The following is a 121,896-nucleotide window of genomic DNA, read 5'->3' on the forward strand; positions in this document are numbered from 1 at the left end:
CATAAGTATTTTTCTTCCTTACTTGTATGTTTTGAAGCAAACATTCCTTAATGCAGCTTCAGTCCAGATTAACATGACTACGCATTCAAAGAAAACAGATGAGAGAGATTTTTCAAAGCAGCTCTAATCTCCATAACGCCCTTGCTGCCGTGCTTTAAGATAAATATTTTCCATTTCAGCGATCTTCTAGGAAAATGTGTTTTTGTCGCTGCTATTTTGAATCTATACTCATTACGTTAGCATCTGCTGTCTGTGTGACTTTCCAAGTTTCACATAGCACAACAGTCCCGCACAAACTCTGCTTTTTCTTCATCCCAGACAGAAGAAAGCACTCACTCAGACAGATATGTGTGCGTAGATAGGAAACTGTCTCGACGCTGCCAGTTCCGTCATGCCAGACTGAAGGATGAATGTCACCGTAGGCACTAATGCCAGTTGAGAGATGCCACCATAGATTCCACCCCAAGACATCTGGAATCCCAGGTGCCCGTCCCGCCGATCCAGGTCTCAGCTGCAGGAAGCCAAGAGCCCTCATGGATGCCAAGAGCCTCGCAACACCAGCCAAGCCACACTGAAGCTTATCAGCCCCACCACAACCCTTTATGGGCCTATTCACCTCAATCAAAGCTGTTATTTAGGTAACGAGCCAAGATGGCGGATATCGCTGCGCTCCAATTACCCACTATGTCTCCTCCATCTTTCCCCTGCCAGCTTCCCCACAAGCCCTGATTCTCCTCAGCATGCCCAGCTGCTCTGGCGCTGCTCTGCTTCCTCTGTATCTGTGCAGAGGGAGACCTTTCAGAACAGAAGGGCTCTGTCAGCGCTGGATTCACTCACAGGGGCTATTGATGACCGCTATGGTGTTTGGTACAGCAGAGCTTATCAATAGCTGGAGGATGTCTCTCAAAGTGTGATGTCAGTGGCAAATACTGGTGTCTAATGGAGCAACTCAGAGCTCTAATCACATTGTTTTAAATAAGGTGATCATTTGTCAGCTGCAAGACATTATTATTGCCATTTACACACAATTTTACCTCCCACAGACAGCGGTGGAAGAAGTGGAAGTAAAAAACAACATGATAAGATGATAAGAGAATCAACATTCTATTTATTCAAAAGTATAAATAGCAACAAACTGTGGTTGAAGTAAACTAAAACAACCCAATATCCAGGGAGACCTGTTGGTGCTATAATACACGGTCACCCATAAAGTTGGAATGAAATATTTTTTACCTCTTTCCATTAAATGATTGTGACAATGTGATTTATTCTTGACAGATAAAGTGTAGATCTTTAATCTCTTTCAAACATATCACAATGAAAATGAAACCACAATTAACTGAGGATTGTGTCTGATAATAAAATTATGCCAACTTTATGGACAACTGTGTATCATATCATTGGATCATTATTATTGAAAAATGAATTAGCAGTATTCATTGGTTTAGATGGTCCAGGTAGAGCCTTTTTTCATGAAGTTGTGTTTCTTTATTCGTAATGCTTCATATTTTAGATGCTAATCACAGGTTTGGAAATAAATTATTAATCTGAAAAGTAACTGGGAACTTTATTGGTCAAATAGTGGAGTTTAGTATTTAAGTACAATATTTATCCCTGACATGTAGAGTATAAAGTAGCAAAAAGTATGTAGTAGGATACCTCTAAATTGTTCTACTTCAGGAGCCTGCAGTACTTCAATAAATGTACTTTCCACCACTGGTCTCAGAATTAAACCTGATCGCTTTGGTGATCAATTACTTTCATAGCACCATTACAAGTTAAAAGTTTAGTTTGTCCATATACTTTGGTTTAAAATGAAATACCTGCCAAACTAATCACTTTCTCATCACCCTCTGTACATTGTGTTTAGGGCTAATTAGCAAATTTGAAGAAGCAAGTTAACATGTATAAACTCTGAGTTTATGCATGGAGTTCATTCAAGTTGAAGTACATTTTAATTGAGCTCAGGTCTGGGTCATTTACAGTTTTTAAATGTGAAAGAAATGTAAAAAATAAAGAAATAATTTTACAGGAGTCACTGGTCAAGAGCTGATTTTTCAGTATTTATTCATGTCTTGGGTCACCGTAAACAAGCAGCACAATGTGACTACTAAATGACCACCACTTAGAAACTGAAAAGTAAGAAGCCACTGAAAGTAGTGTGGTTGTTTGCATCATCATAGAGGCTGTACCCAGAGGGAAGGTGCATGTAAACCAAATCTCCCTTATTTAATTGAAGAGTTAACGCATTGGACATATACAGATGACCTTCATTATTATTGTATTCCCAGTTTGTCATTTTTATCTCATTATTGCAGTAAAGGCGAACTCCAAAATATCCCCCATTGCGCCTATCATGCGCTGAGAATCTGAAGTAGTAGACTCCTCTGACTGGTGCGATGAACGTGCCTGAATAAGAAAATAAGTATATTATAGTATTTCATCAATGGGAACATTTAAGTGTGCTTGAATCTGTTTGTTATGTTGTACTGTACCTGATGTAGGTTCATAAGCATTGCCAAAGTTGGTAAGGATTTTGTTGAACTTCAGTTGGGTTTCTGTGTTGAACGGTCCCACTGGAGCCGTCAAGCCAACAGAGAAAGCAATCTTTCCTGTGAAAAAAATCAAAAATCTCTCAGGTGTTTTCCCCATCCTCTTTGCGCTAAGTACCGTCCCAATGGCTGGTACTACTGTGCTTTGATTGGCCATCAACGCCGAGCAGACCTGGTTAATGGTCATTCAGTGACACATTAACGCCAATTAGTAATTGAAAATGAACTGAGAGGTTCAAGACCATAACACATTAATGGTGAGTTAAACAACATTTGAGGTGTCATCTCCTTTTTTTTTTTTCACAAAATTGATTGAAAATTCACTGACATATCAGAAGGCCTTGGGTTTCAAAAAGGGAATGATTGACCTTAAGGTTTTTCAAATTCCTAGACTTTCCTTCAAGAGAGCTGTGAAAAGCTTCAGTAGGGCAGCTCATATAGAATACAGTATTAAGTGAATACCAAACAAGTATTCATCGTAGTATAGAACTGTTGTTGCCTCGACAATCCCACAAAATGCCACACCAATCTTAGCAGTACACAGATGGAGGTGGAGCTTTTGAAAGGCTACGAGTAGCAATGGCAACAGCTGATGCAGTAAGTGGTAGGAGCAGTTACAGCCTCGCATTCAGGTGAGTTGTGGCCTACGGGCTTTCATGTGTAAAATCAGTGCTGTTCCCCTTTAAGTGCCACTTTTTTAAAGGGTGAATTGTATTTATGTTGCTAGAATAGTAACTAGAATAGTGTGTCATTTCACAGCAGAAGTGGTCTCAAGCTGCCTGCCTGAATTAGCTGTAGCTCAATATGTTGTAATTCTGCAGGTATTTTGTAGAGATGCACTCACACTGCAAAAATGTCAAATAGTAATTAAAAGTGCCAGCATGTACAGTACAGGCCAAAAGTTTGGACACACCTTCTCATTCAATGCGTTTCCTTTATTTTCATGACTATTTACATTGTAAATTCATCAAAACTATTAATGAACACATGTGGAATTATGTACTTAACAAAAAAGTGTGAAATAACTGAAAACCTGTCTTATATTCTAGTAAGCAAAGGGTGGCTACTTTGAGGAATCTAAAATACAAGACATGTATTCAGTTGTTTCACACTTTTTTTGTTAAGTACATAATTCCTTATGTGTCCATTCATAGTTTTGATGCCTTCAGTGAGAATCTACAGTGTAAATAGTCATGAAAATAAAGAAAAACGCATTGAATGAGAAGGTGTGTCCAAACTTTTGGCCTGTACTGTACAGTATATTTTTTCTGAGTGGTGTTGATGGAAATCTTAGTCCCATAATGCAATGCACAATGGAAACAAATGAGATTTTCATACCGAGAAAAAAGTGAAAGTTTTGAGATAAATAGTGATCTTTAAAAAAAAAAACCATAAACTGTACCTTTAATCTTTTGGTACTTTAGTATAGAGCAGGAAACAAAGCTATGGAGAGCTAACTGCTTTATTCATATATCTACGTATCTAACACCTGCAATATCAAGCTTTTTTTATCCTTTGACTATAATGGAAATCCTATTTGTTTTTTGTATTAGGTCTAAGAAATTAACTTTAAAAATGTGGCACAAACATTAATACCTACTTTTATCTTATGTGACTGACTCTGGTTTTACAAAAAAATGGCAATATATAAGGTTTAAACCTAAAGTGATTTGTCTATGTTACCTGCAGTCTCTTTCTGCAGAAGCTCTATGTCAGTGTTTTGGAGCTGCAGCTCAGTCATGGTGCTGGTCAGGTCCGCTTTCAGAGTCACTGCTTCTTTCTTCTGCTCCTTTGTTTCATTTTCATTGGCTGTCATTCTCAAGTCCAACGCATTTAATCTGGTCTCCTGCTCTGTGGACAGCAAAGCAAGGACATTTGGTATTTAATTATTTGTAATAAATACAAGTAGAGTGACAAGTGGTAGAAGTGGTTATAATTTATGACATTTTGTAAGAGGTAAAATAAATTGATCTCACATTTGTGTATTTTTAAAGACAAGGATAGCGGATTCTAGTAACTGGTGCTACTTCCGCATTATGTGTGAAGGACTTTGTATGTTTCAAAAAGCTTTTGCTTGTGCTGCTAATTAAGCGATATGGGTTGTTAATATATCAGATACTCTTTTATAGATATTTAACATGAAACTCATCATTCAGAATAAAACTAGGTTTCCATTTTTAAAAATGTGAACATTTTTGGTATCCTACCTGTTTTTGCTGTCTCCAGGTCCTTCACAATTACCTTGTGCTGCAGCACTTGGGTCTCAGTGGTACTTAATGTTCCTCTTACAGCAGCCAGCTCTCTGCTCTGATTGTCCAGCTCTTTCTCACTGGCTGCCACTTTCTGTGCAACACCTGACACCTCTGCTGAAAGCACTAGAATCGTAAAGAAAATGCATGAGCTGCTAAAATACATTCAACACATCTATTCAACAACAATCTCCGGCTTTATTGTAAATACTATCGTAACAAATCAAATGAAAAATATTCAGCATAGCCTTGAGCAGCTTTCATTTATTCCTAAAGATAAAAGATCTGAAAAAAATAAATAGTGGTAACAGTCATAAAAGTGGATTCCTTTAAAACAAACTTCAAACAAACCAAAATATTGACTCTGCGTAAACTTTTACAGCAGAGCTGACAGTTATGATGCGGGAAATGTGCCCATATGCCTGTGAATCACTCTGGATATTATTCCTGCAGCCACAAAGTCAGGATCCCATTTATTGTCATCCTGAGAAGACGAAGCAATTCTTCAACGCTGCTGTGAATCATCTGTTTATAATGTTTGTGGCAGAGTGTGTGAGATGTACCTGCTTTCCCTCAACCTGCCTTATATACTTGTGATAGTCATACATTAGAGAAAAACACAACTTTTGAAATATAACAATTTATTTAAGCTTTATCCTGTGTTTCTAAGCTTTTTGGCTTTAAATTTGCATTGAAATCTGAACATTATACTACTCTATTGATGCCATATAGTGTTTTATTATATATTGTAATGTAATCTGGGAGAAAACAATGTGTGATTACAGAACTTAAAGAGCCACTATTTACAGAAATTTACTGTAAATTTACAGTGAAAAGTTTAACAGTGCACTGTAAATATTCAGTAATTTACTGGAAAAAACTGAACAATACTGTGTGGTAAGTTTACAAGAATAAAGTTATATGTTGCAAATGTATTCCGAGTAATACACTGTATTTCTAAAATATAAAAATAAACTGTATAAAAAAAAATTTTAAAGCAGTACTTTGGAGGCAAAGCTGCTGCTAGTTAGTGACTGTACATTTACACAGAAAAGTAGTACACTGTAAATATTCAGTAATTTACTGACAAAACTGTGTGTTGTAAATTAACAAGAATACAGTTATGTACATCAAATTTATTCTTAGTAACACATTGGGTAACGCTTTATAATAAGGTCCTTAATAACCATTAATTAACAAGTAATAAGGCATTGTTCTCGCTTTAGATCCGGTAGTTGCAAAAAGCATAGTTAACTTATAGTTAACTTATAATAGATGAGCAATAAAGTATATTTTAATATCAATAAGCAAACAAAATAAGATGAATAAAGGCATGGCAAAGACATAATGGGTGGGTCATGGGTGTTTGTAATGCCATTATTAACACTTATATAAGCTTATAAACACACAATAATGTTAATAAGCATCTTGTAAGGACTTACAAGGGCCTTATTACTTGTTAATTAATTAGTTATTACAAGGACCTTAATATAAAGCGCTAGCACATTGTACTCTGTTAAAAAAAAACAGTACTTTACAGTAAATACAGTAAATGTACAGTAAAGGTTTTACAGTGTAGTTTGGGCCTCTTGTCACCTCACCAGAGACATTTCCTTCTTTAAAATACATTGAAATCTATTATTTGTACCTGCGTTTTCCTTCTCCAGCTCAGCCACCTTGTTCTTGGAGACCACCAGCTCTTCCACCTCCTTCGACATGCTGCCCAGTTCAATTGTCAGAAGCAGAAGTTTGCTCCTCTCTTGCTCCGCCTGGACCTCTGCGTCTCTCACTCTGGTCTCCAGGTTCCTCAGCTCTACCCTCTGCTCCACCACCATGCCCCCCAGGTCATGCACCATGTCTCTCAGCATTTTCATCTCCCTCCAGATAGCATCGATGGATGGATCTGATGCTTGAGTCATCACTGATGACACTAAGAATAGCAGCACTATCTGCACCACTGAACCCCTCATTCTGAACATACTGAGGACTGACTGAATGTCATCTGGGTGCTTACTCTATTTATATACAATCAGTATCATGCTGTAAGCCACTGGGAAGGCCGCAGGTGTTGGAAAACTAATGGTAAACTAGTTTTATCTAGCCAGTTGTGGGAAGAACACAATCTGAGTATCAATGTCAAACTTGCAGTGAAAACAGTCTCCATAATACATACAAGGGCAATTATAACATTGTTAAATAAATAACAGTAGTATGACGTGCAAGTATTTAAAAAAAAAAAAATCTATTTCAGAGGTTATTCTCTTTGTAGTGCCTCTAAACATGAGTTTGAAAACATGAAGGTGAGCTGGCAGGAGTATTACAAGGACAGAAATCTAATTGAAAGTTAAATCAATAACTCTGCACTACGCAGCAAATAAAAGGAATATACAATAGGAAGCAAGAAATTGTAGGCTACAAACAGAATGTATCTAATTTAAAACATATTAAATAAAATGTAATTTAAAAGGACTTCCTTGACATTTTGTGTGACACGTTTATTTGATTTCTTCTTCTTTTTTCAGATGAGAGTCGACCAAGCTGTGTCCTCCGGTTTCCAGTCTTCAAGCCAAGTTAACCATCACTCGCTCTTTATTAAGTGGTATCAATCTCCTCATCTAACTCTTAACAAGAGAGCTAAGCGGTGTATTAACCAAAATGTAAGACTATTCCTTTAAATAACACCCAGCATGAGGTGAGGGCTCTTTGTTGACACACCCCTAAAACTTACATTCATAAGTTAATGTTGAAGCCTGTAATTCAAGCCTTGTGTCAAGATAAGGCAATAATATACTTCTGTGGCCTCTCCAGCTCCAGTCCAAACAAAGCTTATTGTATACACGCAGCTCTCAGCCGTAACTAAACCCTGCTTATTGCCAGTGGTGACAAGTAGCTGATTACATACATCATGCTCTTTGTTTATTTGAGCCTGCACATGTGATGTCATTTGATATTTCTAGGAATCAACTAACCTGAACCAACTCCTCCCTGAGTCCCTAACACAGAGACAGACAGAGACTATATCTGATGAACATAGTGAATCACTGAGCAGAAAACGAGACCTCATGAGTTGGTAGGGACCAAAACAGAGGCAAAAGAGTGAATATTGGACTAACCTGAAGTCCAAATGAAGAATGATGTTCCTCAGTAACTGCTGGATGTGTATATGAGGAACAGTGTGCTAACAAGTTGACCATATTAATTCAAGAGATGATGTCTCCACTCTTCCCTCAACTATAGAACAGGGGACCCCTAAACTATTCCTTTTCACATTGCTCAATCATTGCTCAATTATTACTGCCACCCCAAATTGTTTGATTTTGAAAAAATCTAGTACAATAATAATAATAATAATAATAATAATAATAATAATAATAATAATAATAATAATAATAATAATAATAATAATAATAATAATAAGATGTTTTTGTATCACAATTTTTTTTTATATATATATATATATATATATATATATATATATATATATATATATGTGAATTATTATCTTTATTATTGTTATTATTATTTATTTATTTTCCACTTAAACCTTGGAAATTACAGAAATTTAAGTCAGATTTATTTATTTATTTATTTATTCATTTATTCATTCATTCATTCATTCATTTATTTATTTATTTATTTATTTATTTATTCATTCATTCATTCATTCATTCATTCATTCATTCGTGTTTGTTTTAAGTTGGTTAGCTGAATCAGTATGTCACCATGTTTTCTTTGTTAATGCACTGAAAAGAAAACAGTTTCCACTGCATTATTGCAGGTATAAGTTAAAGTTTTTAAAAAATAAAGTATTCGAAACAAAAAGCACAAAGTAATCAGGAATCATAAAATATCTGAAAATTGCTTTTCTACAGTACTTTTGCATTTATAGTACTTGAGTAAATGTATTACTTTACACCACTGCAGATAACTAAGATATGTGAGACAGATATGTTTTAATGACATCATTCCAGCACAAACATCTTCCCTGTTTCAGAGGAGTCTTGATTTCAACCCTAGAGGGTTGGATTATTACTTTCATACGTGGTTCACCTGGTCTTTGTTCATGTCTGTGTGCTGGTTGGATTCCATCTGCCTTTTTCCCATAATCTGCTCACACAGGCCAACATTATGTTTGAAGATAAGAATTTGTTTTTTTTTCCATTGCACTTTATTTGCACAGGTTAAAAAAGGACATAGACAGTTTTGTTGATATACATGTGCACCTGTAGACCTCATTAGAAAGCCTTTGGATGTTTAAAAGAAAAAGCTTTTTAATTTCCCCAAGGCACTGCTTTTCATTTTTTATTCCATTACAGCATCCAGCGTCCTGCTGGTTTGCTTTTTGCTGTAACCAGTCAAGCACAGAGTGAGTGACTAAAACCATGAGGCCTGACAGTGACAGGTTAGCTAAGAATTTTAACAAAAGACGCGACATGCATCATGATGTAAGGCACAGACGCCTGACTGTGAAGGCTCGGACACTGACGGCAGGAGACAGGAGATGGATCAGTGCAGAGGAGAGAGTAGGTGGTGAATATCCACCTCACACTCATGGATTTCATAACTCTTAAATGAGCATTACGCATCTGGTGTGACTGTGTCAAGCAGTATTTGCATCATTAGCTAATAAGTATCATTTTTAGCATGGACAGATTATGAGACAATGGACCCCAGCTCCTCTCTGTATAAGAGCAGGACACACACTTTATCATCGTTCATCCTCTTTTTGTTGTTGTTTTTGTGTCTCAATGTTGTCGTTTTGCGTCCCATTGTCATTTTGTATCTCATTGTAGTTGTTTTTTGTGTCTTTGTAGTATTTTTTCTGCTGTACTGGCTTTGTGTCTCTCTGTGGTCATATTATGTCTCTTTAAAATCATTTTCAGTCTTTTATTTTTAGTATTTTTAATTGTTGTTCTGCTGTACTGTGCATGCTCTTTGTTTGTGTGATCGTTTTGCAGTCTCTTTATGGATGTTTTGCATCTTTTTGTGTTCTTTTTGTGCCTCTTTATGGTCATTTTCAGTCTGTGTAGTTGCTTTGTGTCTCTTTGATGCAGTTTTCAGTCTTCCGTGTTTGCTTTGTGTCTCTTTTGCCGTCATTTTGTGTCTCTTTGTGGTTATTTAGTGTCTCTTTGTGTTCATTTTGTGTCTCTTTTTGTTCATTTTCAGTCTTTTTGTAGTTTCTTTGTTTCTTTCTTCAGTCATTTTGTGTCTCTTTGTGGTTATTTTCAGTCTCTGCAGGTGCTTTGTGTTTCTCTGTGCCCATGTTGTGTATCTTTGAAGTCATTTTCAGTCTTTTTGTAGTTGTTGTATGTCCCTTTAGTCTGTTTATATCTCTTAGTAGTTGTTTTTTGTCTCTTTCTGGTTGTTTTCTCCCTTTACACAGTTACTGTGGTTAGTACGTGTCTCTTTGAGTGACATTTGATAGGTGAAGGCCGGGGGGGGGGCCTGACACTTTGGGCCTGTGCCCGATAGGCCCCTTCAGTAATCCATCCATGATTCTTGAGAGTTTGTTTTATCTGTTTTGCTTACCACACGGCTAGAGGTTTCTGCATAACAATCATTCATATTTTGTCAGGTAATTTGTCAATTACTGACGTGCAAACTCATTTTCTTTCACATGCTTTATTGTCTGGATGACAGCCGCTCATTACAGCTTCCCATGTGAAAAATCCATCTCATCTGGCACCTAAGAATGCTTAAACAAACCGAGAAAGTGTTTTTATATATTGTTTGACCTAGGTCTCAGGCTTGGGTGTGTGAGCATGAAGCTGCATAGCTGATAACTCATTAGAGACTGAGTAGAGGTCAGGGTGAAAAACACTGCACTCATCACCTGCTGGATGACAAATGAAGCCCTTCATGAGTCACAGGAAGGGAGGAGATCAGAGAGAAAAGAAAGTTAGAGAAAGAGAGCAGTCGACAGATAGAGGAGAGCCGGCGGTGGAGATGGATACAGGCGAGAGAGAAAACAAGACAGAGGGAGTTGCTCCTTTTATTACCTCTTCTGGTGCTGTAACATCTTTCATTTTTACACATTATCAAGTTTTTGTTTTACTGCCATTTCCCAAATTTACAGCAGAGGGCCGAGCATCTCTCCAAGGTATGGTTTGTCTAGTTGATTAATGGAAGCACTCAAGACAGGCAGTGAAACACTTAAGGGATTCATGCTCATAAGAACATTGATTACCTTTAACTAGAAAACAATGGAGAATGAGCAAGTGTAATGACTGGGCACCTGTTTTACTTCACGATCATTACAGGGTCCTGAAAAGCAATCACCGTGTTTTGTAAAACTCTGGTATAAATGGCTCTTATAATGTGAGTAAAACATCATAGTAAAAAAAAATCCCAAATTCCCTCCTTAGAAGAGTGATTACCAGCATCATACAACAAAATGAAATATTAATATCGCAAAGTTGGGAATCTATTTCTGTACTTCTTGCACAGCTTTCCTTTTCTTTCAAATGTGGATAACCTTGCAGTCACATTGAAAATAACATAATGTATGTGCATCTAAAGTCAAGTCAGTTACAAAGGCTGTTAAAGGGATTAATCAGCGTTAATTTGTACCTTATTTCAGAAACCAATCCTCCTCTACTTCTTTACAACCAACAATTAGAATCAGGCTTTACCGCGGATTGAACCAACTCTTCGTTTCACCGCCCCATTAGATACATCCTCTCTGCAAATGGGCCTTGTGATGAGCTATTGATCTACAGCAAGGTGTCTCAGGAAATAGGAGAGAGAAAACTAAACCTGGAATTCCCAAAAGTTATGATGACTGAGTGCCAATTTAGAGATATAATTCAACATATGATTCTCGTGCACCGAAATCACAAACTTTAGCTAACAGTGCCTGCATAATTCGTGCAACACTTGCAAGGCAACCACTAGCTTTGTACAGGCTGTCATTCCTAACCTAACAGATACTTGGTGGGCACAGTTTGATGTAATAACTGGGATATGGATTAAATGTAAGCTGGTGAAAGAGACAGAACTGAAGGGACCACAGATGATCAAAAAAGTGATACATTTATGTTCAGGGGTCGCTGGACAGCAGGCCACAGTTTGAGGAACAACGTACGATACCACATTTCTATTCACCCTTTTCAGGACATACAAAACTATGACATAGTTTCACTTTTTTTGGAATACTATATTATATGGTTTTTTTATCCTTTTAACTTTTTAAATGGCAATTTTATGATTTTTCATTATGCCATACTTAACTATGACATTTTGTGTGATTTTTGTTTTTTTTTGCCATACTCAACAATTCCTTTTTTTTTTTTTTTATGTATGGCATTCTTTGTGTGGCTTTTTTATTAGAGTTTGGTAGCATTCTATACTATGTTGTTTGTTGTTGTTGTTGTTGTTGTTATTATTATTATTATTATTATTATTATTATTATTATTATTATTATGTCATACTGTACTTTGACATTTTTATGACAATATTTGTGCCATACTATACTATGACATTTTTAATTGAAATATGAATGTCATACTATACTATGACATTTATTATGATTTATTTTCTGTGGCCTACTATATTGTGTCATTTTTATACAATTACTTTTATATATATATATATATATATATATATATATATATATATATATATATATATATATATATATATATATAATGCCATACTATACTATTTATTTTTTTGTGAATTGTTATACCGTACTATACGATGACATTTATTACGAATGTTTTATGGCCTATTATATTGTTATTTTTCAATAAAAATGTTATGAAAATTACTTTATTAATAAAATTAATTATTAATGAAAATGTCATATTATACTGTGACATTTTCCTAACATTTTTATGACACACTCTATGATGACAAACTCTTTATTCATTTTTTACATCATAAAATACGTTGACACTTTTATTGAAATTTCATGGCATACAACAATGACATTTTTAATGAAATTTTAATGCCATACTGTACTATGACATATTCAATGACATTTCCATGCAGTAAATGTTTTCTTTGAAAATGTGTCCTGAATTAATGAATTGCTCTCATGTGAATGTTTGGTGGTGGTAGATAGACTGCACTGTATTTCCCCATACAGTGCTGCATATAGTTCTACCTTATGGCTGTTGGCAAGGTCAATATTTTCACAGTAACGTTGTATTTTCCTTTAAGTGATGATGTGCTGTTGGGCAGGCTTGTTCCTTTACTGTCTTACAATCACATGGTATTTCATATTACAGGACAAACAGTAAAGCTGTCAATGTGAATCCTGTCCAATATCTTGCATTCTCCCACAAACAGTATTGTTTGACTTTGTGCTATTGAAAGTGACGTATGCCATGACAAACATTCAGCCTTGTGCATCATTGTCTTTTAAACTATATAACATAAGAACACACTTACAGAGCACACTGGTATATTGACAACAGGACTAAACATTGAAACTATCTTGTTTACAGAAAATGACACAAGCACTTTTCATTCTGATGGCACTGACATGTTTATTGAAAAATATATACTTTTTGTAGATAAGTTAAAGGCTTTAGCAGAAATCCACTATGTGGCACTGTTTGTATTCATTTTTTAGAAAAATGCACTTCCTACATTATAAAATGTTGATTGAATGACGATCCAAGAAATGAACCAAAGCCAATGAGAAAAATAGTCATAGCGTTGATGTATTTAGTCGTTGTGCCTCCCTTGTCTTTCATCTGACTTTCGTTTTTTTAGGTGGTCACTTTTGGACATCCCATAATATGGTGTTTTTGCGCTATTTTTGGACAAACTATACTACCACATGTATCAACAGATCATAATTGGGCCATTTTAAGCAATTTTAGGCATTTTAAAATTTGACAAATTTTGACAAAAATCGACATACTATAGTATGACTTTTATAATAATGTGGTGTTTTCCTGTCATTCATGAGTTTTTTGAGAGGGTCATTTTTGGACATTCTTTAATATGGTGTGTGTGGGGGGGGGGGGGCGGGGGGGTATTTTTGGACAAACTATACTACCACATGTATCAACAGACTATAACTGGGCCAAAAAATCACATATTTTAGGACGTTAAAAATAAAATAAAAATGACAATGACAGTGTTTTATGAAATGTGTATGCCAAACTACACCATGACATTTTCTTAGAATTTTTCTTGTATACTGCACTGTGACATTTTTATAAAATGTTGATACCATACTATGACATTTCATTCAATGTTATTGGCATTTCTGAACAAACTACACTCTGACATTTTCTTTGGACATACAATTATATGTTGTGTTTTGTTATATATATATTTGGACAAACGAGACTATTATCTGACTAACATACTATTCTTCCATGTTTTTAGCGATTTTTGGACAAAGTACTCTATGACCATTTTCTTAAGCTAAACAGAAATCTAATTTGCTGGATATGCTAACATTTGCAGCTTACATAGGACATATGCAGGTGCCTCCAAATTTCTTTTCACTTTGTATGTCCTAAACAGGAAGTAGCATTCCCATTGTGGTCACACACAAATAACAGGGACAGGAGTTGAAAATTGGATGCATGTCCTGTATCTATGTTAACTGCATTGTCCCTATCAAATAAAATAATAAATAATAAAAAATAAACACAAGAACAATTTAACACCAAAGGTCACAATGTAAACAGCTTACCTTTTTTAAATGAATGTTAATTAACCCTTCTAACTTAAACACTTCGTTCGTCAACATGCTCTTTCCTTTCTGCAAACAAATGGTGATTCATTTCACCTCTGGCCACCTTGATGAAGAAAAAAATGTAATAAAACATCTTCAAGAAATTGTCTTGCTTGGTAAAACTCCTCTTCAGCACGGTGATATCAGTTATTAGTGATGAGGTTTTTAATTTCCTGAAGAGTATCAGATACATTATGGGCAAGAGTGAGTGATGACGGTAATTAGAACAGAGTTGTCCTTTCTCACCCTCTGCTCTTCAACCTTCTTCAGACCTTTAAGGACTTTATCCTTTACTGAATGAAAGATTAATAACATCCATCAGAAGGTTGTGATTATTAAAAAGGCTCCAGACTTAACCGTCATCCAGGAAGATTAGAAGTGGTGTTTTTCTATTGTTCATCCATACAGCAATGTTTACAGCAAATATTCCTTTCATCTACAAAGAGATACGAATATGACCAGCAATTTTGCATGATATTCAGCCTGTAATTATCCTGAATCTCATTGATTTATTTCACATCCAGCATAGCCAGACTCCCCACAGATAGTTTATAGATACAAATATCCATCCTCCAATAGGATTCTAATGGTTCAAACACTGCTCTATTATATTTCCCACAGTTCCCCATTTATTCATCGTGTGCTTCGCCTGCTGCTTGCTAAGATTTGCAAGGCGGTAGAATTTGATCCCTCCCAGAACAAATTGAGATGTACTGTACTTGCAGTGCTCAGCAGTAGGGCTATCCAGCAGCTCGGAGAAGCCATGTTGTGCTGACTAGACTTGAGCGCTCACCTCACCTCACGCACCTACACAATGGGCCTTTATTCCCATGTGCTGCAGAGAAAACCAAAAGGTGTGCTTGTGTGAGCGTGTTTTTTGTGCGTGTGCTGAAGAGCTTTTGGGTTTAATGGGTAATTTCACTGGACGAAAGTGTGGGTCTGTGTGAGCAGATGCACTATATATGCAGGTACTGTATGCAAAAACGAAGATGCCCTCATTACAATGTTAAAACAGAGGAGAGGTTTAAGAGTGGGCTGAGAAAAAGCAGCATCTTTCTCTGTTTTTTCTCTCAGACATTGAGAGCACTGGACAGGATGATTCTGGGTTTTAGACACATAAACACCTCTGAGAGCCAGGCAGGGGCCTCTGAGTTCATAGGATTGATGTAGCAAAGACCGAGCTCCCACTCACTCTCTCATACACACACATAGAAAGGCTCTCTCTCTGCCTCCCTCCATCTCTTTCTCTCTCCTGCCCTCCCCACTCACCTATTCTCATGATTAGATTGACTGGCTTTGTTTTGGACCCAGCAGCTCAGGGCTAGAGAACCACTATGAGGGGGAATTGCCTTTAACCTAGATGAGGCTGCTGTCGGCTCCTGTTTTAAGCCACGGGGTATTCAGTGTGCATTGCAGCACAGCCTGTATGCGTTATCCTGGGCCAGGCGAGGCAGATCACTGCTATCAGGTTGACTCTATTCGCCTTTATTCGTATTGCATACCCCTTAAATCCACTATTGAGACATCAGTCAGAGCCACAGACCTCGGGGAAACAACCCTGTATCAGTCACTGGGGTGAAATTAAATTGTGAATGAAGTTATATTGATGGTGAATTTGAAATCAGAGATGGTCCACAGCTTGGGATTGGGATGTCCCTGAGGTTCTTCCTGTGATGGACATAATAATGAGGGAAGTACGGTGGCCAACAAGGGCAAACGTGCTACAACGGCTGAAAACATTAATATTTCGAGAAACGTGCTGCAGCTTCAGAAAATGTGCAATTTGCAATTACTCCAAAAAGATAGAGGGCAGTGTTTCACCATTTGCAAGTAGTTCATGATTTACAGCTTCCTACCAAGCAGCAACCGGGTCTGAGCAGTGAGACGAACCAGGAAATGCCTTTAGGTGCATTCTACCAAAAATTCTAAAAGCATTTGGGTCCATTCATGAGACGACTTCTCACTTGATTTATTACATCAGAATTTTTTTTTTAGGACAACACTTTGGTCTCAATCGCTAGTAAAAAATCTTCTTCAACACAATATGATGTTAATAGTGTAAATAATTGCCCCATTTAGAAGAAAATAGAAGATAAAATATTGTATGATTTGGGGCGTGGCTACCTTTGATTGACAGATCACTAACAAGGCGAGCCGTCATCAGAACAGTAGAAAAGCAATGCTTATCCACGGCAATGTGTCAATAAAGTTTTTTTTTAAAAGGACGTTTACCGGTTCGGTCTCATAACTTTGACCCTTTCACACTGTATTTTCACTTAATGACAGTTTATTTCAACATTTTATTCATTAAAAATCTCTTGTTCAGCATTTGGTTGGACTAATAGACACTCCAAGGAGTGGCTGCTCAGTTTTCTTAGGTTAGTAACTTACATTTTGTTTTTGTTTTTTGCTAGCCAAAGCTAACATCCCAGTTAATGCTCCAGTTAATGCTAACATGAATTAGCAGCAACTTCTCTCAGTCAGGTTGAAGTGTAGAGAGGCGTGTAGTCAGTGTTGTGTCGTCAGATCCCTCTCGCTCCTCCACAGTCCAAATATGATCAGCTCCCTGTATCGGAAACAAGATGGCGACACAAGATGGCAATGAGTGTAACGCTGAACTCGATGTCTGAAACGGGCAGTCAACAAACCAGTGGGCGATGTTACGGTCACTACGTCCATTACTTATACAGTCTATGCTTACATGCTACATGCGGCAAGGCGGTCAATATTGTGTACAGTTAGACACGCACTTAACCTTATAATGTCCTCAAAAATGTATAGCAAACTATTCAAACTAAAATTCAGCCCCATACCCAGTTCTATGTTTAAGAAACTGTTGCAAAGTACAGGTCCCTGGAGGGAACACGCTCCATGTCGCTCTCTGGTCCAAAATAAAAATCTGGTCTACTTAGCACTCCCCCTAGAGGTCTGTAGATTCTCCATTAGGTCCACTGAATATGCAGTGTTTTTCTGTTGCTTTTGTATTTGATGTTTGCATGTATTTGACTTTGCATCCTTTCTGTATTTGCAGCATTTGTTTGTTTTCGCAGCATTGTTGTATTCATTTTGGATTTTCATATGTGTTTTTGAATTTAAATCATTTCTGAAGCTGCAGTACGTTTCTCCTAATGAAAATGTTGTGGGCCATTGTCACCAGTTTGCCCTTGTCAGCCTCAGTAGGAACGGACGCGCTTGCAGAGCGAACACCACAGCAGTACATCAGTGGATTTATGCTTACTGCTGCCTTGCAGACGAGCGGCACTACCTTTTTTCTTTTCTTTTTTTACCCCCTGGCTTCTTTTTCTTGGGAATCATATCAATTTGTCCTCATTTTGCCTCATCCTGTGGTGTGAAAACTGAGATGCAGACAAGGGAAGAAAATGTGTGTGTGTGTTTGTTCCTGTCAGACAAAGTGAGAGAGAGGCAGAGAGAGACAGAGAAAGAAGTGAGGAGAAAGAAAAGGAAAAGAGAAATAGTGGAGAGGATGGCAGGTGGGGAAGAGGGGGGTAGTCTGGGTTTCTTTCCGTGTCACAGGAAGAGTGTCTGGCCCGTAACGAAATGCCAAGCAAATGAGGACGGATCAGGGGGCCGAGCGTAAGCCACCCTGAGCCCCCATTACAGAGCACAGAAGACGGATGGGACCGCTCGTCCTGAGAGAGAGAAGAGAAACACACACACACATTAATACACACCCTCGCATTTACAAGCAGGTCCACAGGCCTCAAGGACACAGTCAAGCACACAAACACACACACATATAAACTGCACTTAAAGGCCCAAAGATGGGAAGAAATAGAGGTAGACGATAAAGTACTCCAGTCCTTCAAGAGCATACATACAAACTGTGACAGTGTGCATTCAGAATAAAACTCTCTATTGAGGATGCAAATCCAAAGATATCATGCAGCATATAAAAGCTCAGACACTGACTCACTGACTAAGACACACATGCTTAACACAGAAAAAGTCTCGCTGCTAGCAGAAGCCGGCTATGCTAATCTGCAGATGGCAAATCATCAACCATGCAGCCGGTACTGTACCCAATCATGATAAATGATGAAAGACAATGTGATAAATTTGTGTCTGAAAAAAAGCTAATTTCAAATGTATATTTGGCACAACAGAACACTTAAGAACCCAAATTGTTTGCTTGTCTTGTCTTTCATCAGACTCTTCTGTTGTCTTTGAAAGAATGCACATCAAACACACGACAAATGATTTCCTCCCAGTGTTCTCTAACGACTGCAAAGTGTAACTTTATGGGGCGTGACTAAAGCACTTCTTCTTATTAATGTTTCTGGTCAATGGCTTCCATCAAAAGGAGAACAGAGGATCAGAGGAGCAGAAGCAGCTGAACGAGGGAGATTTATGGAGCAACCCTGGCGGTAGTAGACCCATATTAAACGGCACGGCGGCAATCAAGCCTTTTACAATGGCTGAGCATCAGGCAGTTCTCAGAGTGTAATACAATACTAATATCACCCCTGCTGAGGGGAAAGGAGGTCGGAGGGGTTTCAACTTATTCAGTGACTGTTGAAGAGCACTTACAGCAACTACTGTTTACATCAAGTTTTTAATGGACATGGGCGATAAGTGTTTAATGGACAAACACAAAGCTTTCCATCAATTAAAGCGAGTAAAGTGCTATTCTTTATAAAACAGTTACATACTATTTATTTGTTACTACATGCTTATACTTCTAAGTGGTGTATGATGATGATTATGCAATCTGGCTATTGAAATGCAAATTACTAGAATCAGTATAAAAATAACTTCCTAACCAAACCAACCACCTATTAACGTGTGATTTCATTAGCCCATCTCCCATCATTAAGATTAAGGCCATACTAATTAACTACGCCCCCTCCTAAGCAAATGTAATGAAGCAAGGTAGGCCAAGCTTTCCATTACTGCACATGTTGAAGTCATGTACATGTGGCTGTAATGAGACTGCAGCCTGGTATAGGAAAATAATGATCCCATAAAATGAAAACGCATTGTCGATGGTGAGAGAAATGCATTTCATTCAGGATTGTGTTTGTTTTTAACCTATCGCAAATATCTTATTCTTATCAGTGGCTGCGCATTTCCATGCAGGTAAGAGGTCGTGTGGATCGACTGGTCAAACAGGACTTTCCACCAGGAGTTCAATGATAGTGTCCAATTTTAAACTAAAAGTCAGGTAAAAGAGAATACTTGCTTTCTTATTCTAGTGCCTATCCAAACCACACAAATTGAAAGAATTTCAACAAGAAGCCCAAACATCTTGGCACAAACCTACTTATTTTAACCCAAATCATTATATTTTACTAAATTTAATTACTTCATTACTTACTTTCAAGGGTCTTTACTCTCAAAATGGAAAAAAAAAATGTTCGAAAACCATCATAAGAAATCATAACCAACTAAAGTAGACAACAATTACCAAAAATATACACATAACAACAACAAAGTAGACAACAATTACCAAAAATATACACATAACAACAACAAATTACCCAAAATTACTACAAAATGAAATGTGAAACAATTAAATGGCATGCAAAATTATAAAAAATTAAATTAAATTAAAAAAATACAATAAAGAGACACAAAAAAACAAATCATAGAGTGAAATGACAAGGGCACACTATATGTCTAAAAAGAAATAGAAATAATAGAAATAACTAAAAGTTGACTCTTCGAGTTTGGTTGTCTTGATCCTATGAAGATAGAGTGTGAGGCTTCTTACATGTAGCACTTTCTTAAAATCCATCCATGAACTAAACTCAATATTTTTGTTTAAAATTGCAACATTAATCTCTGAGAAAATACATTTCCCTTGGAACTAATTGAGAATGCAGCTTGCTGTATGCAAGATACTTGTTAGGAGACGGGTTGAACATGGATATATTGTAACAGTTTGGATGGTTGTGTCTTTTTATTTTTCAAATCCAAAAATACAAGGACAAAACTGTACGGACAGATTGTTTGTCTGTTCAAATGTAACCTGAAGCTTGTCCATTAAACCCTCTTCTAAGCGTATGTATAAAAATACTTTTTTCTGTAAACCTATTGGCAACCATTTGAGGATGAGAATTTTCCCATGATTTCAAACCAACCATCTTTGTTTTGAGGCAAAGCCATCACACAACTCTATAATCCCTGTTAAGGTCAGCCGTGCTGTATGAAAACCAGGAATACAGGCTTTGAAGTGAGCCTAGAGTAAGATATTTTAAGCCAACAGCATGCTTTATTAGTATGAGCAATTAGTATGGATGACTATGCGTGCGAGTTGTTTTGTTCTTCCACCTTTTGATGAGAGTGTATAAGGGCGGGATCGCCAAACCAAAGATAGCAATAAAGCGAGACAGAGAGGGAGGTGAAGTGTGTGTGAAGCTTTGTAACCCTTGTTATTTCCATCTATCTCCCAGGAGGCTTGGTTCCTATTTCAATTAATCCCTAATCAAACTGGGAGCAGCAAACATGATCTGATTTGGCCTCTTCACATCGGGATGCTCTAATCAGTTTCCTCATCCAAACAGGATTTGGAAGGAGGCCAGAGGACGCACACCTCCTCTGTTGTTGAGATTGTCCTCTGAGATTTTATCAAACACTGTGACACGTCCTACCCGGCGACCCCCAGTGTGTCTCGGGGAGGGCGGTGTCACCATGCAAAGTTAGGTAACTTGAATGCAAGGTGATAGAAAATGCTGGAAGTATTCTGGCAGCGTTATCTGTCCTCGGGCAAGTCGTTGGCTCTTGAGTTTGTACAGCGCCAGATAGTGGAAGTCTGGTGCCGACTGCATAATATCTGCAGAGAGGAGAGGAGGGGCCCGTAAACAAAATCTGATAAAATATTCACGCCTTGGCGAAAAGGTGTCCACCGGTACCTGATGCTATGATTTGCGGTGACACCTCACATCTGCTAGCTAATGAGTCTGACTGCAACAGGGCCCACCTCATCAAGGGCATCGGTCGTTGCCCCACTGTGGGATAACAGAAGAAAATACATCGCCTTAAGGCGAGGCTTCTGCTGCAATAAAGAACAACAAGCAGCTGCAAAGCACCAGGAGAGCACTTAGATCAATCCATTAAGAGGCTGAGACGCAGCACGAGTGAGGAAATAAACACAGTGTACAGAGAAAAGTGGAGTACAAGACGAAATTAAAAATAAACTGGAAGAGGCACACAGAAGGGGAGGAGGAAGCGATGACGAACACAAGCCTGTGAGGTAAAATAGGAGCAAAGACAAGATTTGTCCATAAATGTTGATCAAACTACTCCCACTCACATTTTTCTTTTAAAAGCATGTTCAACTAATATTTCCAGCAAGGACACAGAGAGAGGAAAGAGTTGCTTTCTATTGAAACAGGATCAGAAAGTATGCAACCTTGGTGAGATGAGCGTTTAAATGACAAGAGAGTCTGGAATATGTGCACCCTGTCTGGTAAATTATGTTGACCTGAGGTTAATTTGGTAGTTCGCTGCCCCCTGAAGGTCACTATCATATTTTAGCAGTTAATAACCCAGGCTTTGCGTCATCATCTACACTATTAAAAATGTTGTCTGTTTGTGGGAGGATACATTTTGACATTGCTTAAAATTAATAGGGGTCACCATTTCAACTCCTCCCAACCAGATTTTGTAGAGTTAGGCACATATGATAAACCTTGCAATGTCATGAAGTTTTAGGAAGGAAAGAGACACATATCAATGGTATTTGAGATGTCTTTCAGTGGGGTTTGTTTGACATTAGTGTACAGACAGAAATAATGAGCATTGGATTTTCTCAGGGTGCTTCACACCTGAGCTGCTTGGTATATTTGAAACGAACTCTGGTGTGTTTTGTCGGATATTACGTTTGGTTTTTGCTGGTGTGAATGCTCAAATGAACCCTGGTGTGGACCAAATAAACCAATTATAGTCCACTAAGAAATGGGGGGTCTCAATTTGCTTCAGGTGAGAATGCAGTCCGAACCAAAGGAAGGAAGTGAACCCAAACACAGCCCATTTTTTGGTTGAATTTGCGAGGAAATTTGAGAATCAAAATCAGGCAAGGTAGTAGCAGGCTTGAAAATTGTCTCTCTATCGAAATATGGTCAGAGGGCCACATATCTCAGTTGCTTGTGGCTACACACAGAAACATCAAAATCTTCAAATGATTTAGTGACAGAATGGTGGCTGATAGATTCAATTGCTGCTGTGCAATTGAATCTATCAGCCACCATTCTGTCGATAAATCATTTCAATGCCGAAGAAACTCCACCGACAAAGTCCTTGACTCTCTTTGAAAAAGTGTCAGCTCTTTCCCTCACGTATTCTGTACAAGGACAGCTTCAACATTGTGATATTTGTTTACAATGCTTGTCGCTTGGTAAAGTGCAGTGTGAAAGCAAACCAAATGAAATATGCAACAATGGTGCAGCTCCACCACTGAATCGCACCGAGTCCACCGGTTGTGAAAGCAACCTAAAAAATCTGTTGCAGCCTCAAATCTTTCTTTACCTGCCAATACATAGTCATCTTTACTATGTCAATTCCTCACACACTGTTGACAAAGTTTATTGTTTAAAGTTTGAAAGTACAATTTTGGCAAGATCTTACACATTGTATCTTTAAACCCAGTTTCAAATCTTGAATATTTATTTTGTAACATTTGATATTCCAAAGTCAAATGTAAATTTTTTGTCAGGTATTATTTATTTAAAGTCTGTGACTCCAACCCTCGGCTGCTTCATCAGGACTGTGTGGTTGATTTGATTAAAAGTGCTGCCATCATAAGCAAATAACCCCACAACTGTTATCTCCTGTGGATTTGAAGATTGCTCAAGCTTGATAGGTGCATATAGAAAAAAACATTTTAAAAAAATACCAAAAAAATCCAGTATGTGTATTCCCCAAAATTGTTCAAACCTTTGCACAACTTTGGCAGAGTCATGTGTGTTCTTATAGGACCATTGGCTGAGTAAAAACTGATTGAGAAAGTACATTGTCAGGGCCCTTTATTCCCAGGATGTAACATAACAAACTCCATAAAACAGGCATGAAACTCTTGGTTTGTTATGTAGGTCAGGTAAGAAATCTGAGCGCTATAGGCAGCATTGCATTCTGGTCCACCAAGTCTTATTGATGGTGGAGAAACTGTTTTTTCCCTGCCTCTTTGTGGGCTTGTCCTTGTATTATTGCTGAATGTAAGTGCAAGGAGTTGAGCCTTGAAAGTACCAACCACTGATGCTTTATATAACTGGGAAATATTCAGCACTCAAACTTTGATTATCTTGTATTGCGTACATCAGACTCCCTAAGATCAACATACACCATTAATAACAAAATAGCGTGATGATGCAAAAGTAGCCTTAAGTCCTAAATCAATTGAAGATGGATTTTTCTTTAAGTACAGAGAGCTCACAAAGAAAAAAATGAGCATTGTTCATGGTACTGTTCTTTTGAGCGGTCGTGTGCATCAAAGCCTACTTTGCCTTTCATAAAGTGCTATGGAAAACAAACACCCACTTCACTCAACTCTCAAAACATGAAGCATGGAGGGAGTGCAAGTAAAGTGAGCACCTCATTTATCAAACCCCAGTTGGCCACCAGTGGGTGGGCATCACTGTCAAAAGGCCAATTAACAAGAAGCCCATTGTGAGCACCACAGAGCAGCACAGGAGAGACTAACCATTAGCAGAAATTCATCATTAGGAAATAATGGCTCCAGAACAGGAAACACATTCTCAGCTTCAAATCGTGTCAGATATAAAGGCAATTTCCAGCTAGGTGTGCGGCTGCTGTGTCCATCTCATCCGTGTGAGGAGTTGTTGTTTTTTACGTCTTAGTACAGTTTTATTGCTGTATGTGCAGGCAGTGTCTCCAAAAATGTCTCAATCACAAAAATGCCATTCAAAAATCAGCCTGGCTAGCTGCTCAAGCTCAACACGGAGCTGGAGCTGGGAGGCATGTCCACCAATACTCCTCGTCTTCAACTAAACATGTCAGTTTTGAAGAAAGATCTCCGAGCATGGTCATGAGCACAAGCAGGAGGAGAAACAGGGAGATTTCCTGCAGCGAGCAATCAATACAGCACAGAGAATATCTGAGGAGAACAGAGATGGGCTCTGGCGTTCAGGAGCACACAGGGATTTTGCTGTTGTGGGAGACGGTTCGTTTCATGCAATGTACTTTTTTGTAAGATTCTTTTTTTCAGTGTAGATCAAATAACTCCAAGACCCATAGGCAGAGATGCAGGATTTGGGGTGTATAGGCTAGTACTAAAGTTACTGTATGTTACTTTCAGATGAAACTGTCTGGAGAATAGTTTGTGAACTTATTTTGAGAACATGACTCATGATTTTTGTTTGTTTGTTTGTTTCAGTGAACTTTATATGAAAATTGATTGAGGGAAAAAGAATTTTTTTGTAATTGTGACCCAAGTCCGTAGTCTTCATTCATTGATGAAAACTTCATGATAAGAGAAATGCAATTAGAGAGCTCAATAGATGTGTGCACAGGATGAAGGAAGTCAAAACAACACAAATGAAATGAATCAAGTGTAAACATATACAGTACATCACACTGTACAAGATAAATCAAACCAAAAGAACAAGGAGAGATAAAGGACATATCAGAAGGGGAACTGGAAAGAAAAACTAAAAACATTTTAAAAAAAGGAACTGGAAACATAAACAAAACAAACAAAAAAAAGCAGAGGGAACTACAAATATAAACATGGGAACTAGAAAAATAAAAAAGGGAACTGTAAATGTACAAACGGAACGAGAAACAAAAAAGTATGACCTAGAAACACAAAAGTGGGAACTAGAAATATAAAAGGGAACTAGAAACATAAAAGTGGGAACGAGAAACAGAAAGGGAAGAAGAAACATAAAGAAAGGTACCTGGGAAAATTTGAAAAGAAAAACATATAAAGGGGAACTAGAAACATAATAAGGAGATCTAAAACGGGGGAATATAAAAATATGAATAAGAAATGTGAAAAAAGAGAAGAACTGAAAACGTGAAGTATTTCCTCACCAATTGCCTCAGAAACCTGGATCACAATCAGAAAGACTTTATTGCCCCCCAGACAATGGAAATTCATCCTTGTGTTGAGGTATCTGCGAAGTGTGTGCAGCTACAAACATGTTACTGATGGTGGGAAGCCAATGAGGGATCATCAGCCTTGTCACTGCACTTATTAACTCCCTGTGGTTGGTCGTGGTACCTGTGCAGTGTGCGGTGCGATCTGAGCTAAAAATGGGACTCAGTGGGACTTGGAAAATTTGTCCTTTGTCAAAAGTGAAAGAAAAGGGGAAGGTAATATATCAAAAATTAACATACCCTGAATGTCTTCCTTTAATCTGACTGATGAGTTATGAAACTATTCACCATATTTATTCAAAAACTCCTTACAATTCATTCAAGTAAAACCTCAAAGTTAATGTCAACAGTCTGACCCCGCGACAGCTTCGTCCTTCACAACTTTCTGTTCTCTGCTCTCACCTCGCACTCGGCTCAGTGGCTTTTCTTCTTCAGGGTTCACTTTGAAAATTAGCTTTTCACTTAGTGCGTGGGTGCATGTGTGTGTGTGTGTGTCTGTGTGTGTGTGTGTGTCCCTGTGTCCCTGTGTCTGTGTTGCTGGAGCTAGGCCTTGATGGCGTTCCAGGTCAAAGTTGCATGTTTTGTCCCCTTGAGATGCCGGCTGATTAAGAGGCTGTGTAGTGTTTAATGGCTTTGTGGGACGCTGGTTCCACACCGGCTATTCGACCAGTGACCACAGATGCCCCATTCTCCTGTGAACAGCCCCTGCTCCAAAACCAGCAGCTCCTCCACACACATAGCTAGACATTTACCACACAGCAGCCAATGCACTTGTTACAATGCACGGTATCTGTCTTGGCTCTTTATCTCTACTTCTGTCTCCTTTTCTTTCTCTTTCTCTCTCTTGTTGTGTCTGGCTGCTCCTCTTTCTGTCTCTGACATTTTTTCTTCACACTCTGTTTCTCCTGTCTGCCTCTCTTTCTGGTTTCTTTATTTCCACCTGTTTCTCAGTGGTTGTATCAGTCTCTAATATACACATACACACTGCTTTCTCTCTCTCTTGCTCTCTCTGTGTCAGACTCTGTCAGAAAAATATCCTACCAAGGTCAGTCACAGTGATCAGCTGTCAATCAACCTGGCATGGGCAGGGCGGCACACATGCAGTGAGTGGAGTGGATGATGAGGTGTGTGCATAAATGTGCGTGTGTGGGGTGCAAGGGAGGAGGTGTGTGAGGTGTGTGAGGGTGGGGTCTGCCTGTGTGGGGCCTCAAAAGATAAATAAAGGTGCAGGTGCTGCTGGTAGGGGTGACCTTGCTGCACAGCACCAACATCTGAGAGGCTCTGAAGTAAAAAAGCAACATGAGACAAAAAGTGAGCACAGAAGTTTGGGACGGGTGCAAGAGAGAAAAGAACACTCCTGCAGCAGAAAGTGTTTGGGGAAAGTTTGGGAAAAGTTTTGTATCTGATAACTTTTCAGCTACACAACTCCCATGTGTAAAGTGTATAGACGATAACACTATAAATACACTTTCCCCCAACACAAACGAACATATTGACGTCATCATGTCAAAACTTTCATTACGACCTTAAAAAACCCTTCCAAAACCAGCTCAATAAACGAAACAATGTATTACGCTCAGGCTTAAAACATCCCAAAAAGCGAAGCTTTTGAAGACTGAAGGCCACCTTTTCTGTGGGATAAAATAAAGCCGGACCTCCAAACCTCAATTACCAGTGAGTTTGCAGTACCGTTCATTGTTTTGCCAACACTCTCTTTTAATTGAAAGGAGGCTCATAGCTTTTCATTGTATATAGTTCCAATGCAATGCAGTTTAAAATGAAGTGCTCACGACGTGCAAATTAGCCTCTCTCACACGCAGATACACACATTCACTCTGTCACCTCATTACTGTTTGTTTGTCTTTATTGCATTCAAGCCTCCATGGAATATATACACCATGTTAGGCAAGAAGGGAGGAAAGCTCTTTATCTCCTCTCCTCTCTCACACATAAACACACAAACACACACACACACACACACACACACACACACAAAAAGAACTCTGCCTTCAAGGGGCGTTGCAGTGGATATCAGTGTTAACACAAGTAATTGCCTTCCTGCTTGGGAGCTTGTGAGTGTTAATCCAGCTTGACAAAGTTTGCTCTTCAGTGCGTGACTCTGAGCATGCTGTTTTATCTGCACTCTTGGTTCTGCTTCTGCCAGGACTGCATCAATGGCGCGTTCCGCACTTGTCTTACAGCTGATAGGACTACTGAGGGCAACTCACTCTAAAAATGAAGTGAATTTATCATTTGGAAATGGAGTAATAAAAAGTCCCAAAACTCCTAAAATGAGACAAATTATCCCCGTAGTGTGTGAGATAAGGAGTATAGTGAACCTTTTTAAAACCCAAATCTCATCAAATAAATACATTATCACATTCCCCTGTTGGAAGCAGACAATGGTGGAATTACTATGCCTACAGCAGCTGCAGGGTTTCTTATCTTTTATCCTCATGATAAGATAAAACATTTTCTCATTTCCTTTGTTTTACATTTCACACATCGGAGACAAGGTGATCTCTCCCGGAGGTGTGAGTTCCCATGTTAAGCAGCGCGTTACTGACAGGAAAAGATGTCATTCATTATGAAAAATGCTTAATGAGATCTTCCCCGGATACCACACTCGACTATCCCCGCCTCTGCATTTTTAATGACAATATAAAATATTTAAGATATGAATAAAGCTTGAGTTGACAAAGCAATTAGATATTGACTGACCTTTTCAGAGTCTTTAGTATTCTGTATCCCTCACTCTAGATTCATTTTACTGCAGCACAGAGCCGTAAGAAGAGGAAGCAGTGGTAAAAGTGCCACAGATCTATTCCAATCAATCATTGCCTGAGGAGTCTGGGGGACCATCTTAAAGTTTTCACGTGTTAGGCAAAGCTTATGCAACAAGGCACGGTGATATAAGATGGAGCTACGTTTGAAAAGTAATAGAAGGGCAATTTCAGCAGCGCTCAAGTGGAAAGGATGGCAGCAGGTAATTTTGGTCAAGAACACTCTCAACATAAATTTCACAACACCTCAGTGTGAGAGGCTGGAGGGGAAATGTCAGGCTCATTATTTCATATTTCTTATTTCACATGCCTTCATCATGCTATCATACTTAATAAGGCACAATGGTGTGAACCGTATTACATTCCAGCTTTGTACCAGAAAGGTTGCATGGCATCAACATGGTCCTTGACAAGAAATAGAAACTTTTTTTATGGCTTTATTTTCTGCATTCTTCTTTTAAATATGATTGGAAATGGGCATAGCAATATAAAATAGGGAGCTAGAAAGATACAAGGGAACTGTGTAAATGTATTAAGGGACCTGGAGGATGAAAACAGGGAACCTGAAACAAAAAAGGGAATAAGAGACACACACAAAAAAAAAAAAATGTACAATCATATATATGTTGCTAATCTAAGATACTTTATGCTGTCTTCTTTTAAAAAAAAAGGGCTGGAAATGGACATAGAAACATAAAATAGGGAACTAAAAAACAGAGAAGGGAACAAAAAAAAGGGAACTAGAGACATAAAAAGGAAACTGGGAACATAAAAAGTAGGACTAGAAACACAAAAGAAAATGTTATATATATATATATATATATATATATATATATATATATATATATATATATATATATATATATATATATATATATATATATATATATATATATATATATATATATATATATAATGTGGGAAATAGAAGGCATAGAAAGATAGAAAGCATTCCTCACTCTGGGATTATCCATATCCTCTTGTTTCAGGGTTTTAGAAGCATTGTTTTCACTTACAGATAATGTATTAGACATACCTTGTAGCAGAGCAAAGGTGAACCATGTTCATCCCAGTTGATGCTATTGAGAGCTTTTCCAACCATTGACTGATGGGCTTGCAGACATGGGAAGCAACTAGATTGGCAGCTCTCCAGCTTTCTGTTCTATGGCAATTACAGTAAAGTCCCCTCATCTCCTCTGTCCTCTAGATAAGGAGCTCAAAGGGAAGAGCAGCAATGTGATGTCTGAAGGTCTTTGCACGCTAGCTGGTTCCATAGGGGGAGAACCAACTGCACTACTTGACCTGGGCTTGAGATGGGATCAGCTAGATGAGGGACCAAGGGGCAGACCTATTACCACTGACATGAAGTGTGTAACCGGCCGTGACAATAAAGCTGAAGTTCCTCAAACTGAGTACAGCCTCACCAAGATGGGACAATTTGGCACTTCATATTCGTGCCCAATTTGGCACAGAATGGAAAAGGTAACAGCAGACAACACAGCTACCAGGTATAAAGAATGTCTTACTCATAGTGACCATGAGCTGTTTAAAATAAGGAAAGAAAAGATGTCTTCATAAAAGCCTTCAATCATCCTTGAATAACTTTAAATAAAATATGGCCATCTGTGTTTATTATCTATAGGACAACCATTAAAATAAAAGTTACTATGAGCAACCACACATGCATTTGTCTTAGAACACCAGATAACCCAATCATTAACTAAATTTAAACACTGAAACTACTGCTGAAGCCAATTCATAGGAACATTTGAATAAGTTTTTATGAACAAATCAGTGAAATTACAGGTTGTCTGTAAAAGCAAGATTGAAAGACAGCCAAAAGAAGGACGTGATTTGGGGACCGTGAAATCAAAAACAAACTTAAAATTGTGAACTTTAAAATAAATAAAAAATAGTTTATTTTTATCTGTGAGAAATTAACTTGTGCAAACCTGCACAACACTGATGGGCAAGTAGACACAGCCTATCAGCCGATCAGCCTAACAAACTGTTGAATGCATTTCTCCCTGTGAGCTGGAAGATGAAAGGCACTGCATCTTCATACACAACAGCTTGAGGTGGATTCAGTGGATGGGTATGAAAGGCTCCCCAGAGAGGGCCTGGAGGACCATAAGAAGCTCCCACTGAGGGCCGGCCGCATGCGTCGCTGATACTTACCACCTGAACCCTGGCAGGAAAAGTTGTCAGGAGTGATGGCTGAAGACTCTCTGCTCTCCAAAACCCAAGAAGAGATTAATGAAGCTGGATGCTTTTTTCCATGATGCTTTACTACATTACACATCCTACTGCATTGGCACATAATCAATTTGTTAAAGACCAGCTGTGGCGTTGCAGTTACAGTGCATAAATGATGTAGGTGCTGGCACTTGAAGCAAGCCTGCCTGTTATAGACCTTATACAGTGTGTCATGGTGGGAAAAAGGTTTAAGAGAGGCAGTAAATGTGGCAGGATGTGAAACATTTTGTAAAACCACAGGAAATCATGTCGCTATGCTGCATTATTAACTGTAAATAAGGCATTTTTGCATTATTATATGCTCTTAACAGGTATGAGGTCAGACATTTCCTTTGTTAAATTGATGATAAAAATACATACCTGCTGAAATGACGTTGGCAAGACTCTTGGTCTCCTCTGTCTTAATCATACACACATGCACTCTCCCACACACATGCTATGGCATGTGAAAGTAGAAAGGCCAGTGACACCGATGGCTAATTAGTGACTTGCCTCATTAGTCGCCTAGTCTCCATCTCTGGCCCGAGCAATTATTCCTCTCAGGACCACACCAAGGTTGAGCCTCCTTGTCTTCATCTCTCTCCTGCACACCTCTCTCTCTCTCCCTCTCTCTCTCTCTCTTCCCAGTGAAGACAGGAACGTGTGTTGGGAGGTAGGACACAAAGGTTGTTATATAATTAGATCTTCTTCTATAATATTTTTTTTATTATTACAATATTTTTTAATTGCAAATACACTTTAGAACATGATTTTTTAAAAGTTTTGGGTCTCTTAGGGTTAAAGGAATAGTTCTGATTTTTTTTAAATGTTGTATGAGGTTGTATGAGGTACTTAACCACAGTCAGTGTATTCCATGTAGCAGTTCTACAGTTGAGAAAAAGTAGAGCCAAATGAAACGGCTGGTGGACATATCGTTAATCGTACACATAAACAGGTATGCATTTTCAGGGTGGACCTTTGTTTAGGTGGTTAAAATACGTTTTGTGACAGTCCCCATCTGTTTACTGCCCGGAGCACGTGTCTGGATCTCCAAACGGGAAACCCCCAGACCATCATCTACTGCACGGAATATTAGTACCTCAAAAAATCTGAGCTATTCCTTTAAGGTGTCACACAGCTTTTATGCATTTGCAATATTGTCATTATATGTGTACCAAAATTTATAATTTAGCCATTCAGGACAGTTTGTGATTAATGCAACTCCAAGGAACTTTCATTTCATTTGTTTTACAGATGCTGGGAAACTCTATCACTGTCCCTTCTAGCATTTTCTGTTTTTCAGTCAATTCATTCATTTTTCTCTTTGTTGATCATAAACACAAAATATATTAAAAAAAAATCTCCTCTGCTTCCTTTTAACTGGCTACTGCTCACTGCCAAACCTTGCCTGGGAAAATGTAAACACCCGCCTCTGGCCTGTCAGCTGAAAATCATTTCGACTTAGTGAATGGCATCATTGTATAGAAATTGTCTATCTTGTCGCTGATGGACTAGTTTGCTTGAGGATCCTATAGAGGCATCAAAATTAAATTAAGAACTGTGAGTTTGTAGCCATGCTAGCAGCTATCACCATCATCTGGTCAAAATTCTAATTTGTCAAATAGGCCTACTTCAGTTTATAACTAAATACTTGTAAAACTACAAGTTTCCTATCTTCTACAGCAAAGTACATTTCTTGGTTATTTCTGCCTCCAATAACCTGCCAGAGAAACAGGAAAAAAAATCAATTTACAGACAATTTCAGTACGCAGATACCCCTGTTATAACACTGCACAATTGAATAAACTTGTCATGGAGCGGGAAAAAAAATCCTGTAATATCTTTATAAATATCACTAAGGCTGGAGTTTGAGAAAAATTCATGAATTACAGAATATTCTCTCTAAATTAAACGTTATTGCAACAGTTTGAAGTTGTTGTCAATGTTGGCTGCTAGAGGTGCCGATAAAATAGCAAGCACACATGGGAAAATTGCCAAAATATTATTCTACATTATGCAGCAGGGAACAAACCAACGTTACACCTAATTACAAACATGAAACCCATATTATAATTATTAGCTCATCCCTTGTCCTGTGGGTCTTGAATCTTTGATTCTTCATTAAAAATCACCAGTCCAATTTCCAGCCCTTTTTTTCAGTTTGGAAGTGAAGGAAGAATATTTATAGTCTCAGCTGTCTGTTACTCACTTTTCCCCCGTGACCGAAGTAAGGCTGAATTTTAAACTAGACTATTAAATAGGCCGCTCGGGTGGTCCGAGTTTCAGATATTTGAGTGGCATATTATTTGGATATCACTGTATGCATATCTGCCCTCCCATCACATCTTCCTTACCACTCGGAGGAAATCATAATTAGCTACCTCTGCTCTGCATGCTTCATGGTGCAACAGGAGCAGCTCACACATGGTTAGATTAGGTCTATCTGTTCAGGCCAGGTCTGAGCCCAAGGTAACTAATAGCACAGAGCTCCCCCTTGGCGTGACACAAAGTAGGCTATAATTGTTATAGTATTTGACCCAACTTCTCCTTCCTGAAGCTTGACTGGTGTACAGATCCTGTTAAGTTGTAGTTAACTGGTAAAGCCTCTGCAAACGCACCTCATATCGTCTGAAATCCCTCATCTGTCAGCTTGCAACTTTTTTGCTTAAGTTGTTCTGAAGCTCAAGATATCCATTTAAAGTTGCTGTTGGTTCTGTCTTCCTGTCAGTGAAAACTAAAAAGAAAATTGTAATGACAGACACGGATGGGAGACGGGGCTGTTTGTTTGCAGGAGGAAAGCAAAAGACAGATCAAACCTCCAGGTGTCAACGGAGTCAAATCAAGAAATTAGATGTTCTGCCAGCTTGTGGCATGCAGAGTCAGGTGGAGCAATTGTCCCTGCTGACTTTCAAATGGTTTCTCAAGATCTATTTTCTTTGACAAATAATCTTGATCAAAAACCACATGCTTTGAAACAGATTTAACAGATGAACAAGTGGGCAGAGCAATTTCTCTTATGTGAAATCTCTCTCATGTGCTCTGATGCGACTGATGAGTGTCTGGCTCCTTTCACATGCCGCATGTTGTGTGTAAGCTAACTACATATTTAAGCTAAAGATCTGGGCTGAAAACAATACAAGGATTGTGGTCTGTGTATAGTTATATAGCTAGACAACATAGGGTAGACCTAAAAGAACCATGACATGTGTTTCCTAAATTAGAACAACAAAACTACTTGGTTAGTTTTAGAAAACAGAGCTACTTTGGTTAGCTTTATACAACAAAACTACTTTGGTTAGCTTTAGACATCAAAAGTACTTGGTTTCTTTTAGACATCAAAACTACTTGGTAGACTTTAGACATCAAAAGTACTTGGTTAGCTTTAGACAACACAACTACTTGGTTAGCTTTTGACATCAAAAGTACTTGTTCTGTTTCAGGCAACCAAATGGATTGGTTAGCTTTACACAACAAAATTTCTTGGTTATTGCACACTCTACTAATCAGAGGCAGAGTAGGGTTGGCCTTGCCTTCGCCATCCTAGGGGGGGGAAATTTGGTTTTGTTTTGTGCTTGTTTATCCTATTAATCCACTGTGTCCCCCTTTTTCATGGACTTTGTCACTCTTTATAGTCACCTGACTTCCTCCTTTGCATAGTCATATTTACTGCAGCCATTAGAGATCGCCACCTAACAATAAACATAAAATATGAAACATAAAAGGCTGCTTGTACAAATGCCCTATGATGTCATTTTTCAGAAAGTTAGCAAGTTTTGATTATAACTGTGATATGTTTTTTTTTTACACATTACAGACTATTGACTGTTGAAAACAAAGCTGACTTTTCTCCTGCACTGTTTGCAGTAGAGGATGTGCTCCGCTTCCTCCTCAAAGTTTGCTTTCTAAGACACAACAATTGCATAGTACGATATAAATTAAACAGAAACAACCTGAGGGATGCTGTGAACATCAGGGAGGACAAGAAGCTGGATGTACTCTCTAATTAAAACTGGAACAAAGAGAGAGTCAAGACCTTGATAAGGGATGTTCTTTGTCTTTATCTTGTACTGCTTTAAAGTGCAATGCTTTGCATTTTCATATGATGACTGCTACAAGGTGGTTGTTTTATTAATCTCCAGAATGATTATGCATATATTTGCATACTGGGACACCTCTGGTTCTTTCGTATTCAATCAGAATAAAAAATACTGTAAATATTGCAACTGTTCCAACAATTTATGCAGCACTTTATCTTTTTCAACCAGAGTATTCAGCAACCAATACTTCTTTTCTTACATTTTAGATATAACTTTGCAGGTAGATATTTGTTATCTAGCCCTATACTATACACTTTCACAACACAATTCCAGTCAACTTTGTGATTGTTGCTCAGCATCCTCTGAGGTTTAAGGAAAATATTCTCAGCACTCAAATGTCTCACTCAGTTCCTCCTTCTCTCAGGGCGAGGTTCATGAGCTTGCATGAAACCTAGAGATATCTGTCAGAGACAGTGATTTATCACAGAACCACCGCCAGTCTGCAGATAAATGGCAAAATTTAGGCTTCAGCAAGTTGTCTCGGTGTGTGTGTGTGTGTGTGCGTGTGTGAGAGAGAGAGAGAGAGAGAGAGAGAGAGAGAGAGAGCGAGAGAGACAGAGAGAGATAAGGAACAGGAGCAAGACTGGAGTAGTAACAGTCAGGTGACAAGTTTTTATTCTATACACCCAATCAGGGACATTACACCTGGAGACACAGGTGATCACAATTACCTGCAATTAACTAGCTGACTGGAGAGGAAATCAGCACTACTCATAGCACGTTAAGATGGAGAAACAGGATTTTAAAACCTGTACTTCTGCACCGAACAGAAGACGCAAGAATTGTAATAAAGTGTCATGATAGTATATTGCTGAAGTTAAAACACAGAACAAGAACTCAATATGACCAAGTGGAATAAAGCCACATACTTGTGTGGTGTCGTGGCTGCTACTTTAAATTGGTTGCCTCTGGGCATGTTGACGAGAAAAATCAGTGTTGACTAAAGAGATCAATCATCCCGATGGGCTCGATATTGCAGCTTGGATGTTGTTGCATTCAAGTATGACCCAAATATATCATCACTTACTACTGTAGTACTGAAAATCTGTTGTTGGTTCAGTCCCATCTACACTTTTGGTATTCTAATTAGTACAAAGCTTTCTGACATGCCACAGTGATAAAATTAATGATGGCTGAATTCCATTTAGCTGGTTTACTTTCAGGGTCCTGGTATTGTGCATGCTGGCTGACTTTGACACATCGTCATAGCTTTCTAGGACACTTTCTGGGATCATTAATGTTATTTGTAACACCTGTGCTTTTCCTACTGTTACAAGTCAAATTCTCTGCTGTGGGACAAAATTCTATTCTGGACATGACATTTTTGTAAATGTATCAGTAGCAAGTCAATGTTTTTCATCTTCAAAAACATTTTTCCCCCATGTTTCACTTCTATTTATTTTTGCAGCTTAATCATCAACTGAGAAATTTGAAATGCATGAACAATGAGGTGTTAGAGTGCAGGGATTAAATTAATCAGAACTTGCACGTTTCATCTTGCTGCTTTGTTGAACAGTATTTTTGTTCATGCACATAAACCTTTTTTTTTTAAATAGATTTTTTCCACTCTACTTTAACAATATTCATAGCACAATTGTGCAATGTGAGAACTAAAAATAAGAAATGTTGTTAACTTAGCCATTGCAATTGCATGTATCAAGTCAAAAACAGTCACAATTTCTTTTGTATGCTGATTGTGGCTGTGGCTGTTTTATGTTTCCCAATGTGAGTGTGTTGCATAGTTAACCTATTTAATTATACCCTTTGATAAAAATAATTAAATTAAACTATCCTTCAGAGCTACAAGAGTAGCTTAACATGTGCTGTCACTCCACTGAGCAACTACTGAGAGGTACAGTAGTGTACAGTCCAATGTGAATAACCAGGTTTTTATTGGTATATTTTTTATTGCTACATGGCAAACAAGGTACCAGTAGGTGCAGTAGATTCTCAGAATCATACTTTGATTAAAAAGATGATTGGACAGGGGGAAACTTATAAAGAGGTGCAAACAGTTCTAGGCTGTTCAGCTAAAATGATCTCCAATGCTTTAAAATGGAGAGCAAAACCAGAGACACGTGGCAGAAAACGTAAGACAACCATCAAAATGGATGGAAGAATAAGCAGAATGGCAAAGGCTCAACCATTCAAGCTCAGCCAATGATCAGCTCCAGGATGATCAAAGACAGTCTGGAGTTACCTGTAAGTGCTGTGACAGTAAGAAGACGTCTGTGTGCTAATCTATTTACAAGAATCCCCCGCAAAGTCCCTCTGTTTAAATAAAGGCATGTGCAGAAGAGGTTACAATTTGCCAAAGAACACATCAACTGGCCTAAAGAGAAATGGAGGAACATTTTGTGGACAGTGAAGCATGGTGGTGAAGCATCATGACATGGGCATGTTTCTCCTACTATGATGTTGGGCCTATTTATAGCATACCAGGGATCATGGATCAGTTTGCATATGTCAAAATACTTGAAGAGGTCATGTTGCTTTATACTGAAGAGGACATGGCCTTGAAATGGGTGTTTCAACAAGACAATGACCCCAAACACACTAGTAAACCAGCAAAATCTTGGTTCCAAACCAACAACATTGATGTTATGGAGTGGCCAGCCCAATCCCCGGACCTTAATCCAGTTGAGAACTTGTGGGGTGACATCAAAAATGCTGTTTCTGAAGCAAAACCAAGAAATGTAAATGAATTGTGGAATGTTGTTAAAGAATCTTGGAGTGGAATAACAGCTGAAAGGTGCCACTAGTTGGTTGACTCCATGCCACACAGATGTGAAGCAGTTATAACAAACTGTGGTCATACGACAAAATATTAGTTTAGTGATTCACAGGATTGCTAAATCCTAGGAACAAAAAAGTTTGTACAAAATAGTTTTGAGTTTGTAAAGTCAACGGCAGACACTGCTGTTTTTTTTAACACACCCCTTTCAACTAATTGCCCAATTGCACAGCCTTAAGAGCGTGCATATCACGAATGCTGGGTCTTGTTGGTTTTCTGAGAATCTACTGCACCTACTGGTACCTTGTTTACCATGTAGCAATAAAAAATATACTAAAAACCTGGATTAATCTGTTTAGTCACATTGGACTGCTATTATTTTGAACACTACCTGTAAGAAAAGTTCCTGTTTCCTTCATCATTACTGTCATCAAAATTACATCATGCTTGCACGCCGTATTGTTGCCATGACGTTAAAAGTTGTGTTTAGTACAGATTTTAAAACTCTCTAATATTAGTACAATGATGAAAAGATTAGTTGCTGTACCAGTTACTTAGCAACAGCCCTGGCAGTGTATTGTAGCAGCAACAGGGCTCCAAAAGAAAACTGCCATGTGTAAGCTCTTTTTAATCACTGGCTCTGGATCAAACTCCAGTGTAATGGTTCTCTGGAAAAATGAGATCCTTAACTGAGAGTGTGGGTGTGCAATTGTTTGGTCCTTTGATGAATGCATTCTGTAATATGATGCTCCAATGGTTTTCTCATTGTGTTGCTCACTTGCACACTTGGTCAACCTGGACAGTGGACCCACCTCAGTGAAGAAGAACTGCAGTTTTTAAAAAGTGTAGGTTTTTCTGTGTTTCTGTCCTTAAAGTATCAAGTAAGTTGGGTTTACATTATAGCCTATGCTAATCAATGTTTTTTAAATTAACATTGAATCAAATGATTGTTTATATTGTGAAATAATTCGATTTGTGACCTCACAGAGAATTAACAACCTATTCTGCAGTTCTTCTTAGCCCCACAGAGTGTGTTTGCATCTTTTGGCTCACTGTTTTGGTTTTATAGTTTGAGTTTGGCATTTTTGCCATCACCATCTTGTTTTTTGTAGCCACAAGTGACTATATTTGGATGAGAGGGTGGTGCTGGAGAGGAGGACGCTAAGTTATCAGTTAATACCATAGACTGTATAAAATACTAGCACTAGCTAGTAGAATTGGTTAGCAAGGTTAATCCATAATTCACAATGAACTGCCGACTCCCTAGAGCTTCTTTTAGTATAACGGAACATTGAAGATTTTGTCATAGACATCTATACATTTGGACTTCATTTGGCAACCAGTGTAGTCGCCCCCTGCTGGCCATTTAAATGAATGCAGGTTTAAGCCACTTCAACATCACTTTTTAATCTTGTAGCATTCAAGCGCTAGCTATTGGTCAGGCATCCATGCTCTCACAAGCCTGATTTGTTCTGGTCCCATCCCAAGACTAATGGGCTATTCTGACCCCAACAACTTAAGGTCACTTCCAACCTTAACCAATGGGGCGGCTATGCAGGATGAGTCATGCCAAGAAAAGCAGTAGGATTTATAATCAGGTAAGTAACACTTAGCAGCAAAAGAATCAGTCTGGAGTTTGTGAAAAGCAAAACAGATCTTAAAAGAGACTAAATATTAGACTTAAAGTAATATTCACTTTCATGTTTACCTGACAAATCTGTCTGCTTAATGTTTAAAAGGGCAATTAGGCACAACAACTGCAGAGTGTGGGAGGTATGAGCCCTTTAGCATTTTAGCACTCCCAGTTCCCTTCTCTGAAAGTCAGTGAGTTTTTAGTTAGATGTCAAAATAAGATTAAAATAAGATTTTCATGTTTTGTTCTGACATAAAATATGTCAGTAAATACCCCACTTGTGGATTTGAAAAAAAAAATGCTCACAAGTGGCTAAATGAGACTATAGAGGTTGTTGCTGAGATTACTGTAAGCCTAAATGATTACTTCTTTAACTGATAGTTCAACATTTTAGCCCAATTTATACTTTCCTGCTTTCTTTGAGAGTTCGATAAGAACTTTAATACCACAGTTGAATATGTGTCCGGTAAATTAAGCTGGATCCAAGAGATGGTAAATTTAGCTCAAAGACTGAAAACAGGAGGAAAGTAGTGAGAAAAATGATGCCTTCTAGCCTGTCCAAAGTTCATAAAGTAACATATTAAATATTAATTTATACATTTAAATGTTTATAAGAACATATATGTAAAAATTGCAAGTTGTGGTTTTACTGAAGGTTTTATATTACTTTTTCTTGGCCTGCAGCTGTAATTTCCTTTAGTCTTGCTGTCCTTGTGAGGTTGTCAGGCAATTAATGAAGAGCATAAATTACAAATATCATTTAACCAGACTCTTATAGTGAACTGTATCCAAGCTGCTTTGGCTTATATTTCATCTGGACTTTTTTAGAGTACTTTTTTTTGTCTCAGTGGTGTTTTGCAGTTTTTAATCTCCACTTTTAATACATGTTTATACCTCTGCATATCAAATTCATTTAATGTTTCATCTCTCAAATGAGCAGAAAACATAATTCCTGCATTGATGCACTGATACACTACAACACAAACAGTTTATGCTGTAACCTGTAATTGTTCTTTGTACATATAGATTTTTCAATAAAAGAGTAATCACTGAGCAAAATCCCAGTTGTCCCATTACATGCACACGAGTTGTCACGTTATGGGCAGATGATTAATCACACAAACTGCGGCTCATTTTTAAATACATCCTTAATGCTTTCCCGTGCCTCAGGGGCTATATATCACCTCTTTTCCACATTCTGTGTTTGATGAAGGTATAAACTTTTTACATTGCTCTTGGACCCTTGTTACGCAAGAGAAATACCAGTTTGTGGGGTATTTTTATTAATGTTCAAAAGTCTGTGTGCGTGTTGTGGGGTGACTCTGAGGCCATCTCTACGGGAGTCAAATCTAAAACAGGGTCAGGCGATGTTGTAACTCACCCTGGTTCACCTCCCACTGCACAGAAAGCACAGTAATAAATTCAGAGTCAGGGACCTCTTACATCCTGCCGTTGCACTCCTGCCTGTACCTGTTGTCAGTCACTATTTTATCCTCGCCAACCCTTATCTGTTCATCCCGCTCTCCTCAGAGGAAAATTGTTTTTGTATGCCTCTCTCAATCTCTGCTCCTTCTCTATATTTTACCCAATTTCCAGGCACTAACAGTCAATCGTTCCCTCTTTACAATGTCATTCTACTTTCTGCCTGCCTTTGTTCATCTCTTTCACAGCGTGGTGCAGGGAGTACAGCTGGACATTAATCTGCCGCTGATGAGCCCCACTCACCAGACAGCTCATGGCTGCTTATCAGGCATTGGGTAAGATTAGGACAGTCACTGGTGCCGCGGTGGAGTTTCAGTAAGAGGACGCTGAAAAGACTTTGGGTAAAAGCACTGTCATTACCTTTCACATGCCTGTGAAGACTAGAAGTCCATTAACATTGAAAACAATGACCGAAATGGCATTTTATTGTCCTCATAGCACAATTACACCTTTGATAAATCATAGGGATGCGTGATATGGATTTTTTTCAGACAATATGACAACCATTCATTCATTATCCTTCATCGCTTTTACAAACTCGGGTCACGATCGCAGCAGGGAGAGGTGGGGTACACACAGGACAGGCTGACACATAGAGACAGAACCATTCACGCTCTCATTCACATCTATGTGCAATTTAGAGTCACCAATTAAACTTAAGCTGCGTGTTTTTGCACTGCGGGAGGAAGCCGGAGAGAACCCACGCTGACACAGGGAGAACATGCAAGCTTCGCACAGAAGAGCCGCAGGCCGGAGTCGAACCAGCGACCCTCTTGCTGTGAGGCAAGAGTGCATGCAGTGAGCAAAGATGGCTGATTTAATGGGTTAGACCAAACCGAATCTAACAGACATCAGTTCTGATTCTTCACAAACTTTGGCTTTTATAGAACATTTTCCGTAACAATTCAAATTAACCTGTTCAGATCCCAAGTCCATTCCAATGGCCATAACTTTTCTAGGATGTCAAGATCTATGTTTACGGTCATCTGACTTCAATAAACATATTTGATTGGATGTCCTAAAGCAAACCACAGTGTTCTGCATCATCTAAAGTGGACTGTGAGTAGAGTCAGAGAGGAGGGCAGAAGGAAGAGAAGATGCAGGGTCAAATTACATCATATTTTTGGGGTAAAGCAGGTGCAGTTTAACTGGAGCTGTCATGTTGGAGGGTTACAGCAGAAAGCACCGGAAATAAAAAGATGGTTTCCAACAGTTTCCAGTTTTTATAGATTATGTACAAAGATGTAGAGTAGAAATTCAATTTACTTGAGTTTGGAACATAATTGAGTTCTAAATAGCTTAAATTGTTTTACATATTTTGTCAAATCAGACATGTCGGTGTATTAAATGCTCAATACTACTGACTAGCCACCACCTAATTTATCGGAGTGTGTAATTGCTACACTCGTTAAAGCAAGGAAAGCAATTTGGCTTTGTATTATCAGTCAATAATGTATTTAATATTACAGATACATATAACGTGTATCTCTAATAAATTCTTCAAACCAAAAGCATCGCTACAGTTACCCTCTAAATCCCCTGGTAGTCTTCTCTCTACAAACTTAAATTTAATCTCTATTTTTGTCATTTTACTGTCTCTTTTTATATCACTGCACAATCAAACTAAACAAATGACAATCACACCCACATCCATTTTACATTTAACCCCAAAGTTGTTGTGCAGATGCACTACGATATATGTATAAAGCACATATCATCTGTTGCATTTACATTTTTTAATCTCCAAAGTAGGATCCATTGATTTAGCTCCATGGTAACACAAGTTACGAAAATCCCACACAGCAAATAAAGACAAATGTCAAGTTCACATAGTTTATCCTTCCATCCAGTCTTAGTTTGTACATGAATATTTTTTTTCCTTTTTTGCTGAACAATCTCATCTCAGCACTTAACCTCCAATTTGCATAAGTCATTATGGCTGTGAGGACTGATGAGGCTATAAATTCTGCTAAGTGTTCATCCATCGTTGCAAGTTTAAAAAAGCCCAACCAATTTTTACATTTCTTTGACTAATGGAGACAGAAAGAGCATCCATCGCCGAAACATCATTAATACATTTGATGAGCCAAGCAGTTTCTACTTAATTCATTTGTACAAACAGTACCTGACCAGTGTGGGGAATCTGTCTTAAACGCGTAATGCCAGTGATTATACGTTAATTCTTGTGCTTTTTACCGTATCACTTCCGTGGCCAGTTTAATCCCATATAGAAATCTTCGTTTAAACCCTCTGGGAGAACAATACTTCCTTATTGAGTACTTTCTCCTCCTGCCAGCATCAATTACAGCAAATGTTTGTTCTGCCGAATGGGAAGCAGGGATATCTCTCCTGCTCCATCAATAAACAGAGACCAGAACAACACTGGTATCTCACAGTGAAAACAGGAAACTCAATAGAAGTGCTGCAGCCTTTTTAGAAAACATAGATTTTTCTCCAGTACTCCTGACAGATGCTGAAGTTAAAGTGTTTGTGCACAGCTGGGACTGGAGAGCCGGCCGACCGCAGCTCTCAGTGTGTATCTGCGTATGTTTTTGTGTGTGCTAGCAGGTCTGTCATCGATGCCACATCAAACAGCTGAGTTGACATCCTTGGGTCATTGACTGCAGATGGATAACAGCGGAGACGGAGTGGAAGTGTCCTTTTTAATGATAAAACACAGGTGACGTGAAGAGCCTGGAGAAGACGAAGCTTTCTGCTGACTAAACTAACGCAAAAGGACTTTGCCACAGTGGTACAGCTCTAGAGCTTAAAGAAAACTTCAGATTTTCAACAGAAACTGTGGTGGGGGGAATCTACAACAAGGACTGGGGAAAGATAGATAACTTATGCTGTCATCTTTGGTCGGATTTCATGGAAACTGAGCCATTCCTCTCAAAGGAAACCATGGCTGAATCCCACTTCTCAATCTTGTGCCTCCTCGTCTCCTTGCTACTCCAGCTTGTGACAAATCAATCTCAAAATGCATCTCAAAGAAGCATGATACACCGATGTATCCCTTGTGGAAGTCTTCTTCTTTGGCACCCGTGGCGTATAAAAAAGGTGTGACTTACTGCTGGAATATACGTGGCGAGAGCACTCCTCAAATATAAGTGTTATTGTAAGTTGTATAAGTTGTTAAAGAAGATCAAATGAAACTTTCTGCCCTTCACTTTCTTATAGTACCTTAACGATGTTCTAACCGGATTCCTTAATGGCATTTCATTATTTCATTCGTTATTTGTTTTTACAGCTGATTTCTTTCCGTGGCAGTCCATGGCCTAGAGGTTAGAAATCTGGTTTGTTACCGGTGTGTTGCTGGTTCGATTCCCAGGACGGACGTGTCAAGGACTGACATACCCTTGAGCAAGGCATCTAACCCCCCACACAGCTTCCCAGGTGCACAGAAATATGCTGCCCACTGCTACTTGCTTTGTGTGTTCACTGGTGTGTCAAAGGAATGGGTTAAATGCAGAGTTGTGGAACTGATAAGGGAATTTTAATCTTATAGTACAGCTTGCTCAATTCAACTGCTATAACCGTGTCACGATGATGCAAATTATTAACAATTTTCTTGCATTCAGCACTAATGTGCGTTTAGAGGAATGGATGAGCAATCATGTCATATATAAAAAGGAGAAAATACATTGTATAGAGAGCCAATAATGTGTTTATGTGTTTATATTACACATAAAATATGTCGCTATTTCTATAAAACATTTCATATAAACATTTTTAGTGCTTCTCACAATACACATTACACATTAGGCCATGTTGTGACTTGAATTAAATTAAATCTAAGTTGTTGTGAATACTGTTTTGCTCATCTGACAGAGATCATAATCATAAAGCGTTAACTAGGGATGTTATAAGTCGAGACCATCTTCGGTGGAATTCAACGATTCTTAATAACCACGGTAAAAAAAACAACAAAAAAAAACAGAACAAGAATATAATTTTATTCTTGCTGACCGTCAGAGACAGTATGAAATACCTGGATGACAATGAACTCTGGCAGTCAGGCTGAATGAAATGGAACAAGAGTTACAGATGTAACTAAGGTTATATTTATTCTGGAAAATATCCTCACTCTGTAGGAAATGCACACGGGCACACACACAGACACATTTGCAAAGTTGAATCTCCCCAAAGTTTTGTCATAAGGGACAAAACTTGGTTTCCGCTTGCTGTTTACTCCTGAAACTACCACTACGCTGTTTGAACTGCAGTCAAATCCACACACCTCGGCCGACAGAATTGAACATATTGTCACTTGCCTAATTAAGGCGCACTCCCAGCCAAGCTCAGGGAGGGAGAGTGTGGGAGGATCCACTTACTTTCCTCATCATCACTACTTGTGCTTTCTACACCAAGAAGCCGAATGTTAACCAGGCCTTCCTAAAATCTCTGAGCTCATTGACATAAAGTGCATCTCCCCACTTGGCTCACTCGACACTTCCATAATAACAGTCATTATCTTCAGCACACATCTTTCTGCTTCATTTACGCCATTCTTAACAAGGGGTATCTATCACCGAGGTGCTACTATTCTGCGGTCGCACTGACCTCCAGCACCCTGATTTATTCCCCACAATCTCCTCAGCTCTGTCTTTTGCTTTCGCTGCGGGACAAAACAGCCACTCTGAACCTTTTTAATTATGAAGACATAATTTAAAACTTCATCAGTCCTTGGTAGTTGCTGGACAGGCTGACAAAAGCAGCCGGCAGGTTCTCTATCTTATGGCTATGGTCATTTTTTTAAGTACAGATGAGGACATGTTAATAGGGTAGGTAAATAAGGGCAGTACGGCTCAGAGTGTACTTCCTACTTCTCAAATTCTTCACTAATAATGATCACGCTCGTCACTTTGATGAAACTTTCCTTCTTGTTACAGCCTACACGCAAGTTGTTGTCATTTTTCCAACAACAAATTGGAGCCTTGCATTAAATGGAGGCCATGGATCATGATGTGTGTGTGAGATGAGATTGGTGGTGCTGTTAGGCGCACACAGCATCATTATTTTGATTTTGTCCTCCTCTGCTACCGGGACTTGTCGCAGCAGCAGGACACTGAGAGATGAGGGTGAGGAGCTGCAGCCAGCTGCGCCTGGACAAACACAAGGACAGCTCTACCTTTCGACAACACTGTATTAAACCAATTATTCACTATCAGGGATTGTTTTCTGCGACAGTGAATGTTTTGTTTACCCGAGCTCAAAAATGTACCGAATGGGGGTGTCATCTACGGCGCAGACGGCAGAGATTGTAAACATGTTTTTCCTCTCCCCTCCCTACAAGAGGATAAATAAAAAGACTGCTGTTAGAAGATTTAATTCTGAGAAGCCTCTCTGGGGCTCCGTGCTGCGCTAAGAAGCCCATCGCGAAAAGCCTTCAATTAGCAGAGTACGCTTTCATCTCCTGACCAAAGTCACCTTGAACAATCAAATTATCTCTAAATTTATATAAAACAATCACTCCTAATCAATCAGAGTTTATTAGCTCCCAAATTATTCCCATCGCCTCTTCACACCCACACACTTCAGATACGTGTGTCTAAGGTTGTCCACAAACACACACCTGTGCGCGAAACAAAAGAAAAAAGCATAGGCGGATATAATTTATGCTGAAATGTCTTTTAATTCCTGATTATACAAGGCACAGTGTTCGTTTCAACCACAGTTTGGAAGAGTTTACTCAGGCTTTGCAGGACTTAGAAAAGTTGGAAACTGGCAGTCTGCTGGGTATGTGGGGGCAGACAAACAAGAAAAGTTATTCGAGATATTGTTTTGGTCAGAGCTGCACATTATTATTGAGATTCATGCCCTCTGTAGTTAAAATTGAATGAGTATGTGTATGAATGTGATAATCGGCCTTGAAATTCTGACTTTCTTTTAGGATTGAATGCATTAAAATCTTTCTTTATTACCTGAAAAATAGGATGAAAAGTCAACTACATCCACAGTATTTGATTAAAAATATGAGGCTGCTACATAATACAGGAACAAACCATTCAAACAAACTTATTTTTGAATTGAGATTCACTTCATTCAAATCATAAATGAAATTCAGATTCAGAAGTCATCTTTGGTGGTTTGGGACATTGTTAAAAAATAAAAATAACTGATTACTTTCCCCCTGAATGACAATAAACAATTTAGTGTGTGTTGTTGTTAAAGAACTGCTGATTGCCGAGCGGTTTCCATCTCGGTTGAAGCACTCCCAGTCTCATCAACATCACTCCATCTCAGCCGACGGAAGTAAATGCCTTTTCCCCAGACAGGACGCAGATAGGAGGCTTGTCTACACTAAAAGCATTTTCACACTGCAGGACCAATCTCCAGCACTATTGCCCTGACCAAGATCATTTCTGTTCAAACAGAAAAGCCCAAGATGATGTAGTGAACCGATATCCCCGGGTCAGCATGGTATATTCCATCTTGGTAGCACTGGGTGGTGTAAACTACCTCAGGGCTTCAGCATCCACAATTTTATGGTTCTAGAGGTTACAGCTGAGCGTGGTGATTTTTTTTCTTTAAGGTGTAAAAAGGCCCAGAGGATGCTGCAAAATGCCCTTATCTGGTCATCCACTGTCAGCCCCAGATGTCCTGTAAGTAGCGCTTCTCCTCTCTCAGCTCCGCGAGTCTCTTCATGGCGTCCAGTTGGTCCACCTGAAGCTCTGTTTTGATCATCTCCATCAGGGTGTCGTTCACGTCTTTAGCCATGTTCTTAGCATCTCTGAAAAAAAAAAAGTATGGATATATTCGTGAAAAGGACAATAAAATCAATGGACACGTTTTAAAGACAGTCCCTAGGGTAAGCCTATATTTTATAAAGCCAGCAAGTGCTGCTCATCCAGTAGTGCATCCTGGAAGGAAATTGCTGAAATCTCTCTCTTGCTGTTGCAGCATATTGGGAGAGATTCATCACCCTGTGGAGCTAAAGTGATATTTTTTTGACTCTGAGGGATTCTCACAGTTCTGATGTTGCAAAGATCATTTACTCAAAAGGTGAGTTTAGTGGCCTGGCAGTGATAACAGAGGAGAAACTGAACAACAAAGAAAGTACTGAGCTATAGGATTGTTGACATGACCTGACTTGTTATATGCCTATGTGAGTTAACTTGTTGTCTTTGTACTGACAGAAACAATGTGTTGTGATATGCAGAGGGGAGGGAGAGAGAGTATGTATGCACTATAAATGCTACAAACTGTACAAGATGTTGCATCAGTGTGAGGTGAAGTCGACAGCTGCACTTGGCACCGGATGCAGCCCGGTTGCGTCACAGCTACATCGTAAGTCCATTGCATTTCACAGGCAAAGTGTCCTCAAGCATTAGCAGCAAAATATGGAGCTTTGTCTCTTTCTCTCCCTTTATGAGCAATAATCTGCCCCAGTCTTGATAGTCCGAACAATGTGTGCAGAAATAGAGGTTATTTTCATGGTTAATCCCCTACATTTGTACATTGTTATGAAGTAGCGTATAGTATTGTGCAATCACTGTGATTTGCTTATTTTGGTGCAGCCATATTCAACTTATAAATAATAAACATTTAAAAGTTTATGCTGACTGAAAAGGTGTAGGCTGAATTTATCTTACTACACCTACTCTCTTTACATGAAACTTCCCGTCATTATACACGCAAAATGATATAAAAAATCTAAACAAAATATATGTATATAAACAACCAAAAGTCCTAAGGTGCTCATAACTCAGTTTTTGTTTTTTTTATGTATTAAAAAAACATTCCACCATTTTACTCCTTTGACTGCATTTGTTCTAGTCTTTGTTGTTGTAAACATGCAAATTCTTCTTAGTTCACACTGATTCACTCTAATTTGGAAAACATCTGGATAGAGCCTGGAAGCCACTTGTTTCTTACTTTATGCATTAATTGTGCCGTTTAAAGAACATTTTGAGAGCATGTGAATTTATAAATAACATTTTGGGTGGTTAATGATAATAAACTCAGTTTCCACTTTTTATATTGCTCTTTGGTGGCATAAAAATTGGACATATAAAACCTCAACACAGTTGCTGATGTATGAAACAATAAAAGGACACTACAAAATATGTTAAGCATTTAGACTGAGGATGCCTTTGGTTTTATAAAATATTGCAATGGATGTCAACATTTGTGTCTGTATATGAATTTAATGTGGTTTCCAGTTTGTGGTCTCTAACAACTCCCAAAAATGAATATTCATAAACTCTTGCTATTTCAACATTATCATATTATATACTGAATTGTTTATTTTTGATATTGATACATTTTGTTTTATTTAAGTGTATTGACAATTTCTTAAAGTTTTAAATTATGTTATGAATGTGTAAACATGATACTTGCAGATTGCAAATAACGAACTTAAGCATTTTGAACACATCATTAATATACAATATAAATAACTTTGGACCCGGCACTGAGCCTTGTGGTACTCCACATGTGACCCCCAGCAAGTCAGACAGTCATACTGTCTATTATCAAGAAAGTTACACTGCAATAAGTATGCTCCCTCCTCTAATACCACATCCTCCAGTTTCCTCATTAATTATTTATGATCAATAGAGAAATGGCTTTTTCAGTTCCATCACTGCCACTGTGGTGGATAATTTAGATTTTAGAGAACTGAGGAAAAGAGTGCCTGGGCTATAGTTTGAGGAAAACCTGCCTGTTTGGGGTGACTGCTTACAGATAGGAGTCAGTTATTTTGCTATAATGTCATGTCATATCTGAACTTGGCAAAACTGTTTTTTTTCCTCAAGACAAACTTAATTAACTTGGTAACACTGTCGTCATATCAGACATTCAAATGCCACAAACAAAACATCTGTCTTAAAGAGTCTTTCATTTGTGACCATGAGGTGCTACGTGATTGTGCTATTCACTGAATGTTGTAAATGAACCTTTATTTGATTCTGTGTTAACTACTCTACACTGACATGTTAACCAGGCCTCTCTTGTAAAAAGAGATAATAAATTTCAAGAGAGCTGTCGGTTAGATAAAGGTTTTACAAAGGGCATCTATGAAGATTTACAAGTAAATTCAAGCCTTCAAAGAGACACAGCAACCTGACAAAGGCAGACCTGGCATGCAAAGGTAGCAGAAAATAGCTGCGAGTGAGATGCTCAGCAGTCCTTTCACACTCACAGTGCACACAATGAATACAAGTGCAGCCGAAACATGACACATCAATGCCAGGTGGACAATGGCATAGATGTAAAGCAGAGTGAGGGAAAAGCAAATATCACTCAAAATAAAATGCACAACTGAATTATTATTATTATCAGTGTGAGTCTTACCCGCAGACGTAGAGGTAACCGTTCTGTTTGAGCAGGATGTCAGTGATGTGTTGGCTGTTAAGCAGCAGGTTGTGTTGCACGTATCTGGGTCGAGCTGCAGAGAGGGTGGCCTCCTCCTCCTTCTGGTCATCTCTGGAGAAACACACCTTGAGTTGGCTCAGAGTACCGCTGGACACAAAGCCCTCCAGCTCCTCTCTGGGACAAGAAGAAGGATTGCAGAGACACAGCCAAACAGTTTAGGTCATTGTAAATCCAATTCCCTGCCTCTAATCTTGGACAGGTTGCTTCTGATTTGTGAAAAATGTGTGAAAAATATTTCCAAAGCTAGAACCAGGAGGACCAAGTTGCTGAGGAAACACAATTATGTGATACTGAATGGCAGACCAACCCATCTATGATTTACTGGGACAAAAATACATGCATATTTTTATTGTAACCTAGAAATGAATGTAGAAACCGCTGGCCTAATAATGCCAAGTATTCAACACGGTTTTCATGTTTATCCTTTCACATCCAACACTCTCTTAAGATATGTAGCAACAGTTTCAACCGCCTCACAAGACATTTATAACCCCCGGGACGTTTCCTAAGAACAAAAAAAAAACCTGTCAAGCTTGATAAAACAGAACACTGATGTGCAAAAGGTCCGAGCACAACCGTGCCAGACATCCAATTTATCTTGTTTAACACGAGAAGTGCAAAGAAAATATGGATTTCATAAGCAAGGTCGAGTCACTGTTATAAGCATCTTTTTACAATCAATCCTCCCAGCCTTGCAGTTGGGTGTAACCTCGCTCCCTATCGCTGGTTTGCTTGCCAACTACTCCTTCTCCTGCCTCAGTGTTTTTACAGGGCCTGGGGTGCTATTGGAAAGGAAGGAAAGAGGGAAGGTGGTGAGGGAGTACAGTTTACTGTGGCTCAGAGCATCTTGTTTAAAGTTAAGCAGTGTGAATGAGCAGACACACACACACATGCACACGCGTGCACACACTCATAACAAGCTGTGGCTCCGAGATCATGGGTGAAGGTCCTCCCTTCAGGGGTCTGTGTTTTGCAGCAACCCCTGGACTAAAATAAGGTATTTTTTCAATACCTCACAGACACTGCAGCGTAAATACTAAAGGGAAAGAGGAGCATTGTTGCCTTTGTTCTCTATGTGAAACAACCAGCTTCCCCTCCAGTGTTTACTGTCTAACCTTTTTGATTGGAGACGCAGTGATTAAAAGAAAAAATCTCATTGTTTTGACCAAAATGTGTGATTGCAAAGTCTGTTTGAACAAGAGCGCAACAACAAGAATAACAAGGAGACGGATGGCGGAGTCTTGTTTGTTTGACGTCTGAATATTAATCATCATAGATTGATAATGGTGTGAGCGGAAACTGAAGGATGACAAAGGACAGTTGTTAGAAAAACAAATCAGTCGAGGGTTCCTGAGAGCCAGAACATCCCCGACTCCTCTGTGTGTTTATACGCACACACACACTCTCACACACGCAACAGCCTGTGGCAATATCCCGGACCCTAACGTGAACCCAGCAGGCCTTCCAGTTATGTTTCCTCTACAGCATGAAATCACTTGCCATGAAGAGGCTGAGAAATTGGAGGGAGGGGAAAAGGATAAGTGCAGCGGAGGAGAGAGGGGAGGACAAGTTTGATGTGACAAGCAGGCAGATAGGCATCAACCTCTCACAGGGCTGTTAAGTGCTGCGGCTGATTGAGGCACATTGCAAGCCTTGTTTGTTTTTTGCTGAAAATTCAGAACACGATCAGAGAGTTGGTCGCTTCCTGTCTCTGCATTTTGTAATATTTATAAGCCTAAAAAGGCATTTATGCTATATTTATGCAAGTTCAAATTTCAACCCCTACTGACAACTTCAGCTGAACTTTTCTTTTAAAATAATATGGGACGGCGAGAAAAAAAACACTGCTACAAACTATGCAAAGCAGGGTTCTCCATTCCCTGGCAAGGCCCGACATTAAACTGCATTTACTTTCAGAGAAATCCAGCAGAGATGAATACAGGCAGGTAATTCAACTGCAGGTATGTTGTTCTTTTTCTGCTAACCTATTTAAATTGAGTACAATTCTTCACGGGTGGCTCATAAAACACAGACTAATCGCTTTGGTCAACACTGTGGGGGTGTTGATCAGAGAAGCCCACACTGTGAACAAACCACCGCCTACTACCTGGCTGGGAGTTGGTATTTAACTAAGGGATAGAGGAAGCAAAGGGGAACAAACAACATCCTCTGTGATCTATTCTTGTGTGATTAAGAATGCTAATCCATTCATACTATTTAATCCTGAAAGAGAACTCGCTCGCTGCACCAGTATCGAGGACACGCAGGCTGCGGATACTTGCAAGAGCCAATCAATTAGTGTGCAGTCAGGGCGGAGTGAGGCAAAAGAACTGATCAGACGCTCACAGGGCGAGGTCAGTTTACAATGCTTTAACAAAACAAGAGGTCAATGCAAGAAAGGAAGTACAATAGTTGAACGATTTAGTTGGATTCAGTATCACAGACGCCTGATACTTTGTACGAGTGATATAAGAGCATCAGGATATACTGCTCCCTTCGGATCCTGATAAGAATACAGCCTTGTGTCAGTGTTAAAGCAGTAGGGTTGTGGTTTAATTGCAATTAAATATGCATCTAGTATTGCTTTTGCTTGGCAAATCTATTTAGGTTTAGTTTTGAACTTTAGATTTAAAGCTGCTTTAACTTGTTTTTTAGGCACCAGTGGAAACAGAGGTTGCAGTCTTTATTAGAGTCGTTATGCTTTTTTTTTTTTATACACAATATTTAATGCAGAAAATATAGCTTGGGGTGATTTAGAAATGGTGTTAGCTATTAATTATTTATTTATTTTAAATAGTTAGCAAAAGACTGAATCTATTCATCAGTAATAATTCATTTTATTCCTATTTATTCTTTATTTTTTTCAGTTATCATTTATAGAATTGGCTGACAATGTAACACATCGTTTGTATAATAATGTATAACTGTGTTGAATATTATCTAATAATGTTATGTTTGAAAAAGTGGCTCTCTGGGTAAATTTGCCATTGGTTGAAGAATTGGTGCACAATCCACTTAAAAAGGTATTTTTTCATTGCTGCTCAATAAATTACTTTATCTGCCACAATATCAGTTTATTAAATTCCCCCTTCTGAAATCAGTACTGGCATCTGTCTCAAAAATCCCTTATCAGTCCGGCTAAAAACACATCACTGAAAGTAAACCAAACCAAAACACAGTGACAGGCATGTTGTTGCAAAAAGTTGCGAAAAATCTTGCTAACTGGCTGGCTAATGCAAAGCATCCGGAGAAGCCAGCCAGGTTTGCTTCCTCCTTATTTCTAAGGTAACGTTAAAGAGATTTGGAAAAAGACAGACAGGTTGATAGCTGACTTAACGTTAAGATGACATAAATTATTGTTAGCCAGAAGAGACGTTCTTTTGTTTATATAATCTCTGTATGTATATGTCCTTAATGTTACATTACAATACTATATGTTACATTACACATAGTCACAGCCATTTTTATATTTAAAAAAATATTAATGCATCTTTAATGTTATATATCAGTCTATATATCTGCTGTTAAGCTAAATAGTTACCTGACACTGTTAAATTATTGAACTGATTTGAACATTCCTCTTTGCTAATGAATAAAAAAACAGTAAAAGAAATATTTCATGAGCTTTGTTAGCTTCTGAGCTTAACAACGCTAGATATTGTTTCAACTCATATAATAAATACATATAGGAACCAAACCATAATGAAAGGTCACTTAACCTCAAAACAATTACCTCCCTTGAGTCACAATTACAGTACATGCCCACGAAAAAAGATGTCTCCTTTCAGTCACGAGTCTAATCAAGCTCCGTATGCCTGTTTCTTTCCCATACATCCTGTAGTACATCCTTGAACTTAGTGTCCACAATTCTCATGTGTGAAACTAAAGAAAGAACACCCACATCATGTATACTGACAGCCATAAGTTCATTATGCAGTTCACAGATTTCAATATGGAATATTCAGTGGCAAGGTGAAGAGGGATGAGTATATGGAGAACAGTACATCTGACTCACAAAAGGTTAAGAAAAGTATGTATAGAATGTGTCAGTGTATGGGGTGCGTGAATAATCACAAAACTGAAAAGAAGAAATACAGCTTACCTGAACAGGTAGTCTCCGTCTCTGTGCCGGCAACCAAAGAACAGCCAGGTCTCGCCAAATATGGCCTCAGGGTTCTCCTTCCTCTCCTTCTCTCTGAAAGTCGAAACAACGGATGTTAGCGGTCAATCAATACCAGCAGACGACCAGAGCAGATGGAGGAGAGGGAGTCCTTCCACAAAGCAGAGGTTAAAGAAGAGTAGTGACACCATTAAGCACTGTCTGCAATGACAGTACACTGAGTGCCACAATTGCCTAATGCACGGAAACGAGTGCCGTGCATGCTGCAGCGCGGACATTATATGTATTATTAAATTTCACCCAAACAGAAGGATAGAGCCCATCACTATAAACAGTTGCTGAAAATGAAACTAGGCCTTGTGCTTTGTGTGTGGGTGTGTGTTTCGCGTACGTGTGTGTGTCCAACTGTGCTTGAGTGCAAAAGAACTGCTCCTGCAAAAGTGATTCCTCTTGTGGCTTAGGAGTTTGGCAAAGCTCCCAGAATCCTTTGCAGACGATGGCAACGCAGCGGCACAAAGCGGCTCTGAAGATGCCGGTATCTGCGCCGCACACCTGCTGCAAAGGTGACAGCTCTCTCCCTGATAACAACAGTTGACCCCCAACCTTTCATGATGCCATCAGTCAGTTGACTCTCCAAAGAGCCCAGCATTATCTGTTACCCCCGTCTGGAGGAAGGGGTGGGTGGGGGTTGAGAAAAAAAGAGAGAGGGGTGTTGAGGTGACCGGCCATGCAGAGGGGCTGAGGAATACCACAGAGAGGCATTGAGACTGGGGCCTTTGTGCTGCGCTGCTGCACTCCGAGGATAAGGTGCTGCTTCTCCTGAGCACCACCCTTTGCTATTCACCAACAGACTGAATCATGCTTTGTGTTTTCCAGCAGTCACAGAATTAAAATGGCAGCCAACTGTTATCCTTGGTGGAGTTATATGGTGCATAAAAAAGTGTTGGCGCACTACTTTATTGCCAAAATAATAAGTCGATGAATTGATCAACGATTAAAAAAAAAAAAACATTCAGACAGGCTTCAACTTATATAAAAGAATTGTGTCTAATATGGTTTTCCAACAAAAACAGTTTAACTACTGACTAAAAATTACAGTGAACACAAGCCTTCTCCTGTATCACTATAAGTCCGGGTACAGCAAAAATATCCATTCCTATAAAAAGTTTTCACCCCCCTTTGATGTTTCACCATTTTGTTGCTTTTACACATGAATTGTTTTGACGATAATTTGAAAAAAACCTTCTTAAATTTCAAATTTCAAATTTTAAAATTTCAAATTTCAAATTAAATTTCAAATTAATTACAAATATATAAGGTAAGTGTGAGTGAAATAAGAATCACCTGAGTGCAGCTGATGTGTTTCACGTGATTTTATTATAAAAACATGGTTCAAGGTCCAGTCTCTGGTTCATCAGTATTCCTTCTACAACTGCAACATGAAGACAAAAGAACACTCCAAGCAACTCAGAGAAAAGATAATTGAAAAGTGAAAGTCAGGAGATGGCCACAAAAAAATGTCCAACTCACTGGACATCCCAGAGTTCATTTAAATCCATCGTTAAGTGATGGAAAAAATATGGCACTCAAATCTGCCTAGATGGCTGGCCTCACAAACTGAGTGATATATTGACCAGGATTTCATGTGTAAAAGCAACAAAAGGGTGAAACATCAAGGGGGGTGAATACTTGTATTAAACACCCAGCCAAATTTGAATCAGAAAAAAATAAAATAAAATAGTGAAACAATGAGCAGTTTCTTCTGTTTCAAAACGCTGGGGGCGTGTCCACTGAATGCACTGAAACTTGATATCTGATATCCATATTCCATACCTATATGACTTTCTGCCGCTGTCACACTGGCTCTCTGTCTCTCGGAAAATGTCCGTGCCAAACAAACCACAGAGAATAAATCTTGTGTTTCTGTTTGTGTGTTCTGCAGCGCAGAGATCTGCTCTCATGTCGGGTCGTTTTCTTTGGCACAGAAGCCCTCGAGGCCCCCGTAGACAATAAGTGTTTATTCATAGGTTCATAAAATGCTCCAGAATTAGCCCATATGTAGGATATTACTTCAGACATTGTAATATTCCATCACTATGACCGCTGACACGAGTTAAAATTAGCTGCAGCAAACATTTTAAGTAAAAATATCACTATTGGTAAAGATACTTATATAGTGTTGGGGGCAGATTTATGATATGGAAGAAGCTCCAGTGCATCATCGAGCCAAGATTTTAGACACGCCCAAAAAATCCTGAACACAGAAATGGAGAAAAACTGTTTTTAAGTCTTTTTACATGTTGTCAGTTATTATTTTGAACCTTATAGAATATTTTTTCATACAAATCTCTAATTTGACTTTACCCAGACTAAGAGCAGAGTAGGGGTGTTGTGACACACTGATACCGATAACAAGATATTCAAAAAAATGAAATATTGTTATCATGTTAATAATACACATATGTTAATATTGTGTAAATAATCCAGCAGCTTCTAAATCATTTCTGTTGTCTCTCCCTTTAATTTATCAGTCCATCTGGGTGCCTTTTTACTATCCAGTGTACAGTTATGGTGACAGACTCTCTCCAACTCCCTACACTCACATTTTCAGAGTAATTCATTTCCCCAAAACAGAGAGCTCACACAATAAACAAAGGCGTTTTTTCCTCCATATTTTCTATAGATATTGCGACATTGTGGATTATTTTGGACATGACAATTATGCAGTGAAAATCTGATATGGAAACAACCCTACCACTGAGAGACTCTCCTCCTTCAGAAAAAAATGAGGAGTGAAATTAAAGTTGAATTTGGTTTCATGCTGGAGCAATATCCAAACAAGATTGCTTTCACACTTGCAAAGCTATCAAAATTCATGTCAGTTTTTTTCCCAACAGCATGATGAAATGCACAAGGACAAGGTGGAAAGATCTTTGACAAAAAAAAAAAAAGGTGAACAAGCAAATGTTAGTCAAAACCAAAGTCAGCACAAATGAAATGAAGGAGAAACCTGTTTTGTTTTACAGAAAAGTAAAAGTTATACTCGTTATAATTGTGAACAACTTCACCTGCCTTGGAAGTATGCAAAGATAAAGGGACCAATGGAGACATTCAAGCCTGAATTGGAAAGGCTAGAACGGCTTTTGTTTTACTATAGGCCCATCTGGAACGCAAAGGAAATGCGCCAAAGCACTAAACTCTGGATTTCAACACCAACTTTAAATCAGTGCTGCTCTACGGTTTAGAAACATGCAGTGTAGCAAAATCCTCCACAAACAAAGTCCAGACCTTTGTCAACAAGTGCCTAAAACCATCTTGAAGATACATCGACCCACAAGCACCAGAAATTTATATCTGTGGGAGGAAAACAAACTGGGAAAAGAGACCTTGGGAAGGTCAATAGACATACAGGGACAGGAAATAAAGTACACCTGGGTGGAACCGGAGAGAGCGGCACTAAACTGAGAGCAGTGGAGAGGAATTGTAAAAAGACTTGTGCTCCACTTGGAGAGAAAAGGCTGCAATAAATAATCAAGTCAAATTAGATCATCAAAATGTTATTTCAATATACTTTAACTTTGGCTCATTTTGTTGCTAATTTCCCCAACATTGCTAAAGGCTGATACAAATTCAAATTGGTTTACAAGGGCATGGAGGGCAAGACATTCTTTTCTGCTTCTAAAGGGAGGCTGAAGTAAAAGTTTCAGAACTGCTGGTTTAAGAAGTTTATCAAGTAATAATGTCATTTGCTGCTAAGCTCCTCAAATGTTTGTCTTTTGTTATTTTTTCATTGTAAATGTATTATCTTTTAGATATCTTATTATGTAAAACAGGCAATGTAAAGACGTCACCTTGGACTTGAAAATATTTTTTTTTTCCTGTTTTATGACATTTCATCGACTAGAGAAATAATATTTTATTATATATATATATAGTACTGTGTAAAAGTCTTAGGCAGGTGTGGAAAAAATGCCTAGAAGTATGGTTTAGATTTTTCTTCTGTTCACTCACTTTGTATTTTGTGAATTGATAAAAAAATATAACCTATCAACATTTTTTTATTTTGGAAAAGCATTCTTATTTTACAGCATTTTTTCCACACCTGCCTAAGACTTTTGCAGTCCATATATATATATATATATATATATATATGTTATGTTATAATTTTTTTCTTTTTTTTTCCTAAATAATGGACAGATTATAACAGAGTTGCAACTAACAATTGCTTACGTAGCTTTTGTTTGAATATTTTTAAAAAAATCAATGCCAAGCTCTGATTTTAAATACTACACAAAGTTTGACCCTCATTAACTAAAAGAGAAGCTGACCAGATAGTAAAAATCCTTTGCAGCTTGTTTGAACTTTCTGTCTATGACTGCGGCCCAGAAACAGAGCTGTCTGCCTGACTTGATCCAAACGCTCAGATCCTGTCCATTAGCATCCTGGACAAGATTCTTCTGATCTGCAAACAGCCTCAAGTAAACTCATTTTAGTGGGCTCGTCTCTCTCCTCTCGCCGCCTGCCCTAAAGGGATCAATACCAATATGAAAAACCTGGATTCCATTCTGAGCAGACCACACCGGCGCCTCTCTCTGAATACAAATCACATCACATCACATACCCACACTATAACAGCCTGCAATACAGTCCCAGGGGGGAGGCAGCATCTACAGAGCACTCCATTTGGGGTCGAAATCAGAAGCGGTTGCCTTTCAGTGCCATTCAGATGATCAGCGGGAGGGGGAAACTGCAAGGAAAGCTGGGGTGAAGACTTGGTAAACATCCCAATTATCTCATATCTTTTATCCGTTTCCTTGCAGCTCCATGCGAGAGGTGCTGAGTGGCTTTTTAGGCATGAAAACACAACAAGAACAAAAACAAAAGCCTATAAATACAACAACAGCTCGAGGCTTAATCACGGAAATTACACTGCAGGATTACATCCATATACATTCAACGTGCTGAATTCAAAATATCTTCATAATACAGGACAATGCTGAGTGGCAAGATGCTGTAGCCTAATTGTAATCGGCTGTCTGGTTAGACTGATAAATGGAAGCTGAATATGTATTCACACAAACACACAAACTCTAATAAAAGTTATCATATTGAATGTGCCAAGTATACGCCTGCTGGCAAACCTTAATATTAAATTGTGCCAACTGACTTTTTCTGAAAGAAAGGCTTGTTAGAGTTGTTAAAAAGATTTAGGCTAACCACTCAGTTATGATACAATATTTGTTAAACCGTCACTGCTCCCAGCTAAAATCACATTCTCTATAAAAATCCTTCAGTGCAAACCACAGCAATCAATACCAGACTACTGAGAGTGGGCTTATTAAAATCTCCCGCCACCAAGCGAGCCTCTGACCTTTAGAGACGCTTCTTCTACTTGTTACCAGCCTTACAAACTCGTACAAAGTCCTTTTGAAAACAGCCATCGATTAACAGCAAGGGGGGGGGTAGGAGGATCGAAGTGTCCCCATGTTGTTTTGTTGCTAACAGGACCCTTCTCGGGCCTCGAGGCAGATATGGCGTCCCGTTGACAAACTGGTGATTGTTATCTCCTATCAGAGTGCAGCGTCAGCCGGCGAGGCTTTGTTTGGAATCTCAAGTTAGATTCTGTACAACGCTGCGCACCATGACAGGTTTTTACAATCCTCCAGCACAATACCCAGCTGGCAGGGGAGAAGATGAGAGACACAGAGAGGGAGAAGGGACTGAAGACAGTCAAGCTGGTTCACATGAGTTCACGCTCGTAACAGTGAAAAGTCTCTTGAAATAAAAATATATATATTTCCTGAAAGAAATTTTTAAAAGAGCCAAACATTGAACACAAGGATGCATCTGATGTGGGGTTGCTCGTGTTGCAATATGCCTTCGAAAAATCAATCAATGGCTGAGTGTTTAGCTTGCACTGAGGTCCGCAAGGAACAGAGCATTAATAAATGACATAAAGGTGTATTTTGATATCTTAGGTTTTAAAGAGCACCACTGTAGGGATCATCAAAGTCAAGCTGATATGTTCATACCACTGCCTTCCCCAGAGAGCTGTCCCTCTGGCTCAACCTTGATCATCGAGGAGAGGAGTCTGTCTGTCGCTCCAAAAACATGTGCCATCTTCATTGCTCCTACATCCCAAAGGCGCAAACACCTCTAAACCCACATGGCTGCTCATCCTCCCCCAGATTTGCTGCAGACAATCCACCGCTGCCGTCATTTCAGTCGATTGCAGAGTCACCTCTCAGAGCAATCACCAGCCGACGCCACCCGCCACAACAGAGCAGACATCCGGAGAATTTAGAGACAATTGGAGTTGACTGGGGCATAACCTCATTTATACAAAGCCACCCAAGAGTTAGACATGCCAGTCTGACTGAAAAGGCTTACTCCACTTTCTAACAAGCCGTGGTGGCTGTGGGCCGGGTTCAACACTCGGCCATCAGCTTCAGCCGCATTAAACCCCTCTGACAGGTCATCATCTGGCAATTTTGATTTAGCCGTCAATTCAGAACCTCAGAAAATTAAACTAAGTATCACGTTTTTACACCAAATGATAGCACCCTTCAAGGATTTAGACTTGAAGCAATGGTTTAACAAGCTGGTGAGAACTAACAGCTAACAGTCAATATCCTCACATCACCTCATCAGCAATTACAAGCAATGATTTACTCGAGCAACGTGGCCACCACCTACTGGACTTTTTACTTTCAAATCAATAACGCTTCATTTGCTGCTTTGACTCCTGGCTCTTCATTACAGGCCGAGTCATAAACTTGTGCATCTGAGACGGCTTAATTTATTCCTGTTGAGACGAGCGAAGCATCTGAAATAATCCCTGACGTGATCACGGCTCTCGCTGATAGATTTATTATGCTTTGCAAGATGTACATGGCGTTGACTTTTATCGGCTTTGAGCAGGGTCTCATTTAATTGTCTCTGCAGATCACTCGAAAATACGCATAGATGATTGTGCACTTAACATTGTTTGAAAAGTGTGAAGCTTCATTACTAGGTGCAGAATTTGAGCTGGAATAAATCTGTGTCGCCAAGCACATCAATGGGCATATAACCTGCACGGTTCTGATGCTTGACATGAACTTTTAGCTGACCTACTTCAGCAGCATATCTTGTAACATGTCTAACATTGGCAGGATCAACTACATTACACAATGCACTTGATCCTCTTGATGGAGACATTTGCAAAACAGGGAATCTCAATGCACACCATGTCTCTCTCACTTGATAAAAACATCACTTATTATGGTGCAAGATGATATTATAATGTGTGTAATTTGCCATACCTTTGCTGGAGGAAGCCAATAAAGGGGGCGACCCCTGTCCCGGGTCCGACCATTATGAAGGGCGCCGACAGGGCAGAGGGAGGCCGGAAGGAGCAGTTGGGTCTCAAACTCACATGGATCTACGGTCAGAGGCCATTAGCAAGCATTTAAAATAATGAGAGTAATTACAACAAAGCTGAGAATCCACTGTGGGCCGACCAATCTATTAATTGATCTACTTAATATTCTAAGACATACTAATAGGAAAACTCATGAGCTCCAACTAGAATCCATAGAGTCTGTGGTGGAGAGGATTTACTTGCTTTAATTTAAATTAATTTTTTAATTAACCGCACACACACAACTGCCCCAAAGCATAGTCTTTTTTTTAGTGCCTTGTGCATTAAATTTCCAGAGCTGACTAAAACATGTAGTAGAAACAGGTTAACTCCTCGAGTTCGGCAGTTTTGCGGTGAAACTGTGCAATTTTCTGATATTCTGCTCCACACTTGTCTTCCATTTTACTCAACAACCTCTTGAACTGTAATATTTGAAGGAGAAGGAGAAGTCCAGCTCTCTTGGCATTTTTATTGAAACAAAACTTGAGACAGAGACAAAGAAGGGACAGCCAAGCAAGGTTCAGCAGGATGTCAACCTTGCCAGGAGGTTTATGCGTTTGTTTTTTCCCTGTGAGTAGGGGGTTGCAACTATTACAGCACATGAACACTTGTACCCACAAACAAGGGCACTTATCAGCCAAAACTAAGACATCTATCAGCCAAGACCAGGAGTTCACAGATTAGCACAATCTAGTTTCACTTCTCTATTTTCCAGTGCACTCATTACCTTTGGCAGGGCCAGGCTGCCGGAGGATTCAGCCTTCTCAGGGAGAACCAGGACAGGATTGATGAGGTCAAACAGCCAACCGGTACACAAGCCTCGCCTCCCCGCAGGCCGCCCAGAGCGTGCTGGGAACTCTACCACATTGAAGACAAAATGCAGCCTTCCTGGGTACCTAAGACAGGAGCTACGGAGATGAGACCGCAGAGAGTTTGAGATGGAGGAAGACAGAGATAGAGGGAAACAATAGTGTGTGTGCAAGGCATACAGACAGTGACAAGCAAGAGGATGAACAGAGATGATGTGAAAATAGAGACGAACACCGGGAGAAGCAGAGGGAGAACAGAAAGGTACAAGCATTACAAGGGAGGATAAACAATGCTCCGGCAAATTATTGACATAAACCATCTTTAGAAAAAACGTAGTCATACAACAGCTGATCAGAGCAGAGCAGAGTAACAAGGATATGTACACATTTGATATGATAACAATAACAAATATCGCCATGACCTTAAATGTGCTATATCATGATAAATCACATGATGATGATCGGTCAAATGACCTCCAGTACCCCTTCATCAGCACCAGCTGTCGTTTTCTAAATATGGTTTTGAAATGGATTTTTAAACTGGATGCTATTAAACACTATTAATTATATTTAAATGGTTATTGTTTCAATATATTTTCATACAATTGAATAAAAAATGTTAAGATTGGTTTAGCAAGCTTACATTCGTATTAATACCACTTGAGAGTGGCAGGCATTTGATGTTTCAGCCCTTATCCTTATCCATGACTGTTAGCTACCAAATCAAACCCTTTATCCATGACCATTAGTTACCAAATCCAACCATTTATCCATGACTATTAGTTACCAAATCCAACCCTTTTCCATGACTGTTAGCCACCAAATCAAACCCTTTATCCATTACTGTTAGCTACCAAATCCAACCATTTATCCATTATTATTAGCTACCAAATCCAAACCTTTATCCATAACTGTTAGCTACCAAATCCAACCCTTTATCCATGACCATTAGTTACCAAATCCAACCATTTATCCATGACCGTTAGCTACCAAATCCAACAATTTGTCCATTACTATTAGCTACCAAATCAAACCCTTTATCCATTACTATTAGCTACTGCATCCAACCCATTATTATTAGCTACCAAATCCAACCCTTTATCTATGCCATGACTGTTAACTACCAAATCCAACCCTTTATCCATGCCATGATTATTAGCTACCAAATCCAACCATTTATCCATTACTATTAGCTACCAAATCCAACCCTTTATCCATTACTATTAGCTACCAAATCCAACCATTTATCCATGACTATTAGTTACCATATCCAAACCCTTTATACATTACTATTAACTACCAAATCCAACCCTTTGTCCATGACTATTAACTACCAAAGCCAACAATCAATCAATCAATATATATATATATATATATATATATATACACACACACATACACATTTTCTCAAATTAGTGGAGCTACTACACAATCAGACCATATAATGACTGGCATTGATAAGTACCCCTCAGAGAGAAGTCTAGCTGTTTGGGAATAACTGGTCCTCACAATGATGTCTGCTTCATTCTAGACAAAAAATAATGCTAGGGAGCAACAAAAAATATGTCTGTCTGTCTCGCCTCAATAAAAGTGCCTCTCCCTTCTTTCCGTTCCAGTGTTCACTGCCGGCTGAAGAACTCTCACGCTCTCTCATCCTTCACTCTCCAGTTCCTGTGGGCCACTAGAGACCTCTATTGACCACAGCATCAATAATGCAGGCCTCTAATGTCTCTGCACCATCTGATAAACTACAGCCACCATCTCTCCTGTCCGTTCCCTGTTTCTCTGCACAAACATACACACACATACACACCCCCACACACATACATAAGCAGCTAAGTGAGGGACTAATGAGAGGGGCAGAGAAGTTTTGACATTGCTTTAGATGTTGCTGTTCCACATGAGCTTTAAAGCAACCCTAATGGGTGCTATCTTAACAGGAAGCGCAAATCAATGACTGGCTAAGTGAGGCAAAAAGAAGGAACACTTGGATCTTTTTAAGCTAAGCACAAGTAGCTAAAGCCCACACAATATTTAGTCCATTCATATGTGCATATTAACTGAATTACATCCAAGCGAAAACACACATAACATGGACTACAATGATAATGGTCCTACAAAGGGAATTCACAACAATCTTTAGAGACATACATGTACATATGCAGACAAACAATAACACTTAGTATCCTGATTCCAAAAAAATGGGACATTGTCTCAAACAGAATGACATAACTTGTCAAACCCTTTTGACATACATTCAATTGAAAACTGCACAAAAGCAATATATATATTTTGTCCGAACTGATAAACCTTTGTTTTTTTGTAAATGTACACTGAATTAGATTCAGCATTCTGCTTTTATTACATTTTACACAGCGTCCCAACTTCTTTGGGATTGTCACTCTAAAGTCTATATATCATGACTTTTTGACAGTTATTATTTCTTCTAAAATATTTTCCAAAGTATATGAAAATTCATGGAGCATCCCTTTGATGCTATAATAAACCCTATCAAATGCACAACTATAAAAGAGCTGACCAAATAAAATACCTCCAATGGAATGCAGTGCATTACCTCGCTGCCAATAGTGTGAGATCAATATACACACCTAATAAACAACTTGGAGGATTTAGCTATATTATCATGATGCAAGTATAGGGATAACATAATAAAAACAGATTTCCACAACACAGTTAGAGGATTTCAAGACTGAAAATATGTGCACAAAACTACATATTTTCTTCTTACAACAGAAACAGGTATATATTTACCATCATTCTAATGCATCTTTTCTTTTTCAGAGGCAATAGATGCTATTAGGCATCTTAAAAAGAACGTTGTAAGTGATTTGTTGACATATACATTCCCTCCTGCATTTAAGCCTAACATTGTCCAGATTTTCAAATGCATTTGTAATAAATGCTACATGCTGCTCCACAATACTGGTTGCCAGGTGGACATTGGCACATTTTGAGAAACTGGCAACCAAGTCTTGGCCTTTGGCCTTTGTTGTTGTGATGTGACAGCTCTGTACGTGCGTTGGCGTAACACTAACCCGCAGGTGCTCAGGCTTCTGTTTTAGGGACAACGATGAAGCAAATGAAGTTTACTTTGGAAACAAGTTCAAGAAAATAACTTTACTCTAATTAAGCTTTATTTCATTTGTGGCACATTTTTATTATTAAGCTGACATATAACTGCAAAGTATCGTAACATAGCAACCAAAACACGATACCTCGTTGCCAGAATTCAGTGTTGAACATTGTGAGGTATAGAAATATTTTCTCCATCTTCCTCATTATACAACCAAGTTTAGAGGAAGGCAGCTGTGTCAATGACTCCTGACTAGAATTAATCAGGGGTATTTGAAAATATCTAAACAAATGAGCGGAGGGAAGTTCATATTTCTGTTGCAGTTGTGTAAATGATAAAAGAGATCCATCTTCAAATAAATGAGGTGAATCAATTATTCCTGTTAGCATTTCATAATTTAAACATCATCAGCATTACAGAAAGAATAAAAAAAAACATGAACTATCAGTGTCTGTAGAGTTTCTTAGTGTGTACTTTTTGTGCAGCTTGTAGAAATTATGTGGTGAGAAGTCAGAATACTCATGAATACTCGTTATTCCAAACAATTGATGCTTTCGGAGCACATTCAATACAAAATGTAACATAGATTCTTATTTTTCTGTCACCTTACCTGGCTGCTGAATAAGGCCTGGGCTGCAGTTTCGGCAAATGCTCTGAAAGGCAAGCACAACTGTCAATCATCCAGCTGTTTCACTAAGATTTTGTTACACAGACACTCATGACGGGGAGCAGACAAAATAAGTGAAAGTCATCTCGGTCCACTGAGGCGCCCTACCTACCAATCCATCCACAGTAACCCCCACCCAGGTTACAGTCTTGTTTCTAGGACACATTTCTATATTTATGAAATTACAAACTCAGGGTTATGGAATCCCAAGTGTCCAGATGTGGAGCCAGTAGGAAACAGATTGCTTATGCAGACCTTATTTCAATGCCAGCCATGAAGGTGCCCTCTTTTGGGTAATTTGTAGTGTGCATTGCAACCGTGAGAATGTGTCAGAGAAATCAGGAAAACTTTTAAGAGTTAAGAGATAACTTTGCACCCTGTAGCGCCAAGATTTGCCATTCGCTATGCTATGACCACTTCCAACTATTAGTGATGGCCAAAAAGAGTGATTGGGACTGCTGTGATATGCTCCCTACGCACTCTCTTACACTAAATTTACATCTCAGCGATAGACGAAGGTGGAAAAGTAAAGCTGCACCATATGCACCAGCTGAGGCTTTACACAAACACATTTTTCTGCTAAATTACTTGGAAAGACAAACAGCTGGACTAAATCTGCTCCCTTCTCTCTTTCTGGATCTCTCTGACATCTAAACAGCTCAGGGTGTTGCAGCGAGACAGCTCTGCACTTTGACGTCCGTTTCATCTTTCTAAGATGGGATGTTTTTTTTATTTTTTTCTTAATGGTGATGCATGAAACACTTACAAAGAAGGTTTTGAACAAAAACATCGGCCTTGCCCAAACAGCAGCCTTCTACTAAACAATCTAAATTCTTTCAGATGCTAAAAGAAAAAAACAAAAAGGCTCAAGGGCTTCATTTTTAGAGATCACGGTGGGCTATTGACATATGGACTTAAGCAAAAACTGCATTCCTGTAAGCTGATACAGCATGAATATGATACAGAAAATTATGTTGTTTATAATTTATCTAAATAACTGACTTGTGCATTCCCAGTGGAGTTATGCTGTTGAAACTAGACCATATGTCTTTCTATACGAAGAAGAAAAACAGATTTGTTAAACGTGTCATCTCAGTAATAAAGAGAATAAGTGTATTTCTTTTCTTTTTTTCTAAAACAAGAGTTCATATATAAAACATTCAACTTAGCCAGTTACTCGAAAAAAGACTGGGAGATGAAAATCCCTTCATCCAAGTGTGCTCTTTAAGATTTTAATCGTCTTTTTCTTTCTTCTGTTATTCTCCCTATTGTTTGTAAAAAGAAAAATGTGGTATTTGCAAGAAAATAGAGGTTAATATAATGTTCTTCTGTTGTATATATATTATCTGAAGATGTCTTGATGTTTGATATAGCAGTGTCTTATAATCCCATATGGAATGGGCCAAATGTTCGGCATGACACTTAAATAAAAACTTCACTGAAGAGGGCTTTTATTCTGAAAGAGAAATTTAAATGTTTTCGAGTTACTGAGCCAAGGCTACAGGCTGGCTTTGTTATAATCAATATGCTTGTACTGTAGATACAACTCATGGTAATTATTTCAATAATTAGGACTAAGCTGCAACAGAGTGGTTAAGAAAAACATGATTTAAAATAAATACATATTTTAAAAAAAAAGAAAATAAAGTAGCTCCCTGAAGGACAAAATCTGTTTGGACACACCATCACATACAACATATGCAGCAATCTTTTTCATCAGCACCCGATGGAAACACACACCTCTCCATCAGACAGTGTATCATGTACGTTAACACAATCCTCCACAGCTGCACCGCGCTCCAGTTGCTGCCTTTCTATCACAGAGTGACAGCACATGTCCGAAACAGAGGACAATCAATCCATCATCTCACATCACTGCACCATGATGATACTGCTGCTGGATACAAAGGATATATCACTTTTAAAACCTCTGGGTGCAAAGACGATTTTTATGTTGCAGTGAGGATACATCTTAAAAATATGTATTTCAAAAAAAGGTCTCTGTTCCAAACAATACAGTCCCAGGGTCCCCGCTATGTTTTCAGAAATGATCATTTTCAGGGGTATCATCGATCATACTGCACAACAATATAATCTATTCCATCTCAAAAGTCTCTCTGAGCTGCAATTTATATGCAGAGGTACCATTTTAGTGGGAAAAAATGAGATAGCAATGTGGTTGAACATAAAAGTTATACTTCTTAAGATATATGGATCTATATTTCTTTGGCTGCACACAGAATTAGGGAGGTTGTTAGCATTAAAGCATTAAGAAGAATTCTCCTCTGGAAGATTTTTTCTCTTTTTAATAGCCTACAAATGCTAATTTTCAAGCTACTTTGGAGAAAATGATCTGCAAGATTATGATTTTCTGAAACCATTTAAAAGTTTTTTTCCCTGGTATTACATTATATCTTAAATGAATAAAGTGGGAATATATATGTGATATGTAGTGCGTTCTCTGTGACCGTTTTAAATTTCAAGTTTTTTTGGAGATAGAGGGAGAGTTGGACGTTTGGGATACAGACACATTCGCTTTACTTTACTGTACTTTCTTCCACAGGTCACAATCAAGCTAAAGAAAAAAAAACAATAAAACTGCACCCTGTTACAATTTTATTTGAGCCCTGCGGTAAAGTAAATTGAAAAAGATGCTCATGGACAGCATTCTGCTTCTCCCTGGAGCAATGACCCCAAAGTTTTCATCTGACACACGGCGTGAAACAATGGACCATATAACAAGAGCGCTGACTCTGGGAAGCAGGTATCTTTCTCAATTTATATCCAGCATTTACTTTTATACCCGGCCTGTACTTGGCCAAAGACATCTGGGCTTAGATGCATCTCCCCTCATTATTTATAGTTAGTGTATAACAGCATAAACTCTGATCAGCAAACAACTCCCCATCGGTCGAGGTAATGAACCAAGAACAGTGCAAAAATGCAGCAGTGCGCTTTACCAGAGATGCACTGAGTCAGAGTTGACCATTAACCTATGATCCACACTGACCCTGCGCGTTTGTGTCCTTGCAAAGCTCAGTGGCTCAACAGTAAACGGCCCCCTGTCCCCCAAATAACAGCTGTTGCCCCCAAGGCCCTCCAACACCACATTTTTCACGAGGGCACGATCGGCCCGATACCCAATTTCTGCATCAGTTCACCACTGAAAAAAAAAAAAAAAGGTGCTGTGGTTGGCAACTATAGGCCAAAAATAACTGACATTGGGGAAGGCCAAGAGCTGTGACACAGCTGTTTTAGAGGACAACTCAACTTGTATGTAAAGCTGTAGCCAACTAATTTCACTGTCTGGTAAGTTTCAGTCAAAGCCTATTAGATCTATAGTGAATGACCGGCCAACTATCTTAATGAGCTAGGAGAAAATGTTAGTTTTCCACCAACAGTTGGCTCAAATGTTTAAATGAGGGATGGTGAAGGATTCAGACGGTGGCAAAAAAATGATCAATATTATTAGCAGGGAGGGAAATAATGAATAAACTAAGAAAATATCTCTTGACTCGCAGCTATAATGCTGCCATTATATTCACAGAAACTGTGACACAAAAGCCATATTGGAGCTACACGGACTTAAAATGAGACAAGGAAATGAGTGTTGATCCTTTGGGGAGCCCTCTGATGTACACGGTCTGACCATTCAGTATAATTAAAAGTTCTCACAAATTCAGCCTTGAGACTGGGCTCATAAATCTTGCTTTACTGGGGCTACAGTGACCCCTACTGGATGACAATTATCAAGTCAGACAAACCTGCACAGCTGAAAAAAAAACTACAGAAGTTGCATTTGACATAACCTGAGGTCTTTTGGAAAGTGAAATAAATAGTTTCAAAGTTAATTATTCTGCTGATATTTTGTGCAGGTGCAGTCTAAATCCCAATCTCATCTCAATCACTGCAATTCCCCATTTGCTCCAGGCAATGCAAAAGCTGACATTTAATTAAATGTGCATCTATTATAATAATAACTTTGTAAAAAAAAAAAAATAGCAACTAAAAAATAAAAAACTGAAAAGAAGTCTCTGGAAGTCTGAAGTCTTTTTTCATTACAATGAATAAATGTTGGACATAAAATGTGATTTTAATTTGTTATGTGACAAGGAGACTTAGTAAAACAAAAAATATAAAAAAAATAATGGGATTTTTGTTTAGATTTTGTATATCAGAGTGGCACTTTCTCAAAAAAAATAAAATAATTGTAAATACAATATCTGAATAGCAGGAGGAGCAGGATTTGTTAAAAGGTAAAACATGAAAAATACCATTCTGAATCAAATATTTGTTAGTTAGTTTTGGTGGTATTGTTGTTTTGGTACAGATCCTTGCAAAAACCCACTGTGATCATTATTATATATATTTCAATTTCAATGAGACCAATGATGCAAAAAATATAAAATCAATGTCAATATCAGTCAAAAATAATTGCAATTAGATATTTTTTTCCCAAATCACGCAATCCTACTTCAAAGTGGTTCTCATGTTAGGTAATCCCTCAAGCAAGATTTCACCCAACAGCCCTGATTATTATGGACTCAGAGAACTTTTAGACCCTCTGACTGACTGACTGAGACAGATAACAGCAGGCGCTCTAACCTATGAGGAGGCTGAGAGGAGGCGAGCAGGATGAGAATGCTGTGAGCAGCTCCAGGACGCTGAGGCTCGGGTCTCTCACGTACAGGTTGTAGTCTGCGGCGCCTTGTTTACTGCAGAGCTCCTGCAGTCTCCTCCTCTGTGCACTGTCACCCGTATGCTCCACCAGCGCTCGGAGAAATGCCTGACAGAGACAGAAATGGCATGTAAAGTCACTTGAAGCTGCTCTGCGACTCTATTAGCAGCAAGGGTCGACTTACGTTTCCATTCACAACTTTAAAAAGGCATTTAATACATTTTCTATCTAGGACACACAAGGTGTACAAAGTGTGAGTCTTTATTACTTTTCTATGGAAATAAAAACTGTAGAAGTAGACCTTGACATCAGCCCAGTTGTGGATTACAGCCATTTTTATTATTCACAGAGCACTTTCTACTCCCATTTAGTTTTTAAATGCTTTTAAAGTTACTGAGAAATGAGCAGAGGCAAAGATCATTCTTTTAATGAATTAACAAATTCATCAAAATCAATTAATGCAATCAGTTACGTGTTAAATTTGCAGGAGACAAGCTGCTGTCTAACTGCTACTTCATCAGTTATTATTAATGTTTTTTTTCTGGGCTGTGATGCAAATTACAGGATTAAAAAGCATCATAAAGAAATATTAAAATGTAACTCCTGAACAACTTTTGGAGTGATTTTACTTTATGCTGTTATCATTAATTGCTCTAATACAGCAATCACAATTTGTGAATATTTATAATGCCTGAGTGTTCTGTATAATTTCAGTGATTCATTATAGTTCATGAGTGCATGTTTGAAGAGATTAGAACTGGAAGAATTATTATCCCAAATCTACCAAGCCACCCTGTATAGAGAGAGGTGCACCACCACTATCTGACTAGTGTAAAAAATAGTGTCTGTATCTGATACAGTCTCTTCAGTAATAACATTCAAATTTGTCTCAGTAGGAATGCCAAGCAAGGACCAGCAACGTATATCTTTATGTATTTAATGCCGTTATGAATATTATTAGGAACTGTACTTACGAAGAGGCTGAGGTGATTATTTTTCACTATCCGAAATATCGTAAAATATAAAACTTACAGGTTTCCTAACTGCTTCAGTAAAACAGATTAACTGCTTGGATTACACAGACAGGTGTTGTAAAATAAAAATCTTACAGCCTTGTAAGTCTGTGTAGACAACAGTTTGAACTGAAACAATCAATTTCTGTGCTGGAATTTTATAACACAGAGGAGAAAATGACTCTGTGCACATGTCGTATTATATTCAGAAGGGAGCTGAACTGACGGCAGCTGTTACAATTACTGTAGGATGCAGCGTATATTTCTGACTCATTGTCAATTTGATTTGCACAGCTCAAAAGCTTTTAATGAAAAATTAGTGCAGAATAAGGAGTAATGTTTCCCTTATGTCTCTTTAGGGAAATTAAAATCCTTCATACCGATCAAGCAATATCTTATTGTGCTTGTCTTTTTCATGCTTGAAAACTAAATATAACATGTCCTTAAAACATCTCTGCAGTATGCAGTTAGCAATCATCACAGGGCCAGGCGATATGGAGAAGATTCCCAAAAAGTTGGGATGCTGTGTAAAATAGAAATCATTAAAATGAAAACAGAATGCATCAAATTCAGAATGTGTATATTTACAAAAATCAATCAGTTTGAGCATTTACTATATTGTCTTTGTACAGTTTTCAATTGAATATGTGTCATAAACGATCAGCAAATTATTGCATTTTGTTAGTAGTACAAACTTTTGGGAATCAGGTTTGTACCTCAATATCAATATTGCGACAATATTATAGGGTTGACTATTGGTGCTTTTCGGGAATATTTTCCCAATGATATTCTTGCTAGTAATCAACAGTAATGGTTATAATGACTGAGTGGATAGAGGTGAATGACAGAGCAGCTAGAACAGTCTGGTACTTTCAGAAAATGACATCACTTTACTGTAATGTAGCCTTTAAAACCAGGAGAAAACTGCACTTATGCCATATTATGATATCCAACATCTAGGACAATATCTATTCTCATATCATGATAAAGATATAATATCAATATATTGCACTGCCCTATATCGTCATATAAACAGTATTGGACCTCTCACAGCAACATCTCTCGTAAATTTTACTTATATATTTTTTTACTTTTCTGCGAGAGGAAAAAAAAGTAGAAATAAGATGCCACCCAAACAACTGTAAAAAGACGAAGTACTGAAATACATGTAGTGATAAACGCACCTTTAAGAAAGTTAACATGATTTTACAGAGCGTTAACACTGGCCTAAAAACATATATGAATATAATAATCTATAATACATTAGATTCTACATTTGATTCAAGCATTTATGTTCCTCAAATTTTAAAACGTAGGTTTTTCGTCCACTCGTAAATATTTCTCTCACCAAAGAGTAGAGCAAAATTAGAAAACATTCATAGCACTCAAGGATTCCAAGCAATCCTTGAGTATTAACATAATAGGAACAAAGTGTGGTTAATAAATTGTAATAATAAATTCATTAATTCATATATCGCCTCCTGCATGAGGCCCATTGTGTTATTAAGTGCTGTGGCATTTTGTGCTTTAAACAATGCTACATGCTGAGCAATACTTCGAATGCTTTATTTATTAAAGAAGCAATTGGATTGTTGCCATATTTTGACAATTTACAAATGGTCTTCCTTTTGTCATTCAGCATGTTTTTTACAAAAAGCAGTAAAATACTGATGCAGCTCATGCCAGAGGGAAATGAATGGTTTTCATTTTGGTTAGACTATAATGCTTTGTTTAATAATGAATTAAACTTGTGCAGTAAAAGTCAGGATGGAGGTGTAAATAACTTGAAAGATGGAAATGGGTATAGGAAGGTGCACACAAGTCATACATACAAGTCACCGCAGTAATAGTTGATGATACAAATGTTAAAGAATCAGGTAAAACTCATGCAAGCCACGTCCCCAGCCAACAGTTAGTCATTGCCGAAGCTCAAGTCTGTGGCCATTTGACATTTCCACACACCCACTGTATTGCTCTCCATTGCCACAGAGGACCGGGCAAGTTTAATCTTTATTTCAGCCTCTGGCCTACACTAAGTAAATTCAATTTTGCCTGAGCTTCTTTAAACAAACTATGAACCCATGCAAATGTTTTGGCAGCAGGCCCTGTCCTAACAGACTATTTGAGTACCTGTACTCCTGCTCAGTAAGTAAACCTTAAAACAAATGGGAACATTGGTGTCAGAATATAAATGCACTTCTTCATAAATAATATTACACTTTTCTCCGAGCTTTGACAACACAAACAAACGCAGTGTGCTCTTGCTGGAGAAAAAACATGACACTTAAGAAATTGTCTTCTCCCTAATTACGCTGATATCATACTTGTTGTTTTAGTCTGTCACCTCAGAAAGTTTCTTGGCCAATGCAATTTAGAAAGTAGCTGCAGAGCAATGTGTGGACTTGCAGTACCTTCTTAGGAACACTTCTAATCTCCAGACACCATGTGAGCAGGTACAGCAGAGAAATGTTCTGGGAAATGTAGGATGGCACCTGGGCACCTAGGAAGGAACATTTAGATATTATCATCATATAACTGTCACAAACAGAAAAATCTTTTGGAAAATCCAAACATGTTCTTTTCAGTACATTGGATGCATGTTAAGGGGACATATTATGCTCATTTTCTGATTCATACTTGAATTTGGGGTTTCTGCTATAGCATGTTTATATGCTTTAACGTTCAAAACACATTTTCCCCTCATACTGTCTGTGTGAATAAACCTGTATCTATAGTGCTCCTTTAGTGACTGTCTCTTTAAGCCCCCTCTCCGAAAAAGTCAAGTTTGCTTTGATACAGTAGATACAGTCAATGTTCACAGGTTTCACATGGAGGGTTAAAAGAGGAGACTGAGGTACATCACATGCACAGTGTGACTGTTGCCCCTATGTTACAGCAGACGGTGCTAGAAACAAAAAGGGTTTTTTTCACTCAGGTGTTCTTTGCGTCAGCTCGGCCTGACAGAACCATAAGTTCTGAGATCATGTGTTGCCTATTGAGCCTTTCAGCAAGTGTAAATCTGACTTTACTGTGCATGTGTTGCTCCCTAATGATATTTCACCATTTGAACCAAGGATTTTTGCTTTTTAGCTTAGTTGATCTGCACTCTAGGGTCTCTGCAGCCTAGAAACGACTGTAACGGCATTGCAGCAACATCACAACCTGTTTGAGGCAAATAAAAGCTTTTGCTTGTTTTCTATTCATTGTTGAGTTATATTCGAAGTTAGATTATTGGGTTAAATAATTACAACGAGTAAGTGCATATTTTAATACATTTAATTTAAGAATGTTACGAATACGTTTTAAGTCTGGAACAGGACATTTTGTTTGGTTTGAAAATCGCTTACTGTCACTTTAAGAGATTGCACCTTTTTGCATTTTGCTTTGTAAAAAACTTTAGAACTGAGAAGGAAGTGGAGCCCATGGGATCTGACTACACGCCTCTCTTCACCTCAACCTGACTAAGAGAAGTCGCTACTAATTCATGTTATTATTAACTGTATTGACTAACTAGTATTAACTGGGATGTTAGTTTTGGCTAGCAAAAGACAAAAACAAAATGTGTGTTACTGACCTCAGAAAACTGAACAGCGACTCCTTGGAGTGTCTGTTAGTCCAACCAAACGTGAACAAGATATATTTACTGAACAAAACGTTCAAATAAACTGTCATTAAGTGAAAATACAGTGAAAGGGTCAAAGTTATGAGACCAAACCGGTAAACGTCCTTTTTTCTATCTATATAACATTATATATAACTTTATTGACACGTTGCCGTGGATACGCATTGTTCTGCTTCTCTCCTGCTGACGTCTCGCCTTGTTAGTGACCTGTCAATCAAAGGTAGCCACGCCCCAAATCATACGATTCTTTATCTTCTATTTTCTTCTAAATGGGGCCATTATTAACTATTAACATCAAATTGTCTTGAAGAATATTTTTTTCGATTGAGGCCATAGTGTTGTCCTATAAAACATTCTGAGGTAATAAATCAAGTGAGAAGTTTTCTCATTTTGCACTGAAATTAATGGACAGATTTTTTTTGCAGCCAAACTTTTCCGTAGAATGCAGCTTAAGGCACTTCCTGGTTTACCTCCATGCTCAGACACGGAGATTGCCGCCTAGTGGAGCATGGACCAGCTGTGGATCACACAGTTTTCATAGCATGTCCTGTCCTGTTTAGTTTATAATTTCCAGCAAGAGGATTCTGTGGATTGACCTGCAGAGTCTACAAATGACGTCGAGTGGATTTTGTAAACTATCTCAGTGGGACATGTGTAGCCGTAACCACTAGCTAAGTCGCCTTCTGCAGTTACAAAAACTAAGGTTAAAGTTTTTGAATGATTTAAATAGCACCTGGACCTACTTTAAAATCAAAAAGACATGGTCATCTCACGTCTTACAGTATGGGACCTTTTAACACCTTTTTCACCTTTTTTCTTTGTGTCTTTACGTAGAGAAATGTGTACTTGGTGGTCCCTCTGGTCATGAAGGTCCAATCTGTGGAGCAAGTCCTCTACCTCAGCGGCCCTGTTTGGGCAGAACACATCAAACGAGTCCCCTGGCTGATAGGTCATCATAGGATGGGCCTACGAATAGGAGAAAGCACTTAAAATCCAAACTGTAATCTAAACCGATACAGCAGGTTTAGCTTTTTTTTTTATTTTTTTAAATGAAGTTATTCTATTAAACTTACAGAAATGTCCAGCTCTAAGAGAAGGGCCGTCTTGACTGAATCTCCTCTGGCCAGTTGGACAGCCCTTGATATGGGGACCTCATGGAGAGTTTCTTTCTTTAACGGTCCAACAATCTAAAAGAAAACATTCATTAGATGAAGGGTAGAATATGGCACAAATACGGGTCTTATCAGTAGCAAAATGTCTCACCTGTTCCACAGCATCCACCTCCTGAAGAGAGACATCGAGGTAGGGAGGAGGCACAGCAGGAACATTAAGAGAGGACTCGGACAGCGGTGGCAGGGAGCGTGTCAGTGAGGCTGCCAAAGCAATATGGGGAACTCCAGCATCCCCGGCCTCCGTCTCCGGTGCTGATGTAGGAACACTGGCAGTACCATGAGACTGAAATGCCAACCCAGTGCTCCCCGCAGGAAAAGCTGGCCCGAGATCAGAAACAGCAATCTGTGTAGCAGAAGCTGAAGATGAAGCAGCAGTTGCAAATTTGGAAACCGTTTCTACAGATGCTCTGATCGACTCGCAGTCCTGGTGGTCAGTTATGCTCAGGAGGTTCAGTTGGACATCTGCTATGGATGAATGAGGAGGTTCGTTTGGTGAATCCCCCGCTTCTCCTTTCAAGTAACCAGTCCTATCGGCAGACATTTTTGATAAGGCTTCTTTGATTGCTGCCCACAGTCCTTCAATCCAGGGGTCCAAAACCACTTCCAGCCTGGAGAGAACAAAGTCCACAAAATTAAACACAGCACGGCAGCAGTGTTTTAAGAGCTAACAAAGAGAGTAAGTAGGTTAAATGCCAGTTGCTGAAAGTTTGATGCCTATTCTGCAGAACGTACCCTACTCCATCATCTGCATATCCTGTCGCATAGAATTGTTTGGCACCAAGTTCCTGTAGACGACGCTCAATTGTCTTCCCACAGTTGCAGAAATTTGCATAATTTGTGTCTCCTAAAGCTGAAGCAGACAGAGGAAAACAGATGAAGATTTCTCAAGCCAGCAACTGCTCAGAGAGTAAACACTGCGCAGTGCTCTGCATTGTAATGATTAACACAAATATGTTTTGCAAATCAAGTTCCCCATACTGACAGTCTGGCTGCAAAAGAGCAACTTCAGACCTCTTTCATAGATTTACCTAAAAGTGCATAGCATAGGTGCTTATAGTGGTCAGGGGAGAGGGTCTTCTTCTTGATGCGCTTTACAAATTGGAGGGCATTGTCTGGCGGTTCCCCGTCTCCAGTAGTAGACACAATAAAGACCACTGGGGCATTCTCCTTCTCCAAATTGTACTGGAACCAGTTATATGGTTAATCAGTGAGTGGTAATCCCACAAATCAGTGTGAAAACTCTTTACATTAATATCCACAAAATCAGCAAGCATGTGTGTCAGCAACAATGCAGTAGGAGAGGGGGTTTAAAGGAATACTTCAGAATATTTGAAATGGGGTCATTTGTTTGGGCTATTGTGACTTGAACAAACCCTTTATAACACCACAGTCAAAAAATAACACAAACAAACTAACCGATCAAGGCAGCAGTAGACCAGCACCTCCTATGTTCTGCAAAGTAAAAATACTGTTTTTATCAAAGGAGTCTGGTAGCTTTGAAGTCATGGAAAAAATGATTAGACCACCCTTGTTTTCTTCTATTTCTTAATCATTTAATGCCTGGTACAACTAAAGGTACATTTGTTTGGACAAATATAATGATAACAACAAAATAGCTCACAAGAGTTTAATTTAAGAGCTGATATCTAGACATTTTCCATGGTTTTCTTGATAATGATTTTGGTTATTATTATCATGAAGGGTGGTCTACTATTTTTCTCCATGACTGTAAGCTTCAGCTCCCTGTTGCAGAGAACTGTCTGATGGCAAGGTAAAGAGGTAAAACTATTATAAATATAGCCCATTCTTAACCATATACACCACATATTCATACAACCCCATTTCAAAAAAATCTGAATTATCCCTTTAAAAGCTCTGTTTCAAGTAAAGTCCTTAGAATGTGCATCTGCTACCTTTTCGTTGTCTTTCAAGCAACTGAGCTCTGCAAACAGTCCATGCTCCTCTGCTGACTCAGCTATTCCTTCTGCTATGGACTCGGCTTGGCCCTTCTGAGACCCGTAGAGAACCACAAAACGAGGCTTTACTTGACAGGGCATGCTATAGAATACAGAAAAAAACAGTATAATTTGTAGAATGACAGTTTCCCAAATGACATTTCTTCATAGGCCTTTTTTACAGCATTGTCAAAGTTTTTAACTTGTCATAGTTGGAAAACCACAGATGACACTAATAACGTTAACAATGGCCTGATGAGTAAGTGTCCCAGTAGGCAATATATGCACATTGTCACATAGTTATTAAATCATTATATCTTGTTTTTAAAAAGTCAAGACACCTGAATATTCACCCATGTTACCACAACTTATTTTAAGAGGGGGAAAGAGCAAGAAAATATCAAAATGTCCCTAAAGACCATAATCAGGGAGCAACAAAATGTTTTAGGAAAATATCATATACCTTCATTATGCCATCATTTTATTTTCATTCAATAAATGTAATTTTCATTCTCTAACACACACTCCCACAAACTATGCTGTTACATATAAATACACTGATAATAGCAATAGTATGCTTTTTTAAATTTACTTATGTTGGCACAAGGTGGTGATTACTGTATGCATCTGGGCTAATTTTCAATAAAAAATCACTAATTTATTCCGTTTTTTTAATTACCTCCAAAATGATGAATTTTTTAGACGGATAGTTGCACCCAAATATTTTTTCCTACATATAATCCAGTGCTATCATTTGCATGCATGCATAGTGACGAAAAAATATTTATAATCCCGTGTAATCTTTAAATCCCTACCACTACACACAAAACATGTGAAGAAACAGACACAGAAAGACATGTGCAAGACACACCAAGGTGTAAACAATACAGAGCTGAACTGAGTCAAAGCAGCTACTGTTGAGGTCATTAAAAATGAAGTATTCAGTTGTCGAGCTGTGTTTTCGTGGGTATCTCGTCTTACCTACATACTGCACATTTAGACAGGTAACAGACGGACTGCCACAGAAAAGCCTTCGCAATGCTGTAAACTGAAACAGCTCTGAACACCACCATTTACTACCCGGACATTGCGTCAGTTTTACGTAACATTAAACACGTGTATTCGAGCATTTTATTTACTTTTCATATCTTACTTAGTGCTAAATCAAAACACTATTTAACTAAATGTTAGTAAGTTAGCTAGCAAACTGACAACTAACACATGCCAACATCCGATCCCAAGGGTGGTGTCTTTTCAAGCTACACATGTTATTTTATAATAATAAAAAAAAGTACAAATACTTAAATGTATTTAGAAGCTTAAAGTCTCCGTAAGGTTTTCGGAATACACGTTTTCTACCTTTTCAAAACAGCTCTGTAAGTCAACTCAGCTCATTCCTTGTCATTACAGTGTACCATCTCTGGAATTCACGCGAGATTACGACACACACTGAGCGTGATCGGAATAAACCACATCACAAAAAAATATATTTTCTGGTCTAAACGTCAAATATTCTTTATGAAAACCTTACACATATTAACGGTGTCATTTCAAATCAAATCATCTCAGTTAATTATGTGTTAGCAGTCTCAGTAAATAGGTTTTTAAATATGTGATAAGACACACTTAAGGCTACTTGGTTCCGCCCTCCCCGCCCGTGGACCCTTCCAGAAGTCGCCGGCAGACCCGTGCGGCTTGCAGATCAGCCACACTCCAGATTTCCTTCGTAAAATCTCATAATTTCATCACTTGAACACTTTCTAAGTGTCCTAAACCCTCAGTCAACATGTCCGCTTTGGGGACACTAGCTTTCGATGAATATGGGAGGCCATTCATCATCATTAAAGACCAGGACAAGAAGACACGGTTATCGGGCATTGAAGCACTGAAGGTACAATGGGCTAGCTAACGGGAAACAAGTGTGGCATGATGCTTAGCAAGTTGCTAATTTACGATTTGTTGCATTTAGTTGGCTACGTTAGCCCAACACGATATGTGTTGATATACATGTTTGCGTGTTTTAATCACACACTCAACTAGCATATTGAGCTGTTCGCACAATAGCAAAAGAAAAGCATTATCCAAAGGATTAGCTAGTCATGCTAACTTTGAGGCCCATGTGCTTTCTCAGCCGGTGGGTGTTGCTACAGGGCTGTGCCCAAAATGGTCATTACTGATGCATATTGATGCACATCATTCCCTCTCCTTCTCGCAGATGACAACTTCGATCTGTCTTCAGTACAGAGACCAAGAATAATAGCTTATTTAAATACGTGAGCTAACATGAAATTGTATTTGTTTTTTGCAGTCTCATATTATGGCAGGCAAGGCAGTTGCGTCAACGCTTAGGACATCTCTGGGACCTAATGGTGAGTATAAACCAATGCATCGCAGTCACATCTGACATTCTCGGACCAAACTGTCAAAACGGTTAATTTTAATCAGAGACGGATAGATGCTGAGCTTCTGTGAAGGTTTACTCGAGAAATTTAGATTTTTAAAACAGTGTTTTATAAATTAAGTATCACATCCTCAGACAACTGTGAAAGCTAATTTACACTTTTAGCCAAGAGCACACTTTTCTGAACCTTTTTTTTTTTTTTTTTTGCATCCAGGTCTTGACAAGATGATGGTGGACAGGGATGGAGAGGTGACTGTCACCAATGATGGAGCCACCATTCTCAGCTTGATGGATGTGGACCACCAGATTGCCAAGCTTATGGTGGAACTCTCAAAGTCCCAGGATGATGAAATTGGAGATGGAACCACTGGAGTTGTTGGTACGGGAAAGCAAGATCGGGGATCTAGAATGATTTGGCTGCAAACCCAAATTTATTCCACTCAGCTATATGTTCTGGAGGTCCCAAAATAGATGCAACCTCCATAAGAGTAGATTTATAGTTCTGTGTGCTATTTAATGTATGGAATATTGTAATATCATGCAAACACAATCACTGTATAGCAGAAAATATCAGGAACTCCAACATTGCTAAAAGCAACTGGATTATGAATAAATGTATTTAATGTATTTTCTGTCTTCAGTGGTGTGCATTTAAGTTTCTCTTAATGTCATATTCTCAATGCATAGATGATGTTGTCTTTATCATTCATGTACTGAAACCTTTAAGCAACCTGCAGCCATATCAAAACCTGAACAGTGAACTAGAGGTGTAATTATTGTCTTCCTGTATTTTCCACTGCACCTTCAGTGCTGGCCGGGGCTCTGCTTGAGCAGGCTGAGCAGTTGCTGGACCGTGGAATCCACCCCATCAGGATCTCTGACGGTTATGACCAGGCGGCCCGCATTGCCATCGAGCAGCTTGACAAAATTGCTGAAACGTTACCCTGCGATCCCAACAACACAGAACCACTCATTGAGACCGCCATGACAACACTGGGATCCAAAATGTGAGCCTTTTAGACACAACAGTGTTAGTTTGTTAGTAGTTTTCCAACGTTCCTGATATAAATGAGGTTCAAATGAATGTGCATTTTATCCTGGACTGTTGTTACTTGAACAACAGATAGCAATTCAAATCACGTTTTTATTCATAAGCTACATTTCTCCCCATCTTTCAATGCTAGAAATTGTTATACTAGTGATTGTCTTGTGACTTCAGCTAAGATATTGCATCCTAAAGTTCTACTGTTGTCTTTCAGTATCAACCGGTGTCACAGACAGATGGCAGAGATTGCAGTGAATGCCATCCTCACTGTGGCCGACATGGAGAGGAAGGATGTAGACTTTGAGCTCATCAAGATGGAGGGCAAAGTGGGAGGCAAGTTGGAGGACACACAGCTCATCAAGGGAGTCGTTGTCGACAAGGAGTTCAGCCACCCTCAGATGCCCAAGGTACAAACGAGGAGAATCCCAGATAATGTCGATTCATTTTTGATCACATGGAATTAATTGACAGTGCATGCAGAAAAACTAAATGTGTATTTCTAACATGCATGTATGCAACTATCACAAACTATTCCAGTTTTTGAATTTCATCCTTATTTGATTGTTCATTGTTGTTTATTAGAAAGCAACAGTAAGGAAAATATTGGACAAACAGTAAAAAGCAAAGCATGGACTGTGATGTATGTCTTATAACTCATAAAGACACTGTTTGCTTTATAGTGCTGAAACCAAACACTACAGGCTATATTGCATTTTTGCACATTTAATCACATTACCTCGGAATTTTAGAAACTGGGATGGTTGGGTTTTTTTAAAAACTATTTTCTGGCATTTTAAAGACTAAACAATTTATCAAGAAAATTATCGGCTGATTAATAGATAATGAAAATAACTGTTAGTTGCAGCCCTAGTCTGAGGTAATGATACTGACGTCGGTTATTCTTTGTCCCCACTCAGGTTCTGAAAGACGTTAAAATTGCCATCCTCACCTGCCCATTTGAGCCACCTAAGCCCAAGACCAAACATAAGTTGGATGTGACCTCTGTGGAGGACTACAAAGCACTCCAGAAATATGAAAAGGAAAAGTTTGAGGAGATGATCCAACAGGTGAGTGCTGCAGCATCTAAGATACTGACACTGAATACTTAACATCTACTTTGGCACTTGTGGTTAAAATGTCAACACATACTTCTCTTGTAGGTCAAAAGCAATGGCGCTAACTTGGCCATTTGCCAGTGGGGCTTTGATGATGAAGCCAACCACCTTCTGCTGCAGAATGAGCTGCCAGCCGTGCGCTGGGTCGGAGGTCCTGAGATCGAGGTTTGTCACATGATCTTATTACTTGATGTTACTTTTTGCACAAACTATTTCCACATCCTTCATCGCCTACAAGCAATTGTGTGTTCGCATTTAAAAGCCATATGGGTTCTATGAGCAGAACATATAAGGTATTATTTGCGTTAGAGAATAAAGTGGCAGTTGTGTTTTCCCTGCAGTTGATTGCCATAGCAACAGGAGGCCGCATCGTGCCGAGGTTCTCTGAGCTGACACCAGAGAAGATGGGCGCAGCTGGTGTGGTAAAAGAGATCTCCTTTGGCACCACGAAGGATCGCATGTTGGTTATCCAGGAGTGCAAAAACACCAGGGCCGTGACCATTTTCATCCGCGGAGGCAACAAAATGGTAAACGCGAAGAGGACGTGTACTCTGAAGTCCCAAAAACGTATCAATTTTTGCTAATCTTTCACTCATGATTCACCTTTTTATCCTCTCTCATAGATCATTGAAGAAGCTAAGCGTGCCCTCCATGATGCTCTCTGTGTCATTCGCAATCTGGTCAAAGACAACCGTATTGTGTACGGAGGCGGAGCTTCAGAGATTGCATGTGCTTTGGCTGTCAACCAGGCTGCAGATAAGGTGAGATACACTGAAACTATTTTCAGAATCAAGGAAATTTCAATTTTGTATTCATTAGGAGTTGGAGTATGTTTCTGCTCTGATTCTTCAAATCAACACTAAGATGATTAACTTTATTTCTGCTCCTCTCCCTTTTAGTGCCCATCATTGGAGCAGTATGCCATGAGGTCGTTCGCTGATGCTCTGGAGGTAATCCCAATGGCGCTGGCTGAGAACAGCGGCTATAACCCAATCCAGACCATGACAGAGGTCAGAGCCAAACAGGTCAGAGAGAACAACCCCTTCCTCGGCATCGACTGTCTGCGCAACAACACCAATGGTAAGGAAGCAACTGTCAGACAGTGGTAACACTGCACTAACTGTCCAAGCAACACATTGTATTGAATGGCTTTTTGGTTTTCCGCCTACAGACATGAAGCAGCAACATGTGGTCGAGACCCTGATTGGCAAGAAGCAGCAGATCATGCTGGCAACCCAGGTAGTCAAGATGATCCTGAAAATCGACGACATCCGAAGCCCGGGAGAGAGCGAGGACTGAAGGCCCCCAAGAACACCTTGGATATCTGAGATGTTCTAGAGGTTTTAGGCACTTCCCCGAGCACCATGTCCAAACCGCACTGCGCATTGCTATTTATCATTTGATACAAAATGTTCAAGCTGTTGTAGTATCAAAGTCCTCATTAAAATGTTGGTCCGTTGAAATTATAAGTAGTTCTGATTTCAAGCCTTTATTTGTGTTCCATGTCAAATATACATTACATGTCTTTATAAAAGATGAGAAATTACACAAAGTTGGCAAATTAATGCATAAAGTGTAATCAACATACGTCATTCTAAATGATTTTTACATTAATATACAAGATAGCATACGGCATTCATGTTTTTTTGCAAAAGTGCTAAAGAGTTTTGGCTCCACAATTTAAAAATCACATTTCATTAATATTGCTGTTCAGTATCCACAGGTCCAGACTTCCAAAATAAAACAAGCAAATTTGGGGAAAGGTCTGGCACATAATCCTTCAGAAACCGTTTTAATATAAATGGCACCTCAATATTTCACATTTTCAGGTTTTCGTCCTGTCCATATGAAAATTGGTCAGGTATGTGTGGAAACATGTTAGTGTTATGTGTAACTATTGATTCCTCTGGTCTTCTTATTTATATGTATTTATTGAACCAGTTGAGCATATCTGTTCTGGCCTCCAGGATGTAGGGTTTGTCTGTGGGGTTGATGTCTTCTCTCTTGCGATGGACAAACCCATGAGACTGACCAGGAAAAATTTTCACATGGTAATCCACTGTGCATTTCTCTTTAAGCTCTGCTTCAAGGGCACTGACCTGAAGAGCAAAAAGATGTAAGCACAGGTTGTCATTGGTTATGGCACAGAGATTATAGCTTTTTTTTAAGGGTATATATATATAGTTATATCAGTAAAGGTAGTTATACTTGGGCCATCACTGTGAACTTAAATACTATACCTGTATAATGCATTATTGAAAGCTCCTAAATTGATGTGTACTGACCTGGTCCAGTGGAATAACATCATCTTTCTCCCCAAAGATGAACAAAGTCGGACTCTTCAGCTCAAACCTGTCCTCCATTAGACGAATGACGCCTTTAAAATGTCACAGAACCATCATGAAATCAATGTACAGTAATCATAACAGTAATGGAATTAGGAAGAGCAGATTTTGCTGCAGGTGACATGAACTGTGACACATACCATAGACTGAAACTCCAGCTTTGAGCTCTGGATAGTGAAGAGACAGGTAATGTGTGGCAACCCCTCCCCAGCAGAAGCCCACTACCCCAATGTGTTTGGCCCCACACTGCTCCTTCAGGAATCTCAGCACTGCATCCATCTCTCTAGAGAAGGAAATATCATGACTAGAATGTCTTGAAACTATTGCATACAAAAAATGAATGCATGTGATCAGCAACCCTCTCAAAGGGCCAGATCATAGCAATGTTAGCTCCCATTCAATCACTTTAAAAGTTATAAGTGGCAGCCCCTGTGGACAAAAGCAGTAGTTTTTCCATAAGAAGCACCACATTGTGTTGTAAAAAGATCTGCAGCTACCAGACTTCCTTTAGAAAACCTTAAATTTTACTGCAGCAGGGTTCAATAGTCTGCCCTACTCAGTCCTGTTCACGGTCCTCCCTTGCCTCCTTTCCATCCAGTGCTGGATCCAGCAACACGGTGTGGGAATCAAGCATCATGGTGTCTGTGTTGGCACTTCTTAACCTGGCTGTCTGCAAATTAAGTAAAACTTGCCCTAAATTGATGCACAGGTTGTCCTGGACCATGTGAAAGATATTCCACGCTACCACCTTGTCTTGCTGACTCTGGGTCCGTTCATGACAGGCTGGTTTTCGTCTCTGGAGCTGACATCCTAAACCCAGCTGGAGTCAAAGCTGAAGAAGTCTCTGGTGAACCTGCATGCTGTAAATCATTTTGTCTGATTTCACCAGGAATCGGATCCAGTGACAGGCATTAAGAATAACTTCAAAATCTAGATCTAGTCTTGTTTATTTACCCTAAAGGATAAAGTTATGAAATTGAAACTGCTACATAACCAGTAAAAACGCCTTGTGGTAACTTTAATGTAGGACACCCACTACTGCTGGAGACATTTTAAACTGGGACATTGCTGCTTGATAAAGTAAAAACAGGCTTTTAGTTACTTGTTTATATTTGTTGCTTTTTTGTCTTCAAGCCACTCTTCAAATTTGGACCAGTCAAGTGATGGATTCCATGGCTCCTTTCCAACATAGAAGTCTGGACAAACTGCACTGCTCAAACCAAAACAATGGCAGAAGAAACAAGTGTTAACCAAGCAAGTAATATAGTGCTGAACTTACTTTTAGAAACACACATGTGACTATCACTATCCACTGTTCATTGTACAGTAAATTGATTTCAACGCACATGTATCCATTGGCAGCCAGCATATCAGCCATGTATCTTGTGTTGGGAAGCTGCCACCCATAGATGTCCTGTATGACAATAATGGCCTTGTCAGATGCAGAGGTAGGATTCACCACATAACCTTTGATGTGCTCTATCTGGACCTCCTGCCCGAGCCCTCCATAGTCCATCCGATCACCAATATCACAGGGGCATGGCTTAGCTTCATTTGCCATCTGCTGACAGACAGGAGCAGACAGAGCGATAGAAAGTCAGCTAGGTGCATTAAAATGTAATATTAAATTTCAAAATGCATTTTTCTGTCATGCGCTTAGACTTCGGAGGCATTTAAACAGGATTAAAGCAGCATTTGCGTAACACGATGACAAAGCGTTTTTCACAAATACCTCTAATCATTTCCAATATCTACTCTTAGCCAGACAAAATAATTTCACTATTGGATGCACAGTTGTAAATCGGTTTGCATAGACTATACCGTTTTGTTTTCCGATATTGCGATGAACGAGGAAACAATCTGTCAGTCTTCTGCAATGCTTAAAAAGTTCCAGCCAAAGTCTCGGTGATCGTTAAGTACAAAAGTCAACGCATTAAATTCCTGCCATTACTTTCAAAATAAAAGCTGTAACTTTTTTACATCATGCATTTTTTGAGCTCCCTACCCATAAAGAGCAACTGAAAGCTAATCTGTAATAAAAAGTTTTTGCCGTATTTTGCAAATACTTGGTCGTAGCTGATATTAAATTGTATATTCTATCTTCTTGATTGTCAACGCCAGCTGCTGTACATGCAATAAAACCTCTGAATCTGAGCTTGACATATTTTTGTGGTAGCCTGAACACATCCATCCATTTAAATTTAAATTTACTTTGCCTTTTGATTCGTTTTTTTCATTGATGACTGTGATTAGGAGCTTCTGTTTGTTATGTTTATACAATATCACTCAAGTTTTATGAAAATTGTTGACAAAATTTGACAAGATAAAGGTTCAGTTATACTGACCTAGTCATTTAGATATTACGTAATTTATCCTTTGTATTGCAGGGTATACATATGTTCGATTACCTTCTGGAGTGGCTATCTTATGGGTGTGGTGTTGCAGTAAATTGTTGCAGTCATTAATTATGCCTTCAGATAGTTATGATAAGCACGACACTTTCTGAAAGCATTACACAAAGACAACGATATAACCTCAATGAAATTACAAGGTATCAATGATTACGACTTTCAATGAGACATGTCTTTCAAAAGGCACCGCTGGGATTCGAACCCAGGATCTCCTGTTTACTAGACAGGCGCTTTAACCAACTAAGCCACGGCGCCGCTGGGATCTGCGGCTGGGAGGACAGTACCGCTCTATCTAATTAGTGTATTATTGTTGAATGAAAACTAACGACTGTAATAAAATAAATTAGCTTACTTTAGTTTCCCACTCAACTTATCACTATTCATTACTACAACCTACATTTGTTGGAGTTAAAACAGAAACAAAAAGCAGGGGATATATTCGCATAATATTATCCAAATATATTCCTTGACCAAAACATTACATATTTGTTATAATCAGTTATATTAAGGGTTAAGAGAGAATGGAAACAAAAAGATGGTTAAGGTTAGGGGTTAAAATTAAATGTAGTATAATAAACCAGCAATTTGTAAAACAATTCAATTGGGAAATAAGAGCCCGCAGAACAACATCAATATTGTGTTTTAAATAAATATACATAATGAGCAGTTTTAATAAATAATGTATAATGTTTATTAATATGTAACAAATACATTTATTAAGGAGAATGTCAAGTTCCAAACTACAGTGTTGACATTTTAAGGGTAATTGATTTTTTTAATCAAATACCCAAACCCAGCAAGATATTTCTCACAAGATGGACTTCAAAGTCTAGATCAGGGATGGGCAACTGGAGGCCCGGGGGCCGCATACGGCCCGCACCCTTTCTTGATGTGGCCCTCAGTACAACTACATAGAAATTACAGTAGGTGGTTATTTTTTATTTGCTTCGAAACCTTTTGTATTCCTATTTATACTGTTATGCGTGCATTTGAGCATGAAATGTGTTAAGTAACTGCACTGTAAACATATTTAAAATTGCAGTTTCATCATATGTGGTTAAGTGCACATTCTATGTGGCCCTGTGGTAGTGTCCATGAAAAATTGTGGCCCCCTCCAGCATTTAAATTGCCCATCCCTGGTCTAGATGGAAGTCTGATGTTATATAAGTTATTTGTTCCTGCAGATGTCACTGTTCAACATGGATGGATATATGATAACGTTACTCGGTTTCTAGAAATATGAAAGAGCCAAAGAGAAGAAATTGAAAACACTTTCTCCAGTGTAGACACAGATGTGCATCTTAGTCGTGTTGAGAAACCAGCCTCCTTGGATTTGAAAAACATATATATAATGGCTTATAATAAAACTTATATTGCCTTTCACTAACCACGTGACGGTTGTTATGGAAGTTTCTCTGCCGTAAAACATGAGCCGCTGTGGCGAAGCACGTTTGTGTGACAGGAGCAGGAGCTAGCAGTGACGTTAGCGCATGCGTTAGCCAGCTTAGCTAGCCGTTTGTGTCACAGGTTTAAACTGTCATTTCAGCAACACGGAGGATGTAACGTTTATTGTTTTACATCAAAATACACCGTAGAAATAAAACCTTTTGTTTAGCAGCGAGCACAGACTGGATGTGAGAGGACACAGCGGAGCCAGCGCTGTTGTTCAGTCTGTGGGGAAACCATTTTAAGATTGTCAATGCATCCGACAAATAAGGATACACTCGTCTCGCTAGCTTAATTTAGCTAGCTAAACGACATTGTCTGCTTCTTGGATGGGTTCGCTGTACGAGTTTCTCCTGGAAGAAACGGTGATCGGTGCCTAGCGAACATCATGGATACTGCCGAAGAAGGTAAATAACTAAAGAAATGCGCCGCTTGTCGTTGCACAGCTGGGGTTAACTAGTGTTAGCTTTCGCAAGTGTACCACTCCGAACCTGCTGCTGAGCTGGCCTGCTAGTGGTTAACTTAGCATAGCGTTATATCCTGTCAGTGTGCCGAGAGGTTAATTCGGGAACATGGGAATCGACTGCTAAATGTTGTAGTAATGTAGCCTGACTTAATATGAGAACAAAGGCTGAAGCAGCAATGTAGAAAGGTCTAAAAGTTGTGATGTCACCAGTCTCCTAATGTATGGCCATATAAACGAGTGAAACATCCTCTCTTCACCATTTAAGTATCAAGCATTACGATTAGAGTGTTCACTCCAGAAGACACGTCTGTCTACAGTGTCAACCCAATCAATCCAATCCAATCCACTTTATTTGTATAGCACATTTAAACAACAAAAACGTCTCCAAAGTGCTGTACATAGAATTAACAATAAAACAAACATTTCCATATAACAATCAGCAATAAATAAGTGCATAAATCTAAAATGATGCTATAAATAAAACAATAAATTCAAACAGATAAACATAGTAAAATAAATAAAAGACGTAGTTAAAAGTAGTAAAATAAATAAAAGACACAGAGGACCACAAAACTCACGCAAAGTTAAAAAGCCAGGGAATAAAAATGGGTCTTTAGACGAGACTTAAAACATTCCACCTTGTCCCACTACTCTCTCTGCACACCTCTGGTTTGCTTAACTTTGGAGATCTGTATCATATTACTAACTATCATGTTGTGTGTGTGTGTGTGTGTGTGTGTGTGTGTGTTTGTTTGTGTGTGAAGCGGATATTTGTCGTGTGTGCCGCTCTGAGGGGACCCCAGACAAACCCTTGTACCACCCTTGTGTCTGCACTGGCAGTATCAAGTTTATCCACCAGGAATGGTAAGTGTGTTCCACTCTTCAGCTGTTATTATTGTGACCTCCCGCTTCTCTCCCCAGAAAACTTTCTCCCTTATTTAAGCATTTACATGTGCACCAAAAGAACTTCACACAGAACGCTGTGTGAAGTTCTTGCTCCCCCAAACTTTATCCTTATCAGTGTCCAAGTTAATGGTTGAAATGAAGATAGACTGTGTAGAACTGATTATGTGGGTGTTATTCACATTGTTAAAAGCATGCAATACAATTGATAATTTCTGAAAGTAGTATAATGTTTAAGATACTTCGTTTGTTCCCATTCTGGTTCTATGGACCTGAGCAAAATGTCCTCGAGAAACCCAGCCAAGAGTACACTTGATTTCTTTAAAAAAAAAAAAAAAATCTGTTACCAAATTGTTTTTAATCCCATAGGCTAAAAAAAGAACAAGGACTAGTATGCACATGCTCACATTATAAGAGGATTATTATTGTGTAGTGATTTGTTATATTTGAGGGTGGTTACTAAGTAATAGGATAACTTGCTGCATAAGTCGTCCCCTTTGATTATTCTTTAACAGTGGTTTGAAAGCAAATGTAATTGAAGAATCATGAAAGGATGCAGAACAAGTTCACTATCAGTCACATTGAGGTTACATAGTTTCCCAGATTACTGGCCCTGTGTGTGCGTGGTATTGGCATAGTGAAAACAATACGAACCCCTGCAGGTATTTTGGAGATTGTGCTGCGTTCTCAGTTGTCCTGTGTGTAAGCCTCACAGGTTACAAGAGGGTCAGGTGCATGGAAATCCCCAGGCAAAAGCAAAGGCCAGGCCTGGATTGTTCTGTGGTAATTGTTGAACCTCAGTTTGTATCCATAGTAATTCACATCCACCCCCACAAAGTTTAGAATAACAGTCTTTTGTGTCTGGATTGTGCAGTTGTGCTGAGTGCATGCAGGTTGCAGCTAACCTGTTTATCTTATTTCCCTGTTTTTGTTACTATTTAAAAATCAACCCTTCAGCAACACTCGGGTAGCAGTTACATTTAATGTGCAATTGACTGCTGACTGAGTGACACAGTCAGTGATGCATCAGAGATTCATGATTCTTTGGCTAAATCAGGATTTCAGGTTGTTTCACATATGACTCGCTTTTACACATGTATACCAGAATATATGTTACAATGTGTTTATTTATAATGAGCTGGTCAACTAGATCATGTGGCCAGTGGAAACAACCCACAACACAACCAGCTGTTGCGTACCTATAATGCTGACCTCAGTCCATATTTTCTGAACTGAACGAATTGCATCAACAAACTTGGAAGGAGTAAATATGTTCTGTCACGGGAATAAACCTTGTGATTTTTTTTCGTTAGAGGGCAGTGTAGAAACCTTGAAGGATGTAAGGTGAATTGAAATTTAAGCATAACCTGCTCTGTCTTTCATGCTGTCATATGTGTAGGAATCAGGTGGTGCAACGTCTCCCTTACATAATCCAGTTGTTCATCCCAGAGTCCAGCCTATGTCACAACAAGTAGGGATGGTCTTATTATGGACAACATATAAGCACAAATCAGCTCAGAATTACCCGGTACACTCTTTTGTGTGATTTGTTAGTCAGCAAGTGTGTTACCATGACTGAAACATAAGTTCTCACAGTCAGTGTGTGTTGGGTTCAGAGATCCTGCCGAGGTCATGACAGCTGAGCGTGTCTTCATCACGTCATATCGTTGTGTAGTCATAGCAGTTGTAAAAAAGATTATGTCACGTCAACTCGTCAACACTACTGACCTTTGTCTGAGTCTCACAACGTCAACATCCCAGACTGTGATATAAATTTGCAACACAGGAGTTGTTTGTTGTGATAGTATGTAGTTGGATCTTGTTATTTCAAAGGCCTTGTGAACAGAGACCATTTGGGAGAGTGAAAATGTCTGAACTGGGGACCAGTCAAATCTATTGAAATCAGAACTGTTAACGTTTTGAAATGTGACTCTGGGCACACATTGCTTCTTTAAGGATTTTAACAGTGGATGCTGTTGATGTGAAAATTCAGTTTTTCAATGTCTCTCGTCAAAGCCACACATGCAAAATTATGTAATAAAAACATAGACATTCCCCACGAGCACATGTTTTAGGGTGTTGAATCATATGCTACTTTTGACTGTCTAAATGTTGCTTTTACAGTTTGGTCCAGTGGCTGAAGCACAGCAGGAAGGAGTACTGTGAATTATGCAAGCACAGATTTGCTTTCACACCAAGTAAGTACTTGAGGCATTGATGGATCATCCACTTTAATATATTAAACAGCCTCGCGTTTCCTCCACAAGCCTTACAGATGGGGCCATATGGTTCTTTTTTTTAATATTCATCCTTTTGACATGTGATTATTCATTTGTTGAAAGTAGGTTTTAAACACAAATTTGAATAATATTTCGAACATCATCAAACATAAAAAAATTATTTCAATGTCTCTGGATAACTCTTTCCCCCTTTCCACTTCAGTCTACTCCCCAGACATGCCCTCGCGTCTGCCCATCCAGGACATCTGTGCCGGCCTGCTGACCAGCGTGGGCACAGCCATCCGCTACTGGTTCCATTACACGCTGGTGGCCTTCGCATGGCTCGGGGTCGTCCCTCTCACTGCATGTAAGTAGTACACAGACAAACACAAATGTAGAGATAAACTGAATGTATACTCAAGGGCACAGTTATCTCCTTATTAATACTAAATACTGTTCTAACACCTTGTATCAGTTGTTTCATAGTTTTTTTTTAAATCTGGAATATGTAATTCACATTTTTTTCTCTCTTCATAAGTTGATTAATCAAAGCAATGAGGTTTAATAGGTTTTAGCTTGTTTTAGCTGGTTTGAAATAAGTAGATGTTTATTATATTGTATGAAGTGGTCATGACATAAGCTTCCCATATTAGCTCATGTTCATGGTTTAACTCCAAGAGAATTAACAGCTTTACTGCTATTACATAACATGCAATGCTGGACCTGTTCCAAGATATGTAAATCCCTCTTAGTTCTCAAAATATGAATTATTTTTGAAGCAACTGCAAAATGCACATATTAGCATAATTAAAATGTGTTTACGTGTGTAAAATGACCCTCATTTATTTATCTGTCTCAGGTCGCATCTACAAGTGTCTGTTTACCGGCTCTGTGAGCTCACTTTTGACACTGCCGCTGGACATGCTGTCTACGTGAGTGATGACACCAGTATTCTCTTACTACACACTCCTGAAGCTAAAGCTAGGCTCATTTAAACTGTGTTCACAAGAGATAAGGCAGTGCAGCAATTCGCAGCAGGGTTGTGCAGTGTTGGGGGAGTGTCAATTTAATTATCCATTTGTGTGAGTTCCTGTGGTTACCTATAACTCCCCAATGTAGCACCAGCAGACTCTGTACTTCACAGTAATTGTTTTCCGTCTGAGCGCTTTATGATCACAACATTTCTTACTGCATTTGAAGGCAGCTTTTGCAGCAGCTAGACAAAAAAACAACAACAATGTGTTTTGTTGGAGCTGGTTGCAGGAAACACACTTGTGAGGATAAAAAACATTTTTTACCCTCTTAGTTTTTTTTCCTATACTAAAATTGTTGTCAGCCCCTCACAGCATTGATACAGACAGGGATGTTTACTGTACTCTTTCACCAACTCGCCAGGTTGTGTGATTGGCAGCTGCAAACACATTTCTCCCAAATTTGCATTTCTTTCAATGTTTCTGCGGCAGGCTGCTGTGCCTTAAATGAATGAGATGACTTTTTTCACTGTAGTGCTATATCTGGTCTGAACACATCCGTACCTGTTTATTATCTTCATGTCCTTATAGCTTACTTTTCAAATGTATGTTTCAGTGTTTTTGTGTGTTTATTTAAGTATTGATCCCTGTACTCCTGCAGAGAGAACCTGCTTGCAGATTGTCTTCAGGGCTGCTTCGTGGTCACCTGCACGTTGTGTGCATTCATCAGCCTGGTGTGGCTCAGAGAACAGATAGTCCATGGTGGCGCTCCCCAGTGGTTAGAGCAGCACCAGCCGCCGCCACCTAACGCAGCCGGACAAGCCAATGAGGTGCTTTGCTTCACTGATTGCCAATGAGGCCCAGGCTTTTCTCTCCTGATATGCAAACTTGTACATTCTTACCTGGACATATACACACAATCGTATATGTTGAACCCATGCATCCTACCTCCTCACTCTCAGGCACCTGCTGCAGGCCAGGGAGCAGCTGAGGAGCCCCCTGCAGCCCAACCAGCTCCTGCAGATCCACCAGCCCAGAATGAAGCAGAGCCTGAGCCCCCTGATGTCCCCCCAGACCAGGGAGATGACCCAGAGCTGGAAGAGGAGGAGGGAGCAGCAGCTGAAGATGCAGACCCCAACAATGGAGCACAAGGTTGGAATCTGATAAAGCTAATTAATCACAATCAGAGTTTCGGGTTTAAGTATCTTTCTGGTAGTTGTAGTTGCAATCCTGAGTAGTGCTGAAGAGTTGTAAGGCTATATAAAGTGTTTTCATTGCTATATAAATAGCACTCGTTTCAAGACATGTATTAGGCTAACAAACACAGCGATTGTGTCCAAGAATGGCACACTGCCTGTCTGTCCATCACATTTTACAGTGTATCCTGCCTGCTCAAATGTTATGCAGATATGCTGGAATGCTTTACCTTACAAAATGTAATTTCTTAACATTACAAAACACTGAGAAAATGGTGCAGAACATGCAGAAATACAAAACAGCAGAACATCACAAATGAGAAGAAAAATGTTTAATCTCCAGTGAAGCCGACAAACAAGGCCATTGGTGAAGCAACATCTTTTTGAAACAGAAAACAACAGGGTTTATAGAAATGCGCTCTTAAACGCTGAGAAACACTCAAACAAGCGGCACCACTGGCATTAGAGCATGCAATTAATTTGAGAATGATACACAGTATGTCACAGTGCTACCAGTAGCACTCATATCTCACTAATTTGTTTTTGTTTTCCTGTGGTTAATGGACTGATTTTGCAGCAGGCCAGGAAAATAATGGACTGATAATGAATTGTGATTGTATTATACATTATTCTAGCTGTGGGGTGTCACCACAGCTAAATTAATTCAGTGGAAAACCCTCACGATAGGTTGTAATCCAAACATGTTTTCCCAGAACAGCATTAATAATGTATTCGTAACAGCATTCTTAAGTACTATTTTTCACTATTGCGGCTCAAAGTCAACCTAAAAGCACAAAGATTACATTTTCCTGTTACTTTATGGTGGACTGTAATGCTATGGACATAACCGACAAACAGGCTGAAACATATGATTTTTTTCCCCCCAATTATATGTTTATATTGGGGCAGTAATAAAGATTTTCATAGTAGATTAATCTGTCAATTATTTCCTTGATTAATTGGTGTGTTTGGTTTATAAAATGTCACAAAATGGTTATAAATGTTGATTAGTGTTTCCCAAAGCCTCAAAGAAAGAAAAAGAAAAAGTCCTTAAATGTCTTGTTTTGTCCACAACGAGAGGATATTGAGTTTACCATTATAGCGGAGTAAAGAAACCATAAAATATTCACATTTAAGAAGTTGTAATTGTATAATTTTGATATTTTTTTCTTTAAATAATTACTCAAACCAGTTAAAAGATTATCAAACTAGTTGGCAAGTAAATTAATAATTGAAAAGTAATCCATTAATCTCTGCAGCTATAGTTTATATAGATGCATTTTATGTAACGTACTGTTGTGAATGTATTCATCCTTATTGCTTTCAAAGTGAATTTGTTTCTCTGTAGATGACATGAACTGGAATGCTTTGGAGTGGGACAGAGCAGCGGAGGAGCTCACCTGGGAAAGGGTAACTCTGCATGACATAACTGATCTCCAAACACCAGCATCCTGAGTACACAGTTTACACTTTTCAGAACTCTTTCTATGCGTGTTATACATCATAAAGCACTAAAACTCTTTCCATTTCACTTTTAGATGCTTGGCCTGGATGGTTCACTGGTATTTTTGGTAAGTCTTTAAAATCTGCAATTGTCAATTATGCTCTTTAGACTTTTGTACGATGAGTTTGTAAGTTAAATTGTGTCTTTTTTTTTCTTGTAGGAGCATGTTTTTTGGGTAGTGTCTCTCAACACACTCTTCATCCTGGTCTTTGGTGAGTAGACTGAATCATCAAATCAATTTAATCAATTATTTTATGTTTTAAAGTACAGAATAACTCTGCACAGCAGTAGTTACATTCATCAAGAACTAAAACAAAAATTAAATTACCCTGAGACTTTTTTGTCATTCCAATATCTTAAACATATAATGCAATTGTAGCAATGGTGTATGTTGATTGCATCTGAACCTCGTTTATATGCCACAATGGGAAAATGTCCTTTTTATTTTTTTCTCCCTCATTCAGCATTTTGTCCCTACCACATTGGGCACTTCTCTGTTGTGGGTCTTGGCTTTGAGGAATATGTAAGAAACTGCTCTCATCAACTCAACATTAGTATGCAATATTGTGTCTCTTGAACTGTGATTAATTAATCGACTACAACTTTGCACTTTGCTTCAGGTCCAAGCCTCCCACTTTGAGGGTTTAATCACAACCATCGTGGGCTACATACTGCTGGCCATGACGCTCATCCTCTGTCATGTATCCTTCCACACCATAAATCCCCTGCACTCTACTGGATTGTTAATCCTAAAGGTCTTTTCACATCAGGAACGTAACAAAACAATTTTTAGCATTCTTTCACAACATAATGGGTACAAATATTTGCATTCTGCGTATTCCAACGAAAGTGAATTGTTTACACTGTGACACAGTTTATCATATAAAAGCATTCCCACACTCGACTCTACACACTTGAGATGGGCTTGTTATTCCAAGGGTTGCATTTCCTTAGGGTGGTGCCAAAGATGCATGTTACTGTAAATGCTTTATTGCACTGGTTTTTATTATTCATGACTGGACTGAACAGATTCTAAATGTGTTCATTATATATAATACACGGCCTTTAATACAAAGCTTAATGGTCATTTTAATACATATAGGGCTCATGTGCTTCCATTGCTGGTAATAACAATACTAATACTTATAATAATAATGAAGCTGTTGCTTATCCTATATGGTCAGGTTTGATAGGATTGCTTTCCAAACAACTACATTTGTGACATATATAATGTCCACAACATAATGTCAGCTACTGCATTTGCAAATTAATGGTTCTCTATATGTTGCCATGTCAACAAAGTATGTTGACCCCTCTTATAGGCTTCTCACCATCACAAGCAGGTCAGAAAAAGTCTATTTATCGCTCCATTAAACACCATTATTTATTGGTTATTAACTTTTTGAGTCTGAAAGGACCTTTTTTGTGCAAACAGAATTCTATTACAAAGACAGACAACGCATGTGAAATGCATACTGTTTGGTTTGTGCGGGTGTAAATGTGTGAGTTGTGTGGATCCTTAATGGCTGTCTCAGGGACTGGCTGCTCTGGTCAGGTTCCAGCGATCCCGCCGTCTCCTGGGAGTCTGCTACATTGTTGTCAAGGTAACGAACATTTCTGCTTTGTGTAACTCATGTCTGCATCGTCCTTGGTGGAAATCTAGACAGAAATATTCACTGACTGAGATTTACTACCTGAACAAAGCACTCTATCTGACGTGTTGAGTTGAAAGACAATAGTTTTATATAGTGTGACCTAAAAAAAAATCATATTTTATATTCAGACTTGAGGTGGCCTTGTTCATTTCATTCAAGTGTGCCTGAAACTGAATCAGAGTCTCACTTTTACTGATTTTCAACACCTTGATATAAAGATTTTAATTCTATTTTTAGGCTCATTTGTGATTTTGGGCAATGTAAGTAGAATTTAATTATCTACTTATGGTGTAAAGTGATACTGAGACACATTTCTGCTTCCATTTCAGGTCTCTCTGCTGGTTGTCGTGGAGATTGGTGTTTTTCCACTCATCTGTGGCTGGTGGCTTGACATCTGCTCTTTAGTAAGTCTAATCTCAATGTCCCTCAGTTCGACTGTTTTAATCTGTTAAATTATGCCGTTCCTGTTCTTGGAATCCCCAGCTCCTTACACCTGTCTGCATTATTTATTAAACTAGTGTAATGTAAGAATCAGTATCATGGTCTTAAAATGTTTATTGTATTCCGCATTCCTGGCAGATGTTGTTACAGATGCAGTACCATATTTTATAGTGACAAACACTTTTCTGTCCATCTGAGCTGCATCTCAAATAAATCTTAAAGTTCCCAGCTAAAAGACAAAATCGGGCCCATGTTGGGTCTTCACGATTTAACAGGGCTGAGATAGAAGCAAAGGCTTATGATAACACAGATCACACATTTATTACCACAGAAACACAGAGAGGAGATTTATGGATGCCTTTGTGTTGTGGCTCTCACTCTCTTTGACTGCAAGTCTCAGCGTATCAGCAAGTTTTCACTCTTTGAATCAACCTGCCTCGGAACAGGTGGAGCAGCTTACACAGCAGAAGGGAAGCACGTTCCTTTCACTCTGCAGCTGTTCACCTGTGAAAAGAATCCAATTAGCACGAAAATGGACTGTGTAGAATAAGTTATCTTTCTCATTTCAGGTGTCCCACAAATTAAATTTAGCTGGTGTCTGCTACTGTTTTAGAAGTGTTTTAGAAGCTGTAATAAATATGTGACATGTGTGACATCTGAAATATCCATCCTACTCACACTTGAGCAGCACTGGAGGAATCCTTCATCATGCATGTACTCAGAAACTAATTGAGCATTGTCTTATTTTAATCTGTTAAGCATATGGCATGTGCAATTATTATTCATAGCACAGTTTATGTTCTAGCCAACTGTGCATTCATTTGTCAAAGACAAGTCATTAGGATGCATCATCTTAGAGCCAACGCTGAATCTGAACCAGTCTAAGTGATCTTTATTTACATTTTACCTCCTGCAGGAGATGTTTGACGCCTCCCTGAAAGATAGAGAGTTGAGTTTTAAATCAGCCCCTGGTACCACCATGTTTCTTCACTGGCTTGTGGGAATGGTCTATGTCTTCTACTTTGCTTCTTTTATCCTCCTACTGAGAGAGGTAAGATCCCAACAACAATAACATTTGCTTTTTTTAATGTAGCTGCAGATTATTGTTTGTTCATTTTTACACTATACAAAATATAATTGTTCCTTTTATTGTTCTATCATCAGGTGCTGAGGCCGGGTGTGCTGTGGTTTCTGAGAAACCTCAATGACCCAGACTTTAACCCAGTGCAGGAGATGATTCACCTTCCCATCTACAGACACCTGCGGCGGTTCATCCTCTCTGTGGTTGTGTTTGGCTCTATCGTGCTACTCATGCTGTGGCTGCCCATCAGGCTGATCAAACTACTGCTGCCCGCCTTCCTCCCATACAATGTCATGCTCTACAGGTAACCAGCAGGCGTAACAACATTATAGGTCACTTAACGGTGTGAAATGTGCTGCTTTGTCTCTCTGAAATGTGTGAAACGGTTTCCTCCTGAGCAAGATAGCCATAACATCTCCCCACAGTACATCTAGAGGAAAGAGGAAATATTGGCCATATTACTAACATGAAAAACTAATAAAAACAAGAGTTGCAGTGTCTTGACCTATTTGAGTGTATGCTGTAAGAAACAAAGGAGAATAGAGGTCTCGAGCACAAGAACTGCTCAGTGTAACCATGTAGTTCAAGCACTAGCACACGCTGTAGAAATGGCTTTTTCTGACCCTGTCCACCTCTTTCCTCTCAGTGATGCCCCGGTCAGCGAGCTGTCTTTGGAGCTATTATTACTTCAGGTGGTGCTGCCAGCTCTGTTGGAGCAGGGACACACTCGCCAGTGGCTCAAAGGCCTGGTCAGGGCCTGGACAGTCAGTGCTGGATATTTGCTGTAAGTGATTTAGTTCAAATACACTTGTATATTAGGTTCTATTTTATCTTACTGATCCCCTGATTTTTCTCACTTTTCTTACTGTCTATGACCAAAAACATGTTTCCCTCCACAGAGACCTCCATTCCTACCTTCTTGGCGAGCAGGAGGACAATGATGCCAACCAGCCTGTGAACAACAACAACAATAACAACCCTCCTCCTGGTCACCATAACAACAATAACAACCCCGCCCCAGCTGTTGGCGAGGGGCTGCACGCAGCCCATCAAGCCATTCTGCAGCAAGGGGGCCCAGTTGGATTCCAGCCTTACCACAGACCCCTTCGCTTCCCATTCAGGGTGAGAAAGTCCTAAAGTTTTCATATTTGTCACTGCAGTTTCTGGAATAGTCTCTGAGGATATCTTATATTGTGAATTACTGTTGTTTCTTTTTTTAGTATAGTTTGTGCACATGTTTGATTGACTCAGTTATAGGATTTGTTGGTTACAGTTTACAATTCTTAGATGCATGTATTCCAGTCTGCATAGTCTTAACAGGCAGGCTACATATGCAGACAGATTATATAGCGGCTGTAACAACATTACACTTCCACAATAATCAATGAAATTGGCTGCAACAGGCGTGAGAGCAGCTTGTATGTGGTGCATATGCGCCACAGAGATCCGCTCTGCAAACATAAATATAGATCGGTCTACTATATCATGGGTGTGCGCAGCCCCTTTACACAGAAATGGGACATACAATGTATTCTTTATTATTAAACTACAGACATACACGAAATGACTTAAATGACTTTCAGTGAGGATATTGGCAGTGTGGTTCTGACAGTTTCTATTATTTATTGTTTCCTGTCACCTGCTAGCTTGATAATAACTGATAAGGGAGATTGAAATAGAAGACTGGCGTGGAAATAATAACAAGTATAAGAAGGAAGCTGGAGGTTTTTTAACCCTACAGTCTCTTAAAGAAAGAGACGTAGTATTTGTGCTTTTTCCTCACAAATTTAGAAGTGAGCCACTAACTGCACATCTTAGGCCATGCAAGTCAACTCCCAGTAACTACACTCCTCCATAATTTTACTTTGATCTTATAATTGTCGTACATGTTTCAATTGTAGTCTATAAAATACAGCAGAGACACATTTCTATGGTGCGACGAAGAATGGAGAATCATAATCAGGCATGTTGAGGCTTCCTTACAGTCACGTTTATTCTAAAACTGACCTCTTCTCTCCAGATTGTGTTGCTGATCGCATTCATGTGCATCACTCTGCTGGTGGCCAGTCTGGTGTGCCTAACCCTACCAGGTAAGATGTGGTGACTTTAAAGACAGCCAGCAATTTATCTTCTACTGTGCAGACCCACACCCAAACCATAATTAAAGGGTGAATCTATGTATATGCACGTCTTTGCTGTTTAAGCAGTTCTTTTTTTAAGTTCTAGCTTAAATAGTTATTCATTTCTTTGTCAATCATTGTTGCTTTGTCACGTGTGTTTCAGTATTCACCGGGCGCTGGCTGATGTCCTTCTGGACAGGAAACTCCAAAATCCACGAGCTGTACACAGCAGCGTGCGGCCTGTATGTCTGCTGGCTGTCTATCCGCGGAGTCACTGTGCTGTTGGCCTGGATGCCCCAGGGACGCACCGTCATCGCACGCAAGGTCCAAGAGTGGACACTGATGGTAGGTATCTGTAAACAGCCTCTATTGTTGGCAAACACCTACACTGGGCAGCAGAGTTGTATTGTAATTACTTGTTCTCTTTCCAGCTGTGTGATTGTCTCCTCCTGCAGCGTTTTTGTCCCATGGTTGGTTGCTTATTACAAGATCATTAGCCGAGATGCAAAATTTGTCTGCTTCTGCCTCGCAGTAATCTTCTAAACTTGTCATTCTGCCAATGCAGAAATCTGGTGCAATCAAAGGGGAATAACACTAAAACTACAACACTTGTTCCCTCACGTTTTATGCTTAATCATGTTCATTGTATATGCTAGATTCTGAAGACCCTGGTTGTGGCTCTGCTGGTCGCTGGAGTAATCCCGCTGCTTCTGGGCTTGCTGTTTGAACTGGTCATTGTGGCTCCACTCAGGGTCCCTCTGGACCAAACACCACTCTTCTACCCCTGGCAGGTAGGATCGATTGGTCTGTGTTGCGTGGTCATATCTGTCTTTTGCCGTCTCTCTCTGTCTACAGAGAGACTTTTTAGTGGTTTATTGTTGTGTAGGTATTGTGTTGTAATTGTTCCTGCTCCCTGTTACTATGTGTGTTCTTCAACATTGCCACATAATTCCCAGTTCTGATATTCATGTTCATCCAACTGTTATTTGCAGGACTGGGCTCTCGGAGTGCTCCATGCCAAAATCATTGCTGCCATCACTCTCATGGGCCCTCAGTGGTGGCTGAAGACTGTTATTGAGCAGGTGGGTTTTAGATGGATATTTTGGTTTCTCACCAACAATTCTCCACTACTCTCAGGGTGCTTTCAAGGCTAAGCTGTAAGAATCAGTCAAACAAACTCCGGCCTATTTCCTTAGTTAGTATGGTTAATTTAGTCTGTGTGAAAGCTGTTAAGAAAACTCTTCTTGTGTTTGTGTCTTCTTGTGTTCTCTTCTTGTGCGGACCAACACAACTGAACCGAGTGGGGATCTCGGACCGGTGTCTCGCCGACTCTGGTGCAGTTTGTGGCGTGAAAGCAAACAAACTAACCAAACACATGATTTTAAGATGGCAGATATGTGATTTAAGCTTGATTTTCATATCTAAACTATAAATAAATCCCCTACTGATCACGAAATTTGTTCAGGAAGTGATCTTACAATTTATCTGTTTAAGGCCATGTATGTAACCTATTCATGCAGTATAATTTGGTTTTCATGGTACTGCATGTGTACATCAGTGTGGGTATTTTCCCTGAATAATAGGTCAGTAGCTGTTAAAACTGCTGCGCTTGTGAGACTTTGTGTACTTTTTCAGTTCATTAAATCCATTAAAAAGTGTGTGACGGCAAAGCCCCAAATCATTACTGTACAGGATGCCTCCTGTCTCTACCTGTTAGTCATTATCCATGATATGGTCAATTTGCACTCTAATAAGTCTAATAATGCTTTTAATTGGTTATTTCTTCATGAGCACTTTGTGACACTGAACAAATTTGTAAGGAATTTATAGTTGTAGTCAGTGTGAACTGGAAGAATGTACCAAATGAGCCAAACTACCCTAAATAAGAAATAGTTTTTAGTCTCATTACAAACACATACGAATACAGTCTTGCCTTCTATACTGTTGTTGAATTTGTATGCACTATATTAAAGGGCAGAAGTGGAGTTGAGTACTTCAGTTGGACTACCTGGGTTAAGGCTTCCATGTCACTAAGCTTTCACTCTGCTTGAGTGGCCTTGAGCCAGACAGTGGCTCCCTAACACATCCATAGGTGTTTGGTTTTCTTGTGTTAAAGAGAGGAAAAAGAGAAGGGATCAATTACATTGTACTAGCTGTACGGTATATTAACTGTTAACTTTCTCCTCAGGTTTATGCAAATGGTATTCGTAACATTGATCTCCAGTTCATCATCCGTAAACTGGCAGCTCCAGTCATCTCTGTCCTGCTGCTGTCCCTGTGTGTGCCATATGTTATCGCTGCCGGGGTGGTTCCTGCTGTGGGTGAGTGTCTAAGTACATGTGTACATCAGAATCAATTAGACCGGCTTCCTATGGGGGCTAAAAATAAATACCTTATTAAAATTCAAGCACTTTCAAGTTTGAAAAGTGCTGGAGACTGCTTGAAATTTAGGTTACATAAAATGAAAAGTCAACTTAAAAGCAGATGGCACATGTTAAACATTAAACTTTGTTGTGGGTCTTTTTGTCTTTCTCTACTGTATCCAAATGTGTCGTTTGCCACAGCTGTGGGCTGCTGGGAAAGCTCGAAAATGCTCAAAAGTGCTTGAATCTGACCTTGTAAAATGTGTAGAAAAACTGATTATAGAGTTTAACTATCAATGTAGTTATTTTTTCTGTTGGATTATATATTTCACCTCCTTCATTCAAGCTCTTTTCTCTAAAAATGAGCGTCAAAGAGACAAATATCAGTAAACACCCCTTTCTGGGCTGAGTAATGCATATAATATCAGTTGCAAAAGGAGACAAAGCACTGGCCTTGTTCACCTAAATGCTCCAGTTTCCATTAAAATAATCGTGTGAATGTGTTGAGTTATGGAGTAAATTACATAATGCTGTTTTTTCTTATCTCCTGATGTCTTGCAATGGTTCACTATAGTGTCAGCTAATGGGATGTTCACTGAAACAATATATAACTGAAGTGCATTATTATTTGCAGGAGTTACCCCGGAGATGGAGATTCTAATGCAGAGGAGAATCTACCCGTTCCTCTTGATGGTGGTCTCACTTATCGGCATCCTGTCCTTCCAAATCCGACAGTTTAAACGCCTTTATGAACACATCAAGAACGACAAGTAAGGATCTTGGAAACCCATCTGTAGAAACTAACATGTTTTACATATTGAAGGTTCTAATTTTCATGGTAATCTCTGTATTTACAGGTACCTGGTTGGGCAGCGGCTTGTCAATTACGAACGGAAAGCTGGAAGAGCAAGCTCAGTCCCGCCCCCCAACCCTGTCGCAGAGTAGATTTTTGTGTCACACGTTGCCACATTTTTGCACCCGTTACCCTGCGTACATCCTGTATCGCCCCCCTTACCCCCACCCTTTTTGATTTTCAACTCAGTCCCTGAACCGTAATCCTTTTGAATCTCCCGTGGATCTTGGTGGATTTGATGGATCTTGTTCAATTTCTTGAATTCCCTTTCGTGCCCATCAAAGGTGGGATGGGAAAATGTATTATAATCAGGGGACAGCTGAGTAATCCCCCTCAGACAAACGGACGGAGTAAACAGGAGGGTGAGGATTAGAGGTTTGATTTGAAGTTCAACATCTGTATTGTCGTTCATGCCTTGCTTTGTAAAGTGCTGCCTGATAATTGTACATGTGTAAATACTTTGAACGCAGACTTTGTCTTAAAAAAAGGATATGGATTAATGTAATGACCATTGTACATCTTAAAAGTGTATGTATAATTTATTAAATCAAACTGACAATTTATCTTTTTGATTGACTGATTTGTGTGTGGCGACTGGGTGTCGTTAAAAATTACTGAAATTCTTGTGGTGTCACTAAAAGTGTCACAATTTCAATTTTAAATGAAAAATCGCTCAGAATAAGCTCTCAATTTTATTCGGTGGAAACCAAAAGCAGGATTAGCAAAATTGGAAATTCTAACCATATCGCAAAAAAAATAATTTGAAAATGTAAAATGGTCAGGGCATAAAACCAGTCATCTGTTGACATTTACAAATCAAGACCAGATAGTATTAACAATGGCATATATATATTTTTTTGGGGGGGGGGGGTGTAGGAGTCTAATCGAATTGTGAATTTGGAGAATAATTTTTTTGAAAGGGATCCTGTAAATAATTACTCAGTATCTTAAAATGAGTTTGTATGTTTTTGGAATGTTTATTATTTTTAAATTCTGGGTCATATACATTTCACAATTTTGATTGTCTGATTGAAATAAGTCATTTCAAGATAAATAATTATGAGAAAGTTTTTAATAAAAATGAGAAGATACAGCCTTCACATAATTTTGCCTTATGGAGGTCAGGATTTTTTCTTCCATTTTAAGCACCATGTAAGCTAAATGAATGTAAAATCAATATGGAGAGCATCAAAACTAGGCTGTAGATGGTCCCAAGTGGATTTCTTTAGCACATTTTGTTTTAGCTTTCTTGATCCTGTTAATCAGCTCTACAGTTGCTTTTCCAACTTTTTATGCACATATATAATAATGGAGATCTAGAATGATGTGAAATTGCAGATTTTTTTAATAACTAAGCTTTTCTTGGGGGAGGCTCCCAAGTCTTCCCTAAACCTGTGGAAGTATGGTCAGTACATGACTGGTGGCAGTGTGATTGTCTCATCCTTTGGTATGAGTGTAGAGTTTAATACAACTCCAAAGTTCTCTGCTAGAACATCAGGTATCTCCTCGTCTTTAAGATCTCTGGTTGTGGTTTCCAGCACTCCCCCTGTCCCCTTTGTTGGGAATGTGGTGCTGGTCAGTCTGTGGCCCATGTAGGTGAGCCTTCCACCTGGTTTTAATACGGTGCAGAGGGACTTGCAGAAAAAGATGGAGCAGGGGGAGCTCTGGTGGTACTGACACATCTCAACAAAGTTCTCCAGACACCGAGGTTCAAGGGTGAACTTGTAGATCTCAATCCAGTCTACATCTGCCCCTCTGTTCTCATCACCCTGCCACTCCAGAAAGTGCATCCCCATGTCATTCCTGATCCGGTACACTCGGTGGTCCTGCTCCTGGGGCCCGCTGGTCTCCAGGGAAAGGGGGACGCTGAATCCCGGCGCACCGAATCCGACGTCGCAAAGCCATCGCTGTCCATCAAGACTCACCATGAGGATCAAGTGGTCAAAAGGTGGCCCGTAGCGACCCGTGATCACGCCCCTCACCTGGCCGGAGAGCAGAGTCACCTGGAAGCCCAGTTTGGACAGCAGCCACGAGAAGAGACTGTTATTCTCATAGCAGAAACCGCCTCGGCGTTGCTTCACTATCTTGTCGTACAGAAGAGGAAGTTCAAGCCGGACTCTTCCGCCGCTGTGCACCGTGAGGTTTTCAAACGGCACCGACAGCAGGTGACAGGTGTGGACCGACCGCAGCAGCTGCAGGCTGGGCTCAGCGGGGCCAGCAAACCCGATGCGAGACAAATAAGTCTCCACGTCCATCTCAGCTTTAGACATTTTTCTTTATATTGTTTAATGGGTTCCGGGAAACTTTCGCTCCTCGCCTCCACGTCCTGGTGAATTACAGTCTCTGGGACTAATAGCCGATTCAAGCAATAAAGGAAGGAGACTTTAGTACTTTAGACTTTAGACCATGATTGTTGTGTTCCCTTCCTTCTTCCTGGTGTTGGGTTACTTTTGAGGGCAGGCATAAAGTTAGACCGCCCTGAAATTAGCTCTTGCTTCATAAAATAATAGAATATGCTTTATGTGGGTACAGCACCCATAAAAGCTTGTTATTTCGACAACTACACGGTTCATTGTTTTTGTTTTAATTATTATTATTTTAGAATTAAAAAATAAGTTGTGAAAAAGATACATTTCTATTTTATTTTTTATTATTTATCACAACTTTTTTTCATACCATTTTGTCAATACTTTGTTAATCAAAAGATCCCTTTTCCCATTAAAAAATGTTAGAAAGTGTTAAAAGGCGCAATGAAATTAAATTATATAAACGGAAATACAATACATTTATGAAGGGCAGTGTTATTGAAGGATAATAAAGAATATCAACTACAATAAAAGTAAGAATACTGTAAAATACAGCCATTTAAAACCATTTTAGAAAATAAATTATAACCATTTTCACACGTAATTGTGCGTTATTCTTTTTATTGCGGGGTAATTTTTTGGACTTTGAAAACATTATTTTCTTTTATTAAAACTGTATTTTAAGTATGCGTGTATTGTGAGGCTACGTTTTATATTATTTATTACAGCAAATATTTTTAATTAATTCCCCCCAAAATATCATCAGACCACCTCCAGTCTCATTTTGCTCAAATGACGTCACACATGGACACTCCCTTTCCCCAGTAGAGGGAGAAAGATGGCGCCCACACACGTACTGAGATGCTGTCAACGGGGTTTAGCATGGATACCTGTGATTTTTATCGCCCTGGTCGTCTGCTGGTCGTATTATGCTTACGTGGTGGAGCTTTGTATATGTAAGTATCCGTCCTGCCGCCGTTTGAAAGGCTTTAAACCGCTGGTGTTTTCACTGTTTCCATAAACATACAGCTGCTGCTGCTGCTGGCCAGCAGGAAGTAAATGGACTGCAGCTCAACAATGGTGTTGGCAAGGCTGTCCAAATCTAGATACAGCTAATTATCTGTCAGCTGCCATCGCTTTAGGTTGCCTTATTTTAATGTTATTTTAATGGGGATTGTGTTTTGGTCGCAGTAAAACTTTCACCGTGATGTTAATACTGCTGCCCGCCTCGTTTCTGTTGTTTTGTGTCGAGCTGAATGGAGTCTGGATGGAGAATTAAAACGCCAACTAAACGCTATTTGGCTGGCTGACCAGATGCTTACTTTCCCTCTAACTAGACTACCAGTAATTAGCTTGTGTTGATTTGGCTCTGAGCGATTTTGTGTTAGGATGAGAGAAAATGTTAGAACATTTTTTATGAACAGAGGAAAACAATTAATTTGCTTTGTTTTAACTGTCAATGATTGCGCCTTGTGCATTTAAGTTCCCAAACTTTTTCATACCTTGAGCTGTGGCCGGCTATACGCAGGGGCAAGAGGGGGCAGCGCCCCCTCAAACAAATGCCTTGGAAAAAAAGACACAAGGTTTCTTACCAAAGTAACTAAGTACCAAGGTAACTACTCACTCACTCCGTTAAAAAAAGACAGAAAAACACCAGATTTTGAGATGTCCAAAAATGGAAGATACAAATGTCGTACTATAGGCCTACCATGTCCCTTTCTGTCAAAAAAATGGGGGAAACATCATATTAAGGGATGTCCAAAAAAGTCATACGTTGATTGTTGTATGTTGATTTTTGTCAAAAATGACTAAGAAGGCTAAAATGGACTAATAATACTCTGTTGATACACTGTTATAGTATTATGTCAAACAATGTCAGAAAAACACCAGATTATGTGATATCCCAAAAATTTAAAAAAAGGTCATACTATAGTATGTCGATTTTGTAAAAAAAAAAAAAAAAAAAAAAACTAGTTACTCTGGTATTTAGTTACTCTGGTAATTTGTTACTCTGGTATTTATCACCCACCCCTAGCTGAAGCATGATGTGTACATATGATGCCCCCTTCACTGCCTAGAACCGGCCCTGTCTTGAGCATACTGGATAGGATTTGGTCTCAGGGTCTAATTTTATGTAGACGTAACCTACTCTCAAGAGCTGTCCACTAAAAAAAATCTTCAACTAACACTGATTTTGTTTTGTCGACTAATTGATTAGTTGATTTACAAATCTGTAAAACTTTTTCACTAAGAATCATGCAAATGCACCACTTTAGATCATGCGTTGCTTATAATTTTCTTGGAAAAAACACATTTAGGTGCTGCAACCACTGACTGTTTTCGTTTTCAAGTAATTTGCTGATTATTTTCTCGATTAATCTGTCTCTAAAATCTCAGGAAAAAGTGAAAAATGTCCCTCAGTTTCTTAAAGTCAAAGGCTAAGTCTTTAAATGTCTTGTTTTGTCAGGTCAAAACCCAACAATATTCCATTTTTATTTTGATATATAACAGAAAAAGGGAGGAAATCTTCATATGCGGGAGGCTGAAAACAGCATTTTCTGCTATTTTATGAAAAAAAAATTACATAAGTTATAATCATAATCAATAATTGGATTCCACATTTCCCGTAGATCAACTAATCATTGCAGCTCTAATCTCAATCAGCCAGAGAAGAGCATTAAAAACAACAATTAAAGAAATATTAGCTGATTTATCTCTTAAAAGGGGGCAGCCTATGAACTCTCATGTCTTTGTGATGTGAAAAAAGTGCACCTCAAAACACAAACAGACAGATTTGGTGTCAGGAAATACTAGATTAGTGGTTTTCAACTTTTTCTTGACTTGGTACTCCTTAAAATATGTCAATATTTTGGTTTTATACCCAACTTAAATATTTTATGGCCATTGTGTGCCTGAAAGAGATGAACATTTTTATCAGATTGTTTCATCTCAAGGTTTTTTTACGTGGCTAGTGCAAGTATAGAGTGTTAGCTTTTTTTTAAGGAAAACAAAAAAAACATCCGACAAAAGAAGTCGATAGTGAGAGTTAGTCAGCAGATCAGATTGGGTGTGTCCATTTCTGATGTTAAAATTCAATTTTTTTTCTTACTTTAGGGACTTTCTCTCCCATATTTACCCAGAACTTGAAACTGAAAGTTCATTCATGACCCAGGAAACAGTAATTGAGGAAATTAAGTTAAAGATAAATAGTTTAGATCAATAGAAATTAAAGAACAACTGGGGACAAAGGTTGTTTGATATGGCTGAAAGCTTCAGAACAGCCACTGAAAGTTAAACTGTGGATCAAATGTTTGTCACCAAGAGAAAAGATGTAAAAATTCAAGCAGGATTTTCTATACCAGAATAATGTTCTTTTTTTTTTTACCACTTTAAAGATATTGTAACCTTTGAATTTCTTTTGCGACCCCATAAAGGCTCCTGACACCCAAGTTAAGTAAAAAGAGAATGTATTGAATGTGCATTACTTACTCACTGATTTGTGTGATTTTGTCTGAACTTCATATCTGATTTTTTTGTTTTCTCTGTTTTTTCTCTTACAGTCACCATACCCAGTATAGGAGAGCAGAGTAAGTGTTTAAAATGTTAAAAAAACATTATGAATTGAGCCACACAATGCTCTTTGAGATAACATCTCAGGTCCGGTGAAATGTGCTCTGTACACTTGGCAAAAAAAAAAAAGAGCTGGCACAGAAACATGCTCCCTCAAAGTGCTGAGGTTGGACTGCTGGAAGCGGAGCAGCTCCTCCTTCCTCTCTCATTAATTTAATATGTAGATGTACAGTGTTTCCACATATCCCAAGTGACAGCAGCACTTCCTTATATCAACCTTGTAATGGCAATTCTTGTGTTCAGTGTCTCTGAGGCTGTACGCGGTTTGTCCTGACTTTTTTCTGAATGTTTCCCTCCAGTCGTCTACCTGATCTTCTTCCACCTCTCCTTCATCATGTTTGTATGGTCTTACTGGAAGACCATCTTCACCCAGCCTGCCAACCCCTCAAAAGAGGTACAATAACCCATAAAAAGCCCTGCTCTATCATCTTTATTTTATTTTTTTCTGATTTTCAAGTTGCCTATCAATTTAGGTATAAGTATGATTTTATAGGAGTATTGTGATAGAGTGTAAATGCATTTGCAAGGATGTGTTATTGATTTTGATTTATATATTTTTTTTTCTTCTCTTTAATTTTTTTTTTTTTTTTTTTTAAACCATTTTCTTTCTTTTTATGTTTTGATGAAAAGACTTGATATGTTTACAAGATGTAGAGCAACATGTATGTGCTGTTTTGTTTTTCTTCAAATAGAAAGTTTAATAACAAAACAAGCCCTGTTTTGTCTACATGTATGTAATCCCATGCTGACATTAAAAAAAAATCTGTTTTTTCCACTTCAGTTCTGCCTGCCCAAGGCTGAGAAGGAGCGCTATGAGAAGGAAGAGAGGCCAGAGTCCCAGCAAGAGATCCTATGGAGAGCCGCCACCAGTCTGCCTCTGTACACCCGCACAGGAGCTGGAGGTACGTCAGTGTGTGTGTGTGTGTGTGTGTGTTTCTGAGTCTGTTTACGTCTCTGTGTTGGAGCTGTTCAATAACAAGGTCTTGTTGTGTTGACATGATGCAGCAATCCGTTACTGTGACCGCTGTCAAGTGATCAAGCCAGACCGCTGTCATCACTGCTCCGCGTGTGACATGTAAGAAAAACATATTTGCTGAGCTGTCAGACTTCCCCTTGAGTCAACCAAATTTTTTTTTCCTTCGACTTCTCTGTCAACATTTTTATGTTGATATATTTTCATCTTTTTTCGATGTCTGTCCTCTCCTTTTTCTGTTGTCTTGCTGTGTGTGGCAGGTGTGTGCTGAAGATGGACCACCATTGTCCCTGGTATGTAAGACCTGAGAAACACTGTACATATGAATTTCACATAGTAAAGAAATGATGGTTCACACTTAATGCCAAGTATATTTGGCACATCAAGCTGTTGAATGTTTATCCCCTTAGTTAAATTTTTTTTGTATTTTTTAAGATGTCAAAACTGAACATATAACAAGTGTTATTGAGTTGTTTTAGCAGCATGATATAGGTCTGATCACTAGTAGTTCCTCATACACGTTAACATGGTCAACCACAAATAAACTGCTCTCTGATCTGATGCTCATTCACCTATTTTCATTTGTTCTGCTTTGAAGACCTAATAGTTAAAAGGGAATTTTGGTATTTCCAACCATGACCCTATTTTCCCTTTGTTTTGTGTTTAACTGGCTACTTGGATAAACAGTTTTTGAAACTGGTCCAGTATTGAGCGAGAGCGGTGCAGCTGGTGGCCATGAAACAGGCTGCAATGTAATCCTTCTGGGCAATTCCTTTAATTTAGGTCCACGAAAGCTGTTTGTGTTTGCGACTGACAGGCTCAGGTTGTGATTTTAACATTATGGAAAGGATCCTACAGAGAAATCAAAGTTTTTGGGTTTTTTGCTTGATCCGTTCTGTTTGTTATTGTGTCTAACCAAGACTTCTTGCTCAAGCAGAAGTCTCTTTCTTCACAATAACAAATAGATTGGACCAAGCCAGAGGTTAAAATAGCAGGAGGAGTTTTCTATAATGTTATCAGACACTTATAATTACAATCTGAGCTTGTCAGTGGCAGAAAAAGCCCTTTTTAGTGGATGTACATTGGCAGGACAATTGCAGTAATTTCTTGGCTGCCAGTTACAGTGCTCTTGCTCAATACTTCCAAACCGTTGTCCCCATTAGCCACTTCGACACAAGAACACAAAGACTATTTTAATGCCACTATTAGGGAATAATATCTCATCTTGCAGCATGACACATTCCCAAAACTGTTAAAAACGACTTAATTATCTACATAGATCTTGTTCGCTTGCCTTGATTAACTCAATTCAAGAAGGCCACTTTCTACTCTGGTTTGTACCAACAAAAGCAAATTCTTGGCTTGGTGTAACCACACAGCCACCACCCTTTTTTTTAAAAGTTCAAGTTGATAAGATTTCTATGGTTTGCCGCTCCTTTAAAAACTGTTCTTTGTTTGTCTCCTTGATAAGATTTGTGAGGTCAAAGCTGACCTTTCTGTGTTTGCGTGTCTCCAGGGTGAACAACTGTGTCGGATTCTCCAACTACAAGTTCTTCATCCTCTTCCTGGCTTACTCGCTGGTGTACTGTTTGTTCATTGCAGCCACCGTGCTGCAGTATTTCATAAAGTTCTGGACAGTGAGTAATGATGTGCAGAGTGTGGATGTGTGTGATGCTCCACAGGATGCAGCCTGGGTTGCATGTGGATCTCTGGAAGAGCATCCTCTGGGTTGGTTGTGCATGGTGCTGAGCTGTACCGCTCCTCTGTTTTTTCTCTGTCCTCTCTCACCCCTCCGACCCCTCTCTGTTTCCCCTTCTGTTATCCCCAGTTCTCGCACACTGGCTCATTGTTCTCTGATCTCTCTCTTTTCTGTCGCCCTCTCCACTATCGGAACCATCGGTCACACCACTCATGCGGTCGCAAACACCTCCTCTTTTTGCCTTTTTTTTTTCTAGCTCCTCTACTTCTGTTTCCTCTCATCTCTTCCTCCTTTCATCCCTTTGTTCTCCTTATTCTGGGCACACTTTATGCATTCACCCACCCACTCTCTTTCATTTTTTCCCCCTTTCACCCAACTTGCCCTTGACTTGTATTGGCCTGCTGATTTCTAAGAGCTTCCTCCCCTCCCACCTGTTCTCTCCTGGTGTTGCTAACCAGTCTTGTTTCTGTTTGTACTAAAGCTTTGCCGGAGGAAATCGGCAGAGAACTGCCCAAAGGTAACCCAGCTGTCCTCCAAAGCCTTTAGTGTTGCAGTGCCTCTCCATCGATGCCATGGTTTTTTATCGTGATGTGCATGCAGTAACGTGGTTCACACGTCACCATTCATAGCTCTCTATTACTCTTTCTTTTTCTTTTTGACTTTCTCCCTCTCTCTTCTTACTTTCTCTCCATAAATGTCCTTAATGTGAATATGTTACTGATTCCTCTCTCGCTCTCCTTTTCTCCCGTCTCTACCCCCAGAATGAGCTGCCAGACACTCACGCCAAATTCCATGTCTTGTTTCTCTTTTTTGTGGCGGCCATGTTCTGCATCAGTATTCTGTCCCTCTTCAGCTACCACCTGTGGCTTGTAGGGAAGAACAGGTCCACTATAGGTAACCAACACACACACACACATCAGGTTTTTCTGTCATTTAACCAGTTCAAAAACACAACTATTACACATTTTTAGGAGTATATCAATAATGTTGCAGTATGGCCGGGGCCATTATTAGGTTTTATTTTGGCTTCCAACGATTATAAAACTAAAGCCTGATTTCCACCGGGCGTGTTACAGCCGCGGAACGGCAGTGCCGCGGTCACCGTTGCAAATAGGTAACACTCTAATCAATGAGAGTATTTCCACCGGGCACGCTGCAGAACGTTACAGCAACATCTCAGCCGCGGCTCTCCGCGAGCATTAGGTAGGACTTCTATTTTCTCCGGGAGCCGCTGCTAAACCGCGTAAATCTCAACAGAGCAGATCACACCAGACAGGAAGTCCGACTCAGAATCAACGTAAAACACTTCCGCCCCCTTTCAAAATAAAACACAATACGCAGTCCATGCAGCCTAAAACTACTTCACATCAACATTATGTTATGACCGGGGCACCAGATCAGCAATCAATCAATCAAAGGATCTCAGAGGATCGGTGACACGGACAACAAGAGACTGATTGTTGAAGTGGAACATCATACAATCATTTATGACATAACATTGTTTTTATAAGGATAGATGGTCAGATCAACAGGTCTTTCACATCAGAGAAGCAAAGTAAGCTGTTGGTTGTTGTTGTTGTTTACTTTATACACACAGTTTATCCATAGACTGTATACATCATAGACTGTATATAAATAGGTATAAATAAGAGTTTATCACGGGATCTCGCGGTCCCCAGTATGGTCAGGATTATCACGTGTTCTCGTTATCTCGCGTGTATACGGCTGGCTCGCTATGCTGCCGTCCAGCGGCTGTAACGCGCCCGGTGTGAATTGACGCTGGGCAGAAGACGCAGCAAAACCGCGGTGGAGCCATTCCGCGGCTGTAACGCACCCGGTGGAAATCCCCAGTAAGATAATCTGGATGGAGCTCACATTTTGTCTTGTGTTATAAATCCAGCACACCCCACACAGCTTCCGACCATCCCTGAGAGCCCAAACTCTAAGGGACCAATTTTTCTTTTCTAACATATTTTTTCCTTTTTTATTATTATTCTGAATGTTTTGTAGTTTGTGGAAGTGCGATTACGTAACAACATATTTGATATTTTTTATGTTGCTCTAATTTATATTTATTTATTACTTTTATATTGTATAGATAAATCCAGATTATTAACCTCAATTCCAAATAAATGTGGACGTTGTCTTAAACATTAATAAAACAGATTTTTATAATTCACTAGGCAAGCCAAGGCAGCTTTATTTGTATGGCACATTTTATACACAAATGCAATTCAAAGTGCTTTATAGAGAAAGTAAGTAAAAATCATAACACAAAACAGTATGAATAAAAGTAAGAAAAAATTATACAAATTATATTAAAATCAATAGGTACTTATAATTACTAATCATTTATGCCATATATTCAATTGAAAAATGTACAAAGACAATACATTTAATGTTTTAAAACTGATTAACATTTTATTTCATTATTGCTTATGTTTAAAAACATTTTTTAAGTATTTAAAGTTTAAGAAACCCCACTGTTGAACAGAGCTTGTGATTTTTGCAATAATCAAGCAGCCCCTGTGTTGAGAATTAGCTTCCAGATTAAATGACTACTTGTTGCACACAAAAACATAGATTCTTGTCTTCATTCCATTCATTTTTTCCATCTCTCAAGTGACATTGTTGCTCCCTCTCTGCAGAGGCGTTCAGAGCTCCAGTCTTCAGGACAGGCTCTGATAAGAATGGCTTCTCTCTGGGTTTTCGCAAGAACATTGCTCAGGTCTTTGGAGACCAGAAGAAGTACTGGCTGCTGCCCGTCTTCACCAGGTAAAGGAGACAAATGATCCCAGAAGATACAGAGGCTGTTCTTTCAAGCTTCATATTGATTCTGTGGTTGAATTTACAGCACAGTATTTCACAGATGTTTTCGTGCTCAAGAAAGCGTTGAAAACAGTCAATCTCCTCTTTTTAAAATATCAGCTTCCCTTTGTTGGAGTTCCAGAGGAAATCCAACCCAACTGCAGTTTGCTGCCCTGCGGGCTGATTGCAGCTAATCTTGACTTTCTCCTGTCCTTTTTGTTCACCACAGTCAGGGAGATGGTCTGACGTTCCCAACACGGCTGGTCAACGCTGATGTGGAGCAGGCCACAGTGACCCTGCAGCCTGAGCCCAATAAAAGGTGATTCATCTTGGTGTAATAAAATGTTTATTATTTGACACGAGACTCTGAAAAGGATTTATGGTCTTGAAAGGGTTGCGGATTCACAGTTCATTTTGCTTTTTTATTTGTTGGGCATGTTTCCAGTGCTGCTGATGTCCCTGCGAGCCCCGTCAGTGAGTCAGAGAACCGCCTCCTGAGCAACGACCAGCACGCCAACAACATTGGAGACCATCAGGCTAATAACACCCTCAAATCAGGTGAGCCAGACAGAATGCACTCACAGGCCGCAGCCCCTTCCTGACCACTTTTCCTTGACTTTGATGGAAAACTTTATTCGGTCAAAGAAAGATGTGAAGGAGAATTCAAAATGACCGCAGCAATAAGATAATCCAACAAAATTTACACTGGGCTACACAGATGATATTGATATGTGTCAAACTACAATGTTCTGCAGATGGACAACCAAAAGTTCCAATGCAAGCTATATAAATGTGGATAAAGGAAAAATATTACTCCTTACCATGGTTGGGATTTAAATTAAGAAGGAATACAGGCTACCAGTCACAAAAGTGATCCAAATGGCTATACATTCAGAATAATTGCCCACGCTCATAATATAATAAATCCCAATTAGTGTGATTGTATGAAAATAATTGTTAAATATATGAGATATGAATGGCCTGGTGCTTTAAATGTTGCAGCCAATTGCGGTTCGTGGTGAGACTCTTTCCTAAAGGATGGTCCACTGTCTGCATTTAGAGAGTCTGACCTGCTCTTAACAAGGCTACGTGGTCAAAATCTTTTTGTTAATTTTATGTGACTCCGATCTGATGTTTTTCAAAACGGTGTGAGCAAATGAGACCTGCACCATATGTGGGTCATATGTGGTCCTAAATTGGATACAGGTGTAATGTTTTCCAGTGCGGGCTCAGTCTGATCAGACATGTCACAATTCATGCGACTGTTTTCAGTGACAATCGTCCTAATTCTGTACTGGCGGGAAAGTCACTTGTACGCGGTGATTACATGATCTATTATGACGATTACATCACTCCTCATCCACACACACCTCTGTACAGACATAGCAGCCATTGCTCCACAAAAACCCATTGTCGCTCTCTTTCTCCTTCCTATCATTCTCATCTGCTCATAACTTTGCAGGCTTCCACCGTAAACTCTGACTTTAGTAGCCATCATGTTTACGTCCGTACACAGCGTGCTGCGTGTTATCTCTTTGTTATTTTTCTTCTCCTCATGCGGGTCAGATCGGGACATTTAAAACATAATGTTGCAACTTCACCACTGAAGTCCACCAGATTTTATATGTGAAAGTGACCTTGGATGCTTAATTAACTCGGTTAGGATCTTTCCTCAGCAAAAGAAGTCTATTCAATTGCAGCCACTGTCTGTTATCTGTCACCTTAACACATTTTCTGTTTGATTTCACAGCTGAAAGTGAAACCATTACAATCTCCATGGAGAGCGAGTCCTAACAAGGTAAACGAGTCCAGTCCGACTGTAGTTTTGGGTACAGTTCTGTGTTTTTTGTTGTTGTGTGGAAATGTCAGTTTCCTCACATGGAAGCGTTGCATTGTACAATTATGCAAATTGTGAGTGTAATCAACAGAAATGTATCTCATCATCTTTGTTTTGTTTCTTTTCTTTTCTTCTCTGCCACAGGAGAAACTCCTCAGTCATCTAATACGATGCCTTAAGCAACGCAACAGTTTAGTTTGTCACCATGGCAACAGTCTCCCAGCGCAGCCCCATCCCCACAGAGCCATTCAGAGTAAATGCATTTCTTTCACCCTTCACAGCACTGTAATGCATCTATGGCATTGGCATTTTCGCATGCGGTGTCATGAGCAAATCTCACACCTACCCCCAGAGGACATGTGATACAAGCTTGTTCCCTCTCATACACACACATACTAACACACACACATTCAAACGTATACATATATCCTTGTGTTTTGTTTTGTTTTGTTTTCTCACAAGTGGAGCATTTATTGATGATGAAAATTCGAGAATCTGGAAGGAATATGAGCTACTTTTTGTGTTTTTAATGAGAAAACTTTTTGGTGCCAAAAGCTTCCTGGGCGCACCGGGACTCATTTAAAGGCACAAAGCTGCAGTGACGAGTGGGGGACAAGCTGGAGCAGTGTGTTTGTTTTGAACATTTTTCTCTCGTGTTTTTAGAAAGGCAGTACATCCCTGAGAAGATGGATCACTTTACCTGTGTGACAGTTTTTTTTGGTCTTTTTTTATTTTTAACTCATGCTGTCGGAGTGCTTCTGTGGTCTGCAACTTTTTTGAGATGGATGTTTCCCACCAAAACCTGGACTATCTTACAGAGGACTCTACTGCACAGTCCAGTGGACTGAACCGGTGCACCACAGGGAAGACTGTAGCTGGGTTTTGGGTGGCGTTTTGGATATCAGAGCACAAGGTGGCACATTTGCACTTTGTAGATTATCAATGTCCATCAAAACAACGTGCTGCTTTTTTTTTTTTTTTTTTTAAAACATGTCCAAAAAAGCATCCCAGTTGTAATGGATGTTGGATGTGATTCATGGCGTATTGTTTGTGTGTGAATGTGTGTAACAGTTGAAGTGGCAGTTGTTTTTTTTTAAAGCTAAAAGAATCAGCTTAATGTGTTGTGTGGCCAACTTGTGTTAAACCATGCTGCTTATAAATGACCTGGGAGATGCATTTCAAATAATGTGCAGCGCCCTTCACTACCTGTTCTTTTAGAGTCATATGTAAGTATGCCGATCAGTGATTCTTAGCCCGCAATGTCTACAGCCTGTTTTTCTACAGCTCAGTGCTTCAGCCTTTTACTAAGACACCAACACTCTTTGCCAAATAAGGGCTGACCTGTCAGGAGCTCTGACCTCTGAACCAGAAGTGTTTACAACATCCTAGCTTTATCTCTAACCTCACTGGCCAATGTCATCATAACCAAATTTACCAGTTGTCGTGGCGCAGTATTTTCTACAACGTTTGCCTGTCCCCCCTGCCTGCAGCAGGTCATGATGTCCTTGCAATACCAGTGCTGGCCGGCAGGTGGCGACACGGCTCCTGTTATCTGCCCTCATTCAGATGGAGAGTTTATTATCAATACGTGGCTCAGGGCTCAATTCACTTTCAGTCTAATTTGCAGGTGCAGCCTTCTCCAGAATTAAATATTTTTTCATAACATGCAATTAATATGCATTACTTTGCTGTAATAACTCATCCAGATTTCATTTCAAAATGAAAGTGAATTGAACCCTGTATGTGTAATGTGATGTGAAGTAGAGGTGTCCAATACAGCTTCTCCTCACCTTTGTCTAATCTGTATGTACTTGAGAGTCAGCTCAGTGTTGTGACCGTGAACTGTTAAAGGAGCCTCAGCTTGTGTCGAAGCTAACAGTGAACTGTCTTGTGTCAGTGTTGAACATCTGGGATGTGACAGCGACTAACAAAATCTGCAAAGGAAGGACTTTTAATTGGATTTCATGACTCACGCACATGTGAATACCTGTTAAAGAATGGACGATTTGGTCAGTATAACCAAATATTTTGAGTTACGTCCTTTTCTAAGGAATTTTGTTATTTATATGCAACTTTCCGATTCACATTGGAAGAAGACCCAGCAAATTCCTGATGTCTGTCATTGCTCGTGTCTATCTGACCACATCCCTGACTGTTGCTGGAAGAGCCTCCTACTAACTAGATCCCACCCGACTCTGGTGATGTACAAGTTTACAGCTGTTTCTATCGTGTAGAGTGAGTTAGTGGTGTTGTACGGTGTGTTTCTTGGTAATTTTTTTGTCACAGTTGTGCTGAATGTAGACGGGACAGTGGGAGGATTCGATCAAATGATGGAGCGTTAAAAACAGCCTGCTCTCTGTACTTTACGTTTACGTTTTATTCTTCTAAACATGTTTGAGCCCAAGTGTATTTATAATTGCAGTGATTGGAGGACATTTGTTATGTAATATGCTCATGGTGGCTAAGTATCAGAATCACACTGTGGTTTGATCTCAATTCAGCAGATTAAATTACTGTCAGAGATCATGATTCAAGCCAAGGTTATGTTTATCTTTTTTCTAAACCTCACACTTAGTTTAAAAAATAAAAAAAGACAAAAATATATATGTTCTGCATCATGTGTATGAGCCTGGCTCGCTCCACTCATCACTTATGGCCACTGATTCTGAAACATTGGACCTGTTGTTTTACAAATTGCCTATATCCTCTCTCTGGGCTGTTTGGCCTTGAGACTAAAGTGCGCGCGTGTATTTTGTAATGCTTAATTGAGTGTTCTTTTGTAATATTGTCGTCTTGGAAGAAATGCTTCTGTGCAGCCATGAGATTTTTACTCGTCTGTGTACATACATAACGTCTGACTAATGCTCAAAAGCATGGCGCCTAACTTGTGTAAAAAAGTGTTTTACCATGATAACAGGGATTATGGTGTTCAAACAAAACATTGGGGTTTTTCAATTATTGCGTCATGTTTTAAATTAGCTTTACTCTGTCTCAACTTTATAAATGAAGCCATAAAAACTGCTGTGAAAACGGAGGAAGGATCTGATTATTTCAGTCTAATTTCAACTATTTCTTTTTTAAGACTGTCAACATTTACATCTGTACTCACATTGCAGATGTAGCCTATCATAACTTGCTTATTGCTACACTTTGGTTTCTTTTTGTTACAATGTCTTATTTTACAATGTGTGTATATATATATTGATAATGTAAGAAAAAGACTACATATATATTTTTCTTGTCTGATTAATTTTACTGTTCCTATTTTGTGAATGAAGTACATGCCTCGACACAATTAACGTAAAAAAATAAATAACAATAAATGTTTTTTTAAACCTCCCGTCTAATTTGGCTCTCATCGTATTTTAATTTAATTTAGTTTTAAGTGCATTTAGTTTTTTTATTAAGAGTGGGGTTTTTTTTCAATGATAAAAATCAATGCAGTGGAGCCAGAGATATCTTTTTTCTTTTTAATTAAACATTCTCTTCCTTGTATAAACCTACATTACCCACAATACAACTTCACCCCTGACAGTTTAGTCAGAAATACATGTTATGCTAGTAGCAGCAAATATAGCCTCAAAGTTGCTCACAGAGAGATGAGGCTCAGGCTGCAGAGGTCTGCTACAGACAGATTATTTTATATTTAAAATCTT

At 39.0% G+C, this 121,896-nt stretch overlaps 6 protein-coding genes and 1 non-coding gene across 10 annotated transcripts; 3 read left to right on the forward strand and 4 right to left on the reverse strand.

Moving 5' to 3' along the window:
- Positions 1-44,180: 44,180 nt before the first annotated feature.
- mtrr (5-methyltetrahydrofolate-homocysteine methyltransferase reductase) lies at positions 44,181-79,936 on the reverse strand. 3 transcript variants are annotated; one of them, XM_059326652.1, is made up of 15 exons: positions 79,672-79,714; positions 78,411-78,555; positions 77,526-77,679; positions 77,230-77,347; positions 76,589-77,105; positions 76,399-76,512; positions 76,135-76,291; positions 74,115-74,203; positions 70,618-70,798; positions 65,956-65,998; positions 62,170-62,350; positions 61,345-61,463; positions 54,023-54,115; positions 49,840-50,034; positions 44,181-47,275 (listed from the first exon to the last, which is right to left on the reverse strand). In XM_059326652.1, the coding sequence occupies exons 2-15, from the start codon at positions 78,552-78,554 to the stop codon at positions 47,131-47,133; spliced, it is 2,250 nt and encodes a 749-aa protein (XP_059182635.1). In that variant the 5' UTR covers position 78,555; positions 79,672-79,714; the 3' UTR covers positions 44,181-47,130. The 3 variants fall into 3 exon arrangements, with proteins under 3 accessions (XP_059182635.1, XP_059182634.1, XP_059182633.1); XM_059326651.1 differs by lacking the exon at positions 79,672-79,714 and adding an exon at positions 79,812-79,936 and having other exon boundaries at positions 44,182-47,275; XM_059326650.1 differs by having other exon boundaries at positions 44,182-47,275; positions 79,434-79,756.
- Positions 79,937-80,108: 172 nt separating this feature from the next.
- cct5 (chaperonin containing TCP1, subunit 5 (epsilon)) lies at positions 80,109-84,485 on the forward strand. The gene is made up of 11 exons (XM_059326653.1): positions 80,109-80,343; positions 80,761-80,821; positions 81,068-81,232; positions 81,662-81,860; positions 82,113-82,305; positions 82,816-82,965; positions 83,059-83,178; positions 83,355-83,540; positions 83,637-83,774; positions 83,913-84,093; positions 84,185-84,485. Exons 1-11 carry the CDS (start codon positions 80,239-80,241, stop codon positions 84,310-84,312), a joined length of 1,626 nt encoding a protein of 541 aa, XP_059182636.1. The 5' UTR covers positions 80,109-80,238; the 3' UTR covers positions 84,313-84,485.
- Positions 84,484-87,411, reverse strand: cmbl (carboxymethylenebutenolidase homolog (Pseudomonas)). Its single transcript, XM_059326654.1, has 6 exons — positions 87,180-87,411; positions 86,705-86,919; positions 86,461-86,568; positions 85,499-85,641; positions 85,299-85,390; positions 84,484-85,112 (listed from the first exon to the last, which is right to left on the reverse strand). The coding sequence occupies exons 2-6, from the start codon at positions 86,917-86,919 to the stop codon at positions 84,933-84,935; spliced, it is 738 nt and encodes a 245-aa protein (XP_059182637.1). The 5' UTR covers positions 87,180-87,411; the 3' UTR covers positions 84,484-84,932.
- Positions 87,412-87,950: 539 nt separating this feature from the next.
- Positions 87,951-88,024, reverse strand: trnat-agu (transfer RNA threonine (anticodon AGU)). The gene has a single exon. It is a non-coding gene; the product is annotated as a tRNA-Thr (tRNA).
- Positions 88,025-89,224: 1,200 nt separating this feature from the next.
- LOC131961717 (E3 ubiquitin-protein ligase MARCHF6) lies at positions 89,225-105,550 on the forward strand. The gene is made up of 25 exons (XM_059326572.1): positions 89,225-89,622; positions 90,446-90,545; positions 92,709-92,782; positions 93,027-93,170; positions 93,663-93,735; positions 94,436-94,604; positions 94,737-94,926; positions 96,319-96,380; positions 96,509-96,541; positions 96,635-96,686; positions 96,939-96,997; positions 97,095-97,175; positions 98,010-98,078; positions 98,459-98,533; positions 99,487-99,621; positions 99,735-99,955; positions 100,298-100,435; positions 100,551-100,773; positions 101,672-101,741; positions 101,935-102,116; positions 102,428-102,562; positions 102,764-102,853; positions 103,960-104,092; positions 104,769-104,904; positions 104,992-105,550. Exons 1-25 carry the CDS (start codon positions 89,604-89,606, stop codon positions 105,077-105,079), a joined length of 2,751 nt encoding a protein of 916 aa, XP_059182555.1. The 5' UTR covers positions 89,225-89,603; the 3' UTR covers positions 105,080-105,550.
- A 764-nt stretch (positions 105,551-106,314) lies between these two features.
- On the reverse strand, positions 106,315-107,463 carry LOC131961719 (arylamine N-acetyltransferase 2-like). The gene has a single exon (XM_059326575.1). The coding sequence runs from the start codon at positions 107,255-107,257 to the stop codon at positions 106,394-106,396; it is 864 nt and encodes a 287-aa protein (XP_059182558.1). The 5' UTR covers positions 107,258-107,463; the 3' UTR covers positions 106,315-106,393.
- Positions 107,464-108,104: 641 nt separating this feature from the next.
- On the forward strand, positions 108,105-121,274 carry LOC131961718 (palmitoyltransferase ZDHHC20-B-like). 2 transcript variants are annotated; one of them, XM_059326573.1, is made up of 14 exons: positions 108,105-108,249; positions 110,854-110,880; positions 111,223-111,317; positions 111,705-111,825; positions 111,929-111,998; positions 112,157-112,189; positions 113,413-113,533; positions 114,077-114,112; positions 114,357-114,489; positions 116,244-116,370; positions 116,633-116,722; positions 116,849-116,961; positions 118,154-118,201; positions 118,385-121,274. In XM_059326573.1, exons 1-13 carry the CDS (start codon positions 108,132-108,134, stop codon positions 118,195-118,197), a joined length of 1,128 nt encoding a protein of 375 aa, XP_059182556.1. In that variant the 5' UTR covers positions 108,105-108,131; the 3' UTR covers positions 118,198-118,201; positions 118,385-121,274. The 2 variants fall into 2 exon arrangements, with proteins under 2 accessions (XP_059182556.1, XP_059182557.1); XM_059326574.1 differs by lacking the exon at positions 114,077-114,112 and having other exon boundaries at positions 108,108-108,249.
- The last annotated feature ends 622 nt before the right edge of the window (positions 121,275-121,896 follow it).

Source organism: Centropristis striata, chromosome 23, assembly GCF_030273125.1.
Source record: "Centropristis striata isolate RG_2023a ecotype Rhode Island chromosome 23, C.striata_1.0, whole genome shotgun sequence".
Lineage (NCBI taxonomy): Eukaryota > Metazoa > Chordata > Actinopteri > Perciformes > Serranidae > Centropristis > Centropristis striata.

Bases quoted from the DNA above. Each gene is read 5' to 3' on its own strand.
- LOC131961718 (XM_059326573.1), top strand. From the start codon at position 108,132: ATGGCGCCCACACACGTACTGAGATGCTGTCAACGGGGTTTAGCATGG. The intron at 114,113-114,356 runs GTAACCCAGCTG...CTCTACCCCCAG, and splicing joins CGGCAGAGAACTGCCCAAAG to AATGAGCTGCCAGACACTCA. The intron at 116,723-116,848 runs GTGATTCATCTT...GCATGTTTCCAG, and splicing joins CAGCCTGAGCCCAATAAAAG to TGCTGCTGATGTCCCTGCGA.
- LOC131961717 (XM_059326572.1), top strand. The intron at 93,736-94,435 runs GTGAGTGATGAC...GTACTCCTGCAG, and splicing joins CCGCTGGACATGCTGTCTAC to AGAGAACCTGCTTGCAGATT. The intron at 100,436-100,550 runs GTAAGTGATTTA...TTCCCTCCACAG, and splicing joins GTCAGTGCTGGATATTTGCT to AGACCTCCATTCCTACCTTC.
- cmbl (XM_059326654.1), bottom strand. From the start codon at position 86,919: ATGGCAAATGAAGCTAAGCCATGCCCCTGTGATATTGGTGATCGGATG. The intron at 86,569-86,704 runs GTGCGTTGAAAT...TGGTTTGAGCAG, and splicing joins CTGGCTGCCAATGGATACAT to TGCAGTTTGTCCAGACTTCT. The intron at 85,391-85,498 runs GTATGTGTCACA...GACATTTTAAAG, and splicing joins AGCTGGAGTTTCAGTCTATG to GCGTCATTCGTCTAATGGAG.
- LOC131961719 (XM_059326575.1), bottom strand. From the start codon at position 107,257: ATGTCTAAAGCTGAGATGGACGTGGAGACTTATTTGTCTCGCATCGGG.
- cct5 (XM_059326653.1), top strand. From the start codon at position 80,239: ATGTCCGCTTTGGGGACACTAGCTTTCGATGAATATGGGAGGCCATTC. The intron at 80,344-80,760 runs GTACAATGGGCT...TGTTTTTTGCAG, and splicing joins CGGGCATTGAAGCACTGAAG to TCTCATATTATGGCAGGCAA. The intron at 82,306-82,815 runs GTACAAACGAGG...GTCCCCACTCAG, and splicing joins GCCACCCTCAGATGCCCAAG to GTTCTGAAAGACGTTAAAAT.
- mtrr (XM_059326650.1), bottom strand. From the start codon at position 79,525: ATGGTGGTGTTCAGAGCTGTTTCAGTTTACAGCATTGCGAAGGCTTTT. The intron at 74,204-76,134 runs GTGAAAAAGGTG...GTTCCTTCCTAG, and splicing joins TAAAGACACAAAGAAAAAAG to GTGCCCAGGTGCCATCCTAC. The intron at 61,464-62,169 runs GTAATGAGTGCA...CTCTGACCGTAG, and splicing joins GCAGCCTGGCCCTGCCAAAG to ATCCATGTGAGTTTGAGACC.